The sequence below is a fragment of the Nelumbo lutea genome, chromosome 3, assembly GCF_056320005.1.
Source record: "Nelumbo lutea isolate HS-2025 chromosome 3, American lotus-T2T, whole genome shotgun sequence".
Lineage (NCBI taxonomy): Eukaryota > Viridiplantae > Streptophyta > Magnoliopsida > Proteales > Nelumbonaceae > Nelumbo > Nelumbo lutea.
Genome location: NC_142686.1, coordinates 41,682,199 through 41,826,377, shown reverse-complemented (window position 1 = coordinate 41,826,377; position 144,179 = coordinate 41,682,199). Strand labels below are relative to the sequence as shown.

The following is a 144,179-nucleotide window of genomic DNA, read 5'->3' as shown; positions in this document are numbered from 1 at the left end:
TAATGGCGATCCATCTACAGAGAATAAAACAATAATATTAATATAATAAATTAAACTAAAACAGGTACCACCAGAGATGAAGACAAATGATATCAGTACTTGCCCAGAAAGTAATAAGGAATATCAAAGAAGTATTTCGAAACCTGTGATGTTTAAGCTGAAATGGAAACCATTAAAATGATTGGGATTTCTCCGGAGGAACACTGTCAAAGCTGCGTTCGTCTTCTCTCAGACTCTCGGTGGAGTAAGAGAGGGGGGGGGGGGGGGGTGAGGGAGAGAAGGATGGGAGAAGGTGAGTTAAAGTGACAATAGTGCCATTTTCTTTTTAAGAAAAGGACAACCACGGCTAGGTCCCATCCTCTCGTTTTCTGTCGTCCAGTTGATAACGCGTTCAGGAATCAGGACCAGTCCCTGGTGGTGGAACCCCCGAGTGGCAAAGTTGTGAATCTTGTGATATATGAGCTGTGACGGGCCTGCGAGCAACCGGATTTGATCCCAAGTCTCCAATTAACTTACCAACTGAGTTGCCACCTGCCACCATCAGTTGGTGATCGTTCAATGGGAATACAAGACCTGAACCGATTATTATTGGTTCGGGACTGATTTTGGCTGTCCCAAACCGATTAGACCTGAACCGATATAAGTATTTTGCATATCTAACATGATAATTTTAGGCTAGTTTAAAATCTAAAACCCTTTCCATTTTTCTATTCGTCACATTTACTAATAATAGGTTATTGAATAAAATATTTTTTATCAAAAAATATAGGTCTTAGGTATTAATAGGGATTTTGTTTAGTCAGGTCCAATCGGGTTAGACCCAATTGTCCCAATTACTAAATGGTTCAATACCGGTTTTGAAACAATAAAACCGATCGGGCTGATTTTGTTCTAGTATTATTAATTTTAACAATCGATTCAGAATGGTTCTACCCTGTCTCAAACCAAAACCTGGACCGTTGACAACCCTATAGACCAGTTATTTGGTCCGAGACTCCAAGTAGAGATAGCAATGAAACGGGTTAAGAGAGGGTTTTTCAAATTCTAAACCTTATCCACCTTCCTTCCAAATCTGTATCCTCACCAAAAGCCGAAGCGGGTTGATTTTCAGAACCCAAATTCTTTTCGTACAGGAAAATGCAAGATCGTCTCCATATTTGAGAGTGCATTAAAATAGCATTAATAAACATTAACTTTTTCAATTATTTGATTAAACCTGTAAAAAATATATAAACTATTAATTATTTTTCATATAAAATTCAAAATATTATTACATAGTCAAATTGTAAAATCACAAAATTCTTCCCCACCCCAATTTTCACTTTTCATTAAATTGGTCGACAAGTTTAAGTAGCTTTGTATTTGATTTTTTTTTCAAACATCATAGAGGAGTTGTGATACACAACAAAATTTGAGTCCAATTTTGAAAAGTTCTAGCCTCTGTTTTGCTGCCTCATCAATGTAGTTTTTTTTTTTTTTAATGTCATGAATCTAGATTTGGATTCAAGTGGATACATACTCAATCTATTTTAAGAAATCCCATATCAAATCCAACCCTTTTTTATCTATCTATACTATAATAAAACATATACTTGCATTAGTTTTGGCGTACATCATAAAATTTAAATGTGGTTATATAATGTCTTTATATCTTTGTCATTTATTCGCATATTTTTACACTAGTACTATATAAAGTGAATACTTGCTTGGGCTTTTTGAAGTAAAAAAAAAATAAATTAAATTCAAATTTGCACAAGTAAATAACACATGCTCTTACACTAATCCCAAAAATGCATATATGGGTTAAACACAAATATATATAAATTGTCCACTTTTACTAAATTGCTTTTATAGCTAAAATCTTACCAAGTATCCGTGCTTCCAACCAATTGTTCCATTTAGCACATGAGCTATTTACTTACTGAGAAACATTTACTCTACCAACAACATAATAATCCATCTAGTTGAACTATTGAACTATTTTGACTTGATTACTAGGCCACATGTTAGATACTTTTTTTTTTTTTGTATTTTAGACCTTTTTATCATTAATAGCAATAACCCTTATTTACCACACTTTTTTAATATGATAAACATATAATATAGAAACATGGTCAATTTTTCTGCAATTTTTATACTTTGCATTCTATCAATTTCTTATATTTTTATTTTACAACTTGTAATGTCATGGGCCTCGATGATTGTACATAGTGATTGTCTTAGTGCATGTAATATTAGCTTTGAAAAAGATACTTTTCCAATAATTAATAATTCTCTACACACATATCCATGAATCCTTTTTTTTTTAATTACTATATTATTTTTGTATTAAATTAAAATTTTAATCTGATATATACATAGAAATTTCATTAATATAAGATTAAAACTAGAGAGAATTAATAAAATATTTTGCTTAAGAGTGAAATGGCCAAATTAATTGATTTATTCATTTATTTTTAATTTTATCTAACATCTAATTTTTATATTAATTTTTTGGCATTTAGTTTTCACATTAAATAAAAATTCTAATACAACAAACAAACATTGAATTAATACTAAATTAATTTAAGAAAAAACTGAATAATAGTTGAATCTCTAAAATCTATTGCACTTAATGAAAGTTTAATTCTAATATATTTTTAATTTATTTTTTAATTAAAAAAAAAAAGAAAATCCCTTATCTATTTGTATTGATCATAAACAAATTGACTAAACATATTCAAGAAGAAGTTCAATGGTACATGATGTTTGTGGATGTCATTATTTTAATTGATGAAACTAATGAAGGATTAAATGCAAAATTAAGATTATGGCCAAATGCCTCAGAAACAAGAGGTTTTAAATAAGTATGACTAAAATAGAGTATATGACATGTAAGTTTAGTAATAGTAGGAGTATAAATCGAGATACACTTAAGATTAGAAACCAAGAGATAATTCGATGTGATCATTTTCAGAACTTTGGTTTAATAATTTATAACAAGGGAGAGATTTAGGAGGACATCATCCAAAGAATTAGAGTATGATAGGAAAAAAATGGAGGGATGCATTTGAACTTTTATGTGATGGGTGAATACCACTTATATTAAAATGAAAATTCTATAAAACATTTGTAAGGTCAACTATATTATATGGAGTAGAGTGTTGGGCAATCAAGAAACATATCTAAAAAACAAATTGTATCATAAATGTGAATTCTAAGATGGATGAGTGAAAAAACTAGTATTGATAGGATTGGGAATGAAATTATATGAAGGAACCTAAGTGTAGTTACAATAGGTGATAGATGAGAAAGAGAGTAGATTAAGATGGTTCAATTAATCACGTGGGCAGAAACGCATCGACTCTGATAATTAAAAGAAATGATTTGTTACACATTAAAAGGATTAAAAGAGTTTAGGGTTGACCAACAAAGGGCATGAATGGAAGTAGTAAAAAATGATTTAAGTATTAAGTGGACATGACTTTGAATAATGTAGACTGACGAGACGAAATTCATGTATCTTACCCTATATAATTGTAATAAGGCATGAGTAACAATGATGATAAAAAAAGGGTAAAAGACTTAAACATACCATGCATGGGGCTTTATTAATTGACTTAAGGTACCTAAGTTTTTCAAATAGACTAAAATATACTTTACGGGTTTAGGTCATTGGACTTAAACATACCCTCTATTTGTGAAACCTCACATGTAAACTTATTTAAAAATTTTAAAATCCTAATTTGCCCTTCTATGCCTTTTTAACACGAGATTGTAAATTTAACATTCACATCTCTTCTTTTTCTAATGGCTGGAGTATGCAGGGTTATGCTTCTAGTCTTAAAATCATTAAATGCAATAAGGAGATGGATAGCTGCCCAAGTTCAAATATTTATTTGATAATGGTTGTGATGAACGATAGTGAAGAGAAGTTGTACGTGATGTGTTGATGTCTCAAATACACCATTTCTCCAAATACAGAGTGCCTTCATCTTCCTCTATGAAAAGCCCTCACCTAGTCATCTCCCATCTACCCTTGAATGGCACAGGTTATTTATTAGCTAATGATATGTAATTACAACCATGGATAAATATGGCAAAGATTTGGTTGATTCTAGGGAGATCTGAAGCGATTACTAAAAATTACAAAAATGTAAGTTTTTATTAATATTTTTTTACACTTTAGCCTTAGTTTGGAAAGAGTACAAACACAAATATGTACAGTGTAAATACATACAAAATACAAGATTTTGCACTCTACACATTTATATTTGTATTTCTTCCAAACTGAGCCTTAACTTAAAAGAAAGAATTTGTTTCAATAATTTGTAGTGGTACATTATGCTTGCTTTCATTAATTTCCTTTTTATTTAATTTGAATGCTCCAAATTAAAATAAAGAATAAAGTAGGGATCGGAGATGCGAGGGAAAGGAAGTCATATGTATGGCAAGGGTAGACCATAGTAGCATTTAACTAGATTTTTATCCAAATTTAATTAATATTTATTCATGTACTTATTTTTGAAATTTTGAAAGAAAATGAGGAATAAACGAGTCATAAGGTATATTTAAATCTATTAGAAAAACAGAGTTCATGAGGTAAATTTAGGCCCTGTTTGGTTAACGGGAATAGTGGTATGGAATTGGAATTGGAATTGAAATGGATTGTTCCAATTCCAACTGTTTGGTTGGGTGGAATCGGAATCTCATTCCCATTCCTGTTGGAATGGCATTCCTCCATTTGAGGTAATAGTCATTCTCTGCCATTCTGATTCCTTGGGAATGAAATCTCATTCATGCTTATTCCATTCCTATTTGAACCAAACAAACTAGAATAAACCATTCCAATTCCAATTCCAAAGAGTTTTGATTCCAATTCCAAAGAATTTCGGTTCCGATTCCAATTACAAATCAAATGGACCCTTAACTCTTTTAACAAAAAGAAAAAGAAAAAAAAAAAGCCAACAGTGTCGGTCACGCTTGTATGACCACATAGCTGACCACCGCATGAGAAGACAACACCTGCCCATACACACGTTAAACACTTTGGTATGTGTGGGGAACTAACGGAGGGATGTTAAGCCCCACCATTAGCTCCCAAAAAAATTTCAAACTCAATTTCAGAAAATGTTCTCTCTTCTTCGTTCCTGAACCCCGTCTTTGTCTCCAAATATTGTTCATCTCTGAAATCTTAATCACCATCTCCTCATTCTCTTTCTACGTCTCTGAACTTTTCTCTCTTTATCTCTAAACATTGTTCACCATTTAAAAAATTCAAAACCCTAATCACTTCTCTGAACCTTATCTTCTCAACTTGTAATCCGATTATTCCCAGCATTCACAACTACCATCGTATTGCTCTCATTGAAACTACTACATGTAAGTCTTTTAATGAATAAGGTTTTCTGCTCTCTAAAAAATGTTTTGTTTTTTAAGTTAATATTTTATATCACTTGGGGGTTTCGTATTGATTTCATTGAACTGCTCTCTAACTCTGCATTTTGGAATGTTCTGTTTTCACTACTTTTCAAGCTTTTTACCACCAAACATTTGGACCACCAATCTACTATTTAGAATCTTTTCCCTCCAAAGTTTGAACGAGCCTAGACTTTTCAAGATATTTTTATCACTCTTTAGTCACGACTTAAACAAATGGGAGCAAATGGTGACAAATTTATAGGGGTATATTTTCAGCTATGTTAGTATCCTTGTTTGATATATTTTATTTGTCTTCTTCATAGTTTTTATTGGCTTCTTCTCACATTTCTTTCTTATTCTTTTTAGACAAATTTGGTCTTTGGGGGTTTTTTGTTCACAATCAAAGCCACAATAATTGAATCACTTTAAGCATCTGATGCATTTTGGCTTATAAACTCAAGAGACGACAATATTTTAAGTACTAAAGTGAATGATTAAAGAGAAAAGGTTAATTTTTACGATTTAACTGCCATTTTAACATATGGGGCTTCTTCAAAGATGGCCAAGGTTCAAAGTATCATTACATATCAGCCTATATAGGCTAATACGTATCGTTTCGGGACCCTTCCGATATGCCCCTACAGTAGGCGTATCGGGGGTCTGACCGGTTCAGGGGATGGAGGGGTCCTAGACCGGTTCCCCTGAACCAGTTTTGAAAAAAAAAAAAGAAAAAAAGTAAAAAAAAAAACAAGTATTGAAATGCCCAATACGTCCCTACCGGCGTATCGGGCGTATCGATATTTTGAACCTTGAAGATGGCACATCAAGTCTATTTACTCCCCTATTAAAGATGCCAAGATTTTATTGGGACCTTCTACCATATTATTTTGTACATTAAATCCCAAAATATAATCCTTTAATTTTTATTATCAAAACAAAAAGGTTATTTCTCAAATTAATTGATCCACTTTTGTATTTAAATTGTGGGAATGTAGTAATTCTTCTTTATGGAATACTGCTAAGGGGTGTTCTAGCTCCTACTTCGATTTATTATTTTTAGTAGCATTATAGTCATTTATTTGGAATTTTGAACAAGTAGGAACTTGATTAATTCTATGAGAAATTACATAATTTTGGAAGGAATGGTATAGTATGTTACTTTGCACAATTATCCACATAGTGGGTTAGCCTAGGGCGATGAATGAATCAACTTTTTGAAACCACTATTGTATCTAAGGAATAAGGGTTGCAATTTAGATCTGGAAATCGGAATAAAATATATTCTCATTGAGAACATATATTAGGATGAATTTGGAGTGGTGGCTTGGTAAAAGTATTAGTGTTGAAAAAGAACAACCACTCGAAGCATTCATTCCATTGGAGCAATAAAAGCAATTTGTAGTTTGTTTTTAGCATAACTTTGGAGTTTTTCACAATTAAAGCAACTTGTAATAAGTGAGTATACTATATCAATCAAATCAAAGATCACAAAATGATAGTCAATATGATTCCAATCCAACTTAGTGATCTAAAGTCACCCTAACTACATTGGTAACATAAATTAACCATCATATTTTATGAGCATACATTTGAAGTTCTACTATTTTAAAACTACTATCAATAACTACATTGGTATGTGCTTCCTAAAACGCTTTCATAAAGTTGTCATCTAATACTAATATTTCCTTCTCAAATTGTTCTAGAACCTCTTTCTCTTCAATCCACTTTCTTCTACTGGTTCATTTGTCCATTTATTTGATGCATGTGCCAATTCAAACACCTCAACAAAATTATAAGGGATACCTTAGTTACATTTTTTACTTTTACAGATGAAATACATCTTGTCTTTTATCATCATCTTGACTGGATATCTTTGGTGTAGCATTTGGCTTGTGTGGACATTTGCAATGATAGTTCACAAATTTCAGCACACATGCTCTAGAACTTGAAGAAATCTGAGTTGTAGGCACTACTTAGCAAATATTCTTACCTGTTATGCAAAAAATAAAAAATAGGATACAACTTAAATTTTAAATATGAATATCTACTATAAATGCCGCATACCAGACTAGCATATGCATTGTTGTTTATTTCCAGTTCAACTGCTCAAGTTTCAATTGCATTAGATAAAACAACCATGGGTATACTAACAGATCTAGTAACTAATAAACATTAGTTTTGCCTATATTATATACTTATACATTATTTTCTTCTTGGCACAAAACTTTCTAAACATGATGTTGGGTGGATAAGAAGCAAAAATGTTTGTCAGAGCACTATGATTAAAAGTCCCTACCTCCTCTTCTAGAGCAATGTTTCTCAGAGCACTTGTGTAAATAAAGTTATTATACGACAGCTCTCAATCGTTTGGAAATATACACCTAACTAGTGGATTTGTTGTTCTCAGGGTTGAGATTAATGTAAATAATCTTGGCCTCTTGGGCACATATGTGGTATGTTTCAACCTAGATATTGGCATTGGTTGGTTTGTGAGCCATCCAATTAATTTCTATTCATAATTAAAAAAGAAGAAATAAATGAAATGGACGTTATCCATTAAAGAAATAACAACAAGACAAATCTAAAATCCAATAAAGAAACTAATTAGGGAAATTGGCTTACCAGTACCCTATGCCTTCAACCATAAACTAAGAGGGGGGATAGGGTAAAAATATATATTAAACAGAGAACTTAGAGAAGTTTTGAAAGATTCGCCTGTAGTAGCACCAACGAGAGTAAAAGGACGGTATTTGCAAATGACAGGGATAATTGGATTCCAAAAAGTTGAGAAAATCATATTACAAGTTGGGAAGATAAAGTTCAAAAAAGTAATTAAGGTTTCAAATTTTTAAACGGTAAACAGTGTTCAGAGATAAAAGAGAGAAAAGTTCAAAGACAGAAAGAATGAGGAAGAAATGAGGAGATGGTGATTAAGATTTTAGAGATGAACAGTATTTAGGGACAAAGATAGGGTTCGAGATGAAGAAGAGAAAATACTTTTTCTGAAATTGAATTTGATATTTTTTTGGGAAGCTAATGGTGGGGCTTAACACCCTTGAGATGGGATTTGCTCCTCACACTTGGGCGCTTCACAGACACATCCATATGCATTGGGAACATCTTATAAATACGAGAGATATTCCCAATGCATAGTAAAATGTACATATGGGATCGGTGTAAGGCGCCCTATGTAAATAGCAATCCCGTCTCAACACCCGTGTTAATTCCCCACACATGCCAAATGTTTTGTGTGTGTATGGTCAGGTATTATCTTTCTCATGCGGTGGTCAGCCGATCCGGACTGATAGGAAGCTTAATTGGCTTTTACTTGAACTTCTTTACTTCGTTTGGTCCGTGAAGACAATTATGGAATGTCATGTCACACCTCAAATGCCAGCAAAGGCTTGTAAATGGCGGCAACATGAGGTACTCCCATTTGGAGTCTCTTGTCCCTCATGGGAATCCATATTCATTCCATCTAATAGTAGCGACAAGAGGATGACTGATTGGGCACCTGGACTTGCACATTCGCCCAAAGAAAAGTGGTTGGCGAGCGTCACTTTCTTTTCAAACCCAAATGCATAAAATATACGCATTCGTATGTTGTATCGATTTTTGGTTGATGGCCAACTTTTTGTGTTAAGTATTTCGTCATTTGTTTTGCTTTCAAGTGGTAGATGACTCAAAAGTTGAAGTAGAGCTGCCTAGGTGTTGTGCTGTTTGTGAGATGCTGAGTTGCTTAGGTGCCGAATTGCCTGTGAGGTGCTGAACTGCCTAGGTGTTGAATTGCCTGTGAGGTGCCGAGCTATTTGTGAGGTGCTGGGCTGATAAGGTGGCGAGCTACCTGTGAGGCACCGGGCTAACCAGGTGCAAGGCTGCCTATGAGGTGCCGAGCTAACTGGTGGCGAGCTGAATTGATGAGCTTCGTTGCTCTTTAGAGACCTGCAAGAAACCAAATGTCAAAGGACCCGTGGTGGTTGCTTGCTTGCTCACTTGCTTCTTGTCATTGGGGTTAGTGCCTTTATATAAGCCTTGTTCATGTACCGCCCCTCCGGGAGGTCATGTTTAACTAGCTCGAGAGGATCACGGGAGTGTTTGGATATGCATACCAAATTCGTCGACGATGACGTCTTGCAAGTCTCTAGGTCGCACTTGTGCCAGGCTGCCAGGTCGTGCCTGAGCCAGGCCGCCAAGTCGGTGCCTGTGTCAGGCCGCCAGGTCGCGCCTGTGCCAGGCTTCCAAGTCACGCTTGGGCCAGGCTTCCAAGTCGCACTTGAGTCAGGCCGTGCCTGGGCCGCCAAGTGGGACACCATCAACTTGGCTAAGGCAAGTTGTTGCCAAAGTGGTTCCAGGTATCACCTAATTGTTCCGATGTGCAATTCATTGAAGGGCCAAATCCGCCTTCGTCAATCGATAATAATCATATTTGACTAGGGTTGTATATGGATTGGAAAAAAAAATCAGATGTAAATAAATCCAAATTTAACTTGTTTATATTTTAAATCTAATTGAATCTTATCCACTAGATCTTTATTGGGTTCAAATTAAATTTGGATCGCAAATGAATATTGGATAGTATAATTAAATTAAAATAACTAAAATATTATATGATATTAATAAAACGTACTACAAATGACTTTCATATCATATTTTATGGATAAAATGAATTGAAAATTACTCATATAAAACTTGAACTTAGGAAAGTTTATTAAAAAATAACATTCATCATCAACTTTACTAATAGATATATAAATTTTATGTGTATATATCGAATTGAATCAGAAAATGGTCCAATCCAATTATAAATGGATCAAATTTTAATTCAAAATTGGACAATCAAATACAGTTTGCTTAAACGTAAATATTTATGTATTATTTATTAATCAGGTTTGTCGGGTCAGACCCAATTGTCTTGAGAACCAATCAGTTCGGTTTCAGGTCTAAAAATTATAGACACCACCGTGTCTGATTCTGGGTCCAGGTCTTCAAAATTTCATGTTGAATTGATTTCAGTTCTAACTAGTTTTATTCCAAACCCGATCCATTGACAACCCTACGACCCAATCATTAATCAGGACAATATCATGAAACAAAAACCATTATATAGATTCAATTGGCTTGGCTCCATCTAATAGACCCGATCCATTGACAACCCTACCTTATCCCGAACCAATTACTAGTCAGGACTCAGGACAAAATTACAACCCAAAGCTTGATTTTTAACATTAAAAAAAGAAACCTATAACTCTTAACCCACCCAAATCCATCCACTAAAAATTTCCGATTCCCACTTCATTCATCTTCTTTCCACTTCCTGCTTGCCTCAGTTTAGTTCTTCTCCTTCCCTCGCTCTCTCCTCTTCTCTCTCCCTCCCGCTTCACCCGCTTCAGTTCAACCTGCTCACCTATTTTATTTGGCAAAGGTAAAACCAGGTGTAGATCAGTCAATCTGTTCGATTCGAGAGAGGAATCAAAAGGTCCCTACCGAACCCACTCCTCATCCGCTATAAATCTCTTTAGCGCTGCTTTGGGCTACTATTGCAATTAGGGCTGCAAGTCGGGTTGGGTTAGGTCGGGTTGAGGCCAACCCTAGTCCAATCTTAAGTTCTAAACTCCCAATCCGACCTTCAACATGACCTATCCAACCCTGACTCTAACTAAATTTCTTCAACCCTAACCCAATCTAATTCGAAATCAATTTCGAGTTGGGCCTAACCTAACCTTCTTCTCATCCCTTAAAATCTCGTAGAACTTGTTAGTCTCAGATCTTAACTTAACTTTCACTATATATATTAATCCTATGTTTTATTAGTATTTGTTTGTTGATGCTTTTATTGATTCTTGAAGTACAAAATTCACAAAGAAAAGTGTTTTAAATGATTATAGTTTATTATGAGTTATAACTCATAATATATCTTTTATGGTAGTAAGCTATGGGTGGCAAACATCAAAGAAAAGATAAATAAAATATTCAAAAAACATAAAAAATATTATTAAGGTTTTGGTATTTTCAATTAGTATTAAGTGAAGTGATTTTATTAAAAGAAATAAATGATAATATGTAGTAGGGGCTATACAACTATCATGCATATAAACAAATCAGTGTATGATATCACATATATATATATATAATATATATATATATATATATATATATATATATATAATATTTATGAATGATATGTACTATAGAGTCTGGTTCAAATTGGATCAGGTTGCCCGAGGGGTCAACCCTAACTCAATCCAAAATAAAATCAGGTTCATTAATTTCAACCCTAGCCCTAATTGCAGCCTTAATTGCAATTAGGGTTAGGGTTGGGTTCGGGCCAACCCGGCCCAAGTTGCAGCCTTAATTGCAACCAGTGTTCAACCCCCTTCTCTGATTACGATTTGAGTTAAGGTAACTTATTTTTATTTTTTTCATTTTCCCCTTTGTTTTGCGGGGGAAATTCTATTGGAAATATTCGCTAAACCCAAAATTTTTCGCTTTCTCTAATTTTTCCGTTCATTTCCAGGTTAGGTGGACGTTGGACTCTCTGTTTTCTTGGAATCACTTTACCTCAACGTAAAATTATATAGGCTTGCTTCTTTTTAATGATTTTGTTTTCTTGTTCTATTTTAAGTTTCAATTTTTTGGGTTCTTTTATTACGTTCTTTTGAAGTAGACTTTAAAGGTGATATCTGCATTCCAATTCCGATCAATTGGTTTTTGTTAACCTTAGCTTTATGAGAATTTATCTATTCATCTATTTTTTTCCTTTTGAAGATCAGATATTCACAATTTCCTTTTTCTTCAGATCACTGCAGTAGAAATTGTCCATATATCATTATTAGCTTCAGCTTTTAAAGATGCTAAATAGATAAAAGGTTTTTTAGAAATCATTTCGTTTCCCCTCATTCTTGCAGTAATTTATTCATAACAACCTTTCCAGTTTTCATATTGACTTAAAATTACTATTTGATAATTAGAATAGTCACTAATACTAATAGCCAAGGACATAAAGGCTTTTAAGGGGAATAAATTAAACAACTTTAGAAAAAAAAATGGTGGTTATGTTATACTTGCTCTAGATTGTTGAGGTCTGTATGACTATCAAGACAAATGGCCAACATAATTCATGTAACCCCAATAGGTTGGCTCACATGGATGAACTCTCATCTCATTCAAAAACTTAAGGAAATTTTTTGGGGCAGAAATAATTCTTTCGTGGAGAAAAGTTATAAAATTTGAAATAGATCTAGTTAATATGGTTATATATTCCAAGGTTCTAAGTTATGTATTTCTGACTACTGAAGAAATGCGTATCTAGGATCTCGGATGAAATTTCTTGCTAAGAATGGCTAAAGTAAAAGCTTTTGAGTCCTTAACTTAGAAAGAGAATAACATAAATTGCCTCAATTTTTTTTTACGAGAGTACAACCTACAAGCTTAAGTATATATAGGGATTGGTTTTCTAGAATTGTGATATATTATAGGTCTAATTACTTGGGGCCAAAAATAAAATATTGCCATGCCATATGGCAATTCTATGGGCTTTTAGAAAGAATCTTGCATCCTCTCTATAATTGCTCCATTGGGGTAATGAAACACAAAGAGGCCACCTAACCTCACATAACATTAATTTAATATACACTAATGGGGACTCGTGCGATGCACAAGCTTTGTTAAAAGAATTCGAGCTAAAAGGAGCTAGGGGTGCAATTTGAGTGGACCCAACCTGAACCGGATTTGGCTTGACTGAAGCATTTTTTTTACGGGTTGGGTTTGAGTTTTTGAACTTTAAACTGGGTTTGAGCCAGAAAACTCAAGCCTAACCTAAACCTAGGTTGGGCTTGGATTGCGGTATCGAGTAGCCCAACTCAACCCGACCTTACCCAATTTGAGTCTACCTAACATTTTATGATATACATATCTACATATTATCAATCTATTATATTTGGAAATTGGGCTATAAAACTAAACACACCCTAGCCCAAGCCCAACTCGAGATGTTGGATTAAGCTCAGGTTGGGCCTAGGTTGGTAAGAGAAAAATTATTGGTATTTTTTAATAATTACCGACAACTTGCTAATAAATAACAAAAGTAGAATGACAATAATTATGAATAATTTACTAACCAAGGCTCAAGTTTACCAACCCAAGCTTGAGCTTGAATTTACTAACCTAGGCCCAACCCGAGCTTAACCCAACATCTTGGATTAGGCTTGGGATTAGGAGTGTTGAGTTTTGTAGCCCAATTTCCAAGTAGAATGTTTTGATAACATGCAGATATGTATATCAAAAAATGTTGGGCATGCTCAATAGGTCAAGCTTAGGCTACCAAGGCCTTACTGGTAATTTCTAGTAATTGTGTTATTTTCCTGGAAAATTGAGAGTTAGTGGTAATTTCTAGTAATTTTGAATAGGTACACTTGATTTCTGGTAACTTTGAATAATTACTTATAATTTACCAATAAATATTTCGAGGGAAATAAAAATAAATTAATAACTACTCAAAACGACAAATAATGCTAATTACCCATAATTTCTATTAAGTTTTGCTTTCTAACAATTTATAGTAATTGCTTACTGATAATATTAACAATTTAATTTATGGTAATTTTCAAAAAGTACTAATAAGTTTTTGGTAATTTCTAGTAATTTTTCCCAATAAACTAAGAATTACTGGTAATTTCTAGTAATTTTATTATTTTCCTAGTATATTGAAATTCGGTGGTAATTTCTGGTAATTATGAATTGCTACACTTAATTTCTGGTAATTTTGAATAATTATTGATAATTTACAAAAAAATAATTCAGGAAAATAAAAATAAATTAATAACTATTTAAAAAGAAAAATAATTTATGAAAATTACTGATAATTTATTTTTTAAGTTTTGCTAATTTCTAACAATTTCTAGTGTTTTTTTTTTATTTTTAATATTTACCAGTAATTTCTAGTAACCACTGATAATATTAACAATTACTAATAATATTAAGAATTTCCAGTATTCTTACTAGTAAATAATTAAAGGAAAATAACATTAGATTATTGAATATTTCTGGTAATATTAAGAAAAAATTAATAATTAAAACATAATTAAAATTAACACAGTAATTGAACTTTTTAGTAATTTTCAATTATTACTACTAATTTTTGGCAATTCATATTATTACATTTATAGTAATGTTAGTTTTCAGTAATTTTTACCTATAATTAACTAAAATTTATAGAAATAACTGCAATTATTAAAAATAATACTAATTATTAATAACAGTAATTATTGTCACTATTTATACTTATTAACAATATTTGATAAATATTAATGGTAATTATTAGTAAAAATGTATTTGGTAATATATTAATAGTATTTAATTAATGGTACTTATTAATAAAAAATATATTTGATAATTATTAATAACCATACTTATTTGGTAATATATTAACAATATTAATTAATAGTAAATATTAACAATGTTAAATTAATTAATAGTGATAATTAATAAATTAATTATTTAACAGTATAAATTTGATAATTATTTAACTGTACCCCTACTGTTTATTTGATAATTATTAATACCCTTACTGTTTAACTATTGTCATTTTGGTGAATTATGATATATAAGTTGCTATTTTTTTGCAAAAAAATTGGAGATTGCTATGTTGATGTGGCAATTTCATGACTTGGGTTGGGCATGTTGAGGTGCCCATATGAGAGAAGGAGAAGGGAGTGATGATGTGGCTTCACGAGTAACAAAAGTAAGGCTAAAAGTAGAATTGGAAGAAACCCTTATTTGATATATGTTAAAAATAGAATTGGAAGGAGTTTAAAACGTCCATTAATCCTACTCGCACATGCCAAATCACACAGGCATCCTTTGGCTTGTTGTGCAAGAACATGTTGAGGGATCAATGTGCAAGAGAGCTTGTGCAAGAACATGTTGAGGGATCAATGTGCAAGAGAGCTAGACCCCATTTCGCAATTGTAGTTGAGACAAAAGCAGTAAGAAAAATGAGGAATAAAGCTAGTTAGGGGGATGTTTGGAACTGTGGCCATTTTTCTGAAAAATGGTGCCACGTTAGATCCTTGGTTCATGCGTTTTTTGAAAAAAAGGCTCGAACCATGGGCATGCCTCATAAATTGGGCCCCCACCAATGCATGAAACATCAAATTTGGTGTTTTCATGCATCGGTGAACCATTGCCCCCAATAGTTGATTGATTGGCAATTATGTGTATCCTATGTGGTGCTTACCTGTCAGTACATATATGAAAATCGGTGATGAAAATCATCTTACCAAACAACATAGTGTTGTTCACTTCCTACGTGGCAGAAATACTCCCAAATAAAATCAAAGCTTTTTTTTTTTTTTGTGAAAAACAGGTATTGGAAGCATGGGCGCTTTTTTTTTCTTGAAAATCGGTCTTGAAAAACCCCATGCTTCCAAACACCATCTAGAATGATGATTACAGCAACAGTAGTGAGACTACCAGATGAGTTTCAATCTTCAAAGGGTATGAATCGAACGCTTAAAGCTTGTATGCAGCAAAATCATTGGTTTAAGAATAGGTGAGTGATGTGAAAAAGAGTAAAAATGAGTAGCGTTGGGGATGTTTGGAACTGTAGCTGTTTTTTCAAAAAAAAAAAAAACAGTGTCACATCCGATCCACATAGGCGTTTCAACAAACGCCCATATATTTCATTGTTTGGTTCAGGCATTTATTGAAAAATCGGGCATGCCTTGTAAATCGGGACCCCACTGATGCATGAAACATCAGTTTTGGTGTTTCATGCATCGGTGAACCGTTTCCCCCAACGGTTGACTGATGTGTATTCTATGTGGTGTTTACTTGTCAGCACATACATGAAAAACAGTGATGAAAATCATCTTACCAAACAACATATTGTTACTCACTGCCTACATGGTAGAAGCGTTTTTTTTTTTTTTTGGTGAAAAACAACTCTTGGAAGCATGGGCGTTTTTTCTTGAAATCAGTCCCAAAGCAATGTTTTAAAAAACAATCTAGAAATGGAACCGTTCTAAACACCGATTTATGATCAACAGTCCGACCATCCGGTTCGAACGGATGGCCCATTCTGATAGCAAAGTTAAAAAAATAAAAAATGGTCAAAAACCGTTGAATGAATTGATGGGTCAATGGTTTGACCACCTGGGTCAATGGTTTTTTACCAGATTCTGGGTTTAGGGTAAAATGGAACCAGTTGCCTGAACGGTTTCTAGGCCGAATTGTCCAACCATCTGGGTCAATGACGGTTAAAAAACTTTGCCAAAAAGCGCAAGCGCTTTCAAATACCTATAAAATTAAAACTTTTTTAAAAAAAACAGGTCTTAAAAACATGAACGTTTTTTCTTAAAAGTCGGTCCCAATAAACGTGCACGCTTCCAAACATCATCCTTGATACAAGTTTTCGGTTCGAGAATAAGAAGCTCAACTATCTTATTCTTGAATATCAAAGAAGGAATTGAAGTTTTCTGCCAAGTTGAGCGAATTCAACCGGCGATCAGGCAGAAACTTCAGGAAGTTTTTTGTATTTTACCTTTTCCCAATGCACGGGGTAGTGCTTTATGATTAGGCGTGTGGGCAGGAGTTTCGGAGTCAGTTGACTCATTATAATGTGAGTCGGAATCACTTGCCAACAAGCAATCTTTATCAACATGATCTTACACGCACATCTCATGGCGAATCCCACTTTTATGATAAATACCATTTTATCATACCACTTTTATGATAAATTGGAACGTGTTTTGTTGGTAGAAGATTTCAAATTCTCAATCCCAATAATGTCCCGTCGGTAGGGATGTGGAAATGGTTCGTGGGTGGCACATCCGAAACCCATTCGTATATCGTTTTATTTGTTGCTATTTTGCTATGATTCCGGATCTCCAGCCCACGATAACCCTGTTCACGCCTACTCATAATACACCACCTCATGTGAATTAGTAACATATCCCCTGCATAATATTATGCGTCGCGGCGATAAACGTGGGCAGGAGATCCGGGCTCGCTTGCTAGTTGATTGGCTTTCCGTTATCGGAAGAGGGTTGTCATATGAGTCACTCGGTTCTTGACGTTCAAAACTCAGTAGCATATACGTTGTCATGCTGTTTCTTACTCGGTACGAGTCAACGAAGAAGTAAAACGCCTCAACCCGGCGCCAATTCTCAATTTCCAACTAGATAAGGTTTTTCCTCTATTCGTCGTTTCTCCCTCCCGTGCTACTATTGGCTAATAAGTTGAAACCGTTGCTTCTATCAAACACTGAAGGAGAGAGAGAGAAGTTTACGTTCTTCATCAATGCTACTTTAACCCTAGTTATTTAGTGATTTCAAGAGAAAACAAGCCCTAATTATCCGCCATGACTGCTCTTCAAGCTTCACTTTTATGCAGGCCTTCCTTGCATGGCACATATTTTTCAAAAAATCCTCAAGCCTCTATCGGCAATATCCACGGCTGTAATTTATTAACTTCGTCCGTCTTTTTTTCTTCATTCAGAGTTCGTTTATCAAAATCCCGATTTTACCAGCACTCTTCCTTGATTCTCTATGTGATGGTGCGCAATTCGGCTGGTCTTAGCTATCAACGACCTTGCCTCCGACTAGAGCAACAGGGAGCCTGAAACGGAGAAGACGAGGAATCTCCGGGGAGGAACCCGGTGAGATTGTTCCGAAGCTCAAGTTAGTATTCTCTTAAAGGCAAGATAAAACCAAATGGCGCAAAGTTCACATACCTTGTTCTTGGGGGGTAGGGAGCCTTTTATAACCACTTCGCGCACTCACTCCGAGGCTTCTGTCAGGTCGGGTATGATTATTCTGTGCTCTGCCAGTCCGGGTGTCATCCCCTCTACTAGGACAAAACCACCACTGCTTCTTGTCGGAGCCGTCTCTATAACTGGAGATGGTGGTGGCAGGTGGTGGTGGCAGGTGGCCGTTTGAAGTGCAGCTGTCAAGTGTCAGATCCCAAGTCAGTCAGGTGCGCCGCCCCTGGATACGAACTTCCTCAGTGTCAGGCACGATACGGTTGTTCAGTTCGGCGTCCTAGAGGTGAAATGCTAGAGTGGTGAGCGAGGTGAAGTCTTGAGTTTGGATAGAGGTGTGTCCCGAACTGTCATGGGGCAGGCCAGTTCGGGTTATTGCCCTTTGTGTTTGGCCCGGGGCCTAAGGGAGAGTTCGGGCTCCTAGTAGGGAGTTTGGACCGCTGGTTCCTCCCTTTGGTGCTCGTGCCTTGGGTGCGCTATTGTGGCGAGCTGTTGCCTTTGCCACGTGTTGCATAATTACAAGATCGGGCCAAATCTTCCTTCATTAATTGCCCCCCACTCCTCGTGCTAAGGGTCTTGCACTGGCATGGGGAGTTCGCGAGGTGGTAGGTAGATTTGTTCCGTACTTCAAATTTCGATAGCGCAAGGTGCGTTGTCAGGGTTCTTTGGGTTTATCGAGCGCCCAAAAGGCGGGAAACGCGCTGACCTACCTACAAATGCTGATAGAAGTGGCGGTGCACGCTTATTTCAAATTTCAAAAAAATGCACCACTGGGAGACGTGACAGCGGGTCTTTACGAATTTGAAAAAATGCGCCGCTGCCGTTTGTAATGCAAGGAGACGTGCAATGGCGTTCTGTTAGTCTCAGAAAGACGTGCGATGTCGTTCTGTCAGTTTCAGAAAGACGTGCGCCGGCGTTTTGTCAGTTTTAGAAAGACGTGCGCCAATCACGTCTCAATCTCAGGGGACGTGCGGTCAGCGCGACTGCGGGCCATCGGATTGGCTTTGATCTGCACTGTTGGTTCTCGGTTACTGTGGGTATAAATAGCGGGGGACCCCAGTCGCTTTGTCACTTCTACGCTTTGCTTCTTGAGCTCGCGTCCAAGTTCAACTCGCATCCAGGCTTTTAGTTCGCCTTCAAGGTTTTTTGCTCGTGTTCCAATTTCCGTAGTCTGTTCATACCTTTTTCCGGGTGAGTACTTTCCTGGAATCCACCTTGTCTCCTTGATGTCTAGCTCGGATAGCTCAGACGGTTCTTCAAATGGGTCTGATGCAGGTTCTACGAACCGAGTTGCATCCCCCGATGGCCTTAGCGAACCTAAGGTAAAACTTGAGGAAGAGTTTGAGCCCGTAGGCCAAGCCGCCTCGGGCAGTTTGGCGTCCACCTCTCATCGAGGTCGGATGTTAGACAAGTTTGGTCCCTCGACCATGACGCCTGAGGGGCTCCAATCCCTTATTACCTATTACAACTTGCCTGGGGAGTACGCCTACTTCATACTTTCGGGTAGCTTTCCTTGGGAACATGGTCCTGAAGAGATCGTGATATTCCGGGAGCAGCTCGCTATGGGGCTGCGACTGCCTTTCCACCCCCTTCTTGTCGAGGTCATGAACCACTTCGGCGTTACTATCGGCCAGTTTCACCCGAACTCCATTCGTAACTTGGTGGGGACAATCTCCCTATTTTTCGAACAATGCTTTCCTTTAGACTTGGAGATATTCTCTTCTATTTTAATGCTTAAGAAGCAAGCGGGTCCCCTTCCCGGGCGTAGGCGGACGTATTACCTGTCTCCCTGCCCGGGTTTTAAGCTCTTACATGAACTTCCCAACAAGGTCCCGACGTGGAAGCGGGACTACTTCAGGGTGCGAAGTGTACTAGGGTGGCCGTTTCAGACCAGGTGGGGGATGGCCGCCCCTGACTCTAGTGTTACGCTTGATAAAAAGACAGTGAAGGGCCTTCGGCAATGGGCACAGGTAGGGATAAAATGCCATCAGTATTTGACGGAGGCCAAGCTCATTGTGGCCGGCCTGAGTTCGGGTAGGTTCCTTGCTCAGAGGTTTCTTGTTTTGTTTTGTTCTTTCATTTTTTCTGATGCCGAACTCTTTTTTGCAGGTGTGATGGACTCATAAAGGACTCGCGGTGGGCACCTGTTTCAAGGCATGAAGAGGAGGAAACGAGTCGCCAAGCGAACTCGTGCCGAGCTGCCCCAAGATGCGGAGCCTCAGGTACCAGACTACCCGTCAGAGGATCCGCCCAGGGAGCCCGAAGAGGCTTCTCCAATGCAAGAAGCGGCAGAGGCCCCTTATGCCAAGACTACTCACACGGGGGCTCCCGCCTACTCTAGTGCTCCCGCTTACTCTGGGTCCGCTTATACGCGAGCTAGGACCTCAGGCTCGGGAGCCCAAGGGGAATTCATGAGTGTGTTGTCGCCGAACTACGCTCTTCAAAAGACTAGGGAGGCCACCTTCCCTGAAGAGGTTGCTGCGTGGACCGATCTTCCTTTGAACCAGGTCGCCTGTCGTGCTGCCACTCATGCTATGGTGGTGAGTCAGATTTCTTGTCGGGCTTCTTTGCTTTTATCCCTCTTGTTGTCGTTCTCTTGATCACTTGTTCTTTCCTTCTGGTAGGTGAACTCTTCTGTCAACTCTTCTGTCCATGCCTTGGTGGCCCAGGTGGAGAGGAGCTCGAGACAGGCGTGAGCTGCCGAAGAGGCTTTCTGTGCTACCGAGGCAACATCCCGAGGTGCTGAGGCAACTACTCATGCTGCTGAGGTGGCTGCTCGCGTTGCTATGGCCAGGCAAGTGAGGTCTCAGAGAGATGCCGAGGCCATGGGGGTTGTTGTGAAGCACATGGCGGACCTGAGGCTGGATATACAACATCATGTTGAATACCTTCAGGAGGATATTAGGGAGAGGACGCAGATCTTTTCTCAAGGCATCGAAGATGCCAAGAAGAAGGTCGTCGATGAGTACATCGCCTCGCCGCACTTTGATGACCTGATGGTGGACTCGTACAGAAGGGGTTTTAAACTGAGCCGGTGGATGATCCAAAACACGTACCCCGAGCTCGATATCAGTGCCATATCCACTTCATGCATAACTCAAGAGATGGCCAACGCTGGTGATGGTGAGCCAGATTCCGAGGGCGAGGCAAGACCTTCGAGTATTGTTGAAGTGGCTTCTGATAATGAAGAAGTAGCTCCAGGCCTGTGAAATGTAAATTTTTTTCGAAATGTACACTCCCTTATTTTGAAATGGAATGACTTTTCTTTTGGTTAAGTGTTGATCGTTCTTTCTCCTGAACTAACCGTATTTTCCGAACTGATCATATGCCCGACCTGTTTCTTGCCCGGGTTACTGCACTTGCACGACCTATTTTGATGTTTAATACTTCAAGTCTTCGCTTCGCCTGAGCCTTTGGCTGACACTTTTCTTTGCTTGCCTATGCCGAGGTTCATTCGTTAGCTCGGCATCCTAGCCTTTGGGCTCTAGTAGCGATTTCGTCCACTTCGCTTAGCAGTCTATAGGTAGTATCGCCTTAAGTTGACGATGTTCCACGCTCAGGGTACTTGTTTGCCCTCTAAAGTTTTGAGCTCGTATGCCCCCTCGAGCGCTCTTTTTACTCTGTAGGGCCCTTCCCAATTTGGTCCAAGTTTGCCCACGCCGGGTTCGGGCACCATGATCTTATGGAGAACCAGGTCGCCGACGCGGAAGCTCCTCTTCTTTACTCTGGAATTGTAGTACCGACCTACTTTTTACTGGTAGGTCGCTATCCGGATGTGCGCGAGGTCTCTTACCTCATCCAGTAGGTCGAGGTTAGTGCGTAACTCATCTCTGTTTGTCTGATCGTCATATGCTTCTAGTAGTAGTGTAGGTATTTCGATTTTCGCTGGGATTACTACTTCAGTGTCGTAGGTGAGGTTAAAGGGGGTCTCTCCCATGGCGGTTTTTTCCGTAGTTCGGTGAGCCCATAGAACACTCGGTAACTCATCTGCCCATAACCCTTTAGCTCGGTCTAGTCATGCTTTCAGTCCGCGGAGGATGGCTCTGTTCATTACTTCTGTCTGACCGTTTTGCCTACGGGTGTGCGACCGATGTGAAGTTTTGACTAATTCCCATATTTTGGCACCATTCTAGGAACTTGATATCCTCAAACTGCTTGCCATTGTCGGAGATGAGCACCCGAGGTAGCCCGGAGCGATATACTATGTTCTTCCAAAAGAAGTTCTGTATGTTTCGAGCTATAACTATTGCCAGAGGTCCAGCTTCTATCCGCTTTGTGAAGTAATCTACTGCCACCACTAGGAACTTTCTCCCACCTGTTGCTGGCGAGAATGGCCTCAGGAGGTCAATGCCCCATTGTGCAAAGGGCCATGGACTGGGGAGGTACTTGAGGTCGGCAACAGGCTAATGGTGGATATTGGCATGCTTCTAACACTTGTCGCATTTTCTGACGAGCTCGACAGTTTCTGCCTTCATAGTTGGCCAGTAGTATCCTTGTCGAAGTGCCTTTTGGGCGAGGGCTTTGCCCCCCAGGTGTCCGCCCCATAGACCTTCATGAGTGTCGCGGAGTACGAGCTCGGCTTCGGCAGGTCGCAAGCAACGCAGGTAGGGGAGCATGTAGGACCGTCGGTACAACCGTTCGTCTATTATGACGTATTTGGCTGTCTGGAGCTGCACCCTCTTGGCTGCATTGCGGTCCGCAGGGAGGGTTCCATTTAGTAAGAAGCTCGCGAGTGGGTCGATCCAGCTCGGCTCTACTTCAAGGACGGGAGCGACCTCCTCTACCCCACCGAGAATGTTAGGCCGAGGTAAGTCCTCTATGTACACGGTTCTCATGGTGTTGTGACGCGTGCTGGCTAACCGGGATAGGGCGTCGGCCTCAGTGTTCTCTGACCTCGGGATTTGCCTGATGAAGTGTGACTAGAAGTTGAGCAGAGCCTCCTTTACTTTTGCCAAGTATGCGATCATAGAGAGCTCGCGTGCTTTGTATTCGCCCGTAACCTGGTTGACCACGAGCTGGGAATCACTGCAGATAACTATGCGCTTTGCTCTTACCTTTTGCGCTAGGTTCAGCCCGGCTAGCAGTGCCTCGTACTCCGCCTTGTTGTTGGATGCCGTGAACTCAAAGCACAGTGCATATTCCAATTTCGTGCCACCCGGGCCACGTAGGACTATTCCAGCCCCGCTGCCCTGCTGGTTCGAGGAGCCATCTACGTGAAGGATCCAGGGCTCCTCATCCCAGTTCGCGTTTGGCCTAACCAGGAGAGATGCTACACTGGCTGCTACTTCACGGGGTTTAGACTCTATTGGTTTGGGAGCTCTGGGTTCACCCGAACTGGGGATTTCGGGCTCAACTAGCCCAGGGGCTTTGAGGTTGAACGTGCACTCAGCGATAAAATCTGCTAAGGCTTGGGCCTTAATGGCAGTTCGTGGCTTATACTGGAGGTCGTACTCGCTGAGCTCGATGGCCCACTTCGTCAGTCGACCGGAAACCTCAGGCTTGAGTAAGACTTGCCTCAGGGGTTTGCCAGTCAAGACGATGACAGTGTGAGCCTAGAAATATGGGCGGACTTTCCGAGCTGCAATTACCAGTGCGTAGGCTAACTTTTCTATCTATGGGTATTTCGTCTCTGCTCCCTGCAAAATTTTACTAACATAATAGACGGGCCGCTGGACCCAATCTACTTTTTTATTAGTACCGAACTGACCACCTCGTCGCTTGCCGAGAGGTATAGTTCTAAGACCTCACCCTCCTCGGGCCTGGCTAAGGTTGGCATAGTAGTGAGGTAGCTCTTTAGCTCGTCGAACGTGAGCTGGCAGTCTCGGGTCCATTCGAACCCTTTGCCTTTGATTGCCTTAAAGAAAGGCAGACAAAAGTCTGCTGATTTGGACATGAAGCGGCTCAGAGCGGCTATGCGGCCGTTTAGCCTCTGAACTTCTTTTACTTTTCAGGGTGGTCTCATATCTAGGATGGCCTTTATCTTGTTCGGGTTGGCCTCAATACCGCGCCGGTTGACAATGTACCATAAGAACTTACCCGATGTGACATTGAAGACACATTTTTTGGGGTTCAGTTTCATGCCAAATTGACGCAGAATTTGGAAGACAGAATCTAAGTCTTGTATTAATTCCTGTGAGAATTGCGTCTTGACGACCATGTCGTCTACATAACATTCTATTTTCGTGCCAATTAAGGGCCGAAACAACTTATTTACAAGTCTTTGGAAGGTCGCCCCAGCATTCTTCAGTGCGAAGGACATGACCTTGTAGCAGTACAGGCTGAACTCGGTTATGAAGCTGGTTTTTTCTTCATCGGACTGGTCCATCCTGATTTGGTTGTAGCCTGAGTAGGCGTCCAAGAAGCTTAGCAACTCATGTCCCGAGGTCGCGTCCACTAGGCGATCAATTATGGGGAGGGGGAAGCAATCTTTTGGGCAAGCTCGGTTCAGGTTGGTGTAGTCGACGCACATCCGTCACTTGCCATTTGCCTTTTTCACCAGTACCGGGTTGGCTACCCAGCTCAGGTAATGGACTTCCCTTATGAAGTCTACTGCGAGGAGCTTTTCGACCTCCTTGTCGACCGCCCTCCAGTGTTCTGGGGCTAAGTTGCGTTTCTTCTGTCTAATGGGTCTAACTACAGGGTCAGTATTAAGTTTGTGAGTTATAAGGCCATGGTCAATACCGGGCATATCAGTCGTGGACCATGCAAAAATATCTAAATTTTGAAGTAAGAAACTCACCTGTTTGGTTCGTAGAGGCTCCTTGACGGAAGCACCGATCTATAGCGTTCAAGCCGGATTCGTAGCCGATGTCAGGATCGCGACTGTTTCCTCTATGGGCGAAGCTCGTTCCTTGCCCTACTCCATAGGCCGCTCCAATTCGAGGTCGTCGGCTGCCTTGGTTTTTCCCTTCAGAGCGACAACATAACACTTGTGGGACTCAAGTTGGTCGCCCCGTGCTACCCCCACACCGAAGTCTGTGGGGAACTTCATTGCCAGATAGTAAGTGGAGACCACTACCCGTAGAATATGCATAATTGGCTGCCCTATTATGGCATTGTATGGGGAGGGGGTCGCGGCCACCAGGAAATCGTGGTTGAGTCTGACTGCTCAAGGCCATGTGCCGACTTCCACAGGTACTGTTATCTTCCCGAGGGGCCTGACTTCCTCTCTGCTGAAGCCCACCAGAGGAGTGTTTGCGGGCTTCAGATCGCTTCTCTTCAACTGTAGCTAGTCAAATGCCGACTTGAAGAGGATGTCCGCCAAATTACCTGAATCCATAATACGCGCCTGACTTCGAAGTCGCTGATCCTTAGTTTTATGACAAGCGTGTCATCATGGGGGTAGTGGACACCTCGCGCGTCGTCTTCCGTGAAAAAGACCAGTTCTTCTATCTTCGACCTCTTTGGAGGGTTCTGTTCTTCTTGGGCTGCCTCGTGAATTGACGTCCGGGCTGCTGCCGAAGTACAACCTGCTACCACCGAACCTCCCACTATCACATGGATGGTTCCTCGAACTGGCCTCTCTTCTGGAGGCTGTTGCTACAACGCTTCGGCAGGTCTATTGCTGGATTCGGGGGCATCCTTTCTGTGCTCCCCTTGCCGAACTGCCTTATTATTATTATCATTATGCTATACAAAATTTCTCAAGTATCCGCGACAGACGAGTCCCTCTATCTCGTCCCGGAGATTATTACACTATTCGGTACTATGACCGTGATCTCTATGAAAACCACAGTACAGATTTTTATTTCTTACTCTTTAGGCAAGGTGGCCACTTTACGTATGGGGCGTCTTTGATCGTCATCAAGATCTCGGTCCGCCTTGTGTTTAACGGCATGTAATCCATCCGAACTGCTAAGGGAGCTCGGGACGGCTGGCTTGGCTTCGCCTGTCGGGCTTGGTTTCTTTTGTCGCCTGGGTTGGAGGGCTCACTTTCTCTTTTTCTTTTCTCGACCTCACCTTCGGTTCTTTGGTTGATTTATTCTTCTGTTCTCATGAACTTGTCTGCGAGCTTGAGGAATTCGGCCACGGTCGCGGGCTAGCTGGCTACCATCTGCCATTTGAACTCCTTGTGCGTTACTCCTCTCTTGGTCGCCGCGAGCTGTACTATGGGGTCTAATCGCAGTATTTGCAAGCATGCTTCATTGAACCGCTTGATGTAGCCCCGGATGGATTCTCCTTCCCTCTGGACTACTCCGAATATGCTTTCCTCGGTTCTGGGGCACCGCTTGCTGGTAACAAAGTGTGCGGTGAAGACCTGCACGAACTGGGTCCAGCTTCTTATTGACCTGAGGGCTAGGTTCCTGTACCAAGTGCGGGCCACCCCCCTGAAGGTGGTGGTGAAGGCCACGCACATGCATGATTCACTGGCCCTAGCGAGGTGCATTTGGGACTGGAAAGCATCGACGTGGTCATTGGGGTCAAATGACCCATCATACTTGTCCAAAGGTGGGAGCTTGAAGTCTCTAGGCATGAGGACTGCCAGGAGTTCTGATGCGAGGGGGGAAGGAACTGAGAGAATTGGGGCAACTTTTACCTCATCCGAGCTCGTCTCTTCCTTACCTCTGAGCTCGGGCAGGACACGGGTGGCAGTTCGGCAACTTCGTTGTTGAGTGGGCCTAGTACTGGTGCTGCTGGCCTCTGTGTTGCCGAGCTCAATGGGCTCGGAATGTTGGTAGTCTGTTACTAGGGCGCTGAACCGGTTCTCCATGAGCGGGAACTCAGGCTTGGAGCGCCGAGGTGCTGACTTTGCGGGCGAGGTTCCCGACCCACCTGCGATCTGTGAGGCGGGGGTGATTTTCCTTTCCCTTCGGCCTGGGGATGAGGCCTGGCTATTAGGGGGGTTCTGGAGTTGGGAGGCTTCTCCTCGGTGAGGGTGTCCACCCTGAGGGGAGGCCTTAACCGGCTTCGGAGCAGGGTGCCGAGGTGGAAGCAGTGACTGGTTTAGGGGTAGTTGAGGGAACTGCTGCTGATAGTGATGTTGAGAGAGATGGTGTAGTACTTGGTGCTGCTGGAGTTGATTTTGCTGGAACTATTGCATTTGGGCTTGCATTGTCCGCATGCATTGGATCAGGTCGTCGAATTGGTTCTGGCGGGTCGCCAGGGGGACAACAGTTGGTTCAACAAAAGTTGTTTCGATAGGGAGTGGAAGAGGGATGTTCAGGGCAGGAAGGTTTACGGGTGCCACTGCTTGTGGCGCATTCAGGCTGGTGATCCCATCCACCGGAAGGGGGATGGTGAATTGTCCGATGCACACCACGGGGACTTGGAGTTGTTCCCCGGTGGTGTTCGTCTCTGTGCCACGTCCGGCATTACTGGAAGAAGCCATGGGTGTTGGAGTTTTTGGAAGAAGAGGAGGTTCTGAGAGCTTTAGAGGGAGGCTTTTAGAAGTGTTCCCACAGATGGCGCCAATTGATGGTGCGCAATCCGACTGGTCTTAGCTATCAACGACCTTGCCTCCGACTGGAGCAACGGGGAGCCTGAAACAGAGAAGACGAGGAATCTCCGGGGAGGAACCCAGTGAGATTGCTCCGAAGCTCAAGTTAGTATTCTCTTGAAAGTAAGATAAAACCAGATGGTGCAAAGTTCTCATACCTTGTTCTTGGGGGGTAGGAAGCTTTTTATAACCACTTCGTGCACTCACTCCGAGGCTTCTATCAGGTCGGGTATGATTACTTCTGTGCTTTGCCAGTCCGGGTGTCATCCCCTCTGCTAGGACAGAACCGCCACTGCTCCTTGTCGGAGCCTTCTCTATAACTGGAGATGGCGGTGGCAGGTGGTGGTGGCAGGTGGCCGTCTGAAGTGTAGCTGTCAAGCGTCAGATCCCAAGTTAGTCAGGTGCGCCGCCCCTGGATACGAACTTCCTCGGTGTCAGGCATGGTACGACTGTCCAGTTTGGCATCCTGGAGGTGAAGTTCTGGAGTGGTGAGCGAGGTGAAGTCTTGAGTTCGGATAGAGGTGTGTCTCGAACTGTCATGGGGCAGGCCAGTTCGAGTTATTGCCCTTTGTGTTTGGCTCGGGGCCTAAGGGATAGTTCGGACTCTTTGTAGGGAGTTCGGACCATTGGTTCCTCCCTTTAGTGCTCACGCCTTGAGTGCGCTGTTGTGCCGAGCTGTTGCCTTTGCCACGTGTTGCATAATTATGAAGTCGGGCCAAATCTTCCTTCGTCACCGTGCATTGTTGCCAGAAAGCGCGAATTCGATTTCGAATTTCTCTCGTAACGGTTAAGTCCGTATTTCGCGAAACTACTGAACGAATACTTTTCTATGGAACTTGACAGTGAAAATTTGAGACCGGGGTCGGAAGCTTCAGTTACGAATGCTAACGCAGTTAGAGAAGTTAGTTCTAAAGTGGAGGTTGTGACTGAATCTGAAACTTCAGTTGCGAAAGGAAGAGCAGAGAACAGATTTCCGCTAGTGGTCTTTTTAGTTGGAATCCTGGCTTCGGCAAGGAGAGGATTCGAAAGGCTTGTCTTCTCAGAGTGGTTGAATTGGTGGCCATTTTGGCGGCAGGAAAAGCGATTGGAACGTCTAATTTCTGAAGCTGATGCCAATCCTAATGATGCTGCAAAGCAGAGCGCTCTGTTGGGTGAGCTCAACAAGCACAGGTTGGATGCTACTCTGTTTACTCAAAATCAGTTCTGCCACTTATAAAAGGAATTATTGTTTATAGAATGTTGGAGGTTCATGTTTTAGTTCGTGATGTTATGTACACAACAGAATAGTAGCACTCTTGGGCGATTATAATGTCAGTCGCAGACTCGCAGTAGTTCATAAGCAGGATCCTGAGTTTCATTGTTTTTAGTTCTCTGATTTCTTTATTGGTGTCTGTTGTGTCGGCTGCACCCAGTAATATATTTAATGGCGTCAAGCTTCGTATTTTCTTTATACTTTAGCTACTAAACTCTACGGTTAAAAACGAATTTAGCATTTCATCTATGTGCATTGCTTGCTTGTTTTATTTTTCCCCTTTTTTTCTACTTGTTTCCGGTTGATTATTTCGATGATTATCTAAAGATCATTTGAATATTAAGATGGTATACCGTATGTCAAAGTTTCTGTTGCATTTTAAGATTATCGTAAGTTAGCATGCAAGTATAACTTTGTGGATTGCTTTTGCCAGATGCTAAAAATTTAAAAGTTTGTGGCTTTAGTAACTTATTATATTTTGGCAGTCCTGAGTCTGTCATCAGACGTTTCCAACAAAGGGATCATGCAGTAGATAGCAAAGGAGTGGCAGAATATCTGCGAGCTCTTGTGGTTACCAATGCTATTGGAGAATACCTTCCAGATGAGGGCTCTGGAAAACCTTCTAGTCTTCCTGCCCTGGTAATATTAACTCAGATTTCAATATGATTTTATAATTTGTTTCGGTTCCGTTTTTAGTTCATATATGATGGAAATGCCAAGACCCCATATAACTGGGACCAACATTGTGCGGTTATATGATGGAGATGCCAAAGATGGTAGGATCTCACTTGTTGCTTCACATCACCCCTTATGCACTGTAACATTTGCTTGAATATCCAAACATCTGGTTATTTTGCCTTTCATCATTGTCAATAACATTTTATCTCTGCTTTATCAACGTTGGCATCAGTTGGCTGGGAGTTCAAAAGTTTGCATTTAAATGCTTTTTTCCCTTGATTTCCAATTCCATTTTCTGCATTTGGTTTTGAACTTCTTAACTCATTTTCTTTTGTTTTCAACTACTATAGCAAAAATCCTTGCCATACATATGTAGTCACAACTCACAAGAAAAATGATCACATTAACCGATATTATAGGTTTCCAACAACAAAATTCTAAATATGTCAGCACACTGCTATTTCTTGTTTTAAATTCCCAAATAACCTCAGTTCATATTTAGTTATTTACTATTTTTGTGGATGTCTCTAAATCTATTTCCCCTCAATTTGTAGTTAGTAGTCATGCTTGAAGCAATGTAATTCAGAATAGGACTTGAGCATTTTATTGTATGAAGTATTTTGGAGCATATGAGAACAAAGGGTGCTAAAATTTTCTAGAATATAAAAAGGTCTTCTGAGGGTGACTAATTTGGTTATCATTACAGATATCCATGGCTTTAGACCTTGGAGAGGAATTACAGCTAAGTGCTCGTTTGGGATGTCTTTCACGCAGCGACTTCTGGCATTACATGAGCTGAGAAAACCCAGAACATAATAAAGCTGTATTTGGTAAAAACCCAGAAAGTTGGAAATAGGCTTATAGAAGCTGTAAAATCAATTTTTCGGTGAAGCTATTCGGCTCTGTCAATGCAGCTCAGTCAACGCAGAAGTGCTCCCAAACAGGCCCTAATGCTATGCTAAGAGAGTTGGTTTTGGTGGTCTGGTTATATCCTTACCTCATAGAGCTCATTGAGGTCTCCCTCTCTTGAGAACTCTATCAAGCTGAATTTTTGATGGATGCTCCTAAAGCAACCAAAGGTTATCTTCTTGAGAGATATATTGTATTTGGGTTGTTGGAGGTCATAGGGGTATATTGTAATATTGATAAATTATGGGGACTTGTATGTACTTATGGGAGAAAAAAATGGGCTTATGTGTAATTTTGGTATAATTTGGTCTTTTGCTTATTTAAGCTAGTGGTTGTGTAGAGAGAGAGAGAGAGAGAGAGAAGAAAGAGTTGTATCTTTTATTCTCATAGTGGATATTTTTCCTTTCCTCCTGTGGATGTAAGTTACCAAGCTGAACCATGTTAAATCTTGGTGTTCTCTCCATTTCTTCTTCTTATTTTCTCCTTGATTTGCTATTCTATTTTATGTTTGTTGACATGGTATCAGAGTGGGTTGTTCTATAATTTGTGTTTTCTCCATGCTCACCCACGAATCTCTCAAGGCCTGCTGATTTTTTTGGTGTAGGAGAAGTGAAGAAGGTCTAGTAGGGTTTCCTCTTATAGTCGATCTATCTAGGTTTCCTTTGTGGAAGGTTGATACTCACTGCTACAGGGGATCGGACCAGTTTTAGTTTGCTTTCTTCGTGATTAGTGATGGTTTTTGACCATCACAACTATCGTGACAAGTAAACAGTGAGGTGTGTATCCCTTTAGTGGATCGAATCCATGAGGGAATGCTGTGACAAATATTTCTGGGTTAGTGATTGATGCTGTGAAGAGTTTAATAGTGGTATGATGAGTGATTTTGTGAGCTGTGAAGGTGTTCGGGTTTCTGCTATTTCATGTTCAGTTGAGGTAGTAGTTGACTACTACGAGATCTCTTTGTGTGGTAGTTGACTACTAGCAACAGGGTATTGTTAACAACTATGAAATATAAATATCAATGCCTCAGGTTGCAGTATTTTGTGAGTTGGAAAAGGGGCTTTGATGCCTCAAGTTGTGGCTGTTTGTGAGTTGGTGATGGTTTGTGGTGTGGTGATTACTTTGTTGGTGAGTGTGTGAAGCCCATGGTATTCGAAAACAATGTAGTGATGTGGTAGTTTGTGGTGTAATGGTGGATTGCTGGTGAACGTGTGAAGCTCCCTTGGTGTTTGAGAAAAGTGTAGTGACATGATAATTTGTGGTGTATTGGTGAAGTGTTGCTTCTGAGGTCCCTTCAACATCTCAAGGTTCATGACTGCTGCTTCAATAGTAAATTTATTTCCATGGAGGTTGCTGCAACATCCTTGCAAACTCAACCTGGTTTTTCCACCTTGAGTTTAGGGGGTGTGTTGAGAGATATATTGTATTTGGATTGTTGGAGGTTATAGGGGTATATTTGTAATATTGATAAATTATGGAGACCTATATGTATTTATGGGAGAAAAGGGGCTTATGTGTAATTTTGATATAATTCGGTATTTTGCTTATTTAATCTAGTGGTTGTGTGGGATTAGGGTTGTGCGTGTGTGTGTGTATGAGAGAGAGAAAGAGAGAGAGAGAGTTGTATCTCTTGTTCTCATAGTGGATATTTTTCCTCTCTTCCCGTGGATGTAGGCTACCAAGCCGAACCACGTTAAATGTTGGTGTTCTCTCTATTTCTTCTTATTTTCTTCTTGATTTGCTAGTCTATTTTATGTTAGTTGACATATCTACAACCAGTGGAGTACTTGAAGATGGTCATGGGTCATGGATGTGATTATTCTAACATATTATGGATTGGTTTCTAAAAGTTGTCCCAGTGAGTGCAAGGCTGTTCTCTCCTCTAAGGATTTTGGTTTTTAGTATTTATTGCTTATCATAGGATAGTCATTGAAGGAGGCTCTTTTATTATAACTGGTTGTATGAGGGACATACTAAGAGGTCCATTGAGATTGTACTATTTGATTAGATAAGCAAGATCTTTGATATCCATAGTTAACCGTCATTCCATTGTGTTTCAAGATTGGCTAATTCGACCATTGATGGCTTAGTGAGAGAGGAGATCTTGAGGAGTGATCTGTGTTGTGGCATCTCATTGCTGAGTTGGAGGTTATTTCTTTCTTTTTATTATTGTAAATTTTGTATAGGGGATCCATAAGGGGGAGATTGAAGAGATGACTCAAAAGTGACATTGTTCACTCTTGGTGATAAAGGTATATCTGAAAGTGTTAATTTCCACTATGCTAGTGACTTAGAGTGATTGGATGTGCTCCTAATTGCCGTGTCCTTTGCATTTGCAATTCAAAAGTGACACATTTCTCATTTGAGCTCCAATACGAGATGCAGTTATGCTTAGAGACAAATGGAACAAATTTAGAGGCATACTGCAAATATGGGACATAATCAACATAGAATCATAACAGAATTATGAAAGTTAGAGTTTTGATAGATGGGTATGGACTCCTGCCCCCTCCGGTTCTTTCTCATGTGCTTCTTTTTTCCAGGGTCTAACTCAACCCCCTCCCTTGCAGCGCTTTCCAGAGGTTTGGTGTAGGCCTATACTACCTAGAATTGTAGCTTCTAGCTAGGAGGTTTTCCATGAGAAAATAAACACTTGTTGGTTTACTTCAAAGGAGGAGACCTACCAGCTATTTATCCCCTCATTGATGTGTCCTTTACAAAGTAGATGGTGAAACCTGCTATCGCTTACTAATCTCCTGTCTGTTTGTTACTTGCATTTGGAAATGGTTTCTTTCTTTGTTTGGGTGCAGGTGGAATTTCCCTTTTAATATTGTTAGCGTAGGGGTATTTCTATCTTTATACCTTGATTGATGTTGTTGATCTGTAATGTTGTGTTGAAACATGTACTCTTAACTTAAGTAAGGGCACATAGGTTTTTTCAGTTATGTTTTAATAATAATATAAATATTTAATGGCCGACTGGGAGAAGTTATGTTGACTCTTTCAGTTCGAACCAGAATTCTCTCTTCTCTCTTTCTCTCTTTCTCTCTTTCTCTATCACTCTTTCTTCTTCTACATAACTGAACTCAATCAGGCCGAACTCTAAGACAGACCTGAATTCTAACAAATATGTCTAGCCTATTCTCTTTCACGAGCTTTAGCTGGCCTAGGAAGAGGAGAAGAATTATGTGGATAAGCACCAAGATAGAAATCATTTAGATAGTATGGGAAGAAAAAAATGTGAGAATTTTCAACGATATGGAAAGGAGTCAAGAGGCAATAATTGAGTACATTACAGCCTCCTTGGGTAAAATCGAAGGAGATCTTCTCATCTTTCTCAACTAATGATATTATTAAGAAGTGGAGAGAAGTGGTATGCACATCTTCTAAAAAGAATGTAGTCTACAGGAGCTGGAGCCACTAGAAAGATGGTTCCTACAACTCAACTTTGATAGAAGTAGTAAGGGAAACCTAGGGACTTCAGGAGTGGGGGGAATCTTCATAAATGAGGAAGGTCATATTGTTGCTTTGTTCTTGGGCTCGATTAGAGTCGGAGACTCCTTAAGGGTTTGGCTGTAATGGAAGGTGAACAAGAGGGCAAGGGAAACGAATGTGGAAAAACTAATTATTGAAGGAGACTCAAAATTTGTGGTAGGGTGGTTGTAGAGAAGAGAGGCTGCTTTTTGGTCCTATAGTAATGAAGTAAAAAAGTTCAGGTAGTTGACTAGAGATATGGAGGTGAGGGTTCAGTTGGTTCCAAGGGCCATGAATGGTATGGTTGATGCTTTAGCAAAGCAAGGGATAAGGAGCAAATTTCACACAATTGTGAGAAAAAAAAAGGAAAATCAGGTAGAGATAAGAGTCCTTATCTCTAAGAAGAGCACTTGTATGTGGGCTTTATTGCTTCATTCACAAAAAAAAGGGCTTTATTGCTTTATAAATAATAAAGTTAGACAGTTGTAATAAAAAAGTAGAATTTTGATGTATTTCACACTGGAAAAGAAGGTTCATTTAAATGACAAGTTATACCATAATTAAACAGATCCATGGACTTAGAGTTCATTTGATGGAGTGGATGGGAGCACATGGATGCTGTTTGATCAACTAATACCAATCAGACTGAAGAAAATTTTTATTATATAGGCTATAAGTCAAATAATGTTGTATGGAGTTGTTGGTGCTCAAGAACAATATTCCCTAGAATGAATTTGATGGAGGTAAGGATGCTTGTATGAATGAGTGGCAAGAATAGAAAAGGCACATTGTAGGAATCTAAGAGTAGCCTGTAAAAGTGACAGAACAAGGTAAAGTACACTAAGATGGCTTGGATATGTAAATAGAAGACCATCTATTGTGATTTGATGTAAGTTGAGGATTGTAAAAGAGCTATGTGAAGGTTAAGTGCCCCTCTGAACCTGTCAAACCAAGCCCTAGGTGACTATTTCAGGCCATATAGAGTTTTTCTAAGTTTGCACACATTTTCCTTTACCAACATTTTCATAAAAGCCTGTTGGAATGTCCATATATACCTCCTATAAATCACCATTAAGGAAAGCATTTTTTATATCAAGATGAACTAGGGGCCATGGATAGGTGGCTGCTAGAGATAAAAGGATATGAACTAAACTCTTCTTAACTACCGGTGCAAAGGTTTCCAGATAATCAACACTATAGGTTTGAGTATACCCTTTTGCTACCAACCTTGCCTTGTACCTCTCTATCTTGCCATCGGCCCTATACTTTACTGTGAATACCCATCTACATCTGACTATCTTCTTGTCTGGGGGGAGATCAACTATTTCCCAAGTTTGTTTTTTAACCACGGCTTCCATCTCTTCTTGCATGGCTATTTCCCACTTAGGTTTGGAGAGAGCCTCAGTAACATTCATGGGTATAGACACAAAATCCAAGGAAGAAAGGAAAGCACGGCAGGAGGGTGATAAGGCACTATAGGAAAGATGGTGTGAAATGCAATGGGCTGCACACTTTCTCTTCCCTTTACGAAGTGCAATGGAAAGATCAAGGTTAGTGGGATTAGCTACAACAATGGTGTTAGGTACAAGAACATTATCATTAGAAAACATAACAGGCTCAAGAAGAATACCTGGAATTGTATTTGTTGAATCTGGAGTTTCAGAAGGACTGATAGAGAGTGGTGTGGGTTGAGGATGTGTGGAGTCAACCATCGTCTGCCAGCGTTGATATTTCTGTGAGGCTGCCCGTAGTGGCTCAGGCAATGAAACTTATGGAGGTGCTGGCTGAACTGATGATGGAATTGATGGAGGCACAAAAGAAACAGGAAGAGGAACAGATTATAAGTTCTCTTTCCCGAAACTCTCCCCCCGAGGAGAACCACTCGAGAAGAAGAAGGTGGATTCAAAAATGGTAACATCCATAGTCATAAATTTGCTCATCGACACTGGGCTATAACAGCAATACCCCTTTTGGTTCTGAGCATACCCAAGAAAAACACATTTCTTGGCCTTAGGACCCAATTCCTTGCGATGGGGCCAAGAATGTGAACAAAGGAAACTTAACCAAAAATCCTTAGAGGTATGTGAAATATCTCCCCATCTGGAAAAAGAAGACTAAATGGCACCTTAAACCCCAAAGTCCATAAAGGAACACGGTTAATCAAATGCATGGCTGTAAGAACTACATCTCTCCAGAAATGCATAGGAACTGAAGAACACACCATAAGACTCCTTGCCACCTCCATAATGTGTCTATTCTTCCTCTCAACTACTCCATTCTGTTGCGGTGTATATGCACAACTACTCTAATGAATTACACTATGTTCTAAGAAATACGTGGTTAGGTCATTCTCAAAGTACTCTCTGACATTATCTTATCTAAAGGCTTTAGTTTCAAGGTTTAAAATGTCAATGTTGATGGGAATGTCGTTTACCAAAATATAAGACATATGTCGGAAATGTCAAAAATGTCAAGGGAAAATATTGTAAAAATTAGAGACATTGTGGAAGTGTTATGAAATATGTGGAAATATGCAAAGATATTTTGTAAAATGATAAACGAAGCATGAATACATATTTCTAGACTATTATCTTATTCCCAACCATTATATAAAGCTAAAAAACTAAGATCAATAACAAATTAGTAAATGACGATTTACTGATTTATTATGCATTTTGATGTTTTTACAAGGTTATTTGATATTTTCTTATTTTTAATTCTGATTTATTATAAATTATAATATATTTATTTCACACTAGTAAATAGAAATACATTTATTCTGATTTTTTTAAAATTAAAGTTTAATAAACTGATTCTCCTTTTTTGTAGTATTAAGATTATGATAAATTTTGATTTCTTATAAAACTTAATGAATTTATTATGATTTTTAGTACTAAATTTATAATAAATTATGATTTAGTATAAAATTTATTAAATTTATTCTGATTTTTTATATTAAATGTAGAATATGATTTATTATAAAATTTGATAAGCATTTCCTGATTTTAATAAATATTTTAAAAAATACTAACTAGTTAATATTTTATTACTTGAAAAATATTTTATGTTTTATGTTATAAAGTAATTAATTTATTCTTTTGTTTTTATATTTTGTTAATTCTTTTTTATAAATATTTTGTTTGAAATATTAAATAGAAACTATTAATGGAAATATTATTAATGTACATTAGTCAACATCTTGTCGAAATTAGTTGATATCTTATCGACATTAGTCGACATAATAGGAAAAACTGCATTTTTTTTTTGTTATTTGGACTTATTTGGTCGACATTTCCGAAATATAGGAAATGTTGACCGAAATAATGTATTTTTTATATTACCATCCATTTTCATGTCGGTGAGCCTCGACATCGACATATGTCGGGCAACATTAGCGACATTTGGCGTCATTTGAAACCATGCTTAGTTCTCATTCAAAATTGTGTGAGAACCATCTGGTGAAACTGTCTTACCAAGTTATGAACCTTATCTTGTGATCTCATCAAATATATCCAAGAATATCGTGTACAATCATCCACAAACAAGAGAAAGTAACAGTATCCTCTCATGGAAGCTATATGATATGGCCGCTATACATCAGTGTGAACAATATTAAAAGCAAAAGTACTTTTTTTATGTTGTTGCTTGTGGTGATTGATTGAGAGAGAGAGAGAGAGGTACGGATGATAGAAAGAAAAGCAAACTCAGTACTGACAGCCGCCAGTCTTCTATTTATATTAATCTTTATAAAAAAGACAAAATTACAAGTATGCCCCTGGCGACATATCCTAGGATAAGAACAATAAGAAAAGAAAGAAAGAAAGAAAGGACTAGTAGCTGAAACTGCCCCACTAACATCAGTTACAAGGAACACTTAAGCCTTATAGCACTCCCCCTCAAGTTGGGCTGAAGATGTCTATCGTGCTCAGCTTGTCACATAGCTCATTGTGCTGCGAACACGGAAGTCCTTTTGTGAGGACATCAGCAAGTTGTTCCTTGGAGTTGACATAAGGGATACAAATTTCCCTTTTTTCCATTTCTCTCTTATGAAGTGCTTATCCACCTCAATATGCTTAGTCCTCTCATGTAGGACTGGGTTGCTGGCGATGTTTATTGCAGCCTTGTTGTCACAGTAAAGAGACATAGGATTATGAACAGCAACTCCAAGCTCACCTAGGAGGTTCTTTAGCCAAATGACTTCAGCCACCCCATGTGCCATAGTTCTATACTCAGCTTCTGCACTTGATCTTGCTACCACACTTTGCTTCTTGCTCTTCCAGGTAACCAGATTTCCTCCCACAAATGTGCAATACCCACTAGTAGACTTTCTATCATCCACGACTCCTGCACAATCAGCATCTGTAAAGACTTTCACCTTTAGGTGATTGTGTTTACTGAATAGTAGGCATGTTCCTAAATGTTTCTTCAGGTATCTAAGGACTCTCTCTGCTGCCTCCATGTGTGGCTTCTTAGGAGAGTGCATAAACTGGCTCAGAACTCCAACTGAATAGGCAATATCTGGACGGATCATGGATAGATAAATCAGCTTTCCCACTAACCTTTGGAACTGCTTTACATCTTTCAGAGGTTCACCAATACATTCACCTAATTTACTTGTATCCCGTAATAGATCAATGGTGTATTTCCTTTGAGAGACAAAGATACCCCTTTTTGAACGGGCAACTTCGATCCCAAGGAAATACTTTAGGAGTCCTAGATCTTTCACTCTAAATTTGGATGCAAGGAATTGTTTCAACTTCTGTATCTTTGAACTCCAACTCCCTGTAATGATGATATCGTCTACATACACTATCAATACGACAACCTGCTCCTGACATCTCTTCACAAAAAGTGTATGATCAGACTGGCACTGTTGGAACCCCATCTCTTGAACTGCCATGTGAAACTTACTAAACCAGGCTCTGGGAGACTGTTTTAAGCCATAGAGAGACTTCCGTAGCTTGCACACTTTGTTTTCACTTTCCTTGGTAGAGAATCCAGGAGGTTGAACCATGTATACCTCTTCTTCCAAGTCATCATTCAAGAAGGCATTATTTATGTCCAGTTGATGCAATTCCCAGTCAAAGTTAGCAGCTAAGGATAGGAGAACCCTAATCGAGTTCATCTTAGCCACTGGAGCAAAAGTCTCATCATAGTCAACTCCATATACTTGTGTGTACCCTTTGGCTACTAGTCTTGCTTTGTACATTTCAACTATTCCATATGCCTTGTGCTTAACTATGAACACTCATTTGCACCCCACGGGTTCTTTCCCTTCTAGAGGATCCACCAATTCCCAAGTATGATTTTTGTGGAGGGCATCAGTCTCCTCCTTCATGGCATCTATCCATTCAGGGTATTTTAAGGCTTCTGCAACATTCTTGGGAACAGGGATGTAGTCAACTGCCGATAAGAAGGCTCGGTACGAGGGAGAGATGTGGTCATAGGAAACAAAGTGGGTAATGGGGTGTTTGGTAGTGCAAGACCTGACTCCCTTTCGTTGAGCAATAGGGATGTCTAGGTCGTCCATAGTAGGAGTAGGGTTAGGGGTTGGACTTACCTCCTGGGATTCTGATGATGTCATTTGCTCAGTGTTTGGTTGCTCCCATTTCTATCACACTGCTAATCTCTCCGACGAATACGTTGGAAGACACAGAAGGGAGTGAGGTCCGGAATAGAAGGAAGAGACACCTGAACCTGTTTCTCCTCTTCCACTCTACGGCTCTCCCCCTGAGGAGGAGGGAAGAATGGCTCGGACTCAAAGAAGGACACATCCATAGACAAAATATTTATGACTAACTGGGTCAAAACACTGATACCCCTTTTGAGATGATGAGTACCTCAGGAAGACAAGGAATGGACCAAGGGTCTAACTTACCTATGGATGGAGGCAAATCATGGACAAAGGCCCGACAACCAAAGACTCTCATGGGGATGGAAAATAAAGGTGACTGAGGGTACAATAACTGATGAGGGGCCATGTAACTCAATAATCTGGAGGGCATGCGGTTGATGACATACGTAGCTGTAAGTATAGCATCCACCCAAAATCTTTTTTGGACATTCATGTGTAACATCATCCCGCAGGCTACCTCAAGGAGGTGTCTGTTTTTCTTTCTACAACCCCATTTTGCTGTTGTGTTCTGGCGCATGAGCTTCTATGAATAGACCCATGGGAGGCGAAGAACTCATTTGGCTCCCCATGGAAGTATTCCTTCGCATTATCGGATTGGAATATCTGTATTTCAACATGGAACTATGTAAACACCATCCTTTGGAAGTCTTTCACTATCTTTGGAACCTCGTCTCTGCTATGCATAGGGATTACCCATGTATAGCGAGAGTAATAATCAATCAATGTAATAAAATACTTATATCTACCCTCAGAGATTACATTTGTAGGCCCCCATACATTAGAATACACAACATGGAAAGGAACATTTTGATCTTTTATTGCTTGAATGAAAGGTTGTTCTACATTGTTTACTTAACTGACATGTTTGACACATGAACTCTGACACTGAACATGACATAAATAAAAGTGGGAACAAACATTTTATTACTTTGAAAGAAACATGACCTAAACGACTGTGTCACAACAAAATTTAACTCTTATTTGACTTACTATGTGACTCTGAGGATGACACGGAGAAACCAACTTGGTTGTCGAGAATGTAGACCGTCCGCCAGGCTTCCTCTACCAATCGTCCTCCCAGAAGTTAGGTCCTTAAAAACACATGAGTCAACAAAAAAGGTTACACTATAGTTTAAAGAACTTGTAATGCTACTAATTGAAAGCAAATTTATGGGAAGTTGAGGGACATGCAATACACAGTTCAGGTTAAGGCCATGGGGAAGGGATATCGATCCTTGACCTGCAATGGAAGAAAAGGAACCATTTGCAAGTCTCACTCTATCCCTTCCTAACAAAAGGCTATAAGAATGGAATATGTTAGGCTTACCGGTCATGTGATTTGAGGCCCCTGAGTCAATAATCCAAGGGGAATCTGTGGGAGTGACATGGAATGCAGAAGCCACATTACATGAAGTAGATGCAAAAGATGTAGAGGGAGTACCAGTGACTGAGCTGTCCAATTGCTGCAATGCCCTACCATAAGATTCAATATGCTCTCTGAATGAATTCATTATATCCTCCTTGGGGTCAGGCTTATTAGGAGGGTCCCGGGTACTACCGGAAACCTGAGTGTCTTGGGTTGCCACATGTGCTGCACTCGTTCTTTTCAAGTGACCTTTACCCTGTTCTTGATTCTTTGTTGCCCACTTGGGTTTCCCGTGGATGTCCCAACAGGTGTCACGTGTATGTCGTGACGTTCTACAGTGGGTACAAAAGAGTTTATCTTTATCATCTGCCTTCTTAGGATCACTTTTCTTCCCTGTTGAGCTGTTATTAGCTGCAGCCAAGGCAACTTATTGCTCCCCCTCAGCTGTAACTATCACACTTCGCCTGCTTTCTTCAGATTGGACAATCGTGTACTGTAGGCAATTCTTTGCTTCCTAGGATTTGCACCCTTAATGGTTCATATACAGGGTTCATCCCTAACAAGAAAGCAAACACTCATTGTTGAGAGATCAGCTTCCTGTAGGCCTTAGCATCATTGTCATGCTTCCACTCTATGGCGTTATAATGGTCAAACTCCTTCCATATGGAGGTAAGAGTTGAATAATATGAGGACAAGCTACGGTTTCCCTGTTTACATGTTGATGACTCAGCTTGTAGTTGGTAAATCTTGGCATAATGCCTTTGCTCAGAATAGGTAATTCTGGCCTGTTCCCAAGTCTCACTGCTGTGTCTGCCCACGTAAAATTCTTTTTCACATCAGGTTCCATGGCTGCGAGGAGCCAAGACATCACCATACTGTTTTCTTGGTCCCACCTATCATGTTAAGCTGTCTCACCCTTGGGGTTCTTTCACCCTTCCATTGATGTAACCGGCCTTACCCCTTGCCGTTACATAGAGTTTTACACTCTTAGCCCACTCCAGGTAGTTCAGATTGTTCAAGGGGGTAATTGGCATGGAAAAAACCATGGTTTCACCTCCCATACCTGCTATGTTGCGGGTTGGGGTGTTCCCTGGTGAGGTCAGTTCATGACTTGCCATTGAATATTATGACCAACCAGTCCAAATGCCACCTAACAGTACAGCCGCCACAACTGGAATGTGGCAACTCATGGTTTACTCCTAGAATGTGAGCAACAAACTATTGAATATTGCTGAGAGCACAAGAACTACTGCTGAGAATAAGAGATCAGTCACTACAACATCCAAACAGAACAATAAATAGTCTGGTCATCGGTTCAGCACCACCATTACAGACATTACTATCAGTCTGAATGTGGTTCCCCCACTCTAACCATCCTATTATTCAAACTAGTAATCATATAATCAAGTCATAAGCCCTACGCACCATTGGAGAAAGAATACTAAGATAAACTAAAACAAAACCACACCTGTTCAGCACTAGATCAGAACCTGCTAGGGTTTCATTGCACCATCAACACCCTCCTTCGATTAGGGTTTCAACAGACCAGCACCATCCCACGGCCAGACACAACTAGGGTTTTTCAGTAACTGTCGCTTGGGGCCACTAGGGTTTCAGCAGAAGTACAGTCACAGGACTTATTAGGGTTTCTACAAGCACAACCGCCAGAGAAGATTGAAAACACAAGCCGCTGCTAGGGTTTCTGTAAGTGCAGCCGCCAGAGAGAACTGAGACCAGCCGCCACTAGGGTTTTTTTTATAGAAAAGTAGCCACGCCCAATCCTCTTTAGAAAGGTTGATGCTAGGACCGTGGGTCTTCTCCAGCCCAAAAATTCCGCTCTGATACCATGTTCTTGCTTGTGGTGATTGAGAGAGAGAGAGAGAGAGAGAGAGAGAGAGAGAGAGAGAGGTACGGATGATAGAAAGAAAAACAAACTCAGTACTGGCAGCTGCCAGTCTTCTATTTATATTAATCCTTTTAAAAAAGATAAAATTACAAGTATGCCCCTGGCGACATATCCTAGGATAAGAACAATAAGAAAAAAAAAGAAAGAAAAGACTAGTAGCTGAAACTGTCCCACTAACATCAGTTACAAGGAACACTTAAGCCTTACAACATTTTATTATTTGGTTTAAAAGACTGTTTACAATGCTTTCCTAACTAACAACTCTCACACTTTGGGAAAAGAAATTTCAAAGAACTAAAAGAAAGATGTCCCAAGCGATTGTGCCAAAGCATAATCTGGTTCACTGACTCTGACCCGCTACTATTGTTGTTGCTAACATGATGGCCCTGATGTCTCGGAATCTCATCCAGAAGGTAGACTCCATTCACCTCACAACCACTCCAAATCCTGCAAAACATAATTACCAGGAAGAAAGGTCACGGAACAATTCAAATTTTTTGTCAAAGAACTAACATAAAGTAGGTTGGTATGAAGTCTAGGGACATGTAAAACAAAAGATAAAGTTATATCATTGGTCACTCTAACTGTCCCCTTCCCAGCAATGGGAATATGTGAACCATCTATTGAAGAGACTCTGTCTCTATCAGAGCACAACTGATAGGAACTGAAAAGGATAGGGGCATTAGTCTTGTGCTCAGTTGCTCCTAAGTCTATAATCTAGTGAGATCCCTCCTTACCTAAAGTGAATGCAAGATTTGCAGTTGCATATGAACTACCTGTATGTGCAAAAGAAGTAGTGTAGTTGGCTCCTGCATTCTGCTGTCCATCTAGAAGGCCAGAGCTAGGTGAATATTTTTTACTCATAAGTTGTCCAAACCTCTCCAATTCTGTTCTCATTGCTGCTACTGCAATGGATTCCCAATCAGTTTGGGAAAGAGGGGCTGAAGAGTCTCCTGTAGTGGCCACATTTGCATTTCCCTTCTTGTTCCTTATCTAGGCAAGCATCAGATTTGGATGAAGCTTCCAACAAGTGTCCCTGGTATGCTTAGGCTTCTTACAATAATCACACACCGAGTCCTTCTTATCTTCCCTTCTAGTCTCACTACTCCCCCTGTCTCCATTCGGCTTAGGTTTGGTTGTACTAACCATAGCCGACTGGTCAATCCCAAGCTGTCTCAACATTACATTCCTCCTACTCTCCTCTCTAGAGACAAAGGCATAGGCTTGAGAGAGTGTCACACCCTCCCTATAAAGAATATGCTGCCCAACAATGTCAAATTCAGGGTTCAGCCTTGCCAAGGACTCAAAAACCATATTCCTCTCTACCAGTCTGTGATAGGTTGCTGCATCATTTACATTTTCCCATACCACAGTTTCTAGGTGATCTATTTCTTGCCAAAGGGTTTTTAGCATGGAGAAATACACAACAAGGGTTTTTTCTCCCTGTTTCATACTTATCACCTGATTCCTTAACTGATAGCTCTGTCTTCATTTTGCTTATCAGAGTAGGTTTTAGTCACTCAATCCCAAATCTCCTTGGCAGTATTAGCCCATAGGAATTTTTTTTTTGCAATATGAGGTAACATAGAATTACACAACTAGGACATTACCATGTAATTCTCCTGCACCCATCGGGAAAAGTCTATATCAAGTTTCTTCTCCTCCCCAGTGATGTACCCTAAATTTCCATAGGCACCAATATCCATCTTGGCTAATTGTGTCCATTCTAAATAATTTGTACCATCAACTTTTACTGTAGTAATGATTCCAAACAAAAAATATCACTACTACCTCTAACACCCATTCCCACAGTACCTGTGGATTTCACCTCGGTATTCCAACTCTCCATCTTACTTCAAACAGTTCAACAGTAAGAAAAAATGGATTGGAGACCTTCCAAAAACAATTTAATATAACACACAAAAAACCAACCCTTCTAGAAGAAGAAAACTTTATCCAGAGAGAAATCTCTCTCCTCCCCACACCTCCCAACAGAGAGAAGAGTGAATCGATCACTCTAGGAGGCTTAGAAAATTCTAGAAACTTAATCGCCCTCTTTAGAATATCAAAAGAAAATTAACAATACCTGGGCACCCAAGATCAGATAAAAGACAAAGAGTCAAACTTTTTTGGGACTCTTCCCTGTACTCCAGTTCTTCTTGATTTTGATGCCAAATAGTAGATCACCTTCCTGATGACTAGATCCCACCAAAAAATCCAAGAATTGGGCAATATATAGTAGATCGATCAGCCCTTTGTTACTTCATGCAGTCGACTGATCTAGGGCTGCATGAGAATACTTCAAGAACCTTAGCTGGTGCTTTGATACCAAGTATAAATCTGCTGAACTCAAAAAATATGAACAGAAAGTGGTTTCTTGAAGAGAGAAGGAAGAGAGAAGGAGAAAAAGAGATCTTGAAAGAAAAGAGAGCAAAAATCTAGCCACCCCCTTCACTTATTATTTATACTAAAAATAATAGAGCAATACAAAGACAACTCTGCCCTTATAGGGCGACAAAACATAAAACAACATATATAAGACTCAAAAACATAATAAAATTTGGACTCACATAACTACTGTGGTCTCCACCTCTTATCTAACAACTAACATAAAACATCTACTCAGAAAAACAACATAAAACTGATTAATCTTCAACAAAGAAGAAGAAGAAGAAAAGAAAATAAAAAAATGAAGACTAACAAATTGATAATTGATAGAGAATGTAGCCTTTGACAGAGTGGAATGTTAAAACGGGATTTGCTAGCTGATCCTACATAGTTGGGGTAAGTCTTTGTTGAGTTGAGATTGGATTTACTGTTCTCTACTCTATTAGTTGGTCAATGGCTTTGTTGAGTTAATAATATTGGTTTTGTTATTTTCTAATTAATTTGTTTTTCTTGACCATGGTACATTAAGTTTGGAACTTCATACTTTTTACTTGCTATTTTTGCTATGTTTATTTTTCTATATTCTTTCAATGTATCCACTAATCTGCAGATGCTGGTTGTTGATCATTTACAATTAGTTGCAAGAATTGAAGCAGCGTGCTGCAGGAAACATGGATGAGCCCTTTCTTACCCCTGGCGTATCTGAGAAGCAGCCATTGCATGTAATTATGGTAAGAAATAAAACATAAGTACAACTTTGGTTCTCTTGTTTTTGCAGTGAAGTTGGCTCATGGTGGCTCTTATTATTAATACAATCACAAAAAAAGGGGATGATTGGTTAATTTGCAACTCATATATCTAAGGTTTATCTAGGATAGGTGGTCTGTTAAGGTGCATGGAAGGCAATATCTTAGCAATAATTTCAGACCCTAGAAGGCAACAAAGTAAAATTGAACTTTGGTGGGAGCTCCTTGGGTAACCTGGGTGTGACAGACATAGGTGGTGTAATAAAAAACTCTGAGAGCAGGATTTAGCCTTATATTCAGGGCCACTTGGTATTGCTAATTCTCTGAAGGCTGAATTGTTGGCATTGCTGCAAGGACTACGCTTAACAAAGCAATTGGGCTTTAGAAAGTTGGAGGTGGAAGGGGACTCAAAAGTAATTATCTCATAGGCAAATTGTAATAGACATACCCCATGGACTCTCAAACATGTTTTCAGGGAGGTGTAAATGATTGTGAAGGATTTAAATGCTGAATTCAAGTGGGTGAGGAGTGCAAATGGGTTAGCTGATTCCCTTGCTAAACAAGGGACTGCAAGACAGCAACTATACTGGGATTCATTGTAAACTACCCTTGGTTATTTTGGGGATGACATTTCTGGTCATCAAGTTGTACTATTCACATATACAATTAATTTAATAAAATTAACTTTTTGCTCATAGAAGAAATTCAGGTCCCTATTGAAGTGGATAATTCCATGAAGGTAGAAGTTTTTTTTTTTGAGAAAAAGGTAATGTATTAGAGAAGCAAAAGATTTGCAAATCCTGCTCAAAAAGAAATTGAAGCAGGGAATAGAAAAGCAAAAGCTGATTACATGTCCGAACTAGATACAAAAAGATTTCTATGATAAAAAAAGAACAAAAAGGAACATCTTTTAGCTGTCTATGCATTGCAGACCAAGAATAGATTCTTCCCCATATGCTTTTTAGGATTGTATCCCCCGAATTGCACTTGCTTTCAAAGATTCTCCTGTTTCTTTCCATCCAAATAGACCAAACTACTGCTTCTGGGACCACTTCCTATAAAACTTTCCCTCTCTTGGACAGACCCTCAAGTTGCCAGCACTCCAACAAAGAAATCAAATCTTTAATTCAACTTCAAACAGCCCCAAGGCTTTTCCCCAAATCCAGCTGGCAAGTTTACAATGAATGAATAGATGTTCTGCATTTTCTGAAGCAGCCCCACATAAAGTCCCCCAGCCTTTCTGGCCTGTCTAGACACTTTTCCACCACGATATTGATCACCTTTTCATTTTCCATATTTGAAATTTGAATCACATTGCTTTTCTGCCCCCTGATGTCAGAACTATTCAGGTTGTTCTCAGATGATTGACGATCCGTAGCGCAGGTTTTTCTGCCCAAATTTGCAGCTTCTACCCCCGCCTCTCTCCCACTTGCCACGTGGCCATCTGCTCTTTTCTGCATCCCCATTACTCTTTTGTCTTCTCTAGAGATTGCTACAGATGCCGGTGCCAGGACTGCAACTTTCTCGACCAAGGAGGGGTTCGTCGTTACCACCTCATTGCCCTTGATTCGCTTTTTTATTTCTGCCGAAATGCTTTCCCTTGCTAAAAATTTGTGAATCCAACAATCCTCCGCCTCTATCGCTTCCCCAAAATCCGCAGCCAGAGCCACTATCTTTGGAGGGATTTCAGGCCAATTTGTTATCACAAAAACGTTTTCCCCATTGACCACATTTACCGCTGATGGTGGGAAGCCTTTCCAGGATGCTTTCACCTTAATCCATCCCGTTGTTTCTCTCGCTTCTACTAAGTTGTCTACTTCCAGGTAACCTCCGCATAAATTCCCGGTTTTCTTCACCAACCCCTCACTCCACAAGTGAAGTGGCAGGACAAAGATTCTGAACCAGAAAGAGTCAGGGAAACCAGACTACCTCTGCCAACAACCTTCCGATTTCTCCTAAGGAAACAAGTGAAGCAACGCTCCTCCCACATTTGTAGCACTCAACCTTAGCACTCTTCTCGCTTCCTCCGGTGGCGGCAAAATAAAAATGAACTTATTTTTGGCCATTCGCCTCACCGTTACCCCTAGAGACACATTCCCATAATTAACAGTCCAACGTTTTAAATCCTCCATTGAGAAATTTGTCTCCTCTACACCTACGGTGCAAGCCTCCAGAAGCTTCATTCTTCAGATTCTTCTTCTCCATCTGGAAAAAAGTAGAAACATTCCGAGTCAACTTTCAGGTTCACTTTCCCCTCCTTTGACCAAGATAGGAGCTGTGCCTTCTCACCATAAGAGGACCTCCCTTCTTCTGCCTAAGTGTACTTGCGAGAGTTCTCCAGCCTCCCACTGCACCTGTCTCCCCTTTTTACCAGCCAGTCAACAGTCCTGAAACTCCCTCCCCCATCTACGAGCCTTTCCCTTCCCTAAGCAACCCTTCTTCCCAAACTAAATCTCTTGTACGTTGTCGAAGGCTTCCTCAGAGAGGTCAACCTTCTGCTGTCAACGGTTGTAAAATCCGCCGGCCATGACAAATCAGCAGTTAGCTCACATAAAATCCATGAAGGTAGAATTGATGGTTATGGTGCAAAGATGAAGATTAAGGAAATCCTTATATTACAGAAATATAGGGGTGGAAGGTGACTCTAAAGTAGTGGTGTGATGGAAGAACCAATACAGTTAGGCCCTTGGGTATATAGGAGAAAAATTTTGAGAGAGGAGATGAATGTAATTTTCACATGGATACATAGGTCAGAAAATGGTTTGGCTTACAGGTTGGCAAGACAAGGAGAAAATAGAGAGGCTCTATATTGGGGCATGAATATTTTGTTCTATTTCTCATTCTGCAGAGATGATGCTGCTGGGCTTTATATCACCCCTTGCAGCTACCTCATCAATGATATCAAATATTTGCATCAATTCAAAATTCTTTGATTACAACACATATTGAGACGATTTGGAGGAAAAGATTTGCGGTGGAGAAGAAGAGATTTCTGGTTGAGGAATCTAGGGAGGGAGAAGTTTTGATGTTTGAAAGGAAGGGAGGGCCATGATTTTCATGTCTGTTGCAGGTTTGATTAAAGGATTTGTTGAGGGAGCAATCCATACGGAGACCAGACCTGGCTGGAGGAGTGAGTTGAGTAAGGAACGGAAGTTCTTCTCAATTGAGAAAAAAGTTAATGACAAAGGACGTTTTATGAGGATAGATGAAAAGATGGAAGATGGCAGGAGACAAACTCTCTGTTTGCCAGAAGGAAGAAATAGACAGGGATGGGTTGCAGTTGCTGAGGTGCTGCAGGAGTACGAGGAAAGGTGCTGGCTGAAAAAAGAAAAGTTAAAAGGTTTGGGGGTGGAGAAGAAGTTTCAGGAGTCAGAGGAACGTAAGGGGATTCAGGAGGTGACGATTGAAGGAGAAGACGGTGTCCCAAAGTTTGCTATGGGAGGAGGTAAGGAAGATTGGAGCAAAATGATGACAGTGACAGCAAAGAAGGTTAGAGGTTGGAAGAGGATTCTTAATGATGTCATGATTAGAATTCCAAATGTGGATTTGGCTGTGATTATTCTTTTCATGACAGTAAAACAGTTCTGAATATTGGAAATTCAAAGGCAGAGCACATGACTGTTGAAACTTCATAAGGTTCGGTGACGGTGGCAAACTGGACACCTTCTTGCAATGAAATTTCAATACCAGGAGGAAGTGTGATCTTGAAGATTTTTGGTCTTCCTTTTAACTTGTGGATATATGAAGTCTTCAATAAGCTAGCAGCTGCATGTGGTGGAGTAATGGAAGATGTTTGCACTGTTGACCTTCATGCAGTGAAGATTATAGTTGCAGGCGCTAAACCTGAGAGGATTCCCCACACGACTGACTTCTTCGCTGAAGGGAGATGGTGGAAACTCTGGGTGGCATCAGAAGCTGAAATGTCCCTGTGGTATGGAAGGCGAGAGGTTGAAGATGAGGCAGGTAGGGTTTGGTGGAGTACACGTGGCACAAACAGACTGGAAGGTTTGAGGGGGAAGGGAGAGAACGAAGAGATGCTATGTGCTGGAAGATCGAGACTTATTGAATACTCTGGTGCTTTTTCAAAAAAGGCCTGCAGTAATGCTGTAATGCTGATTTCAAGAAGGGAGAAGAGGAAGACGAACAGGTGTTTCGAGAGAGATGAACAACAACAGCGGGCTGGGTCGGGTTTTAGTGGAACAACACGTGATCTTATTAAGGAGCATGCAGACTTAAAAAAGGGGACGAGCTGGGCTGGAAACAGGTGGACTTAAAGCAGAAATTTAATAGTGGGACCAGAAGGGGTAAACTTAGCTTGGAGTTGAAGAGTAGGCCCAGCTATGATGGAGGTTTGGCCCAAGAGTATGTTGGGGGTGAGCAGTTTAAAGAGGTGATAGAAAAAGTGGTGACAGAAGAGGCCGATTGTGATGCCAAAGGATTTGTTTGGAGAACAGCAGTGTTCTTCCCTAAAAATAAGGTTGCAACGACGGTACGGGAGGATGAAGGGGATGGAAAAAGAAGAGCGGAAGAGAAGGGGGAGATTCAGGTGGACTGTAAAGACAATCGTATGCATCAAGAGGAAGGGGAGGATGATGAAGACATATTGCCCGTCACTGATGTTGAGGGAGGAGTTTAGGAAAGAGTTGAAAAGGATGACTGGGGAGAGAAAAAGATGGTAGTTAAAAAAGAGAATGGCAGAAAGATGATTGAGGTTTTACTGAAGAGGGATGAAAATAGAGCAGAAGATGAGGGGAAAATCAATCAAGGAGATGAGGTGATTGGGTTATAGTAGTTGTTGGAATGTTAGCTTTATTTATTATGTTTTTATTCTGCTGAGTTAGGGTCCGTTTGGATAAATTAAAACAGTTTTTTAATTTTTTTTTATGCTGTAACTTAAGTAGGGGCACAAGGTCCTTTCCCTTCTACTTATGGTTGCCCTATATATATATTAATATAAGTCGGCGCCGCCAGCACTGTAGTAGACTCTAAATCTCTCTTCTTTTCTTTCCTCTCTTCTCTCTTCTCTCCTTTCTTCCTCTTCTCTTCTCTTTTGTTCAGCTGTTAATATGGTATCAGAGCGGTTCTGCTAGGCCTGTGAGCAGATTGAACAAGCTTCAACCTGCTGTCTTCTTCGACTGAGATAAAAAAAAGTGCATACCTACGGCTGGTACTGATTATTTTTTGGGTGTTTTTTTTCCTTTTCCTTGGTCGTGTACCAAGAAGAAACTATACGACTTCAGACTGTTGAATGTTTTCTGAGAAGCTATGAGGTTCGAAACTCTTTTTTTTGTGGATCGTGTGATCCTTTGTCTGAGAATTCAGATCTATAGGTCGTGGATGACCTGATCTTTTAACCCTTGTGGTGTAACCATACTAGTTTATGACCCCTCCTAGCAGTCGATGTGTTTGGGGTGTCTGGAAGTTGGTGGAGTGTGACTGCTAGGTCAGATCAGCTCTGAGATCACCCTAAAATCTTGCCTTTTTTGGACAATCTACGACTGTTTGTTTGGTGATAGGAGGGATCATAAGGTGTGTGTAAGGTCTGAAAGGTGTTTGAATCATGTCCTTTGAGAATTCTGCAACTTCAGGAATTTCAGGAGGTCAAAATGGAATGAGTGAGGAGATGGATATGAGTTTCCCCATGGCTGTAATCCCCTTTGATGGGCTAAACTATCTTAAATGGTCTAGGGGAATTAAACTTTATATCATTGCTAGAGGAAAAATTGGGTATATTAATGGTAAAATCAAGGAACCAAAGATTGGTAGTGCTGAACATGATAGATGGGACCAAGAAAATAGCATGGTGATGTCATGGATCTTGGTTCCCATGCTGCCACAAGTAGGGAAGGCATTTATGTGGGCTGAAACAGCTTGTGAAATATGGGAACAAGTAAAATCTACCTATTCAGAACAGAGACACTATGCAAAGATATATCAATTACAAGCAGAATCCTCCACTTGCAAGCAAGGGGAGAGGAGTCTCTTGGCGTACTATTCAGACTTGACATCAATTTGGAAGGAACTGGATCATTATCAAAATGTGAATTGGAAGTGTAATGAGGATGCAAAGGCCTACAAATCACTTGTTTCCTAGCAATGGGTATTTGCCTTTCTTCTGAGGTTGAATCCTACATATGAATCCATGAGGGTACAAATCTTAGGAAGTAAGAACCTACCTTCAGTCCAAGAAGTTTATGCCCTAGTTTAGTCTGAAGAGAGTAGAAGAAGTGTGATGAATTGTGCAGAAGGGGAACCGATTGCACTAGCTGTCCGAGGGGGTACAAGTTCAAATGTTGGAGGTTCTTTTAAAAGGGAGATTCACAGAAGAGAGTTGATGACAAAGACAAACTTTGGTGCACTCACTGTCAAAAGTCCAGGCACATTAGAGACACATGTTGGGATCTTCATGGCAAGCCAAAATGGGCTCAGGAATTGAGTAAGAAGTCTGACCTGAGTAAGAAGCCAACCTAGCAGAGTCAAAAGAAATATAACTCAGCAAATGTGGCATCTCAAGAGACTAGTCCCATGGTACCCCAAGAGTGACACTCTGGTTCTGACCCCAAGGAAGAGATCATCAACTCCTTTCGTGACCACTTGGAATTATATGGTATGACACTTCGCCAAATGGATTATGGCCCTACTCCTTCCATGTGTCACTCATACACCTGATTCCCCTTGGATAATTGACTCTGGAGCCTCAAACCACATGACTGGTAAGTCAATTTTATTTCAGGCATATAACCTCCTCTTTGGGAGAGATAAGGTGAGACTGGCTGATGGGTCTTTTTCCACCATAGCTGGTCAAGGAACCATCTCCCTTCCTCTTGGTCTTACCCTCTCTAATGTGTTGCATGTTCCTAAATTACCTATCAATTTACTTTCCATTAGCAGTATTACTTATTCCTTGAATTGTTCAGTGACCTTTCCTTCTTCGTGTGTGTTTCAGGATTTGACTTCGGGGGAGACGATTGGTAGAGGAAGCATGGTGGATGGCCTCTACGTGTTGGAGAATAAAGCTGATCTTGTGGCTATAGAGTCTTTAAGTTCTTCTAGTGAGAGTCATGCCTACTTGTGGCATAAGCGTCTTGATCACATTTCGTTTGAGTCTTTAAAACTTATGTTTCCTAAGTTGTTTAAGTCTTTGTTAGTTAGTAAATTGCAGTGTCATGTGTCAATTGAGCAAACATTGTAGAAATTCCTTTCCTTTAAGAAATAAAAGATCCAAATTTCCTTTTCATATTGTCTATTCTGATGTTTGGGTTCCTATTTCTCTACCTACTGAGACTGGATATAAATATTTCATTACTTTGATCGGTGACTACTCTAGATATACTTGGGTGTATCCTATGCGATCTAGAGATGAAGTGCCAAAGATTGTGAAAGACTTTCAACGAATGATTTTCATTCAATTTCAAACTGAAGTTCACATTTTCTAGTCGGACAATGCAAAAGAATACTTCCATAGTGATCTCATGGAGCTCTTTGCTTCGTGTGGATCTCTTCATCGATTCTCTTGTGCTAGGACACCTCAACAAAACGGTGTTGCTGAAAGGAAAAATCGTCATCTACTTGAGGTAGCTCGTGGTTTATTACTTCATATGAATGTTCTGAAATGTTTTTGGATGGATGTTGTTATGTTGCTGCATATATCATCAATCGTATGCCATCTCGGTTACTAGAGTATAAGACCCCACATCAACTCTTGTTTCCTACAGCTCCGTTGTCCCCCATTCCAATGCGTGTCTTTGGGTGTCGTTGCTTCATTCATGACTTGTCTCCTATTCGCGATAAATTCGACCCCCGTGCCACTCTTTGTGTTTTTCTTGGTTATCCGTTATCTCAAAAGGGTTACCACTGCTATGATCTTGCTTCACGCAAGTACTATGTCTCTATGGATGTATCATTCTTTGAGAGTCGACCTTTCTTCTCAGTTTCTCCTCAGGGGGAGAGTAGGGTTGAGGAGAAATACACCCAGGTTCAACTACCTCCTCTTCCCGACCCTTCTCCATTTCGGGTCTTTCTTCGCCACCATAAGAGCCAACAGATTTCAAAGAGCCGTGGAACTTGAAACTATGCAACCAATATCATCGGACTCTCCAGAGGTAGATCCTCCTCATTAGCCAAGTACACTTGTTCCCATTGATATGCCTGAATCTCTTAACATTGATCCTCCTGTTGTTAATGATATTGATGTTCCTATTGCTAAGAGAAAGGGTGTTAGGTCTTGTACTACTAATCATCCTATCTCTCACTTTATGTCCTATTATCATATTTCACCTTCATACCGTGCATTCATTTCCTCAATTGACAATGTCTCTGTTCCTAAGAATGTGGTAAAAACATTATCCAAACCTGAATGGACAGATGCAATGAAGGAAGAAATTAATGCCTTACACAAAAATGGCACCTGGGAGTTGGTGGATCTACGTGAAGGGAAGGAATCGGTGGGTTGCAAGTGGGTATTCACAGTAAAACATAGAGTTGATGGTTCAGTAGAAAGATACAAAGCTAGATTGGTGGCCAAAGGGTTTACACAAGTGTATGGAGTAGACCATGCAGAGACCTTTGCTCCAGTAGCCAAGATGAATTCAATCAGAATCCTCCTCTCATTGGCAGCTAACCTTGATTGGGAACTTCATCAGTTAGATATCAAGAATACATTCTTGAATGGTGACCTAGAGGAAGAGGTTTACATGACTCAACCTCCAGGTTTCTGTGCCAAAGGTAGTGAGCAGAAGGTGTGCAAGTTAAAAAAATCTTTATATGGGTTGAAGCAATCACCTCAGGCCTAGTTTAGTAGGTTTCATTCAGCAGTGCAACAGATGGGATTCAAACAATGACAGTCAAAACATACTTTATTTGTGAAAAAAAGGTGAGGGGAAAATTGCAGCTTTAATTGTCTTCGTTGATGACATAGTAATCACAAGAGACTGGAAGACTGAAATACAGAAGCTGAAGAAATTCCTAGCCACTCAATTTGTGGTGAAAGATCTAGGTCCCTTACGTTATTTTCTTGGAATTGAAGTTGCCCGCTCAAAAAGGGGGGCATCTTTATTTTCCAAAGAAAATATGTACTAGATCTATTAGAGGATACAGGCAAGTTGGGAGTGAAACCAATTGATTCACCCATTGAACCCAACCATCAGCTTGGAGACAGTCAGGGGGAGTGTTTGAAAGATGTAAAGAAGTTCCAGAGACTTGTAGGAGACTCTTATATTTGTCTATGACCAGACCTGATATTGCCTATGCAGTGGGTGTTCTTAGTTCGTTCATGCATAATCCTTAGACAATTCACTTTGAAGCTGCAGAAAAAATCCTTAGATACCTTAAGAAGTTTCCGGGAGCTGGTTTGCTTTTCTAGAAACATGGGCATTTGAAACTGGAGGTGTATACAGATGCTGATTGGGTAGGGGCAATCAATGACAAAAAATCTATCAGTGGGTATTGTACCTTTGTGGGAGGAAACCTAGTCACCTGGAGAAGAAGCAACATGTGGTGGTTAGATCCAGTGCTGAGGCAGAATACAGAGCCATGTCTCATGGATTTGCTGAAATGATGTGGATAAAAAATGTATTAGGAAAGTTGGGTTTTGCAGTTAACAAACCTATGTCACTCTATTGTGACAACAATGTTGCTATCAAACCCAGTCCTCGATGATAGAACAAAACATATTGAAGTGGACAAGCATTTTATTAGAGAAAAACTTATGAGCAGAGAAATGTGCACTCCTTATGTTAGTTCAGAGGAACAACTTGCAGACATCTTCCCCAATGGCCTTCAACATGTGCGGCATAATAATTTGTGTGACAAGTTGGGCATGATTGACATCCATGTCCCAACTTAAGGGGGAGTGTTGGAATGTTGGCTTTATTTATTATGTTTGTATTCTACTGAGTTAGGGTATGTTTGGACAAATTAAAGCAATTTTTTCTTTTGTTTTTTATGCTATAACTTAAGTAGGGGCATAAGGGCCCTTTCCCTTCTAATTATGGTCGCCCTATATATATTAATATAAGCTAGCACCGCCAACACTATAACAGTCTCCCTCTCTCTTCTCTTCCTCTCTTCTCCTCTGTTCGACTGTTAATAGTAGTAAAGGAAATGAGAGTTGTGGAAGAATTAATGGGCAAGGGAGCAAGAGAAGTGGAAAATGACTTAATTGAGAAGAAAAGAGGGGAGCAAGAATTAGGGGTTGAAGGGAAGGGAGGAGGGAGGAGATAAGATTGGAGATGGAGTTCGAATTTACAAAAGGAAGAAGTATATAACTTTCCCTTTATAAGGAAGTAGAGAAGTAAATTCAGGGAAGGCTGATGAAGAGGAATTTATGATGGATGAGGTCCATGAGGTAGAGAAGAATTGTGATTTAGAGAAAGTGATAAACAGGGAAGTGGAAGTCAGCAAAATTCTGGGGCTGTTTTTCTTAGGAGGGAAGGATTCGCCAAGGAAGCATTCAGATCGGTAGAGGAGAAAAACGGGGAAAAAGAGAGTAGTGTTGTTGAGTTTTGGGCTGATATAACATGTTTTTATTTACATAGCATAGTTTTGTTTTAGTAAGACTCTTCAATTTTGACATAGGAAGTGGCGCTCTAGTTTTCTAAGGTTCCTTGAGGTTTTCTAAAGGGAGTGGTTGAAGTCCCAACCTTTTTAGAGGTCTCTGGAGGGAGCGACAACCTCTTCTCTCTTCTTCCGCTTCCACAAAAAAAGGAATCTTTGGAGGGAGGGTCTTCTAGGGTTCCAAGAGGGTGTTTGAGGTTTCTAAAGGAGATAAATACTTTCTTTTTCTTCTCAAATTGATTTCCTAACCTATTCTGAGAGTTATGGAGGGCTGTGGAGTTCAAAACAAATTTACAGGAGAAATGAGATCTAGGGGATGAGGTGTTGGAGACCTCTTCAGGGCCGGAACCATCACTACAGTTTAGTTGGATGGTACAAACTATTTAGAATGGTCACAATCTACAAAGGTGGCCATTGGTGCTTGTAGGAGATTGGGATGTGTCATGGGTGAGGAAAAGAAACCTAAAACTAACCATTCCCAATGGGTATAGGAGAACTACATGGTGATGACTTGGCTGTGTAATTCCATGTTGCCCCATATAAATAAGAACTTTTTATGGGCTAACACAACTAAGGAGATTTGGGATGGAGTAGCAGAAACCTATTCACAAAATGAAAATGTTGCTAGAGCCTATCGGTTGAAAAACTAGGTGACTGCTACTAGGTAGGGAGATAAGCTGTTGCTATTTATTTTTCAACCCTTAAAACCTTATGGCGGGAGATAGATCATTTGGAGACTGTGGTTTGGGAAAGTAGCAAAGATGCAACAACTTAATCGAAGTTGGTAGAAAAGAATAGGGTTTTTGAGTTTTTAGCTAGATTTAACCCTGAGCTTGATATTACACGGCAACATATTATTTCCCAAGACAGTGTAGCTCTCTCTCAAGCATATGCCTTTGTGTCTGGAGAGGAAAGTAGGAGAAATGTGATGATGAGGAACCTAGGCCTTGAGCAATCAACTATGGTTAGCACAGTGAAGCCTAAGCTGAGTGGGGACAAGGGTGGAAATGAACCGAGGAAGGAGGACAAAAGGGATCTGATTTGTGACTACTGTAAGAAACCCAAACATACCAGAGATACCTGTTGGAAGCTTTACTCACACCTTGTACCGAGCCAGCTCAGAAATAAGAAAGGAAATGTGAATATGGCAGTTACTGGTGATTTATTAGGGCCACCTACTACAATTTTCTAGAGTTTGTTGTAGCAGTTGCAGTGAGGGCTGAATTGGAGAGATATGAGCAGTTCCTGAATCAGAAGGATACAACCAGTTCCAACTCATTATCAGGTAGATAGCAAGGTGTAGGTGGATCATGAGGTAGTCATTCTACCTTGTTTGCATACACAGGTGATTTATTAGGGCACCTACTACAGCTTTTCTAGAGTTTGTTGTAGCAGTTGCAGTGAGGGCTGAATTAGAGAGATATGGGCAGTTCCTGAATCAGAAGGATACAACCAGTTCCAAATCATTATCAGGTAGATAACAAGGTGCAGGTGGATCAGGAGGTAGTCATTCTACCTTGTTTGCACACACAGGTAGTTCACATGCCACTGCAAATTATGTATATGCTACAGGTAAAGGGGGACCTCCCTAGATTATAGACTCAGGAGCCTTAGAACATTTGATCAACATTTCCACCATTTTCACCTCATACCACCTCTGCTCTGGCAGAGATAGAGTTTCCACAGTTGATGGATCACATGTTCCCATTGCTAGGAAAGGGTCTGTCAGGATAACTGATACCATTACCCTACCTTCTGTTCTTCATGTTCCTAGACTAAGCACTAATTTTTTATCTGTTAGTAGCTTGACAAAGAATTTGAACTGTTTTGAGATTTTTTCCCCTGGTCATTTTGTTTTGTAGGATTTGGAATCAAAGAGGACGATTTGGAGCGGTCATGAGGTGAATGAAATCCATCTTCTTGATGCGCTTCCTAGTCATTAGAGTCATTGTGTCAGCAGGAGTATTGAGTCAGAGTCAGTGGATCAAATTATGTTTTGGCATAATCAGTTAGGACATTTGTCTTTTGCTTCTTTGGGTTTTTTGTTTCCTAAGTTGTTTGAGTCTGTCGGTTTGTCCAGTTTGGAGTGTGAGGGTTGTCAACTTGGAAATCATTGTACTATTGTAGACATTCCTTTAAAACAAGTAATAAAAGATGTTCTTCTGTTTTTGATATTGTTCATGTTGATGTGTGGGGGCCATACCATGTTTCCTTTATGGGTGGCTATTGGTATTTTCTTTTGTTTGTGGATGATTATTCTCAGTACTCTTGGATATATTTGATGAGATCCCGTGATGAGGTACCGTCTTTGGTTCAACAATTCCATCAGATAGTGCTGACACAGTTTGGGGTACGAGTGAAAGTGTTTAAATAAGACAATGCCAAGGGAATACTTTGAAAAAAACCTGCCATCATACCTACTGGAGCATGGAGTTATCCATCAAAGCAGTTGTACATACACTCCACAATAGAATGGTGTAGCAGAAAGAAAGAATAAACACATTGTGGAAGTATCAATAAGCATGATGTTGAGCTCTACGGTTCCAGTTTGTTTTTGGGGTGATGTAGTTCTTACAACAATGTTCTTGATTAATCGGGTGCCTTCTCGTGTTCTTGGATATAGCACTCCGTTCAACCTTTTTTTTCCTAAGGGGGAGACATTCCATATTCCTCTAAGGGTGTTTGGATGTGTATGCTTTGTCCATGTTCTTGGTCCTCACCGCTCAAAGTTGGATCCTAAGGCGAAAAAGTGTGTCTTCCTTGGGTATGTAGGAAATCAGAAGGGGTATTGTTGTTATAATCCAGTCTCTGGGAGTTGGTATGTTACTATGGATGTCACCTTTCTTGAGTTCACACTTTTTTTCTTGGGGGGTTCTTCTCAAGGGGAGTGTTTTGGAGAAGTGAGCAATCTATGCCACTTCCTATTCCAGCTCCTTGTTTACTCTAGTGTCTGACCTACCTATCTCACCCACTTTTCCACCTCCATTGCGTCCTGTCTCTCAGTGTTTTATACAATAGCACCTACGATAGCATAGGGAAGTTGATTCCACAGTAAAGGAACACACATCACTTCCCATCGGCTTATCGGGGATTCCATGTTCGACTAACACAGACCCAGGTATGCCTCCTATTCCCCCTGATGGTTTAGTTCCGATTGATACTACTACCCCTGCTCCTAACGCCATTGCAGATGATCTTGATCTCTCTATTGCCCTTAGAAAATGGAAGAGGAAGTGTACCACTCATTGCAATTCACACTATCTTTCCTACAGTGGACTATCCTCTTCCTACTGGGCCTTTTTTTCCTCCCTTGGCTCTGTGTCTATACATAGGAGTGTTAGTGAGGCTCTCTCCAAACCTGAGTGGAAGACAACTATGTAGGAGGAAATGAAAGCATTGATTAAAAATCAGACATGGGAGATTGTGGATTTGCCCATGGCAAGGAGACTGTTGGACGCAAGTGGGTTTATACAGTGAAGTGCAACTCTGATGGAAGTATAGAAGGGTACAAGGCGAGGCTAATTGCAAAAGGGTATACTCAAACTTATGGCATAGATTACTTGGAAACTTTTGCACCAGTGGCAAAGATGAGTTTAGTTCGGATTCTTCTATCACTAACAACTACATACTCTTGGCCACTCTTCCAACTTGATGTAAAGAATGCCTTCTCAATGGGGACACACAAGAAGAGGTGCATATAGACCTTCCAACTGGCTTCTACAATAATGTGAAAAAAGGAAAGGTATGCAGGTTGTAGAAGTCCCTATATGGTTTAAAACTATCACCCAAAGCTTGGTTTAATAGGTTTAGAAATGCATTGGTTGTATTTGGTTATACTCAAACTCAATCTGATCACTCTTTTTGTGAAGAGAAGGGGGTCACTGGTGTCAATTTTGATTGTGTATGTGGATGATATTGTAGTTACAGGAAATGATTTGAGTGAGATTGATACCTTGAAGAATAATCTGTACAAAGAATTTGAGATTAAGGATCTTGGGGAGCTGAAGTACTTTCTGGGCATTGAAGTGGTTCAAGCATGGGATCTTCATCTCACAGAGGAGGTATGTTCTAGATCTACTACAAGAGACAAGAAAGCTTGGGGCAAAGGCAGCTGGTACACCTATTGATCAAAACCACAAGATAAATGCTTCAAAGGGTGAGCTAGTGAAGGATGTTGGAAGATATCAGAGGTTAGTGGGGCGGTTGCTATACTTATGTATGACACGAGTAGACATCTCTTATGCAGTGAGTGTAGTTTGTCAATACATGCATGTCCCACAAGTTCAGCATTGAGAGGCTATTGACAGGATGCTTTCCTATTTAAAGGGACACTCAGGTAGAGGCATATTGTTTGTTGACCATGGACAGTTGAAGTTAGAGGCTTACACATAATGTTGATTGGGTAGGGTGCCTAGATGATAGGAGATCTACTTTAGGAGTTTGTACTCTTGTTGGAGGTAATTTAGTTTCATGGAAGAGTAAAAAACAGACAGTTGTGGCAAGGTCAAGTGCAGAAGCTGAATACAGAGCCATGGCACATAGTGTTTTAGAACTCCTCTAGATCCGTTCCTTGTTAGGGGAGATTGGAGTTGAGGCTGAAGAACCTATGATGCTATATTGTGACAATCAGGCATCAATTAACATTGCCCACAACCCAGTTTAGCATGATAGGACGAAGCATATAAAAGTGGATAGACACTTTATAAGGGAAAGGGTGATACCCGAAGAAGTTTGCTTGCCATATGTTGCATATGACTTGCAGTTTGCTGATGTTCTTACAAAAGGAGTTGCAAGAAACAAGCTGGAGCATGATCTACACAAGTTGGGAATGCGTGGCATTTATTCCCAACTTGAGGGGGAGTGTTGAGTTTTGGGCTGATATAACATGTTTTTATTTACATAGCATAGTTAGGGAGTTATTGGGCCTTAGGCCCATTAGTTTATGTTTTAAGTTAAGAGTGTTTTTAGTTTCTCACAAGTAGCTGACTTACTAGGGGCTTACTTGTCTTTGTACTCTCTTTTATTTATGAGTATATAATCTAATGAAAGGGGTGGCAGACCTTATTCTGAGCTTCTCCCATTCTCTTCTATCTCTCTTCTCTCTCTTTCTTAGCTGGAAGCTTTTCTCCTCTTTCTTTTCTTCTTTCTTTTACAGTTTTTATATCAAAACATGTTGTCCAAACTTTCTACTGTATCGTTCCAGTGTGTGATGGAAAATCTGACAATTCTGAAAAACAAGTGATTGTTAGAGATGGCGGGGATGCTTTCAAGAAGCAGGAAGATTTATTTGAGAGGACGTTGGTTTCAGATGGGGGTCAAAAGCCAGATGGGAGTTTGGAAGAGGCTGTGAAAACACTTAATACAAGTAGAAGATTCAGAGCTCAAAAGAACGTAAAAAGTCAGTAGCAAGTTCCAGTTTCAAAAGTCTTTGCATGGACAAAAGGAGGCTTATATGGTATTGGGTCTAATAAACTCATCAAGAAACACAAAAGATCAGAGAAAAGGCGACTAGAAGATTGTTCTCAAAAAGCTGATAAGAAGAGTTTTTGAGTGGGAGTGGGAAGTGGGGATGGGTTTCTGGAGGGTGTTGATATTGGTTTGTAGGGTCTGGGCCTTGCCTTAGTGTTGCGGTGTGGTTTTTTCTTTTAGCTGGGTCGAAAGGATTATTCTTGTTTGGGGTGGTTTTCTTTTTTGGGATTGGGGTTTATTTGCGTGGTTCTTTGGATTTTGCTTCCTCTCGGATGATTGCTTATCACCTTCCTTGTAATTGCTTTTTTGATTTAATAAAGTTTATTTTATTTTATCTTAAAAAAAAACTTGTAATGCCACAAAGAAAATTTTTAACTGAAAAAAGGGAGGTGGCACACTCATCTACATAAACTATTCTTTTATCTTATTAATAAAAATGACCAACTTCTGATAAAAAAACTGATGTGTTTTATTTGCACCCAACATTTCTTTCTTGCTACTTATTTTGATTCTTTTTCCTGTATTAGGTTGATCCTAAAGCATCGAACAGGTCAACACGTTTGGTGCAAGAGCTAATCTCAACTATCTTGTTTACAATTGTTGTTGGTTTGATGCGGTATGACATTTACGTATCTGTATTATTGTTTTCTACTATTTTATAAAAAAACTAAAAAAAGCCATTGCCCAATGTTGGTCCCAACTATCTGGGGTCTCGGGAGGGGTAGACTGGGAATGGTCCTACCTTTTGGCATTTTTTCAAACAAAGTAGCTGCCCTCAGACTTGAACCTGTGTTCTCATGCTTGCCAGCCCGGATTATACCATTACAACAAATAATGCCCGTTTTTCTGCTAATTTATCTTTGACCATATTGCATACTTTGCCCACTGTTTGAATTTTTAAAGAATTGATTGTCTTATCCAAGTTTAGCAGGATTTTTTTGGTGGTAACTTGCCTTTTTCAGTCAGTTCATTTTCCCCCTGAAATGAATTTGTTATGTTGTCTTGAAATGCATGCATTTTCTACAGTAGCATGTGGAGATCTGAGTTGTATTGGTGCCTTCCCTCCTAGGATAGATTTTCTTTGTTTTCTGTCACGTGTCTTTGGTAAGCTTGTGGTTTGCTTCATCTTGGATGTGGTTTTTTGCCTCGTTTTGTTCTCTCTAACCAGGCTGGACAATTATACTCTTATCTTTCTGGATTATTAATGAAGTTTTTTTTTTCATTGGTAACTGATATATTATATTAATTTAGAGAAAAAGTATCTATATTACAATACACAGCTCTCAATCAGAGCCAATCCCACTTGTCCCTTTATGAGTACAACTGAGCCCAAAAATGCATATTTGAGCTCCTATCAAGAATGAGCTTATTTCTTTAGTTGGATTCTTGAGTTGCTCATTATTTTAAAGTTGAAATATGTTTCCAGGGTAATGGGTGCTGCTGCACTTCAGAAATATGTTGGCAGCTTAGGTGGTATGGGCACTTCTGGCATTGGCTCAAGTTCTTCATATGCTCCAAAGGAGTTGAACAAAGAATATATGCCAGAGAAGGTGGTTGGTAGTTGATGTTTGGATTATTTCTTTTCAGATTTCTATATTCCTGCATTGTATTGATTATCTTTTGGTCATTAGATCTTAAAAAGAGCCTGTCTTTTATTTTTTGATTTTTTTTCGCGTCTTTTATTTTTTGATTTAATTGCTGTTTTATTTACAATAGGTTAATATCTGGTTTTGCATTCCATTTTGAATATCATGGATCAAGAAAGAATTGAATTAAATTATTTTATACAACTTTTTTCGGGGGATAACTCAAATCACCTATGAGGCTATGATCATTTAATTGTAAATACAATGACTTTTGCATGTGATGAAGGATCAATTAAAAAGCAAAGCTGAATATAGGATCTTTGAAAAGTTTGATAACTCAAATCACCTATGATCATTCTTTTTCACATTCTTGTTAAATTGTTTGCTCGTGCACTGTTGGGGATGATTCCTTGGTTCATTAAGCAACCTAGGTCAAGTTTGAACTGCAACTATATGCCAATTTCCCATGAAAACAAAGGGTGATACATGTACTACCTCTGGTAGATGAGTGATGAACTGGAGCAAATTATTTTTTACCAATTAATGGCACCTTTCTGTATGGAATTTGGTGGTTACTGGGAGTAGGAGGATTGTAATTGCAGAAAGGACAAGTGGCAACTTCTTTGGAAGTGATATTAGCTAAGAAAAATCTGTGCCAAAATTGATTAAAAAAAGAAAAACCATGCTAATGCAATATTTAATATATTCCACCAAAAACCAAAATTTCAAACTGAATTTAATCATAATCAATTAATCATATGCGAGGGTTAGAGTCCTAGAGCTTTACTGGTGTCTCATTTCCCAAAAAGGAAAAATAAAAAGTTTAGGCAATGTCAATTTGGTTTAGTTAAATATGGTCTAATGGAATCAAAGAACTGATGGTTTAAAGAGCATGGGAAGCTCTAGTAGGGGGAGGAGCAAGACTGACATCTGGACTGTATAACATGTCCGATGGAAGATTCCTGTTATATGTTCCACAAGCCTAGTTGTCCTTGAAAGTTTCATCGTATATGCTATAAATCCTCGTGGTGGACCTTTTGTGCTGAAACTTAAGTCACATCCAGCAAGGATGAGGTGGTAGACCACCTGTACCAATTGAACTGCCAGCTCTCTCTACCTGTAGAAAGAGCCAGTCCAGACTTATGTTGCCTATGGAGAAGGGTCGACAGCCTCATTGGCATAAACATTACTCAAGCAACTTCAATCTAACTTGATAACAACTGAGAATAAATTGATTCACCTTCTTAACCTCCTGGTCAAATTAATGGCTCAAAATATAAAGGTAGTTTTTTATTTTTTTTCAGGGGTATTAAGTCTTTCATTGACCATGTAGATCTATCTGTGGTAGAAAATGTACTTGTTTAATTATCAGTCCTGCATGTTGTGTGTATGAAGCAAGATAGATGCTTTCTTTTACTTCTATATTTCTTTGTTTATCCAAGTAGATGTGGATGAATAAATCGAAACCTGTCCTATTATGTTTTCTATATATATACATACATACATACATACATACATACATACATACACACACACATATACATTTTCATTTTCCCTAACTACTTGACTTGTCACAGAATGTGAAAACCCTTAAGGATGTAAAAGGTTGTGACAATGCAAAACAAGAACTTGAGGAAGTAGTAGAGTACGTCAAGAACCCAGAAAAGTTCACTCGCCTAGGGGGGAAGCTGCCCAAGGTTTGTGCACATCTTCAAACTATTTATCTTCCTTGTTGTATTGCTGTTACTAAATATATTCCCTGAATGAATGGATATGTACATCTTATTCAATGTGAAGATCCTCTTGTGAATCTTTTATTGCTTAGAAAAAACTATAGATGGAACTTATCTTTACCTCTCTTTTTTCTTTCTTATTTCCTTCCTGTTGGGAGGGGTGCCTTGTGTTTTATGTAAATGTGGATGTTTATCTTGTGGTATGGTTGAAGTTGATGTTAAGGCATCAGGTCCAAATTCATTAAACTTGAGGTGGTATTATATACTTCTCATTCTTAAACAAAATCACGACGTTTGTTTTCTTTGTTTTGGCAGTGTAATAATTTTCATATGATATTAGGGCCGGAAGGCTTCGTAGATCACCTAATTTCTAATTTAAAAACAAAAAATAATGGTTCAAGACAACAGTCTCCTTATGGATCATTCCTTCTTTGTGTTTTTGTACCTTCACATCTGCTAATTATGGTCGGTTGTTGTTTAAGTCTTATAAATAGTCATTTGCAGGGAATTCTTTTGACAGGAGCACCTGGGACAGGAAAGACTTTGTTTGCTAAGGTATACTCCACTTTATTACTAGATTTGGGAGTTTACCATGGCAGAAACACTATCTTATGTCAGGATGTCGTACCTTTATGCATGTCCAATACCTTAGATTCTAAATTTTACTTTTTTTCTTTTTTTTTTTCAACTGCATTCTGCTATATCTTGAATGTAAAATTTAAGGCATGAGCATGAACCATGTTAGTTTTGAGTAGACTTCTAACATAATGTTCAATCACCAATAAATGGCTCAAAGTAGATGCAAATAAAGACACAAAAAGACTAAAAAATAGAAATCACATCATTGACTTGTAAGCTTTCAGTAATTTGTCCTCAGCCTTTTCAAATCATTCCTGACCTATCTTGTGCTTGATCCTAGTGATACAAACATCAAGTATTGAGGCACTTCTGGACATGAAAATTTTGTCTATTGGGTCCTAAGAGAAATATTTGCTTCTCAGACTTCAGATGTGCTTAGATCAGGGTAGAAATGGAAATATAGTATGGAGTTGATGGTACCAATTCCACAGTATTCTGAATTTGACTGTTTTGGTTCAGTTCGATGTCAGAGTGGAATTTGGAAGCCACCAAGTTCTAGGCTTTCATTTCTGTGATATTGGCAGGGTTAAAACTCCTACAAGGAGATGTTATTTCAATTATGTGGAATTAGGTCAGTGGAATTCTATTCCATTTCCACTCCTGTGATGCAGACACAACCTTGTAATTCATGTCAAAACAAGTTTTTCTTAGTATCCTTTAGTTATGGAGATTCCTTAAGGGCTGAGTTACTGGCAGTGTGGCATGGTCTAAGATGACTGGCTAAAAAATGGCAGTACTGGTTCTTGGCAATACCAATACAAGATGAGAGAAACTCTACATTTGGGAAAGGAATTGGGCGACATTTATTTGGACACAAAGGTCAGCTAATAGACTAGTTAATGAGTTAGCTAGGTAGGGGGTGTAAGGGCATGGACATGCCCCACACTATAAGTTGACAGAAGAACCCCACAGATGCCTGGACCTCTGAAACATTGCAAAACACAAACTTAATAAGCATTTTATTAAGTAAAACAGAGCACAAAGTGGGGACACGTGGCAGAATGACATGTGAGGACTCAGAAAAGCACCTTGTTTGGTACCGAGTTTACTCATATCCCTCTAATAGCTGTTTGTACTAAGCTGACATAACTAATTAAAGTGCTTTTCTGACAAAAGAATATTCTGAAATCACATCAAGCATGAATTACATGACGGACTCCTATAAAAGGGTGGCAGCACACCTGGCCAAGGACATAATAACACAAAATAAGATATCTGATTCGTCCACCAGACTTCAATGATTCACACCCTTTCAACTTTCTTGAGAACCTTCCAGGCTTCAGCTCTCTGAAGCACCTACTTCTGACTTCTGTACACCCCCTGTAAAGCAGTGGGTTGTCAATGGTGTGTTGAACTCTGAAAGTTGGAGTTAGTGACACCGCTGCAAGGGGATTGAAAGGCTCTTGCTGGTGGAGATTTTGGATCTATGGGTCTCTGCAACAAAGGTGAGTGGAAAATAGAATGGCATTCTCCATGGAAGGAGTTGCAGGAGGATTTCAGAGTGGAGAAGTTAGGCTAGCCTAGCGTTATAAAAGTGGTGCTTGGGCATTATTTATACTTCATTTTTTAACAAGTTAATGAAGTTTCTGGTTACCAATAAAAAATTGTTATGTTAGGGAAACATAAAGGTACATGAGCAACTTTGATGTCCAGATAAGAATACTGACACAGATACAGGAAATGAGGACATGATTCCCCATTTCCTAATCTAAGATCCCAAACACAAATATGGGTATAGGTATTGTATTTAATATGCTATGTATTGGGGGGTCATTCTCCATAGGGATTGAATATAGTAATGCAAGTAATGGTTAGATTTTGGGGTTGGGTAGCTAGGACTAGCCTAACGCTATAATAGCAATCCTTGGCACATTTTTAATTTGTTTATACTTCATTCTTTTTAAAAGTTAATAAAGTTTCTAGTTACCAATAAAAAGTCATTATGTTACAAAAAAATATAGATACATGAGCAGTGATGCCCAGGTAAGGATAGTGACACAGGTACAGGTAACAGGGATATGATTCCTTTTATATTAAACAATTCCTTTTACATTACATATTCCCCACCTGCTCCCAAAATAGATGTGATCTATTAACCCTTGTTTTCAATTGCATCAGTCAACTCATTGTCTGATCTGTAAATCCAATTAAAATTGGTAACTATATTCTCTTTCCATCGCTCTTATCTCTCTCATAGTATTTTGGTACTACCATGAACCAGACCACCATTTCCAAGCCAGCCCACTACCACTTTTGAGTCTCCTTCCACTACCAATTTTCTATATTTGAAAGAGATTGCCAATCTCAAATCTTGTAGCATCATAGTTAGTTCTGCCATTGTGGAGTTTTATTGACCTATAGTACCTGAATATAAGGCAATGATTGCCCCTTTGCAGTCCCTAAAGATCCCTACAGTGCTAGATGGACCTGGATTACCCCTACTTCGGCCATCAAAGTTTAGTTTTATCATATTCAAATCAAGTGGCCTCCACCTAGAAAGGACTATGGATCTGGCTGAAGAAGAGCCTGCCACCCAATGTGATCCTCTTAAGATGTCTTTAAATGAGAATGGAACAAAGAGCCTCACCATTTTTACCCAATGAGCCAGTTTAATTGTGATGCACTTAATAGTTGCACTTATAGACTGTGCCTTGTCATTGAAGAGTTTGCCATTTCTCTCTTCCCATATAGTCTATAGTACTTCTGTCCTTGTTCATCTCTATATCATGTTCCCTCCTTTCCTTGGTGGAATAAGATCGGAAGAATTAAAAATGCCTACCAATTCAGTTGGGGGACTCCACCTGCATCCAAAAAGAGCACAAAACCATTCCTAAATTCTGCTGACAAACATAGTTGTCAAGGTGACGCCTAGGTGGCAAGGCGCCCTTGGAGGCTCGCCTCGCCTAATTGCCAAGCAGTTCTCTATAGCGTGTTATAAAGAAACTTTTATATTCTTAATTTTTTTAGGTTATAATTATAAAATAGACATTTTTAAACTAAAATATTCATTTTGTGTGTTTATATACTAATTTCTTGTTATTATTTTCTTATTTGTTAGGGTTTAGTCAACACAAACATTGCTAAATGCTGTATTGAACCCTCAAAGACTTCAAAACCTGAACCAATAATTAAGGAAGAACAAAAAATGTGTCCAATCAACACATTTTCTTCTTTTTCTTTACTAATTTTGTGTGTTTATATATAATTTCTTCTTCTTCCACCTTTTCTTTTCTTCTTTTCCTATAACAGAAATAGGCGGTTCAGCCCCTATATTTTTTGAATTTTCTCTTCTTTCTTCTTTTTCTTCTCATGACTATGTTGGAATATGTTGATTTTCTATACTTTAAAATGAAATTTATACTTTTCTTATGAAAATTATGGATATTTATAAGGAAATATAATTATGGAACCTAGGGAACTAAGCTATGATACATGTTTTTACTTAAAAAAAATCCATCGCCTAGGCGACAAGGTGCCCCCCTGTCACCTAGCCTCGCCTTGGCGCCTTGAAAACTATGCTGACAAAATGGGAAAAAGATTAAGAAGTGGGAAGTAGCTTCTTTGCTTGCTTTAGAAAGGAGACAAATGTGTGGAAATAAAGACCAATCTGATCTTTTCCTCTGAAGAGTTTCACAAGTGTTAATTTTTTAGATGAAAGGTTTATTGGGATTTAGAGGATTGATTAAGAACATCAAAGAAAATACCTTCTAATGTTGATACCAAACTCATGGCAACTGGCATTTCAAAATCCCTTAACCCTCTTCTGAATCCAAAGTTCCAGATGACCTTGGATTTTAAATGTAATCAAAAGTGCTAATTTTTTTAGTCTTAGATTGCTCAGCCCCAGTTCCTCCAATTTCTTTCTTTTTACAAACCATAACCTAGTTCATTAGGTAATCTCTTTTGTCCTTGTTTTGCACAAAAAAATATCTCAGTATTTTCTCTAACCTATTAGCAATCATAGTTGGGATCTGAAAAATGGACATGTATAAGATAGAGATGATCATTTTTCGGCCTGGGCCCGGGCCTGCATCAAGCTCAGAAATTTCAGGACTGGGCCTCGGCCCAATACCCTCTGGACCAGCCCACAGATATTACATATATATTATTTATACATATTTATATATGTTATTTCATTTTATATTTTAAAATTTATATATAAATATTATAATATGACACCTATAATACATATTATATATAATATTTACCTTCAGGTTTGAAATTTTCTCAGAACACTTCATTAAAAGTTATATATTCCTGATCCCCATTTCCCTCATGTTCTCATCAAACAATATAATGTTTGTGAATTGCAAACTATCTCTTTTTCCAACCCTGCAACGTTTGGTTAAACCAAAAGTTGTATGCATTTAAAATTAGGTGACTTAAAGGCATTTGCTATAAGGGTAAAAAGGGAGAGAGGGGATCTCCTTGCCTCGAACCCCTCTTAGCTGGAAAGAAATCCTTGACAGCTTTATTTATTTATTTTTTTTGAAATACTTGACACCTCTATTTATTAGCACAAAACAGTACCGATTGGAGATATCCTTTGAGCCATTTCCTCCATCTAACCCTAAAACTACATCTTTCTAATACCTGCCCTAGAAATGATTAATCAACATTAGTCATAAACCTTCTCCAAGTCTAATTTGCATGCCCAACCCTTCTTTCTTGTCCTTGTGACCTTGTCTTTTAGAAGACACTCATTAGTAATTGGGCTCTAATAGATTATCTTTCTATCTTAAAAAAGGTCTATTGGAACTAGGCAATTATTGAGGGAAGTACCTCCTTCAACCCCAGAGAAAGCACTCAAACAGTGATTTTATAGAGGCTTTCCACCAAACTGATTGGTCTGAAATATTTGGGATGGTTTGCATGCTATGTTTTAGCGTTTTAGTCACCAATGCTATGAAAGTTGCATTTGTACTTATGTTAATGAATCCCCCTCTCATAAAATTCTCTGAATACATCAAACAAGTCCAACATCAATACCTCTCAACACTTACAGAAGGCCATATTGAAAGTATTTGGGCCCAGTGCCTTGGACCCTTTTATGGAGAAAGCTACCTTTTTAATTTCTTCTAGCTCGAAAGATTTCTCCAATTTCTCCACTAAATCCTTATCCAAGGTTGGCCATCCCAAACCTTCCACCTTTAATCTTTGGAGGAAAAAGACAAAATATTGATTCGAAGTGGTCCATTAAGAATTTTGATATCTCCTGTTCTATGATGATTCCCCAATCATGGCCAATCTTGCAATAAAATTCTTCTTCTCTCTCCCATTCACCAAAGAGTTAAAGTATTGGGAATCCCCATCCCCTTAACCCATTTGCATCTCTAAATTGGATATCATGAAATTAATTGCATTTCCTTTGGTTGACTTAAAATCACTGTTTATCAACCTTCATGTGCATATGGATAGAATTCAGTCAACTGCTTGATTGTAAAGGTTTATCACTTTATTTTTGGTTCATAACTATAACTCTCTCTCTCTCTCTCTCTCTCCCTATATATATATATATTCCTGAATATGACTGTTGCATTTGGATTCTTGAAGGCTATTGCTGGAGAGGCTGGTGTACCATTTTTTTATAGAGCAGGGTCAGAGTTTGAGGAAATGTAAGTACCGATAAATGCCAATCAATCTTGAAATTCTGTAGAAGTTTCAAACATTTATTGAAAAAAGGAACTTTTTTGTTTCAAGAAATAAGATAGAAATGTACGTATTTAATATTTTGCCTACCTTTCTCTAGTTTGTGGTAAACACCAAATGTAACAATTATACATATATATACATACAATTAATATATATATATATATATATATATATAATTGGAAATGTATCTTTCAATCAGTAGAAGTTCAGGACTGTTATCAGTCTTGAACCCTAATGGATTTCAGGATCGAAGATAAGAAGAAAGGTAAGAGGAAAGAAGAGGAAGAGGGAGGAGAAGCAGTAGAACACAAGGGTTGAAAGGAGGAGCAGAAGCTTAATGTTCAGCCGCCGCCACTTTAATTAATATTTATAGGTTATGCTCATTACATGGAAAGGACAGATCTGCCCTTAGTCTTTACATAACAAATAGAGCAAAAAATAAGACTGAAATAAATAAATAACAACTGAAACAACTAAATGACCAATAGCTAACCCTAGGCAGACTAGAACATCTTCTACCCTACGAACACAGTGGGACCGTAGCTGTGGGGCCCACATTAGTGTTCTCTACACTCCCCCTCAAGTTGGGAATAAATGTTTATCATTCCCAACTTGGATAGATCTGTCTCTAGCTTCTTCCGTGGTACAACTTTGGTGAGGATATCTGCCAGTTGCATATTGGAGGTGATGTATGGGAGACACACCTCTTGTGATGAGACCCTCTTCGTACAAAGTGTCGATCAACTTCAATATGTTTAGTCCTGTCATGCTGCACTGGGTTGTGTGCTATATTAATAGCCGCTTGATTATCACAATACAACATCAGGGGCTTCTCATACTCAATACCCAACTCCTCAAGTAGTGATTTCAGCCAAAGAATTTCAGCCACTCCATAAGCCATTGACCTGTACTCAGCTTCAGCACTGGATCGGGAGACAATACTCTGTTACTTACTCCTCCAAGAAACCAGGTTACCTCCCACAAGAGCACAATATCTAGAGGTAGACCTTCTGTCATCAACACTCCCAGCCCAATCGGCATCCGTATAGACTTCCACCTTCATGTGGTCATTGTTCTTGAACAGTATACCTCTACCCGAGCATCTCTTCAAGTATGCTAGTATTCTTTCTGCTGCTAGAAGGTGCGTGGTTCTAATAGAATGCATGTACTGACTGACAACACTAACGGCATAACTGATATCTAGTCGAGTGAGGCATAGATATAGGAGCTTTCCCACTAACTGCTGGAACATAACTTTGTCTTCAAGCAGCTCCCCACTCTCTGCACTAATCCTGTGGTTCTGTTCAATGGGTGTATCTGCAGGTTTGACACCTAGCTTTCCAGTTTCAACCAAGAGATTTAAAACATATTTCCTCTGAGAGACAAAGATCCCCTGTTTAGATCTAGCAACCTCAATACCCAAAAAATACTGTAGTGTACCCAGATCTTTCACCTCAAATTCTTGATGAAGGAGCTGTTTGAGGGACTCAATCTCATGGTTGTCATTTCCTGTCACTACAATATCATCAACATATACTGCAAGTAGTGTCAATGACGACTCCACCCTCTTGATGAACAGTGTATGATCTGATTGGGCCTGTACATAACCGAACTTCCCAAAGGCTAGTCTGAATCTGTCGAACCAAGCTCTAGGTGACTGCTTCAAACCATACAATGCCTTATTGAGCCGGCAGACCTTTTTACCTGCCTCTGTATCATAGAATCCAGGAGGCAACTGCATGTAAACCTCTTCCTACAAGTCCCCATTCAGAAAGGCATTCTTAACATCCATTTGGTACAAAGGCCAAGTGTAGATTGCTGCAAGAGATAATAGAACCCGAATGGTGGTCATCTTGGCTACCGGGGCAAATGTCTCCAAGTAATCTATACCATAAGTCTGAGTGAACCCTTTTTTAACTAGCCGAGCTTTGTACCTCTCAATGGAACCATCCGCATTGTGCTTCACAGTAAATACCCACCTGCATCCAACTGGTTTCTTTCCTTTGGGCAAGTCAACTAGCTCCCAGGTATTATTTTTCAACAGGGCATCCATTTCAACTTGCATTGCACCTCTCCACTCCGGGACTGATAGGGCTTCTTGCACTGTTCTCGGAATAGGGACATCAGCAACGGAGGTGAGATAGGACCTGTAGGAGGGAGATAGGCGATCATAGGACAAAAATTGGGAGATGCAGTGGGCTGTAGATGTGGTGCAATGCTGTTTTCCTTTACGGAGGGCAATGGGAAGGTCAAGGTCATCTGCAGAGGGTGAGGTAGCAACAATGGAAGGAGTCTCTGTGGGCCCTGGGACTGTAATATCTGGACTTGGAGTCGCAAAAGAGATTAGAGCTGGCTGGGACTGCTGATGACCGGGATCAACCTGCCTGCATCGCCTGTGATAGACTCTCAACTCCCGATCCCTCTGATCACCCTCGCTACTACAACCCTCATCACCAACTGGAATAGGTAAGGGAACAGCCCCAAAGGTATTAACCCTACCCTCACTACACTCCCCCTAAAGAAAAGGACCCAAATCTCCATGCTCACTACTCTCCCCCTGAGGAGAGACCCGAGAATAGTAGGGTGTCTCTTCAAAGAAAGTGACATCCATGGACACAAACTTCTTCCCTGAGACAGGATCATAATAACAATAACCCTTTTGAGTTTGTGCATAACCAAGAAAGATGCATTTGGAGGCCTTGGGTTCAAACTTGGAGTGATGGGGACCGAGAAGCTGAACAAAACAAGTACAACCAAATGTCTTGAGGGGAATAGTGAACAACTCCTCATTGGGGTATAGAAGGGAAAAAGGAGGTTTCATATCAAGAACGTGAGAAGGAATCCGATTAATAAGATATACCGCCGTAAGGATAGCATCACCCTAGAAGCGAATAGGGACATTGGAGGTAAACATAATACTTCTAGCCACCTCCAAGATGTGCCTATTCTTCCTCTCTGCAACCCCATTCTGCTGAGGTGTATGAGGGCAAGTGCTCTGGTGGATAACCCCATGGTTAAGGAGGTACGATGCCAATGGCTTAGCAAAGTATTCCTTTGCATTATCAGATCTAAGCACTTTGATCCTGGCATCAAACTGGGTTAGGATCATTTGGTGGAAGTTTTGGGTCAGGGCAGGCACCTCATCTCGTGATCGTATAAGATAAACCCAAGAAAACTGGGTGTGGTCATCAACAAATAACAAAAGATACCTGTACCCACCCATAGAAGGAATGTGATATGGCCCCCAAACATCAGTATGCACAATATCAAAAGAACTATTACTCCTTTTATTATTCAATGAATAAGAGTTTCTACAATGTTTAGCAAACTCACAACTTTCACACTTCAATTGAGATGACTCAACATACTCAAACAAAGTAGGAAACAGACTCTTCAAGGACCGAAAAGATAAATGACCCAATCAGTTATGCCAAAGCATAACCGGACTCACAACCTGAGAAACAAGTAACTTCTTATCCACTGACTCTTCCCGACGAGGACTCTCCTCGAGCAGATAGATCCCATTCGTCTCACAGCCAGTCCCGATCACCTTCTTCGTCTCCAGGTCTTGAAAAACACATCGATTAGGAAAGAAAGTTACTGAGCAGTTCAAATGTTTGGTAATACTACTAACGGAAAGGAGGTTAGTATCCAGTTTAGGAACATGCAAGACAGAGGACAAGGATATAGTATCCAACAGTTTGATGTCACTCTTGCCAAAAATAGGGACAAGAGAGCCATCAACTATAGATACTTTATCCCTACCAGAAGATAAGTAGTAAACAAAGAGGGCAAGCTAGTCATATGGTCGGATGCACCTGAATCTATTACCCAACACGGTTCAGTAGTACCTGGAGCGGAGGCATGGTAGGCTGAGGCTCGAGTACCTGAGTGTGCAAAGGCCGATGTGGCCGGAGCTGATGATGACTGTGGTAACTGAGCTGAGCATTACCCCTTTTATTTCTCAACTTTGCCGGGACCAAATGTGGATGCAGCTTCCAACATGTTTCTTTTGTGTGTTTAGGTTTCTTGCAATGCTCACACCACATCCCTTTTATCTTCCTTCTTTCTGTCCCTCTCTGAATCACCCTCTGTTTTGGGTTTGACAGCTACCAAGGCAGGTGTAAGCGGATGAGGTTGCATCATGATTTTCCTCCTGGTCTCTTCACTGTGCACTAAGGAGTATGCCTAAGAGAGTGTCACACTATCTCTTGTCAAAATCTGTTGCCTCACAATATCATATTCTGAATTCAGTCCTGCCAGGAACTCAAACACTCTGTTTGTCTCGATGTGCTTTCTATGTATCTGAGCATCTTTGGGACTCTCCCACTCAAGAGTCTCTAAGTGATCAATCTCATGCCACAGGGACTTCAAGGTAGAGAAGTAGACCGACACCGGTTTCTCTCCTTGTTTAAGGGAATTCACCCCACATTTCAACTCATATGCTCTGGCAACATTAAGGGGTTGGGAGTAAGTCTCTTTCATCACATTCCATATCTCCTTGGCTGTCTTTGCCCATAAGTAATTTCGGCTGATATGGGGCTGCATAGAATTACAGAGCCATGTCATAACCAAGTAGTTTTCTTGGACCCACTTGGTATACATAGGGTCTCCCTTGGAAGGTTCTACCACATCTCCCAAGTGATACCCTACTTTGCCCCTTCCCCCAATAGCCATCATGGCTGGTTGGGCCCATTCCAAATAGTTTGATCCATCAAACTTTACTGTTGTAATCTGAAAACCTGTCTCAGAACCATCACCATAACTACTTTTCCCAAAACTGCCTTCTGCCTGATTCTTAAACTCCATTTCGGTCAAGAACCAGAAGTCTCAAAATTAGGGTTACTACAGTCAAAACCAACACTAGGACTACCAACCACAATCACAAAATCAGTATAGAACCAATCTGTACTCATAGTAGATGTGCATGAAATATGTATAAAACTGATCTGAAATCAACAATCACACACAACAGCAACAGTCCGAACTGTTTTCACCCCTTTAGAAGTGTTCGAAACCCCAAAAGAAAACTGAAAAACAGTTTGAAGAACAATCTGATATGTTGAAGCCAATTTGAGGTTTTAATCAGTCCTAAAAGCTGTACACTCCAGACAGTACCGTACGGATAAGGTTTGTATTAGGGTTAATATGAAACCTTAAACTGATCAATCTGATATGCTGAAACCCTAAAACTGAACTATTAGGATTTGCCGCAGGGATAAGATCACAAGGTTCAGTCCAATACTAGGGTTTGCCGCAAGGATAAGACAAAACCCTAGAGAATAGAGAGATAAAACCCTAGAGTGGCTCGGCCACCCTTGCTGGATAGGTCCAACCTATCTTCTCTGATGTTACTTCTCTCAGAAAATAAAAGACTTACAATAGGATGCAGTTCGCTGCCTACCAAGGTTACCCGAACCCTAGCCTTCTCTAATTCTTCCTAATCACCAACTCGCTGCAACTGTGGCACTTCTTCAAACAGCTGCTAATCCTCTGGAGATCTCCAAGAACCAGTCAACGAACTCTGCTTTCTCAGCTTCCAGCCTTAGATGGTTCTCATGTGGTCGGCTAGGCTAGACTCACATGAGAAGCCCTAGCTCTGATACCAAGTAGAAGTTCAGGACTGTTATCAGTCTTGAACCCTAATGGATTTTAGGATCGAAGATAAGAAGAAAGGTAAGAGGAAAGAAGAGGAAGAGGGAGGAGAAGCAGTAGAACAACTGAAACAACTAATGTTTTGCCACCGCCACTTTAATTAATATTTATAGGTTATGCTCATTACATGGAAAGGACAGATCTGCCCTTAGTCTTTACATAACATATAGAGCAAAAAATAAGACAAATAAATAAATAACAACTGAAACAACTAAATGACCAATAGCTAACCCTAGGCAGACTAGAACATCTTCTACCCTACAAACACAGTGGGACCATAGCTGTGGGGCCCACATCAGTGTTCTCTACACAATCATTAAATTTTAAAATCATAACATTACATATCAGACATTCCATAGCTGTTACAATACAGATCCACTGTTACAATACAGCCCAGAAAAGTTATCTCCTGTTTGATCCTTGTTGGCTAAAGCATCAGCCAGGCCATTTTCTGTTCTTCTAACCCATTTGAAGTTTGCTTAAATTTCATTTGTAAGACACCAAACTTCTCTCATAGCTTGTCTGCGATTCCATATTCCCAAGTGTCCAGCTTTCGTCCAGTCTATTACTAACCTTGAATCCCTTTCCACTTCAATCTGGTGTAGTCCCATCTGTTTGGCCAACCTCAGTCTTAACGAATCACCCAATCCTATAGGCCCCAGAAAAAGAGCCAAAATTTTTCCTTCCCTATCTCTAAAGACTCCTAGACCCAAAGGCCCTGGTTTACCAACAGAGCTGCCATTGAAGTTCAACTTTTTTCTTTGTTATGTAGACACTGCCCAACTCTCTTGAAATGCTGGACTGAACCTTGAAGAGTTTGCTACTGAATTCCAGCCCCTAATCATATCATCCACCAAGAACTCCTTAAACAACTCAACTGGTTTTACCTGAACTACCTTAATAGTGATGCAATCAATCAAAGCATCCCTTGATTTTCTTTTTCCTTGAAAGATCCTATTATTTCTTTCCTCCCATACTTTCCATAAGACCACAACTCTTGTGTCTCTCCACAACATCTTTTCCCCTTTTTCGGTTGCCTAAAGAAGCTTGCTTCAAAAGGCCTGCCACATTGGGGGGAGGAGATTAACAGGTGCTCAGTAGTCTCACTACAAGCAAAGCAAAGGGAGCAGGTATCAGGGGAAAGGCTTTTTCTAATTGGGTCAAGCAGGGAGTTTCTCTATATGAACCCACCTACTTCTGTCATGTGGAGGGATCATTGTGGCCAGTACAGACCACCTAGCAAATAGGGGACCTACTGAATTAGCCACATATTGAATCCCATAATCCATGTTAGGTATATACCTGTTTTATATTGGTGTTTTTTACAACTAATATTATTCATTCTGAGTTGTTTATTTTTGTTAGTTTAGTTGTTCAAAATTTTAATTCATTCTGAGGGATTATCCTAAAACATGTCAAGGTTATTTGGGCCAAATATTTTATATGAATGAAGGGTGGTGAGGAGTTCATAGACTCCTTTTGAGCTCCGTAGTCAAAATTAAATTTCCACCTTTCTTGTAGAAGATTCCCGGGTCATTTAGGCTGTGTTTGGTTGATAGAAAATAAGAGATAGATAAAAAGTTAATGGAAAGATCTTAAGTAATCTTGTGAAGTTTCTTAAGAACTCTCTCTCAACTTTCTATTTCTCTCATATTTCTTTCAAACCAAACATAGCCTTAGTAAAGCTCACTAGATGACCTGACTAGAAAAGCTGTGCCCATGTGTTTGGTTCTGCTGATGTTTAGGCAAATATATAGAACTTCTATGCTAATACATTTAAAAATATATAAAGCATGTTGTTTTAGACCATATACAAACAACAAAGAAACAAAGACTGACAGCTAAGCATTTCTTGAAGTTCATTTATATCTATGGAACTTGGGATCTGTGAGGATATCATATTAGTTTTTATTTTATTTTTTATTTTTCTTGGGGTGATGTTGCTCTATTGGACATTATCTTTCACCAGACTAGGGGTTGAAAAATCAGGAGACGTAACATAGAAAAAAATTTGATAAAGAGAAAGGGGGATAATTATAATTGGGCCTGGAGAGACTGGTGGGAGGTGTGAAAATCTCTTGGTTTATTTTTTTAGGAGGGGAGAAAGTGTTCAGGAAGGCAATTGAACAGTTGGAAAGGAGCAGGAGAGAAGAAAATAACAAGAAAAATGTTTTTTGGGGCGAGGGGGGGAAGAGGATTTGGTAGATGAAGAATGAAGGGGCTGTTAGATGTAAGAGAGTGGATGGGTGGCTGAGTTTGAATTTGGAAATGTGAATTGGAATGAATAAGGGCCTGAGATTGGGAAGAAGAAAGGATTTAGAATGGAGTGTGGCGAGGAATCCAGTCCAGATAGATGCATCTGTAAGAGATAGATCAGAAGAAATTGATCTCGTTTATGTTGTCGGATGTTGTATAAATTGGGAAGGAAGTCCTGGGGGTTGATCTTTGGAAGATGGGGTTTTTCAAAGATGTAATCTGTTCATCTGGTGCTAATTAGCCTTTGCTCATGTTATTGTTGTTGCTTTTCTTCTTCCGAGTGTTGCCTCTTCACCCTCTTAGAGTATGCTTTTTCTCTTTTTTTTTTTTTTAAATGAAATTTTATTTTTACCTATAAAAAAAGGCCTGAGTAGAATATGAACATTGAGATAGATGACTCAAAACTAGGGGATAGAAACTCAGGAAGATGTCATCCAAGAGAGTCTATGATTATCCCCGTTACTTGATAACATAAAGGGCTTTGGTAATGTACAATGAAGACCATTAATGATGCCAGTTAGAGATGCCTTGGGGCATCTTGAAGGCTCCAAAATAATGAGGAGAATGCTAAAAAGGAGATGGGCTGTGGAAGAAGTATTAACATATGCTTTAATAAGATAAGATTCCAAATGATAAAGGGGATGTCAATGTTTGCTGGAACATAGTAGCCGAATAAGAAGAAGTGAAGAAGAGAAGAAAGTTTAAGAATGGCGGCTCAAAACCTTTCAACCGACCCTACTATCTTATATATATGTTTATTACATAGTGTTACATGAATGGACTAGAATGCCCCTGATTAGTGATGGGACACCTAGACAAATAAAACATTAAACAAGTTTAGGCCCAATAACTAATGACTTAAGACCCGACAGTGACAAACATATACATTAAATCAGTCGAGCCAACACCCCCCCTCAAGCTAAGCATGGATGTCAGTCATGTTTAGCTTGCCAAGTAAGTCCAAGAATTTCGTTGAAGCTAGCCCTTTTGTTAGCACATCCGCAATCTGCATCTTGGAAGGAGTATAAAGAATGCAGAGTTCCCCTGAGACTATTCTTTCTCTAACGAAGTGTCGGTCAATCTCAATATGTTTTGTCCTATCATGTTGCACTGGGTTATTTGCAATGTTGATGGCAGTCTTGTTGTCATAGTACAACCTGAGAGGACACTCGATCCTTATCCTGAGTTCACTGAGAAGGGTCCTAAGCCACAGAAGTTCAGCAAAAACCATGAGCCATAGCTCGATATTCAGCCTTTGCACTTGATCTAGCAACCACATTCTGCTTTTTACTCCGCCATGTAACCAGATTCCCTCCAACAAACGTGCAATACCCAGAAGTTGGCTTCCTGTCCCCAACAGAACCAGCCCGATTTGCATCAGTATACGCTTCAATTTCAATTTTATTGTGTTTTCTGAACAAAATTCATTTTCCTAGGCAAGTCTTCAAGTACATAAGAATCCTTTCCACTACTCTCATATGAGGGATCTTTGGAGAGTGCATGAATTGGCTGACAACATGTACATCATAAGCAATATCTGGTCGAGTGAGAGACAGATATATCAACTTCCCTACCAGCTTTTGGTATCTCTCTTTATCAAGGTAGTCCTCTCCTACTGATTCCTGTAGACCATGGTTCTGTTCTATTGGAGTGTTGTAAGTTTGCTATTTTGGTATCACCATATCATCCACATAGACAATGAGTGTTGTAAGTTTTCTATTTTGTTTCCTTATGAACAAGGTATGATATGCCCACTTTGAATGTACCCCACTTTCTTCATGGCCCCACAAAGCTTCTCAAACCAAGTCTGAGGAGACTGCTTAAGACCATATAATGCTTTCCTCAGTTTACACACTTTCCTATAAAAAACATAGCCTGGTGGAGGATGCATGAATACCTCTTCATGTAGATCGCCGTTTAGGAAAGTATTCTTCACATCCAGCTGATGTAGCTCCCATGAAAAGTTTGCAGCTAATGACAATAAAACCTGGATTGTGTTGAGCTTTGCTACTAGAGCAAAGGTTTCTTTGTAGTCACTCCCTTTTGAGTAAACCCCTTTGCCACAAGTCTGGCCTTGTACCTTTCAATGGACCCGTCCTCCCTATGCTTTACAGTGAACACCCACTTGCATCCGACAGTGCTCTTCCCTTCTGGTAGATTCACTAATTCCCAAGTCCTTGCTTTCATTAAGGCTTTCATTTCTTCATTCATAGCCTCTTTCCATCTTGGGTCAGACACTGCCTCTGAGTACCTAGTAGGGACATGCACGGAGGAGAGAGCAGACACAAAGGAATAATAACGAGGAGACAAACGTGAGTAAGAAGCAAAATCAGCAATGGGGTGTCAGATAGTACAAGAACGGGTAGACTTACGAAGAGAAATAGGAAGATCCAAATCAGAAGTATGTGTGATAAGATTACCTGGAGTTGTTGAGAAAGGTTGATTCGAGTCCGATTGGTTACTGCCGTGAGTTAGAGGGCCCTTTTTCCTTTTGTTATAGGTGATTCTTATATCTTTTTGTTGCCTACTGGAGTCCTCAAGAACATCTGTAGCATCAAGAGTGGTAACAGGTACAATGGGAGCCTCACTAGGTTCACCCGGAATGCTACAACTAGGAGGATCAGGAGGAGAAGATGGAAGGCCCGAGGCAGAAAGAGGCACAAAAAAGGAGGGGGAAGAAGAATCCTCTTCCATCCCCCTAGTCTCCCCTTGAAGAGGATTTTGGGAAGAATGAAAAAAGGATTGAGACAGAAAAAATACCACATCTTTTGTGACATATTTCTTCTTGGTGACTGGATCATAACACTTGTAACCCTTCTGTGTAGGAGAGTACCCTAAAAAGATTCCTTTCATAGCCCTAGGATCCAACTTGGTCTTCTTTGGATCCTTTACATGTACAAAACATACACAACCAAAGACTCGAGGTGGAAGAGGAAAGTTTGGAAGATTAGGACAAAGGACAGAGAAAGGAGTTTTCATACCCAACACCTTGGATGGCATCCGGTTTATCAGATATGATGCGGTAAGGACTGCTTGAGACCAGTAGTGCTTGGGAACCTTGTGTTGAAATAGTAAGGCTCGAGTTGTCTCCAATAGGTGTCTATTCTTGCGCTCAACAACCCCATTTTGTTGAGGGGTACTAGCACAAGATGATTGATGTAGCATGCCAGCATCCTCCATGAATAGGTTCAAGGATCTTTCAAAATATTCAGCAGCATTGTCTGACCGGAATTGCTTAATCTTCTTGTCAAATTGTGTTTCAATCATTTTACAAAATGCCATAGTTATCCATGACACTTCATCACGTCTTTTTAACAAGTAGATCCATGTGCATCGTGAGTAGTGATCAATAAAACTGATAAAGTAACGAAAGCCATCAACAGAAAAAAGAGGTGAAGGGCCCCAAACATCAGAATGAACCAAATCAAAAGGAGCTTGAATTTCATTACTAGAAACTGGATAAACAGTTCTACATTGTTTTGACAACTGACACACTTCATAAACTAAACTTTGACTTGAAATACCCTTAAATAATTCAGGAAACAACCCTTCCAATGATGAAAAAGGAAAATGACCTAGCCTAGCGTGCCACAAATGTAACCTAGCTATTGAATCCACATTATTCTGACTACTAGCAGCAGATGTTTGTAAGACCGAACTGATGTCTGCATCAAAATAGTAGAGACCTCCATACTCATGACCACTCCCAATCGTTCTCTTCGTCAATCTGTCCTGAAAGACACAATGAGTAGGAAAAAAGGTTATGCTATAGTTCAAATTCTTGGTAAGCTTTGAAACAGATAAGAGATTGGAAGTAAGATTGGGAACATGCAGAACAGATTTAAGAGAGAGGTCCTTGCTTAGGTCAACCACTCCTTTCCCAGAGATGGTGGAGAGAGAACCGTCAACAACTCTCATCTTATCTTCACCAGACAATAAGTGATAGGAAGAAAATAAAGAGGACACATGTGTCATGTGGTCAGTTGCACCGGAATCAATAATCCAAGAGGTAGAGTCAATAGAACTAGTTGCACTAAAAGCAGAGACAATACCTGATCTGGCCAGAGAGGAGGAAGCAGGAGAGTTAGTCCTTAGACAGGTTAAAGCCCGACTAAGGACCTCTACCTCATCAGCAGTGAAACCCAAGGACCTGGATACAGGGGAATTAGCAGTCTGTCCCATGGGAGAAGAAGCAATTGTTGGTGTGTTCTGTGTGCTATCACCACTATGACTAGTAACAAGGTTCCCACTTGCTGCTTGACCCTTCTGGTGCTTCTTGTCTTTCCTCAAGACAGCAGGTTTCAGATGAGGATAAAGAACCCACCACTTCTCTTTTACATGCCTTTCACCTATACAATGAGTGCACTTAAGATGCCTCTTGTCTGAATACTTGTTCCCCTTTTGATTTGAAGAAATCAGGGTTGAATGTTCAACCGGCTGTATTTGAGTGTCAACTTGGATCTCTTTCCTCCTGACCTCTTCATTCCTTACTAGATAATAAACATGATGTAAATCTGGCATTTCATCCCTTCCCAAAATTTGAGACCTTATGCTCTCATACATTGGGTCTAAACCAGCCAAGAACTTGAAGGCTTTACCCTCTTCAATTTGTTTATCATGCCTCTCTTAGTATCTGGCATTCTCCCAATCAAGAATAAGGTGGTGATCAAGCTCTTCCCACAGTCTTTCTAGGGTTGCAAAATACGTTGCAACTATCATATCTCCTTGTCTCAAGGCAGCAATGTCTTGGTTTAGCCTATAAATTCTGGCATTGTTCTTTCTTTGTCCATAGGTTTTAGACACTTTCTCCCAAATCTTAGCAGCAGTGGAAAAGTATTGAACAGTCCTGGCTACTCTTGGAGTCATTGAAGCAAGCAGCCAGGACATAACAGTAGCATTCTCCTTATGCCAAACTGTGTACTCCACACTACTCACTTCAGGTTCCTTCTTCTGCCCATCTAAATAACCCGTAAGTTCCCGGGAAGTAATGAAGATCATGGCAAAAACAGACCATTCTCTGAAATTGTATTCATCCAACAACACATTGGTGATCTGCAAGCTGTGAAGATTTGGATTCTCCAGATTAGGAGACCTCCCACCATATCTATTATCCCTAGAAGACACTTCCTCAGATAATGAAGACATCTCCTCCCTCTTACACTGATCATGATTGCAAACTCAGTACAAAGAATACTGTTTCAGACTTACCGAAGTTGTTACAGTCCTGAGAACACATAACAGATCTGAAACCGAGAGCAACCCACCACTGCACAGTGCTGACTTCTGCTGTCGTAGACTGTAGTCACCCCTACGACCAGTACTAGGACTGCCGAAATCAGTCCTCCACCTAGATCTGTTTCACACAGATCTCTCTTAGCAGCCGAGTGGCTAATACCTACTGTAAGGAGTCTAGTAGGGCATCAGCTTCTGGGACACACTCCCCTTGGGCCCTACAACCAAGGGAAACCCTAGGTACAGATCTTGCTGTGTTCTACGGTCAACCCTAGGGTTTCTTCACAGCAACCAAGATAGGGAAGGAAAAAGAAGGAAGAGATAAGAGTAGAAAAGATGGTGGCGGCTGTAACTAGGAGATGGATTAATGCTCTGATACCATGTTTGCTTGAACACAGTAGCCGAAGAAGAAGAAGAGAAGAAGAGGAGAAAGTTTAAGAATGGCGGCTCAAAACCTTTCAGCCGACCCTACTATCATATATATATGTTTATTACATAGTGTTACATGAATGGACTAGAATGCCCCTGATTAGTGATGGGACACCTAGACAAATAAAACATTAAACAAGTTTAGGCCCAATAAGTAATGACTTAAGACCCAGCAGTGACAAACATATACATTAAATCAGCCGAACCCACAGTCAAGAGGGTTGCTTAATTCGGTAATCTTACCTGCCTTTCTCCATCCCACCCCTATGGCGATGGGTTTGGAATACCCCTGATTGGGTTCAGGTTCAGGTTGTGGAATGTCAAGCTGTGGCAGGTTTTTATTGGGTTTGGGCCATGGTATATACCATGCCTATGTTCCCAGGTAAGATATATTTCAAATATTTTTGTCTTTTACCCCACTATTTTTTGCTTATTCTTTTTGTTTTATAACCACACCCCCAGCCCATTACACGCGTCTGTACCATCCAGTCACTATTCATGAGGTGGGTCAGTTCAGGTTGAGGTGTTGTCAGGTCAATTCAGTTTCAAGTTAAGCCCGATGAATACTGAATCTGAGCTATCAACATTCCTATATGGTGGCACTGTGGAATGGTTTAATGCATGAGCCGTAAGCAGTGCAAGTAACAAGTTATGTCAGCCCATGTTATGGGTGTAAATGTCCAAGTGATCACAGGTCTCAGCAGATCAAACCTAGAAATTGCTATAAGTATGCCTGCCCATATAATAAAATTTACATTAGAACTTTAATGCAGGAAAGGAAAGTAGATTGAAGAAAAAGTTGGCACCGTATTAGATGTGTTATGTCCTTGGACACTTCACCTATTTAACAAGCACTTTATGTGTTTTACTGATATTGTCTGGGAAGCACCACCGGCATGTCAATGTGGTATTTTCCAAGTGCAAGGTGATGTACAATGTTGAAGTGTTGGCACTTCTAATTTTCTTAGTTTTGAGTTGGCATAGTAACACTCAAGAGGACCTATTAAAGCAAATAATGAAGGATGAATTGCATCTTCCATATTGGATCAGGTTTGCAAATTGAATTCTAGACTGAAAGGTGCAAATCTAAACAGAAAAGTAAATGACAATTGACAGAACTATGTGAATACTAATACACTTGAACCATCAACAAATTAAATAAAAATGCTGACCAATTCTATAATTAGATGGATGTCCACCTTCATGAAACCAAACCCCATAGGTACTAGACATATATTTTGCATAATAGTTTGCAACAAGGACGTGGATATGTTGTTCTGTATTGGTAAAAAATGGATATGTTTTTTACAAAGAAATGTTGAGGCATGAAAGCTGAACAACTGTAGTTGAAGTAGCAGAAAGGAGGAGAAGAAGAAGAGATGCTGGAATGGCGAACCGTACTTGCCAGTCGACCATGCTATTATTTATATTTGAATGTAGTACAAGATACAAGAAAGTACTGGAATGCCCTTGATTAGTGATGGGACACCCAGTTAACTTAAAATATTATACAGGCTTTAGGCCCATTAACACAGGCCCAGTTACAGGATAACTTAAACTTAAGTATGGGCTAATAAGAACTCTTATCAGCCGAACACTCATACAAAGAGACATCATTCTAACATTCCAACACTCCCCCTCAAGCTAAGCATGGATATCAATCATGTTTAGCTTGCAACCCCGTGTGCCATAGCTCGGTATTTTGCCTCTGCACTTGATCTAGCCACAACATTCTACTTCTTACTGTGCCATGTGACCAGGTTTCCTCCCAAGAATGTACAGTAACCTGAGGTTGATTTTCTGTCTCCAACAGACCCAACCCAATCAACATCAGTGTAGGCTTCAATTTCAAGTCTGTTGTTTTTTCTGAATAGAATTCCTTTCCTCAGGCAAGTCTTCAAGTATCTGAGAATTCTTTCCACTGCTCTCATATGAGGGATCTTTGGTGAGTGCATGAATTGACTAACAACATGCACTGCATTGGCAATGTCTGGCCGAGTAAGGGATAAGTATATCAGTTTTCCTACCAATTTTTGGTGCCTCTCTTTATCACAGTATTCCTCACCCATTGATTCTTGTAGTCCATGGTTCGGTTCTATTGGAGTGTCTACTGGCCTGCACCCCATCATGCCTGTTTCCTCTAGGAGATCTAGCACATATTTCCGCTGACATATGTAGATTCCTTCTCTTGATCTAGCAACTTCAATTCCAAGAAAATATCTCAGATTTCCCAGGTCCTCGATCTCAAATTTTGAAGCCAAGAACTCCTTCAGCCTCTTCATCTCTTCCACATCATTTCCAGTAATCACCATATCACCCACATAAACAATAAGAGCCGTAAGTTTGTCATCCTGTCTCCTTGTAAACAATGCAATCTGCACTACTCTGAGTGTACCCCACTTTCTTCATGGCATACAAAGTCTCTCAAACCATGCTCGGGGAGACTGCTTCAAACCATATAATTCTTTCCTTAGTTTACACACCTTCTTTCCAACATCATAGTCATGAGGAGGTTCCATGAATACCTCTTCATGAAGATCACCATTTAGGAAGGCATTCTTCACATCCAGCTGATGGAGATCCCAAGAGAAATTTGCTGCAAGTGACAGTAGAACCCTGATTGTGTTGAGCTTTGCTACTGGAGCAAAGGTTTCCTTGTAGTCAATTCCTTCCTTTGGTGTAAATCCCTTTGCCACAAGTCTGGCCTTGTACCTCTCAATTGACCCATCTTCTTTGTGCTTTATTGTGAATACCCACTTGCACCCAACAGTGCCTTTCCCCTCTAGCAGGTCCACCAATTCCCACGTTCTTGCTTTCATTAGGGCTTTCATCTCTTCATTCATGGCTTCTTTCCGCCTTGGATCAGATGCCGCCTTAGAGTACCTAGAAGGGACACATACAGAGGAAAGAGTAGACACAAAGGAGTGATAGGCAGGAGATAAGTGTGAGTAAGAAACATAATCAGCTATGGGATGCCAGGTGGTACAAGAACGAACAGGCTTACGGAGAGCAATAGGAAGATCCAAATCCGAAGTGAGTGAGTCAGAATTTCCTTGGGTTACAGAGACAGATTGATCTGAGTTCAACTGGTTGCAATCATGAGATTGAGGGCCCTTCTTCCTTCTGTTGTATGTAAGTATCTCTTTCTCTTGCCTACTGGAACCTTCAGGAGCATCTACTGTATCAGGAGAAGTAACTGGCACAGTGGGAGTCTCACTAGGTTGACCCGGAATGTCACAGCTAGGAGTAGTGGAAGGTGATGAAAGGGGAACAAAAAAGAAGGGAGAATGAGAATCCTCTTCCAACCCACAAGTCTCCCCCTGAAGAGGATTCTGAGAAGACTGGAAATAGGGTTGAGACTCAAAAAATACTACATCTCTGGTGACATTTTTCCTTGGAGACAGGATCATAACACTTATACCCCTTTTGTGTAGGAGAGTACCCCAAAAATATTCCCTCCGTAGCCTTAGGATCCAGTTTAGTTTTCTTTGGATCCTTCACATGTATGAAGCATGTACAACCAAAAACCCGTGGAGGAAGAGGAAATTCTGGAAGAGTGGGACACAAAACAGAGAAAGGAGTCTTCATACCCAATACCTTAGATGGCATCCGATTTATCAGGTATGATGCAGTGAGTATAGCTTGAGACCAATATTGCTTGGGCACTTTGTGCTGGAAAAGTAGGGCTCGAGCTGTCTCCAATAGGTGCCTGTTCTTGTGCTCAGCAACCCCATTTTGCTGGGGGGTGTAAGCACATGATGATTAGTGTAGCATGCCTGCATCTTCCATGAATGAGTTCAGGGATCTTTCAAAGTACTCAGCTGCATTGTCCACCCGAAATTGCTTAATCTTCTTCTCAAATTGTGTTTCAATCATCTTGCAAAAAGTCATGGTTACCCGTGGAACTTCATCACGTTCTTTTAACAGATAAATCCAAGTGCACCGAGAATAATGGTCAATAAAACTGATAAAGTAATGGAAGCCATCAATGGAAACAATGGGTGAAGGTCCCCAAACATCAGAATGAACCAAATCAAAATGAGCTTGAATTTCATTACTAGAAATTGGATACATTGTTCTACATTGTTTTGGCATTTGACACACATCACAAACTAAACATTGACTTGGAATTCCCTTACATAATTCTGGAAACAACATTGCTAAAGAAGAGAAAGACACATGACCTAGCCTAGCATGCCACAGGTTCAACCTAGCTATTGACTCCACACTTTCTGGACTAGTAGTAGCAGAAGCTTGTAGGGCTGAGCTGATGTCTGCATCAAAATAGTAGAGGCCCCCATACTCATGATCACTCCCAATCGTTCTCCTCGTCAATTTGTCCTAGAAAACACAATGAGAGGGAAGAAAAGTTATACTATTTTGAAAGCTATCTTTGTTGTTTTAATATTTTAATTTTGTATTTTCTGAATAGATTTCTTTTGGTAGGGCATAATATTAATGGCTGCAACAAGCTTGCCAGATATTCTTGATCCAGCTTTAACAAGGCCTGGTAGATTTGACAGACATGTAAGTTCTTTAAGCACCTCTTGACAAATATTATAATATTTTCAGAATTCACTATTTGATTTTTTGTTTAAATGAACTGTTCACTATACATGCTCAAATAGCTGAAGAATTCTGTTAGCTTGGATTAGAGATAAAACAGCCACTTAAGAGTTTCATTGGAACTAGGGATGAGCATTGGGTGGGTGTGGACTAAGCTGGCAGCATGCATTAGATATATTTTTCACAGGTATTTTTTATATACTATATGCTTATATATTTATATAACTAAAGTATAATTATAAGGGCTGTGCAATGCATCTGTTAATAAAGGGAAACATGAAAGAATTTAATTCGCCATTGGTTCTCCCTTTATTTCAGCAATACAATTACTTTGCTTGCCTTTCAAAAAATAATAATTTTATGTTCTGCTTCAAAGACTTTTAGTCAAAATGAAAAGCAAACAAATATTTCTGATACTTAATATTAAGATCTTGTTAGATTTGTTTAGTTAATAAATATTATTCTTTAAGTGTATAATTGTTAATCAAAGAGAGATGGATTTATTAGATTTAGAAAGAAGGGAATATTAAAATGTGAAGGGTTTGTTCAAGATTATGTGCATTGTGTTTGCAGTTTTTTCTATCTAATTCTTATTTGGTGGGGCTTAATACTACATAATGTCAAAACTTGCCTCTAGCAAGCAGCCTCATGATGGTGCCATCTCCTCTTTATGTTATAAATAGCATCATAAGTATAATAAATGTAAATGTAGAGAAGATGGGCCGAATGGCCCATAGACTCTTTTCTTATTTCTTTCCATTATGTTCTTTGCTGTAATGGGCCTCAACATGGGCCTTACTTATGTTATGTCTATTTTAAATTATTCGCCCAGTTAAGGGCCTCTCTGTAATTACTGAAATTAAGTTAATGAAAAGGGGTTAGGGTGTAAGAGAGGATTAGATTTTGAAAATCTCTCTCTGAACCTTTATTGCCGCCACCTTCTTCTTCCTCTTCTCTCCTTGATTCTCTGTTTCTGCTGTTCTCTATCACTTTTCTGAACTATTTTAAACAGTCTGTTTATTTCAGAAGTTTGTTTTTGTTCTTGGTATCAGAGCGGGCTCTCCTTTTCTCCTCTTTCTTCCCATAGTGTATATGGAGAACTGAATCGAATGAATAATTAAAAAAAAAATTCCAGCCCAGTTGTTAGTGGTTTTTGGAGAGGAGGCTATCCTTGTCATCACTTTGACAGTATCAAGTGTGTTGCCCAAAACCCTAATTAACTGGAGAAATCTGCTTGCGGAGGCCCCATAGGGAGTTTGACCTTGGCGCTTAGTGATTGAAAGATTACTTGTAATTCATCTTGAAGATCGATTCAAGTAGCTCAGTGTTCTGTGAAGTCTACAAGGTGTGGCTAGTTTATTTTTTGTTTCTCTTGGGTTCTAGGTGTTATGCAGTTAACAAGTACGGCTGCATAGAGGTTGATTCACAACACATTTTTTTCCTGTCTTCATTGATTGTTAATTGAAGTTGTTAGAAGTAATTTTTTGAGTGTTTTAAGAAGATGGATCCTTCGGAAGTTGTAAACAAGCATGTTGCTGAATTCGGAAAGGTTCTTGGGGCCTTTGTTGACTCTCTACTGGCTGTGACAGTCAAACTAGATGGAACCAATTATTTGGCATGGTCACAATCAGCAAAAATTCATGTCTGCAGTAGAGGCAAGTGGGGGTATATCTCTAGGAGCAAGAAGACTCCTTCGGAAGATGATCCATCCTATGAAAAACAGATGCAAGAAAATTACACTGTAATCGGATGGTTAGTAAATTCAATGCAACCTTAAATCAGTCAACACTATTTATGGATGAATTTAGCAAAGGAAATATGGGTCAATGTTGTTGAAACCTAATCTCAGAAACTAAATGTAGCCAGGGCATATAAGCTGAGGAGTGATGTGAAAATTTTAAGTCTGGGGGAGAGACCTTTGACTGTTTATTTCTCAATGCTGAAATATCTTTGGCAAGAAATTGACTTGTTTGATGGAAACTGTTGCCTAGGAAAGTACTAATGATGCTGAAACCTACAGAAAATTAGTTGAGAGAAACATGGTTTTTGAATTCTTGACGGGGTTGAATCCCGAGTATGACACCACAAAACAGAACATCTTATCCAAGGATAGCGTTTCATTGTCTTAGGCCTATGCCTTGGTGAGTAGTGAAGAAAGCAGGAGACTAGGCCAGGTTCAAGGGGTTGGTCTAAATGACTATTTTGCTAACATGGGGCTGAAACCTAAGGGAACTATAGGAAGTCCAGGTGGTTTAGGTAAGAAGGAAGTTATTTGTGAGTACTATAAGAAACCAAAGCACACAAAAGACAATTGTTGGGAACTGCATCCGGAGCTTCTTCCCCTTCGTTTCCAAAAGAAGACTAATAATATGAAGACAGGAAGTGCCAATATTGCTGCTGGTCCAAATAATGACATATGCCTAACCAAAGAGAGGACTGCTAGTAAACAGTTAGCAGTTATGAAGGCAGAATATGAAAAGTACGAAAGCATGATCAGTCACCTAGAGAGTGCTACCTCTTCTTCCAACTCCCCGGGAAATTCAACTTCCTCTGCATTTGCTCATTCAGGTATATGGGCTTCTACCAATCATGCAACTATCTTAGGTAATCGTAGGATCCCTTGGATTATTGATTCTGGTGCTTTTGACCATATGACCAACCTTTCCACCTTATTTATTTATTATGATTTGCTTCCTAGCCGTGATAAAATCACCCTAGCCGATGGCTCTCTTGCTCCTATATCTGGCAAGGGAACCATCAAGGCTACGGACTCTCTGTTACTTCCTCCTGCTCTTCATGTGTCCAAACTAAATACAAATTTGTTATCTGTAAGTAGCTTAACTAAGTCTTTGAATTGCAATGTAACATTTTTTCCCTTTTACTGTGTTTTTCAGGATTTGGAGTCTCAGAAAGTGATTGGGAGTGGCCATGAGGTGAATGGAATATATTTGTTAGATACTCCTTGACAGACCCAAGGGCAACCTGGGAAAGCTACCTTTGGATCTACATCTTCAGAGTCTGTCAGTCGTGCCATGCTATGTCATTTTTGTTTGGGCCATCTTTCTTTTTCTGCATTGAGCCATTTATTCCCAGAACTATTTAAGGGAATTAATTTGCCCAGTCTTCATTGTGAGTCTTGTGAGTTGTCAAAACATTGTAGAAGCAGTTGCCCTTTAAGTAATAAAAGATCTTCTTCTCCGTTCTATATTGTGCACTCTGATGTGTGGGGGCCTTACCACTTGCCCTCTATGAGTGGCTATAAATATTTTATCTTGTTCATTGATGATTTTTCACAATATACTTGGATTTTTTTTATGAAGTCCCGTGATAAAGTTCCCAGACTTGTGAGGCATTTCCATGAATTTGATACTAGAATCAAAATTTTTAGATCTGACGATGCAAAAGAATATTTTGAGAAAAACCTAACATGTTATCTCATTAATTTGGGGGTTATTTACCAAAGTTCCTGTGTTAGGACTCCAGAATAGAATGTAGTTGCTGAAAGAAAAAACCAACACATTGTTGAAGGTGCAAGAAGTATCCTGTTTGCCTCACATGTCCCTACAAGATTTTTGGGGGATGTTGTCCTCATTGCAACCTACCTAATCAACCGTATGCCATCTAGAGTGTTGGGTTTTAAGTCTCCTTTTAGTTTCCTTTAGCCAGGCAAGGACCTTTTTCCTATTTTACTTTGTGTCTTTGGTTGTACTTGTTATGTACACATTCCAAGTACCCAGAGACATAAATTTGAACCAAAGGCCCAAAAGTGCATTTTCCTTGGTTATGCCTCCATACAAAAGGGTTATTGTTGTTTTGATCCAAAGTCTTGAACTCGGTTTGTGTCAATGGATGTCGCCTTTGATGAGTCTTCTTCTTTCTATGATCCTTCTTTGGAGAAGCATTGTCCAAAGGGGGAGAATTTGTCATAGTTGTTTGCTCTCCCCCTTCCTGTCCTAGTTGAGTCTTCTTTTAAGCCTCTTTCTACTTCAAATGAGTCAAGGGAGGAATAGTCATCTTATTCTCCTTCCAATATTCCTATTCCTCCTTCGTTACCTCCTCGTCCTCTTTTTAATCCCAGGTTGTACCAACACAGAGAACTAGAAATGGGCAAATTGTTTCTTTTACACCACATGAGCCTCCTACACTTCCAGTCACAGAAGAGATGACAGGTACTGATACAGTACCTTTGGATCCATCCTTCCCAGACCTTGATATCCCTATTGATATCAGGAAAGGTAAAAGGAAGTGTACTGTACATTGCATTTCTAAACACCTTTCTTATAGTTTGCTCTCTCTTTCATATTTTGGCTATCTTTCTTCTATTGCTTCTAACCCAATACCCAGGTCAGTGTCAAAAGCTCTTACTATTCCAGAATGGAGGGATGCTATGAGAACAAAAATCGATGCTCTACATAAGAATGACACTTGAGAATTGGTTGATTTGCCTGAAGGGAAGGAACCGGTGGACTATAAGTGGGTTTTCACCATCAAATATCATGCTGATGACACAAGTGAAAGGTACAAAGCTAGGCTGGTTGCAAAAGGTTATACACAGACATACGGGGTTGACTATCTGGAGACCTTTGCTCCTGTTGCAAAGATGACCTCTATGAGGGTTCTGCTATCTCTAGCTGCACATTTAGATTGTTCACTTTACCAGTTGGATGTGAAAAATGCATTTTATGTCTATATGTCTCTTCCTGTAGGGATGTATGACACATATATGGAGGGAAAAGTATGCAAGTTGAAGAAATCTCTTTATGGACTTAAATAGTCACCTAGGGCATGGCTTGAAAGGTTTAGAGCTGCCCTTGTTAACTTTGGCTACATACAGACTCAGTCTGATCATACCCTCTTTGTGAAGAGGAGAGGCTCTTTGGCAATATATCTTATTGTCTATGTTGATGATATAGTTGTGACCGGTAATGGTGTAACAGGGATTAACGATCTTAAATCTTTCCTTCATACAAAGCTTAAGATCAAAGATCTAGGGGAATTGAGGTATTTTCTTGGCATAGAAGTTGTTCGGTCTAAGGATGGGATTTTTATCTCTCAACGAAAGTATGTGCTTGACTTGCTCACTAAAACAAGGAAGATTGGTGCTAGACCAATTGCTACTCCTATTGATGAGTCATAAACTTTCTGCCTCTGAAGGGGTATTGTTAAAAGATAAGGGAGTCTTCCAAAGTTTACTTGGCAAGCTGATCTATCTGTGCATGACTCGGCCAGATATTGCATATGCTGTCAGCTGCATTAGTCAGTTCATGCATGCTCCCAGGGACACTTACATGGCAGTAGTAGAATGAATTATGTGTTATTTAAAGGATTCTCCTGGAAAGGGAATTCTATTTGCTAAGCATGGCCATATGAAGCTGGAGGCTTACATAGATGCTGATTGGGTCTGAAACATTGATAATAGAATGTCAACTTCTAGGTACTGTAGCTTGGTGGCAAGTGATATTGTTTCTTGGAGAAGCAAGAAACAATCAGTTGTTGCCAGATCTTCAGCTGAAGTTGAATATAGAGCCATGGCTCATGGAGTTTCTGAGCTACTTTGGCTTCGATCCTTGATGGAGGAACTGGGTATTGAGTATGATAAGCCATTAATGTTATATTGTGATAATCAGGCTGCCATCAACATTGTTCATAATCCGGTGCAACATGACAGGTGCAAACATATTGAAGTTGACAAACATTTTATCCGAGAAAGAGTGGCTTTTGGAGAAGTTTGTCGAAGGACAGCTAGCTGATTTCCTTACCAAGGGCATCCCCAAGGCCAAAACTTCAGCATGATACTGGCAAACTTGGCATGATTGACATCTATGCTAAGCTCGAGGGGGAGTGTAGAGAAGATGGGCCGAATGGCCCATAGACTGTTTTTTTATAACTTTTCTTTATGTTCTTTGCTGTAATGGGCCTCAACATGGGCCTTACTTATGGTATGTCTATTTTAAATTATTTGCCCAATTAAGAGCCTCTCTGTAATTACTGAAATTAAGTTAATGAAAAGGGATTAGGGTGTAAGAGAGGATTAGATTTTGAAAATCTCTCTCTGAACCCTTATTGCCGCCACCTTCTTCTTCCTCTTCTCTCTTCTTGATTCTCTGTTTCTGCTGTTCTCTATCACTTTTCTGAACTATTTTAAACAGTCTATTTATTTCAGAAGTTTGTTTTTCTTCTGTAAAAATAAAAAGGTATGTTGAGTTTCTCTTTTAATTACCTTCTTGTATTAACATGCATTTAGTGCCCTCTCATACCAGGCCAAGTGATGAGGCTAAAAAAAATTTGTGAATGTATTCTGTTTTGCATGCTTTTTGTAGTGGGTTCCCAAATTGGTGTTTTGGGTAGCTTTGTTGACAGTTTGGGGACCAGGGGTATTTTCGTCATTTTATAAGTCAGATTTTTGGTCAGGAGCAGTTGAGTGCATTTCTGTTGGGTTTTGGTCTCTTGGGTCTTTTTGCAACAAAAGTTATCTCTTGGGGGTTCATTTGAAGATAGTCTTGTTCTTAAGGAGTCGTTGATGAGAGGGAAACATTCTAGGGGCTTATGTGTAAATATTTTAACTAGCTTGTTCAGCAAGCAAGGTTCAAAGTATCGATATGATATGAGTTTTGGTCGTATCGTATCGGTACTTAGAAACGGCTGAAACTTTTTTTTTTGTTTTTTTTTCACATTTTGGTTTTTTGGGAAGCTTTTAGCATGCTTTTTATTATTAAAAAAAATTAGGGGTCCGAAACCCCTAGAAACAGGCGTTTCGAACCGTATCTTTTTCAAAAGATACGATACGATATGCCCCATATCGGGCGTATCGTATCGATACTTTGAACCTTGCCAGCAAGCCAGTGAGTCTTATAAAAGAGAAGGGGGTTGTTTCTGTAGGGGTTTCTTTTGGTTCTTTCTCTCTTGTTTGAGCTATAGCTCAGCCTCAGCTAGGGTTTTCAAGCATTGGGAACTTGGGTTTTGAGGAGTCGACCCATTTTGGCACCTTCCAATCCCTCCATCGCTGCGCATCTGCGCGGGAGGCCAGCTTGCTGCCATTGTTACTATAGCAGAACTGTTCCAGGAGGAGTTTTACTTCAGGTTCAGGTCTGGAATCCCAAAAAATCCAACTTATTTTGCTGTTTTCAGCTTGGTATTTCTTGTGCTTATTGCTGTATACTTGAGGTACTGCATGTAATTTGTCTTTCTGTCCACATCACCAAGACCAACCACAGCCCTGCCTGAACTCACTTTCATACTATATTTTGGTCTAGGCCTCTCTCTGTCTTACATTGGGCCATCTTGGGCTAACCAAGCCCAATGTTCATCACTTAATCCCTAGATGGAATTGATGTTGAAGCTCATAATATCTAATAACTTGTTGGATTTAAAAATTTTCACTCTTCAGATATTTAGTATTTCAGCCACCTTTGTGATCCAAACACGATTGATGAATTAAGTTTGATAAAATTATCTTCCAGATTGTTGTTCCTAGTCCTGATATGCAGGGATGTCAAGAGATACTGGAGCTTTATTTACAGGACAAACCTCTGGCTGATGATGTAGATGCCAAAGCACTTGCTCGTGGTACCCCTGGCTTTAATGGTGCAGGTCTGCCCTCTCCTATCTGTTAGACATGTTTTCTTTCAGTTAATGGGAAAATTTCTATTTTATGTAAAAAGTCCCAAGGATAGTCCCCCAAGAGCACGTGACTTTGAGATGAGATGTATATATGGTGAAGTGCATTTACTTCTCCTTTTCTTCTTCAAAAAAGTATGTGGTAGAAAAAGTGCACTTATCCTTTCTTCTTCGAAAAAAAGTGGTAGAAATTGCATCTACTTCTATTTTATTTGTTTTGCATTCAAATAGGGTAATAGACCTAGTGAACCTGATAGGTGTTGCAAGCAAGCCTTTTGAATAGGAATACTTTTAAGAAGAATGTCTTGAGATATATATGTTAGAATCCCGAACATTTATTTTCTCTTTGCCTTCTTCATTACAACAGATCTGGAAAATCTGGTGAACATCGCAGCTATTAAGGCTGCTGTTCAAGGTGTTGAGAATTTGACTGCTGCACAGCTGGAGTTTGCAAAGGACAGAATAATTATGGGTACAGAAAGGAAAACAATGTTTATATCAGAAGAATCAAAGAAGGTAGGCATGCTGTTCATTATGAATTACAGACTAGGGAGATGACTTGTAGCTCAACTGGTTAAATAATTCTAATTATAAGATCATGGGTTCAAAACAGAAAGCTTTCAATGTTTCTATTCAGATCACTAGCAGGAACACCTTTAAACCAAAATTCAAAATTTTGACATGATTATTCCCTTTATTGGGCATATTGTATCATATTGACAGGTGGCTGATATGCCTTTTTTAAGGCTTTTCCAAAATCTCTCATTTTTAAATGTTAAACAATATTTAAATCGGCCCTTGATCAAAATATGAAAGTAAAAGAATAAAAGAAAATGTTTTTGTAGTACCGAAACACCCAATACACATGTTCGTGTGTATCGGGTGTATCAGTACTTGAACCATTCTTTAAACAACTCAGAACTAGTGACCCACAAATTGTAGCTATGAGTAACATGAGAGATCCAAGTCTTCCTGAATTCTGTTGTTGTTGTCAAAGATCCAATTATTCCTTTCTTCCCAAACATCCCACATTACTGCATGAACAATTGTTTGCGAATAAACCTTGCCTCTCCTACTGAGGCCTCTACCTTTCCATTTCCAAAAGAAATCCAAAATATGTTCTGAGGCAACCCAGCTCCTATGAGGTTGAGGAAATGACACCAAATTTTTCTGGTTTCCTGGCAATGGAGGAGTAAATGATCAGCAGATTCACCATCATGGTGGCATCAAATGTAAGTATGGGGGGAAAGACATAATCTTCAGGTACTCTTCTTCTGGACGAGGTCACAAGTGTTTATTCTCTTCAGACAAGCTTCAAAAAAAAAAAACTCTGAGAGGGATGTGATGTGAGTTCACCAAATCTTCTTGGAGGGAAAGGAAATGTTTTGCACACTTGCAATCAAACCCTTCGAAAAAGATTTGGAAGAGAACCTTCCGGCAAGGTGGAGATATATAATTTTTCTTAAACCAAACATATTTCTCATTCTTTTTGTTTCTTTGATAAAAATAACTTCTATTATTTGGAAAAATGAAACAAACGCTATTCTCTATTTCCTTCCCACCACTTCTGGCCATTCTATTTCTAGCCAAAAATAGAATTTCTTTATGGCAAGAAATGGCAAGAAACAGAAGCAAGCATGCCCTATGTATCTCCTAGGTTGGGGTCTCATGAATCCTTGTATGGTACTTCTTTCCCTTGACATGCACCATGTGCAACTATCTCATGATTTCCTGTTTTTAGAAATCAGAAAAGGATAGTTACACTGAAAGAATTGTTCCTTTTTCCAGCTCACCGCATATCATGAGAGTGGTCATGCAATTGTTGCATTTAATACTGATGGCGCACCCTATTCACAAGGTGACAATAATTCCACGAGGTTCTGCACTTGGTATGGTTACCCAACTTCCTTCAAATGATGAAACATCAATTAGCAAGAAGCAATTATTAGCACGTCTTGATGTCTGTATGGGAGGGAGAGTTGCCGAAGAACTTATCTTTGGTCAAGAACATATTACAACCAGAGCAAGTAATGACCTGCATTCAGCTACTGAGCTTGCACAGTATATGGTAATTCTCAAAGCTCTATCACAATTTTCTGCAATTTTAATAATTTACCATTCTTCCAACTTCCAAGTATTTTGGAAATATTAGAATCTTTAATTGTATTACTTTAAATCAATTATTTTTTTCATTAAACTTTATCCTAATAATACATTTAGGTTTTGATGGTCATGCCTTATTAATTCATTAGTGGTTAAACATGTAATCTTTTTGGCTGTTGTATGTTATCTTTTAGAACTGAGTTTCTAAATAAAATCCTTAGCCTGAGCTGTTATTAAATATCTATGCTCATTTAACTAATGGTACTCCTGTCTCAATGTTAATTTTGTAAGTTCTATAGCTATCATATTGATAAAAAAATTCTATGGCTACCATTTTGTATGCCAGGTAATGACTTGTGGGATGAGTGGTACAACTGGACCAGTTTATATCAAAGAGCGACCAGGTTCAGAGATGCAATCACGCATTGATGGGGAGGTATCTCTCTTTGAATCTTTAGTTGTTTCACTTGTCTTGTAGAGACTGTAATCCAGAGATGTAAATTCAGTAAGAAATAATTCAGAGAAAGAAGAGAGAGAGAGAGAGAGAGAGAAGAGAATTCAGAAAAAAAATGTGGGTCAATTACACATTGCCGCCCCACTCAGCTATTTATATTAATAGTTTAAAACATAGTAAACTTACAATATTGCCCCTACTATCTACTGTTAACAATTTAACATAAATAAACAGCACCTGAAAACTAACTGAAATAACTAACTTATTGACACTACTAACATTCTAACAGCAACACCTAATATGCTAACAGCATCATAAATAACATATTATTGCTCCACAACTCTACACTCCCCCTCAAGTTGGGAGTAGATATCAATCATTCCCAACTTACATAAATATGTTTCCAACTTGGTCTTTGGGACCACCTTGGTGAAGAGATCAGCAAGTTGCATGTTAGGGGCAATATATGGAAGACCCACTTCTTGAAAAGCAACTCTCTCTCTCTCTCTGACAAAGTGTCAATCCACTTCAATATGCTTAGTTCTGTCATGTTGAACCGGATTATGGGCAATGTTAATAGCTGCTTGATTATCACAATACAACATCAGGGGCTTCCCATAAGAAATGCCTAGTTCCTCAAATAGAGATCTTAACTATAATACTTCAGCCACACCATTTGCCATAGATCTGTATTCAGCTTCATCACTGGAACAAGCAACAACATTTTGTTTCTTGCTTCTTCAAGAGAAAAGATTTCCTCCTACAAAAGCACAATATCTAGAGGTGGATCTCCTGTCATCAACACACCCTGCCCAATTAGCACCTATGTAAACTTCTATTTTCATGTGACCATTATCTTTGAAGAGTATTCCTTTGCCTGGACATCTCTTCAGATAAGCAAGGATCCTCTTAATTGCAAGAAGGTGAGTAGTTCGGGGAGAATGCATATACTGGCTAACAACACTGACCGCATAAGAAATGTCCGGTCGTGGAGGCAAAGATAAAAGAAGTTTCCCAACCAATAGTTGAAACATAACCTTGTCTTCATGGGGCTCTCCACCTTCTACACTTGTGATTTTGTTCAATAGGTGTGTCAGCAGGTTTAACACCTAGCTTCCTAGTTTCTTCCAAAAGATCGAGAACATACTTCCTTTAGGAGACAAAAATCTCATGTTTAGACCATGCTACCTCAATTCCCAAGAAATACCGTAGTTCTCCCAAATCTTTAACCTCAAATTCTTGGTGAAAAAATTGCTTAAGAGAGTCAATCTCATGGGCATCACTTCTTGTCACCACAATATCATCCACATATAAAGCAAGTAAAGTTAAGGAGGAATCAATTCCCTTAATGAAAAGAGTGATCTGATTGGGCTTGTACATAGCCGAATTTTTCAAGGGCCTATCTAAATCTATCAAACCATGCTCTTAGAGACTATTCCAGTCCATATAAGGTTTTATTTAGCTAGAAAACCTTCTTCCCCACTTCTGTACTATAGAATCCAGGAGGTAACTCCATATACACCTCCTCTTGCAAATCACCATCGAGGAAGGAATTCTTTACATCCATCTTAAACAATGGCCATGAGAAATTTGCTGCAATGGATAGTAAAACTTTGATAGTATTCATCTTGGCTACTGATGCAAAAGTCTCCAAATAGTCTATGCCATATGTTTGTATAAACCCCTTTGCAACTAATCCGGCCTTATATCTTTTAACGGAGCCATCAGTGTTATGTTTCACTGTAAACACCCATCTACACCCAACCGGTTTCTTCCCTTTAGGTTAATCAACTAACTCCCATGTATTATTCTTTAGAAGAGCATCCATCTCTACCTTCATTGCATCCTTCCACTCAAGTACTGACAAGGCTTCTTGCACTGTTCGAGGAATGGAAATAGCAAGAATAGATGCCAAAAAAGACTTATAGGATGGAAACAAATGATCATGAGACAGAAACTAGGAGATACAATGAGCTTTAGATGAGGTACAGTGGTGCTTCCCTTTACGGACTACAATTGGGAGATCAAGATCATCCAAAGGAGGAGGAGAAGGCTCAACAATGGGAGGTATAAGAGGTATTTCATCTGTAGTGAGAGATAAAGGAACAGTGGTACTTGGATCTGGAGCCACAAAGGAAATTGGAGTTGGCATGGACTATTGATGACAGAAATCAACTTGCCTTCACCACTTGTGATACACCTTCAAATCCCGACATTTTTTATAACCCTCTTCACTACACTCCCCTTCAGTAATTAGGACGAGTAATGGAATTTCTGATGAATGAGACCCAATCTCACTATTCTCCCCCTAAGAAGAAACTCTATGATAATAGGGTACATCCTCAAAGAATGTGACACTTGTTTTCTCACAAGAATAGAGAAGGAGAAGAGAGGAGAAGAGAAGGGGAAGAAAGATGTATGAGAGTCAAAAAGTTAGGCAGGCGGCGCCCAGCTTCTCTTTTATAATAATATGATGTAACAAATAAAAAAGAAATTACAAGTAGGTCCCTGGCGGCCCACCCTAAAAACAAAACTTAAATAAAAGAAAAGAACATGCTGGCAACAATCTAGGCTGATAGCAATCTAGCAACAAAAATAAAACACTTCAATCCAACAACACTCCCCTCAAGTTGGGTTGAATATATTTATCATGCCCAACTTGTCATGCAGTTCATTGTATTGCAAGTATGGGAGCCCTTTTGTGAGAACATCAGCAAGTTGCTCCTTGGATTTAACATAAGGAGTACAAATTTCTCCCTTTTCCAATTTTTCTCTTATGAAGTGCTTGTCCACTTCAATGTGCTTGCAACTACACTTTGTTTCTTACTTCTCCATGTCATTAGATTTCCTCCTGCAAAAGTACAGTACCCACTTGTGGACTTTCTATCATCCATAGCACCTGCATAGTCAGCATCTGTATAGACTTCCACTCTCAGATGATTATGTTGGCTAAATAGTAAACTTGTTCCCTAATACTTCTTCAAATACCTAAGAATCCTTTTTGCTGCCTCCATGTGTGGTCTCTTTGGGGAATGCATGAATTAGCTCAGGACCCCAACTGAATAAGCAATGTCTGGACGTGTCATGGACAAATAAAGAAACCTTCCCACTAACCTTTGAAATTGTTTCACATCTTTCGGTGGTTCACCATCACAATCTCCTTGTTTATGATCAACATCCATAGGGGTATCTGCTGGTTTTACACCTAACTTGCCTGTGTCCTGTAACAGGTCTAGGATATACTTCCTCTGAGAAATGAAGATGCCCCTTTTTGAGCGGGCAACTTCAATTCCTAGAAGGTACTTTAGGGGACCTAGATCTTTCACTTCAAATTGAGAAGCAAGGAATTCCTTCCACTTTTGTATTTTTGTGCTCCAGTTTCCTATAATGATGATATCACCCACATACACTATCAATACAACCACTTGTTCCTGACATCTCTTTACAAAGAGAGTGTGATCAAATTGACATTTTTTGAACCCTACTTTCTGAACCACCATATGAAATTTACTAAACCATGCTCTAGAAGATTGTTTTAAGTGATAGAGGGACTTTCTTAGCTTGCACACCTTATTTTCACTTCCTTTGGCACAGAAACCTGGCGGTTGAACCATGTACACCTCCTCCTCTAGATCACCATTTAAAAAGGCATTCTTTATATCTAGTTGATGCAATTCCTAGTCAAAGATTGTAGCTTATGATAAAAGAACTCGAATTGAATTCATCTTAGCTACTAGAGCAAACATCTCATCATAGTCAATACCATAGACTTAAGTGTATCCTTTAGCTACCAACATTACTTTTTACCTTTCAACTGTCCCATCTGCCTTGTGTTTCACTGTAAACACCCACTTACACCCCACTAGGTCTTTCCCTTTTGAAAGATCCACCAACTCCCATGTTTGATTCTTATGGAGGGCATTAATCTCCTCCTTCATAGCATCTATCCATTTAGGATATTTTAAAGCTTTTGCCACATTTCTAGGTATGGGGGTGCTATCAACTGTAGATAGGAAGGCATAGTGAGAGGGGGAAATGTGGTCATTGGAAACATACTGGGTAATGGGATGCTTGGTAGTGCATGACCTGACTCCCTTTCTATGAGCAATGGGAATGTCAAGGTCATCCACAACCGAAATAGGAGCCAGGGTATCAACAGGTGAAATAGAAGGTGTTGGACTTACCTCCTGGGAATCTGATGGTGTTGGTTGCTCAGTGTTTGGTGGCTCCACATCTTTGTCACAATGCTGATCTCTACGACGTTTACGTTGGAAGACACGAAAAGGAGTAGGATCCAGAAATAGTAGGGGGGTGCTCACGCTTCGGTGGGCATTTTTTGGAACCGAACCAGTATTACCAGTTTTTGGAAAACCAATAACCAAAACTGAACCAAAGCCAGTCGGTTAATGGTTGGTTGGTTTGGTTCATCGGTTTTTTGGTTTTTACAAGATATATTATAAAAATATATATAAATATATATAACAGATTATATTTTAAATAATAAATAATGTATAATATATTATAAATATATATATTTATATATAATGCATATTTATTAATTTATAATATATAAAATATATTTAATATACATAAGTATATATAAAATATATAGAAATATGTGTATATCAGTACCTTAGGTTTTTCAAAAACACCGAACCGACCGGTTCGATTTTTCGGTTTTTTTGCTCACTCCTAAGAAATAGAAGGCCAAGAGACTTGACAGACCTGGATACAGACCTGCTTCTCTTCCACATTACTCTCCCCCTGAGGAGAAGCAGGGAAGAACAGTTCAGACTCAAAGAACGATAAATCCATGGAGACAAAGAACTTATGACCCATAGGATCAAAGAACTAGTAACCCTTTTGTGAGGAGGGATACCCCAGAAAGATACAAGGAATAGACCGAGGATCCAATTTGCCACAGGACGAAGATAAATCATGGACAAAAGCATGACAACCAAACACCCTCATGGGAATGGAAAATAAAGGAGATTGAGGGAACAATAACTAATGAGGGGTCTTATAGTTTAATACTCTGGAGGGCATGCAGTTTATGACATAAGCAGCATCAAGTACAGCCTCAACCCAAAAACGTTTGGCAACATTCATATGTAGCATCACCCCTCAGGCTACCTCAAGGAGGTGTCTGTTCTTTCTTGTTGCAACACCGTTTTATTGCGGTGTTTTGGCACATGAGCTCCTATGAATGGATCCATGAGAAGCAAAGAACTCATTGAGCTCCCCATGGAAATATTTCTTCTCATTGTCTGATTGAAAGATTTGAATTTCAACATAAAACTGTTTAAGCACCATCCTCTAGAAATCTCTCACAATCTTTGAAACTTTGTCTCTGCTATGCATGGGAAATACCCATGTATAACGGGAGAAATCATCAATCAATGTGATAAAGTATTTATACCCACCCTCTGAAATTATTATAGTAGGCCCTCACACATCAGAATACACAATATGGAAAGGAAAACCAGATCTTTTATTTACTTGAATGAAATATTGCTCTACATTGCTTACTCAACTGACATGTTTGACAATGGAAATCTTACACTGAACAGGACTTAAATAAAAATGGAAACAAAGACTTCACTATTTCAAAAGACACATGACCTAACCAATTATGCCACAAAAAAATTTGACTCTTATTTGACTGTCTATGCGACTCTGAGGATGACATTGAGAAACTAGCCTTGTTGTTGAGAGTGTAGAGACCATCCACTAAGCTTCCTCTACCAATTGTCCTCCTAGAAGTTAGATCCTGAAAAACACATGAATCAGGAAAAAATGTTACATTGCAGTTTAATGAGTTTGTGATGCTACTAACAGAAAGAAGATTTATGGGAAGTTGAGGAACATGCAAAACATTATTTAGGTTAAGTCCATGAGAGAGGGATATTGATCCTTGGCTTGCAATGGAGGAGAATGATCCATCTGCAAGTCTCACCTTATCCCTTCTTGACAAAAGGTTATAAGACAGGAATAGGTTTGGCTTACCGGTCATGTGATTAGATGCCCCTAAGTCAATGATCTAGGGGGAGTCAGTGGCAGTGGAGACATGAAAGGCAGAGGTTGCATTACCTAATGTAGATGCAAATGAAGTAGAAGGGTTACCAATAGCTAAACTGTCCATTTGGCGCAAGGCCCTACCATATGATTCCAAATGACTACGGAAGGAGTTAATGATATGTTCCTTGGGGTCAGAACCAATGAAGTGCTCTCGAGTAGTATCTGTTGACACCCTAGTAGACTGAGTTTCTTGGGTTGCCACATTTTCTGTATTGTGTGATATATTAGGCTTCTTCTGACCCTGGTCTTGGTTCTTAGAGCCCACTTTGGCCTCCCATGGATCTCCTAGCATGTGTCACGTGTATGTCTTGAACGCCGGCAGTGGGTACACAATACCTTGTCCTTATCATTAACTCTATTGGAGTCATTTTTCTTTCCCATATTATTACCACCCATTGCAGCTAATACTACCTGTTGCTCCCCCTCAGTTGTAACCATCACACTCCGCCTACTTTCCTCGGGCTGAACAAGGGTATACACCTCTTGGACTGAAGGCAAATCTTTACTTCCTAAGATCTGAATTCTAAGTGGCTCATAAACGGGGTTTAGTCCCAACAAAAAGGCAAAAACCCACTGCTGAGAAACCAACTTCTTATTGGCTCTAGCATCATCATCATGTTTCCATTCTATAGCCTGTTAATGGTCCAATTCCTTCCATATTGAGGTAAGGGCTGAATAATAGGTTGACAAGCTACGGTTCCCCTGTTTACAGGTTGAGGATTCAGCTTGTAACTAGTAGATTTTGGCATAGTGCCTTTGTTCAATAGGTGGTTTTGGCTTGTTCCCATATCTCACTCGCAATGTCTGCCCACATAAAATTCTTCTTCACATCAGATTCCATGGCTGCAAGAAGCCAAGACATCACCATATTGTTTTCTTGGTCCCACTGATCATGTTCAGCAGTCCCACTCTTGGGTTCTTCACTCTTCCATTTATGTAACCAGTTTTTCCCCTTATTGTTACATAAAGTTTTACACCTTTAGCTCACTCCAGGTAGTTCAGGGCCTTCAGGCCGTTTAAAGGAGTAATTGACATAGGAAACAACATACTTTTAGCCCCCATACCAGCTATACTATGGGTTGTTGTAACCCCATATGAGGCAGAATCATCATTCGCCATTGGCAAAAGCAGGTCTACAAGTCAAAATCAAAGGCTGCAGGTGTACAAGACCAGTCCTTACACAAGTACTACTTCTCACAGTCACACTTAGGGCATAAAACCCCACAAATTACTTCTGAAATAAAGTGCACACTGCTGAGGTCTACTAGCAGAAAGTAAACAGTCCAGAACCAATCTACTACCAGTCCAGAAAAATTGAAAAATAGTCACCATTGGACTACACACTTCACACACCAATCAATCATAGCACATACCTATGATAAAGGGGATCACACACCCCTGTACAGCACCTGTACGAAGATGTAAAACCACGACTAAGCCTTCACAGCATCAACCGAAAAGGAGAAAAGAAGTTTCACAGCATCAGCCTCCTACTAGGGTTACCTTGGTGCTACGACCAAGGTAAGAACCCAGATAAAAAACGGCAAGAAGTAGTTCTGATCAAACAATTAGGGTTTCTTGTCCTTACTGTTCAGGAAATCAGAAATCTGGGTTGAATGGATATGATTCAGAAGAAAAAATGACTCCTATTGCCCAGATTTGTGCTCTGATACCATGTTTTCTCACAAGAATAGAGAGAGAGAAGAGAGAGGAGAGAAGAGAAGAGAAGAGAAGGGGAAGGAAGATGTGTGAGAGTCAAAAAGTTAGGCTGGTAGTGCCCAGCTTCTCTTTTATAATAATATGATGTAACAAATAAAAAAAGAAATTACAAGTAGGTCCCTGGCGGCCCACCCTAAAAATAAAAGAAAAGAACATGTTGACAACAATCTAACAGCAGAAATAAAACACTTCAATCTAACAACAACATCCATAGAAACAAACCGTTTCCCAGAAATAGGTTCATAGCAACAATATCTTTTTTGATTTTGTGCATACCCAAGAAAAATACATTTTGGGGCTTTAGGATCAAATTTTGAGCGATGAGGCCCAAGAATTTGAACAAAGCAAGTACATCCAAAGGTCTTAAGAGGAATAGTAAACAAGTCCTTATCGGGATATAATAGGCTAAATGGAATTTTCATGTCTAGGACCCATGGAGGAAGTCAGTTGATGAGGTACACAACGGTATGGATAGCATCCCCCAAAAAACGTGTGGGAACATTAGAGTTCAGCATAATGCTTCTGGCCACCTCCAATATATGCCTATTTTTCCTTTCAGCAACCCCATTTTACTGAGGTGTATTGGGACAGCTGCTCTGATGGATAACCCCATGATCAAGGAAATATGAAGCCAATGGTTTTGGAAAATACTCTTTAGCATTTTCGGATCTGAAAATTTTGATTTTGACTCCAAATTGGGTCAAAACCATTTGATGGAAAATCTGAGTCAGGGTAAGGAGTAAGGACCTCATCTCGAGAGCGCATAAGACAAACCCATGAGAAACGAGTATAGTCATCAACAAACAACAAAAAGTATTTGTTTCCCCCCATAGTAGTAATGTGATATGGTCCCCAAACATCAGTATGCACAATTTCTTGCTTAAATAATAGGTTGTTCTACAATGCTTTGCAAGTTCACAACTTCTACATTTTAAACTAGACATTTGAACTGACTCAAACAAACTGGGAAGTAAACTCTTCAAAGACCTAAATGACAAATGACCTAACCAATTATGCCAAAGCATAACCTAGCTCATAGAGTGAGAAACTAATGACCTCCTCACTTCTTTATCTTCCCCATGTGAATGCCCTCTAAGTAGGTAGATTCCATTCGTCTCACGACCAATCCTAATCACCTTCCTGGTCTCCAAATCCTGAAAAACACACCGATCAGGAAAGAAGTCGCTAAACAATTTTGATTTTTTAGTGATGCTACTAACCAAAAGTAGATTAGTACTAAGTTTAGGAGCATGCAAAACTGAAGACAAGGAAATGGGATCAGACAATCTAATGCCTCCCTTGCCAGAAATGGGAACAAGGGAGACATCAGCAATGAACACTTTGTCTCTGTCAGAGGATAAGCAATAAGTAGTAAACAATGAGGATAAACTAGTCATATGGTCAGATGCACCTAAATCTATAACCCAGCAAGGTTCAATGTTACTTGGGGCTGAAGCATGATATACTGAAGCCCTTGTACCTGAATGAGCAAATCCTAAAGTGGGAGTCGCAAATGTTGTAGCTAGTAGTTGAGATGAGGAGGTTGAAGTGCCGACTTCACTTTCCAACAGAGTCAAAGCAGCTCAGACAGAATATATAGTGTCTAAGGATGTGGCTCTTGTGCTAAAGGGTGATACACCATCAGTAGTAATTGCCACATTGGCATTCCCCTTTTTGATTCTGAGCTTTTCTAGAATTAGATGTGGATACAGCTTCCAACAAGTGTCCCTGGTATGCTTCGGTTTCTTGCAATGATCACAAACTAACTCCCTCTTGTCTTCTTTCTTCATATCCCTTTCCTTGTCACCTCCATTCTTCGGTTTCACTACTGTTAGGGCTGATTCCATAGGTTGATATTGTAACATAACCTTTCTCCTACTTTCTTCAATGTGCACTAAGGAATAGGCCTGAGACAAGGCCTCACTCTCTCTGATGAGCAGTTGTTGCCTCACAATATCATATTTTGAATTCAGACCAGCTAGGAATTCAAAAACCTTATTGGTTTCAACATGTTTTCTGTATGTTTGTGCATCCTTCTGACTTTCCCATTCAATTGTCTCTAGGTGATCAATTTCATGCCACAAAGATTTCAAAGTAGAAAAGTAAATTGAGGCTAGTTTCTCTCCTTGCTTAAGATTATTTTCACATTTCAGCTCATAGGCCCTAGCAACATTAAGTGGCTGGGAGTAGGTTTCTCTCATGATGTCCCAAATTTCCTTAGTAGTTTTGGCCCACGAGTAATTTCGACTAATATGAGGTTGCATGGAATTGCACAGCCAAGTCATGTCCAAATAGTTCTCCTAAACCCATTTGGCATATAATGGGTTTTCCTTGGCTGGTTTCTTTACACCCCAATCACAGCCTAATTTCCCTCTACCCCCAATAACCATCATAGTTGACTAAGCCCATTCCAAGTAATTTGATCCATCAAATTTGACAGTGGTAATCTGAAAAGTATTTCCAGTCATGTTTCCATCCCCCAAACACCTTCCCCCTGAGCCTATAACTCAGGTTCTGCCATCTCTATTAAGTAATTTATGAAAAAGAACTCTTTTTTAATGCTGAAACTGAAGAAATTATCACCCAGAAATTGCTAACAGCCAACTTGGAAAGTTGAAAAAAGGTTTAGCCAACTTGGCTAGACCCTTGGACTGGGGAGAGGTCCCTTAAAGAGTTGTTTCCTACTTTGTTCAACTTGGCGGCTAACAAAGAGGTGTTGGTAGCTGATTCTTTTGTTCAGAGGGGAGAAAACATTTACTGGAACCCTCCTTCAGAAGGGACTTCAATGATTAGGAGATTCAACAGATAGGGGATCTTCTAGCTTTGCTTCAAGATCAGACTCTGAACTTGCAAAGCCAGGATTCAAGCAGTGATTTAAAAGGTGCACCTAGGTGTACAGGGAAGGTGCATTTTGGGATATGCACCTCGCCCAGGTCCTAGGCGCACCCCTTTCAAAAGGCGCACACCTGGTGCGCTTAGGCATGTGCCTAATGTTCATTCATTCATTGCAATAAAATATCTTCTTAAAAGGCAATGAAAGTTATAAAATCATTATTTTTTATGTGAGAAATAAGAATTCCAGACCCTAACATAGACTCGCTCGGGCTTGCCTCGAGGGGCGTGCTACAAAGGTGACTCATAGAATCAAGAATGCAATATGTTTTATATCACATTAGCTACTTGAAGCAATGCAATTAAGGAAAAAAAGAGATTGTGGGTTTTACATGCTTGAAAATGCTTTATATGTTTGCTTTTATTTTTAAATTTTATGTTTATGTATTTTAATTTTAGATAATAGGTTTTTAAAACATTTATTTTAAATTTTAAGTTTATATTTTTTATTAACATTATGTTTAATATTTTTTGAATTCTTTTGCATTTTTATAATTTTTTTGGTTTTTTTTGAATTTTCTGACTTTTTTATTTTTTAGCTTTTTTTTGTAATTTTGTGCCTTTCTTAAAAAGGCATGCACCTCAACTTGCGCCTTGCATGTCAGGCACAAATTGGCCCTTGCGCTTTTAAAACACTGAATTCAAGAGTGGAAATGGGAGAAATTGGAAGTATTCTCAGTTAAATCCCTACAGATTTTTAGTAGGTGTAAATGGTACATGTTTTCCTAGCCAGGTCATTTGGGGGACAGTGGCACCCATGAAAGTTAAATTTTTTGCTTGGGTGACAGTTTTAGACAAATGCCTAACAAAAGAAATGTTGTTGAAAAAAGGTTTTCCATGCAATGACTTGAACTGCAACCTGTGCAGTGGGGAGATGGAATCAGTTAATCATCTGTTTTTACATTGCAAGTTCATAGGAGAAATATGGAACTATTTCCTAAAGTGCTTAGAGGTCAGCTGGAGTATGCCTGCCTCAGTTAAAGAATGCTTGGAGGCTTGGCACATACCGGGGATGACAAAGAAGGGGAAGTTGTGCTGGTCCTTTTTACCTCTGGCTGTTTTGTGGGCAGCATGGACTGAAAGGAACAGTAGGACTTTTGATCACACAGCTTCTACTGAAGCTGAGGTCATTAACAAGACTATTGAGCTCCTTAGGATCTGGTTGTCTATACATACAGGTTTTAAAGAAGATACATTTGACTGTAATTTTTTGAAGGTGGCCTTTTTTTGAGGTCCTGCTTATGTTTTGTACAGTTTCTCTTTGTACAAAGGACCATTGATTAATATAATTATACTTTACATTTTCTAAAAAAAAAAAGGTTTAGCAAACACCCAGAAATGTTGAAACAGACCTAATAATCTCCCAAAGATTATTTTCAATCAATCTGGAATGCTAAAACAGATCTAACTGTTACCCAGAAACTAATAACAGTCAGAAAACTGATCGTGGGTTTGGGAAAACCCTAAAAAAATCCAGAGAAATCAGAAAGAACCCAGCCGCTCCTTCCAGATCACTCTAATCAGTTTCTGATTGGTGTCGATCTCAAAGAAAAATTGAAACTTACCCAGAACAGGCTGGACGCCACTTCCAATCCTCAGTCTGAACCCTAATCTTGAATTCTTTCCTTCCCTTTGATTCTTCCTGATCACCGGACACTTTCCAGGACTCTACAATCCCTTGAAAACTTCTGCACTCTACCAGTAATCTCCAAGAACCAGCTGATGGACCATTCTTGCTAAAACTTCCAACCCTAGGAAGTTCTCATGCAACCGGCCTGATTAGACTCAGATGAGAAACCCTAAGTTGGTTCTGATACCAACTTGTCTTGTAGAGACTGTAATGTAAATTCAGTAAGAAAAAATTCAGAGAATAGAAGAGAAAGGAGAGAGAGAGAGAAGAAGAAGAAGAAGAAGAAGAGAAATTGAAGAGAAGAGAATTCAAAAAAAGAGTGTGGGCCAATTACACATTGCCGCTCCACTCAGCTATTTATCTTAATAGTTTAAAACACAATAAACTTACAATATTGCCCCTACTGTCTACTGTTAACATAAATAAACAGCAGCTGAAAGCTAACTGAAATAACTTACTTATTGACACTACTGACATGCTAACAGCAACATAAATAACATATTATTGCTCTACACTCTATAGTTTCATTGATCCCATGCTTGATGTGATTATGGTAAACATCCTACGAATCTGGAACTAATTTGCCAAAGCTACAAACAATGCAGTTAAAATAATATATTTTAAACATTGCAGGTGATCAAAATCCTGAGAGAAGCATATTAACGTGTTAAAGCCCTCTTAAAGAAGGTATGTAAGATTAGTTTTCTTCATTATTTTACATAAAGAAAATTGAGGTCCTGTCCTACTCAAAAGGATGTGTTAAGGCATAACAGGATTTGAAATTTTAAATGGAAACATACCTGCCCCAATCATTTTTTTCATTTTAGAGGGGGTTTGAACTTGGAACATGGTAAAATTATAGGCAGAGGAAACAAAGTCCTAGACTATTTCTATGTGATAGTGAATCAACCAAGACAGCTGTTAAGTCATTAGTCTTAGGTTGTCAACTGTCTTTGTCGTGGAACATAAAGACAGCCGTGGTAAAAGGGCAGAAGGTATCCTATTTAATGAGTGTATGCATTGGATAATCCTTGGACTAGTATAATATAGATACCACTGTTTCACTAATCCAAAATGTTCAGTTTTTTAATACTAAAAATCATTCCAATTGGGTTGTTGAGAGTGTAAGGGCATTTAATTTCCTTTAATGTTTTTTGTATTTGGGTGCCTATTCAAGGGCCCCTATGTAGTTTTGCTCAATATGTTAAATGAAAGGTTTCTTGGTGTGAACAGTAACACACCGATTATTCTTGACAAAACCTCTTCTTCTTCCTTCATCTTTGAATAATTAAACTTGGTATCAAAACATCGTAAGATCAAGGAAAGCATCATCTGTTGGTCATGACTCACAAACCAACCTACTGACGTCAGCAGTCCATACAGTCAGTGGCGTTCGTATGTGTTTGTGATGCCCGTTGATGTGCCTTGTTTTAGAGGAATTTTGATATAGCTTCCATGGAGGTTTGAAGTTGTTTTATATTTTTCTTGGATTTTTTGGATGAAAATTGGCAAAAAATCCAGATCTAGAGTTTAGGGCTTGCATGCTCATATGGTGGGTTGGTTGCTACTAAAACCTTGTGTTCGAATCGTGGTAAATTTCTGAGACTGCAGGAAGTAGTCCCAGATTTTTTGGAGCCCTACAACATTTTTGGGAAATTTTTTTCTTCCCCTATTTTTCCTTGTATTATTGTTGTATCCCACATTTAACCTTGTGGGAAAAGTGTTTGGGTGTTCAGCTAGTGTTGGAATACTGTGGTGCTGGTGAGAAAGGTGTTTTTAGAAGGATAGTGATCAATGGACTCACACAAAGATGTTCTCATACCTACCTATGTCCTCCCAAGAAGTAATGAAAATGTGGGTGTAAGTACATGTTCACCATGACTGCGATGGCAATGAAGGCATCAAACTAAAACCAAAGAAACACTCACGGCGACACACAAGCCAACGAGGACCTGCGACGAGTTCACAACTCGTCACAAACCTACGATGAGCTCAAACCCACCACAGACTAGCGATAAACGAAATTACCATCAACCAAAGCTACTTGTAACAGGACATCCAGTAGGATTAAGTAGGACACGTCAAACTAGTTCTAACACCACCCACGTCACGTCAATATAAAATACTCATGAAAGGAAGTAGCACACATGTGCTATGAGAATCCTTAGATGAAAGGAAACTTCATCTTGGAGAGATCTCATGAGACACGTGGTGAACCCCTAGCAGTGTCCCCCTAACGACCAACACCAAATCAAAGATCACATTTCCAAATAGGAGTCCCTTTTGGCTCCTTCGCTTTAGGACCTCGAGATCTCTCCTTATAAAAGGGGGTGTGAATCACAACAAACACACAACTCTATCGATAGAAGTTTGTAGTCTACCCTTGCTCCTAGCCTTCCTTCGTCCTTCAAGGAGACCACCACACTTAGCCTTACCACACCACTTACAGCGAGAGGGCAGATTACTAATGTAAAACTTGATGGAACAAATTTTCTTGAATGGTCTCAATCAGCTAAGCTTACAATCGGAGGAAGAGGTAAGCTTGGGTTGGTTATGTCATGGCTTGTATGCTCTATGCAACCTCATATCGCTTGCAACTATATGTTCCTTCCAACAACAAAGGACATTTGGGACAGGTTAACTGCAACTTACTCTCAAGTGAAGAACACTACTATAATCTATTAGTTGCGAAGAGAAGCATGTAATATGTGACAGGGGGAGAAATCAGTGGCCATGTATTTCTCTTCCTTACAATCAGTTTGGGAAGAAATGGATCATTTAGAGGCTTTGGAGTGGAAGGATCCTATTGATGTTGAACAATAGAGGAAGTATATTGAGAAAAACAGAATTTTTTATTTTCTTGTTGGACTGAATGATGATTATGACTTCACCAGGCAACACATCCTTGGTGTTGATATTTTGTCACTCTCCACAACATATTTTTTGGTGCAGAATGAAAAGAGGAGGAATGCTATGATGCAAGTACTTGTAGATGAGTACACAACTCTTGTGTCCATAAAACCCAAACAAAGTTTTGGTAAACCCGAAGAGGTAGTTTGTGAATATTGCGAGAAGCCAAAGCACACCAAGGATAGGTGTCGAAAACTAAATCCCCACCTAAAGCCTAAGAATTTTAAAATTAGAAAGAAGGTAAATGTTCATGTTGCTACAGTTAGTCATGATTCTCAAACTCACATGCTTAAGGGAAATTCTTTTGTTCAGGCATCTACTAATGACACCTCTGATGTGATGGAAAAATCGAGAAGCATCTTACTTCATGCTGAAAAGAGAGGGTTGCCTTCATTTGTTGGTTCACATACACCTTCTAGTGCCTTTGCAAAATCAAGTACTACACTCATGTGTCATGCCTGATTCTCTAGCTCTTGGATAATTGACATAGGAGCTAGTGATCATATGATTGGTATGCCTTCTTACTTTACCACTTATAAACTTTTTTCAGGGAAAGGTAAGATTACTATTGCTAATGGGTCTCAGACCCCAAAGTCGGGTTTGAGTGAAGTTAAATTTACCAACAACCTTTCTCTAAAATTTGTTCTCCATGTCTCACAACTGCATAGAAATATCTTATATGTTAGCTCACTTACAAAGTCCCATAATTGTTCTATAACCTTGTTTCCATCCCATTTTGTCTTTCAAGATCTGAGTACGGAGAAGACGATTGGCAATGGACATAAAGCCAACGGAGTTTATCTTCCAGATCAGTCTCCAAAGTTAGGGTTAATGTGTCAGTCTGACTCCTAGCATGATGAGAAACTAAGTCAATTGGAATTGTGGCATCACTGTCTTGGGCATGTGTCTTTTGGTTCATTGAAGTTTTTGTTTCCTAGTTTGTTTGAGTCCTTGTCTAGTTTTGGTCTACAGTGTAAAGTTTGTCAACTATCAAAGCAATGTAGAACCACATATTTTGCAAGTAACAAGAGAAGTAATGTTGCTTTTCATGTAATACATACTGATGTTTGGGGACTGTAGAGAAGATGGGCTGAATGGCCCATAGATTGTCATTTCATGTTATGTTATGTTTCTCTCTGTTGTGGGCCTTATTCTGGGCCCATACTCAGTAATGTTTTGTTTTTGTATTTTCCTGCCCACTCAAAGGCCTCTCTGTAATTTGTCAAAGATTAACTTATTAATAAGATGTTTAAAGTGTTAGAGAGAGGTAATGTTCGAACCTCTTACTCTCTAACATTCATTGCCGCCAGCTCTCTCTTCTCTTCCTTTCTTGTTTGTTTTTCTGGTTTGCATCTAATCTCAAACAGTTCCATACATCAAGTGGGTTGTTTTTCAACTTGGTATCAGAGCGGGCCATTGCTTGGCGTGTCCCTCTGTGGTTCTAGTTCAGCCAACTACATGAGGAGGTTCTAGGGCTGAAAGTTTACAGTCATCCGCTTGGTTCTTGGAGGTCATTGGAGGGTGCCCAAGTTTCTATACACTTGGAGAAGGGTTCGGTGTCCAGGAAGAATCAGAGAACAAGTTGTTTTGCCTGATTTGAAATCAGAGAAAAAGAATTTCGAAGTTATCTCAGAGAACAAGTGTTCGGCCTGGTTTATAGTTCAAACCAGAGACTCTCTTACTGTAAGTCTTTTCTCAGTCCTTTGCTGGGTTATTTTTTGTTGTTTGGGAGGATTGTTAAAGCATTTAAAGCCCACCTCCATTCGGCCCACTGTTGCTGGACTGATTCTACTCAGAAATTTCTGGGTTGTTTTGGAAGTGCTATCCGACTGATTATTGGATTGGCAAGCTACTGAAACTGATCTAAAACTAAGTGATACTAGTCTCATCTTCATCCCAACCTCTTCTTGGACCTATACTGAACACCTTGAAGTGATTTCTTCTAGTTAACAGTAGGTTGTTAAGTACTGCACACTGAGTGTTCGACAAAAGGTCTCTTAAGGATTGTGGCCCTTTTTTCTTCTCTTTGGGACAACGGCTGTTGGGAACCTAAAATACCTTGTGATTGGAGGTTTGTTGGGTGTCTTTTGAAGGCTGAAACAGTAAAGAAAGAACTACCACCGAACTGGACCATCACAGTTATCAAGATTGAACTGATTCTATGAGCTAGTTGTTGTTGCCTATTCAGCTCAAACTAAACTCATCAAGACCCCAGTACCTTGGGAAACCTATTGAAAATCCTAATTGAAGCCTTTACATGATGGATTTCTCAAACCTTGAAAACAAGAATGTTGTTGAATATGGACAGATTTTGGGAACCCCAACCGATTCTATGCTGGCTGTAACTACAGTCAAGCTTGATGGGACCAACTACTTGGCTTGGTCACAATTAGTGAAAATCCATATTTGTAGCAAAGGAAAATGGGGTTTTATTTCTGGGAGCAAGAAAGCTCCTCCAGAGGATGATCCATCTTATGAGAGATGGGTGCAAGAAAACTACACAGTGATTGGGTGGCTTGTGAACTCAATGCAGCCACAGATTAGTCAACATTATCTGTGGATGAACTCGGCTAAAGAAATCTGAGATAGTGTTGCAAAAACTTATTCCCAGAAGTTGAATGTTTCCAGAGCTTACAAACTGAGAAGTGATGTGAAGAATCTAAGACAGGGGGAGAAGTCACTTGCAGCATACTTCTCAGCCCTAAAATCTATATGGCAAGAGATTGATTTGATAGAGGCTGTGACATGGGATACCCCTAAGGATGCTGAGACATACAGGAAATTGTTCGAAAGGAATAGGGTCTTTGAGTCCTTGACAAGGCTGAATTCTGAATATGACATTACAAAGCAAAACATATTTTCCAAGGAAGATGTTTCATTGTCTCAAGCATATGCTTTGGTCAGCAGTGAAGAAAGTAAGAGGCAAGTGCAGGTTTGAGGAGTCAGTACCAATGATCATTTTGCAAATATGGGAATTAAACTCAAAGGGGTTACAGGAGCTCCCAGTGGTACAGGAAAGAAGGAGGTGGTGTGTGAATATTGCAAGAAGCCGAAACACACCAAGGACAAGTGCTGGAAATTGCATCCCAGTCTTATCCCTATCTGATTCCAGAAGAAGAATGATATTAGAAAGACAAGAAATGCACATGCAGCCACAAGTACAGATACAGAGGTTGAGTCTGCTAATGCACAATTGGAAACCATGAAAGCTGAATATGAGAAGTTTGGAAAGATGATCAGCCAGCTTGAAGATGTAACTTCATCATCCAACCCTTCTGGAAGTCCAGCCACCACCGCATTTGCTCACTCAGGTATAAGGGCTTCTGCTAACCATGCATCTACCTCAAGTAATCCCAAGTCCCCTTGGATCATTGACTCAGGTGCTTCTGATCACATGACCAACATTTCCACTTTGTTTGTGTCATATGATTTGCTTCCTGGTCGTGACAAAATCACCTTAGTTGATGGTTTTCTTGCCCCTATTTTTGGCAAGGGAACTGTCAAGCTTACAGACTCTTTACTCTTATCTTCCACTATTCATGTACCTAAGTTAAATACCAACTTGTTATCTGTAACTGCTTGACCAAGTCATTGAATTGCTGTGTAACATTTTTCCCTTCTCACTGTGTGTTTCAGGACCTGAAGTCTCGAAAGGTGATTGGGAGTGGCCATGAAGCGAATGGAATATACTTGCTCGACACCCCTGGCCAATGCTTTGATCATCCCAAGAATGTTGCTTTTGGTTCTACTTCTTCAGAATCTGTCAATCAAATTATGTTGAGTCATTGTCGGTTGGGTCATTTACCTTTTTCTGCTTTAAGTCATTTGCTTCCCAAACTGTTTAAGGGAGTCAGTGTGTCCAGTCTCAATTGTGAGTCATGTCAGTTGTCAAAGCATTGTAGAAAAAATTACCCTGTGAGCAATAACAGATCTTCTTTTCTTTTTCATATTGTACACTCTAATGTGTGGGGGCCTTACCACTTATCCTTTATGGGGGATTACAGATACTTTATCCTGTTTATTGATGACTTTTCTAGATTCACTTAGATATACTTAATGAAATCTCAGGATGAAGTCCCAAAACTTGTGAGGCAATTTCATAAACTTTTTTTAACTCAATTTGATACCAGAATTAAGGTTTTCAGATCTGACAATGCAAAAGAGTATTTGAGAAGAATTTATCCTTGTATCTCTCTGACATGGGGGTTATTCATCAAAGCTCATGTGTTAGAACCCCTGAACAAAATGGAGTTGCTGAGAGGAAAGATAGACATATTGTTGAAGTTGCAAGGAGCATTTTGTTTGCCTCACATGTTCCCACAAGATTTTGGGGTGATGCTGTACTTACTGCTACCTATCTCATAAACCGTATGCCATCCAGGGTTTTAGGATCTCTAACCAATTCCTCTTCGCGTGTTTGGTTGTACCTGTTATGTTCACATTCCAAGTGTGCATAGACACAAGTTTGAACCAAAAGCCCACAGATGCATCTTCCTTGGTTACTCTCCCACACAAAAGGGTTATTGTTGTTTTGATCCAAAGACTGGCACCCGACATGTCTCTATGGATGTTACCTTTGATAAACTTTCTCCTTTTTATGGTTCCTCTCAGGAAGGACATTGTCAACAGGGGGAGAGTCTGTCACAAGTTTTTGCTCTTCCCCTTCCTGTCCCAGTTGAGTCTCTTAACAAATCTGTATCCTCACCAAATGAATCAAAGGAGGATTAACCACTTCATTCCTCTTGTCCTAGTGCTCCTATTTCTTTACCTCCTCGTCCTACCCATAATCCCAAAGTGTATCAAAGGCAAAGATCCAAGAATGTGCAAGTGGTTTCCCTTACAACAGATGAGGCTCATACACTCTCAATCACATATGAGATAACAGGTACTGCTTCAGCTCCCTTGGAATCATCCTTCCCAGATCTTGATGTCCCCATTGCTGTTAGGAAAGGAAAGCGGAAGTGTACTGCACACTGCATTTCCAAACACCTTCCTTATGACCTACTTTCCCCCTCATATTGTGCCTACATCTCTTCAATTGCTTCTAACCCCATTCCTAGGTCTGTATCAGAAGCTCTTGGGATTCCAGAATGGAAAGATGCCATGCAGACTGAAATGAATGCTCTACATGAAAATGGTACTTGGGAGGTGGTGGATTTGCTTGAAGGGAATGACCTAGTTGGGTGCAAGTGGGTTTTTACCATTAAATACAGGGCAGATGGGACTATTGAGAGGTACAAGGCCAGACTTGTTGCAAAAGGCTACACACAGACATATAGGATTGACTATCTGGAGACTTTTGCCCCTGTTGCTAAGATGACATATGTGAGGGTTCTTTTATCTCTAGCAGCTCACTTTGATTGGCATCTCTATCAGTTAGATGTAAAGAATGCATTTCTGAATGGTGACTTACATGAGGAGGTCTACACATGTCTTCCTCTAAGAATGTATGGGAAAGATATGCAAGGAAATGTATGTAAATTGAAGAAATCTCTTTATAGCCTCAAACAATCTCCTAGAGCTTGGTTTGAGAGATTTAGAGCTGCACTTGTTAAATTCGGCTATGTTCAGACACAGTCAGATCATACTCTCTTTGTGAAGAAAAGTGGATCTCTAGTAGTGTATCTCATTGTGTATGTTGATGACATTATAGTGACTGGTGATGATGCCTCAGGCATTCTGGCCCTTAAGTCTTTCCTACGTATAGAATTTGATATTAAGGATCTGGGGGAGTTGAGATACTTCCTTAGCATAGAAGTTGCCAGATCCAGGGATGGGATTCTTATTTCCTAGAGGAAATATGTCCTTGATTTATTGTCTGAAACTGGAAAATTGGGTGCAAGACCAGCTGCAACTCCTATTGATATGAGTCACAAACTTTCAGCTTCGGATGGAACTTTGTTGGAAGACAAAGGGGTCTTTCAGAGACTTCTTGGGAAGCTTTTGTACCTGTGCATGACTAGGCCAGATATTGTGTATGCTGTCAGTTGCAGCAGCAGAACGGATTTTGTGCCAAACATGGTCATCTGAAACTTGAAGCCTATACTGATGTTGATTAGGCTGGAAATATTGATGATAGAAGATCTACTTCAGGGTATTGCAGTCTGGTGGCTGGTAATATTGTCTCTTGGAGGAGTAAGAAACAAACAGTTGTGGCTCGATCCTCCGCAGAAGCAGAATATAGAGCCATGGCACATGGAGTCTCGGAATTGTTGTGGCTAAAGTCCTTAATGGAAGAACTTGGGATTGATCATGACAAACCCATGATGTCGTACTGTGATAATCAGGCTGCCATCAACATTGCTCACAACCCGGTACAACATGATAGAACCAAACATATTGAGGTTGATAGACACTTTATTCGTGAAAGAGTCTCCTCCGGTGAAGTGTGTCTTCCATTCATTACTTCTGAAGGACAATTGGCAGATTTCCTTACCAAGGGCATTTCCAAGGCAAGGCTTCAACATGACACTGGCAAGTTGGGCATGATTAACATCTATGCTCAGCTTGAGGGGGAGTGTAGAGAAGATGGGCCGAATGGCCCATAGACTGTCATTTCATGTTATGTTATGTTTCTCTCTGTTGTGGGCCTTATTTTGGGCCCATACTCTGTAATGTTCTGTTTTTGTATTTTCTTGCCCACTCAAGGGCCTCACTGTAATTTGTCAAAGATTAACTTATTAATAAGATGTTTAGAGTGTTAGAGAGAGGTAATGTTCGAATCTCTTACTCTCTAATACTCATTGCCGCCACTCTCTTCTCTTCCTTTCTTGTTTGCTTTTCTGGTTTGCATCTAATCTCAAATAGTTCCATACATCAAGTGGGTTGTTTTTCAACTGGGACCTTATTCTATTCCATGTATGGGGGTGGCTATAAGTATTTTATTCTCTTTCTCGATGACCACTCGCGGTATACCTGGTTGTATTTGATGAAGAGTCGAGATGAAGTTCTTTCAATTGTAAAAGCTTCTTCAGTATGGTGGAAAACACGGTTTGAGAAGAAGATTAAGATTATCAAATCTAACAATGACAAGGAATACTTTGAGAAGCACTTAAAAACTTTCCTTGAAGAGAAATGAGTAATTTACCAGAGTTCCTATCCTCATACTCCCCAACAAAATGGGGTATCAGAGAGGAAAAACAAACATGTGGTTGAAGTTGCTAGAGTATTGTTATTCTAGATGCATGTTCCAACTCAATTTTGGGGGGATGTTGCACAAACAGTTGTATATCTTATTAATAGACTTCCCTTGTGGACCCTTCATCTCTAGTCTCCTCATCAGCTTCTTTTCACTAATGAGGATACCTTCCGTCTTCCTCCTAAGGTCTTTGGGTGTGTCTACTTCATCCATGACACGAGTCCTTCTAGGTTGAAATATGATCCAAAGTCTATCAAGTGTGTTTTCTTGGGATATTCTTTAGTCCAAAAAGGGTACCGTTGTTATGACCATTGTTTTTGGAAAAAGGTATGTGTCCAAAGATGTCGCATTCTCTGAGTATACTCCCTTTTTCTCCTCCTCTCATCCTTCTCTTCATAGAGAAAATGTTAGTGAAGATTGGACTCCTTTTTGTATGTCGATTCCTATTCCGGCTGCAATTGATGTTGTCAATCCTTCTTCTTCTCCTCCTCTTCCTCCCTGTGGTGACAATAGTACTCCTCCTATACCTCCTCCTTTGCTTCCTCCTATTCCTCGGTCTTGGCACTAGTGGTTTGTCAGACGGAAAAAGAGGATTACCCCAAAGATTGAATGTCCATTACAATCTAACTTCCTGGATTCGGGTAATTTGGATTCTAAATCTCTTCCTATTTCTGATGCTTATGTTGAATCTGTTACTAAGCCTCCTAGTGTGGATTTTGACCTTAACCTTCCTATTGCAGTGCGTAAAGCAAAAAAGACATGTGCTAAATATCCTATCTCAATTTGTCTCTTATAATACCTTATCTCCCTCTTATTATACTTATTATGCCTATATCTCTTTCGTTGCTTTTGTTTTTATCCCTCACAATGTTGCTGAGGCAGTGCAATTCCCTCATTGGAAGAATGCTATGAACCAAGAAATAGAGGCACTTGAAAAAAACCAGACATGGGAAATTGTTTCTCTTCCAGAAGGAAAAGTTCTTGTTGGATGCAAGTGGGTTTACACAGTGAAGTATAAAGCTGATGGCTCAATTGAAAGGTATAAAGATCGACTTGTGGCAAAAGGGTACACTTAGTTTTATGGCATTGATTACCAGGAAACCTTTGCTCCAATAGCTAAGATGAATTCAATATAAGTTATCATGTCTCTTGCTTCCCACTATTCTTAGCCCCTGTATCAAATGGATGTTGAGAATGCCTTCCTTAATGGCAACCTTCAAGAAGAAGTTTACTTAGAACTTCCTCCAGGAGTGAACATCCCTGGGAGTGAAAGAAAGATTTGTTGTTTGAAGAAATTCCTTTATGGCCTTAAACAGTCCCATAGAGCTTGGTTTGACACTCTGAAAAGTTTCCTTGAAAGTTGGCTTCTCACAATCTCAAGCTAGCCATACCTTGTTTATCAAGAGAGCAAATGGAAAAGTGACAACGTAGATAGTATATGTCAATGATATTGTTATAATAAGAGGATGATATCTCTAGAATTGTTGAACTGAAGACTTTTCTTGCTACTAAATTCGAAATTAAGGACCTTGGAAATCTCTAGTATTTCCTAGGGATTAAGGTCGCAAGGTCAAAGAGGGGCATTTATATTTCTTAGAGGAAATATGTCATTGATATGCTTCAAGAGATAGGAAAATCGGATTGTAAACCAACTAAAACTTCAATTGATCCCAATCATAAGTTGGAAGTTGATGATGGAGATTTCCTTCCTAACAAAGGCGTGTATCAAAGACTTGTCGGTTGCCTTCTTTACTTGTGTCTGACTAGACCAGATCATATGTTGTGAATGTGGCCAGCCAATATATGCACAAGCCTAGATCATCTCTAGGAATGGCAACGGGGCGGGGCGGGTCTCCCCACGAAAATCCCCATCCCCGTCCCCGTCCCGGTCCCCACTAACGGGGACAAGGTTATCCCCATCCCCATCCCCACGGGGATCCCTATCCCCATAGGGATCCCCATTCCCCGTGATTCTTTATAATGCTAACCTTTTTTTTGTTTTTTATTTTATTTAAAAAATAAAAATAAAATAATTAACATTTACAATCGTATTAGAAAATATTTAAACATATTCAACTATATTTTTAAAAATATTAATATATAGATGTATGTTTACATATTTAAATATATAACGTATGCATACATATATACATATATATTAGTGGGGATCAGGGTCCCTGCGGGGCGGGGAGTGCTCTCCCCGTTCCCGCTAACGGGGATGAAAATTTCCCCATCCCCGTCCCTACGGGGGTAAAATCATCCCCATCCTTGCCCCATTCGGGGCGGATCCCCACGGGGATTGGGGAAATGGAGAAATTTGCCATCCCTAATCATCTCATATGCAAGCAGTGAATAGAATATTTGCCTATTTGAAGGGGTGTCCAAGAAAAGGGGTGTTGTATTCTAATCATGGGCATCTGAAGGTAGAGGCCTATTCTGATATTGACTAGGCAGGTTCTATTGATGATAGGCGGTCTACTTCTGGTTATTGTACCTTGGTGGGTGGTAATGTTGTATCTTGGAGAAGTAAGAAACAATCAATCGTGGCTCGATTTAGTGTAGAGGTAGAGTACAAAGCTATGGCTCATGGAGTTTCCAAATTGTTGTGGCTGAAGAATTTATTGACAGAAATGGGAGTGCATATTGAGACTCCAATGATATTATATTGTGACAATCAAGTTGCCATAAACATAGCCCACAATCCTATTCAACATGATCGTACAAAGTATATAGAGGTTGATTGACATTTCATTAGAGAAAGAGTTACCAGTGGAGAGATTTGTTTACCTTTTGTGGGGTCTGAAGATCAGTTGGCTGATTGTCTTACTAAAGATGCCCCCAAATCAAAGCTTGACAACAATTTAAACAAGTTGGGCATGACAAATATCTATGCTCAGCTTGAGGGGAAGTGTTGAGTGTAAGAGCATTTATGTCCTTTTATGTTTTTTGTATTTGGTCGCCTATTCAAGGGCCCCCTTTGTAATTTTGCTCGATATGTTAAATGAAAGGTTTCTTGGTGTGAACAGTAACATACCGATTACTCTTGACAAAACCTCTTCCTACATTAGGTCTAAATATTTCTTGTATTAGTTTAAAAAGATCTGCAACCGGTTCTCTGAAATAAACTAGGTACTACTATACCATGGTAATACTAGATCTACTGATTTGCACCCATTTAATAATGGTAGAAGTTAAGACATAGGTATACTTTTCTCTTTCTTAAACAGGTTCTTTTGTCTAACAAGTAGGGGTTACTAGGGGTGATCATGGGCTGTGTTGGGCCAAGCTTTCCTCCTATGATAAGGACTATATCCTAGGCCTGGGCCTGAACCATAAGTCCGGGCCTAGGCTGGGCCGAGTTTGATTCTGGGTATAATATTTTATATTGAATAGCATATAATATGTATATAAATTTATTTTATATATTATATAATATAGAATATTACATCTAATATATATTATGTGTTATATTATAATATTTATATATAAAATATATAATATAACATAAAATAACATATGTACATATATACTTTATGTATAAAATAATATATTTAAATATATGCAGGTCTGGGACAAGCTGAAATGACCACCCGTAGGGGTTACCCATGCTGCTGAGAAGGGGGCACTAATAAATTATGGTTGTCTTTTTTTCTCCCTGGATAGAATAGGAAGGATTGTGGAGTAGTAAATTATGATTCTGCATTTTTCAGCATGAGAAGGCATTACATACACTGGCAAATGCCCTTCTTGAGTATGAGACACTCATTGCAGAACACGTAAGACATATACTTCTACCTTATCGGGAAGGGAGATTCTCTGAACAACAACAGGCAGAAGAGTTTGCGTTGACTTAGAATCCAACAATCTAGGCCTCCACCAACTGTAAGGGAAGCAATGTTCAATGTATTCAAAGTATGACAGGTAATTTACATAATTTGATTTTCTCCTCTGCAAGTCCTTTCTTTTTTTATTATATATTAAACTTTAAGCAACACCCTGCCTCCCCCCTTTACCCATGAAGCAAAATAAGGAGAAAGGAAAAAATACAAATGAGATCACAACACAGACAATTTGAATCTGACTATTAATTGTTGGTGAACTATGAATAACTGTTAATGTTATCTGAGCAGTCGAGAATGATCAACTTTAATTCAGGTGCTGTTTCATAGGAAATTGCCAGTTGGTAATATTCATCCACTATTTTTTTAACTGCCACTGATCATGTTTAGGAGCTATTGCCATGCTCCTTTTAGCGATGGTTAGCTCTGCATTCTAATCAATCTATATGACCTATTACCTCAATGAACTTTAAATTGAATGATCATGAGGGTTTGCACACCATGGAGAACGGCTGAGATCACCTAATTTTCTTGGGTTGACTAGCAATCAAGTGCTCAACCACAAATTAGAAATATCAAGATCAATTAGGGATTGAAAACGCAGGTAAGTAAAGCGACAAGCATGATTCTCTTTGAATGTTCTTCATAGTTGGGTTTGAGATTTGGGGACATTCTTTTTGAGGACAAGGAGTGCAAGGTATTGACATTTAAAGGTTTCTTGCATACCCAAGTCAACGAAGCCTTGCCCCAATTATATGGGATCGGCTACATGAATCCTGTTCTGCCATTCCTCTCTTCAGTGCTATACTCGTTATTGAATTATGGGCCTTTAATCACATCTCACTACGTCAATCCATAACTCTTTGGTCTGCCCCCAATTCTTTCAGACTCTTCAACCTGTAATGGATCACTTAGTGTTGTTGTAGATGGTCTTCTCTTCATGTCACAACCATTTTAATCTACTTTCCCTATATTTATTACCTACCGATCTCTAGGTTTCTTAAAATAAGTTTATTTTTTATCCTATTCTTTCTAGTTTTCCAATTCATCCATCTCAACATTAATATTTCTTGCTGCACATTTTTATAATATGTTTATTGTCCAACGCTTGGCACCTTCCAACATTACTAGCCTTGTAACTATTTTGTAAATTCCCTTTTAGCTTAAGTTGTCTTGTCCCATCACATCACATTGGATTCTGAATGCACCTCTTTATTTTGCTCATTTTGCTCTAATTCTTGGGTACAATTTTCATTCTTTCCCTTGCTATGGGTTATCAAACCACGACAAAGAAAGATGCCACATTGAGATGTCTCCCAGTCTCCAATCTGCAGTGTCCTAATTTCCATTCCTATTCGTATTAAATCTGCATTACATATATTCTGTTTTAGCTCCATTTAAAATATCTTATTTTTAGGGCATTTGTCCACAAATCTAATTTTATATTTAATCCCTCTCTAGTTTCATCAACAAACAACTGATACCATGGGGCTTCATAAATATGTTTAGTCAATTCATCCACAACCAGGGCGAACACACAAGGGCTGTGTGCTGAGCATTAGTGAAGTCTACATTCCAATTAGGTTGGAATACTTAAAAAATCAGATGTCTCTTCCAATACTTAAAAAAGAGGGAATTTCCCTTCATTGGGAATTACTGCATCTAGATCTTTTGGCCTACATTCCAATTAGGTTGGCACCTATGGTTGCATGTTGTAATGAACTTAACTATCAATAATTTCTTCATTTACATGGATTTTCTCGATTTACTAACCCGTCCTTCAACCATCTGGTAACGATGAGTATTACGGGCCCAAAATGGCATCTACAGCAGAAGGGATTTTATTAACCAAAGTGCCCATGCCTCATGGAGTAATGCTTTCACATATGTCGTTAAAAATGGCACTCAGTGGTGACTCTGGATCTCCTGTCCACCACTACCCACAACACACTACCTCTGTGAATTGGGAACATCTTCCCATGCATAATATATGTAGGAGGATGAGATGGTCCCCATGTATGGTTGTGATGTTGTGGGTAGAGTTCTTGTGGGCAGGAGATCCAGACTCCTCAGTGGCAGCCGTCCAACTTTTTTTTGGCACTCTGTCTCCTGACAGCCAACCAATTAAAGGGCAGCCCAGCCCTCCTGCCAATGTGGGGTCCGGGGAGTAACAGATGTAGGCAGCCTTACCCCTGCACATACAGAGAACCTGTTACCAAGAATTGAACCCTGGTCACCTAGGTTGCCAGGGTTCAAATCTTAGAAACAGCCTACCAACTATGGTGATGAAAATATCCATATCTACTAAGGCTCAGTTTAGAAGGATACAAATGCAAATATATAGAGTGCAAAACCTTGTATTTTGTATGTATTTGTACTGGACATATTTATATTTGTACTCTTTCCAAACTAAGCCTAAGGGATTTGGCATTTTGTGAGTTTCAAAAACTGGAACATAGTATTTGATAGTTAAGTTAGTTGTCCAGTTGGGGGCGTACCATGGGATTGTATTGCTTCTGCTTTAGTTGGGTTTAGATACCAGGCACTGGCTACAAATGCTGGCGCTTAGGACAATTTAGCACCATCTTTCTATCTCTCTCTCTCTGTTTTTTATATTTTTTATTCAGTTTCGGCCGTAATTTATAAATTAGATAATGAATCACCACGTACCCAAGTATGGGGCCACTATTGCGAGTTGTTTAGCCATCCACCATCTAAAAAAATTGATCTAAGAGATACAAGTTTATTTGATTTTTTTGATCTATAAGCTTTTTTATTTGATCTAAGAGCTTAAATCATGTTTTTTATTCGATTTATGAGATCAAGCCAGGTTCTATTTATAAACAACAACTCACTTTATCTAGAAGATTGGGTTCCACATCATTCATCACGTGGCTATGTATGTAATTATGTATAGGCATGATATGTATTATATGCTTATTAATTTTTGAGTAAAATGGTATCATATGTATACTTGAAGATACGAGAAAATAAAGATTCAAACTTAAAAGTATAGTACCGTATCGAGCGTGTAAGATGTACCATATTCCTTTTTGTGCTTTGCTCAACCTGATATTTCATATTTCAGGAATGCAATTTTTTGAAGGGTTTGCAACGCTTAAACTCGTAGAACCCCCTAACTGTTTATATTTAGCGTTTCAGTGACTAAAGCCCAATATGTATTGTATGATATGATACGAACCTATTGAACTATTGGTAGTTTGAAGTTTGAACCATGATTGGGGCTAATGTAGATTTTCAAAGGCCAAATCGATTAAATGCTCAGTAATATATCATTCTGGATACAAACAGTAAGAAACTCTGGCTGCCTAGACCAAGTATGGCAATGAGAAATAGATAAAGCAGCACGTGCTAGGCAATGGGCCACTTTGTTATCTGATCTAAGAGCATAAGCCACTGAACATTGAGGGAATTGAGGTAGCATAGCCCTGCAGTCATCTATAATCTGGCAAATACGCCAAATGAAAAGGAGTTTATGAATTACTTGACATGAAACCTTTTACGGTTTTACTGCATAGAGTATTGATGTTTTGACACGCTCAAATAAAAAGGGGTTTTCATGGTTCAATCCCCTCAGAAATCCTAATTCGTTCGCACAGTTCGTGTCAGTGTCAAGGGGGAAGATTACTAATTCACGGGGGATGGTGTTTATAGGGAGAGTGGGGATAAATACATTTGGGGAATCAATAAAAATTTCTGAGGGGGAGTGGACTATAAAAATAAAATAAAAAAGGCCGAAAAAATAAAAATCAGTATCAAACATGTCGATACCTTGAGCTTTGCAAAAAGAAAATATTTGAAATTAATGTGAATTTTTCAAAATATGGGATAAAAATATGGGAATTTGTTGCTTTGAGGCCCATGAGGGTATTGGCCGATATGCTGAAACTAACCTAAAGTGAAATGACCAAACACTATGAATCTTAGTGAATGCTTAGTTGCTTACTCCCCACCGAGTCTAGATTTGTTCCACAGAGAGCGTGTCTTACACCAATTTCACAGCACTTGTAGCTATACAGTATCTCCTTTGTTTATATATTATCATTCATTGAGAGATATTTCCAATGCATGACTGCAACATACCGTGAGGTTGGGGTGAAGCACGCTCCGTGAGAAGCAAATATGAATTCCTTCCCACCGACCTATAGAAGTACTCTATCATCAGAATAACAGGGGACTGACTTTTTATTTTCCATCTTTCCTTCCCTTCTTTTCCCTTTTCTGGCAATAGGTCTTTGGTGGAACCAAAAGAATAAGAGGGGACTGTCGCTTCCGTGCATGGAACCATCATGGTTTGTGGGCAGGTGCATGCATATCTCTTCCATTCACATGGTCCATAATAGAAGTTGTGCCATCGGTCGGTGCAATTTTGGGGAGAGAATACTGATGAAGTGATAAGTGATGAAAACGAAAGTCGCATAAAACATTATTCATACTGCGCACTATATCCATGAAAATTTAAGGCACTGTCCACTCTCCAGTCTAGGTGTCCTTGAAACTCTAGTGTCCCCTGGGCCTGTCTGTTTTGTCCATTTCTCCCCCGTCCCAATATAGAGTTTCCTTAAGAGTTGAGTGAATAAAAAAGTTGGGAATTTATAAAATCATTCCAAAAACAAAAAGCGTCCAATCGAGTAGACCGGTCGTGGTCAACATACATCTTGTTCGTATCCTGGTTCCTGGACAATCTACAATTCTTTTTTAGAGCTGGACAATCTTCAAATTACTTCTTGTAAAGATTAATGCTTAAATTAAATATGATGGGGAAATTGAGAGCTTTTTTTCCTTTTAGAGTAGACGTGGGAAGTGGGAACCTTCTCCAATGCATGTAGAACTTATCTGTCACCGATCTAACCTGTCGGATCAACGGTGGACTGAAAAGTGGTTAATACTTTTAAGTTTTTCTTTTTACTTTTTTAGGGAGGGGGAATTTATATTTTAAGTTTTAGACTTTACTAGGTAGCCAATTAAGTTGGATCAAGACAGTTTGGATTGATTTGGGTTGGGTCAGTAAGTGTTAAGCCTTAATCCTAAATGTTTGGATTAGGGTTGATCCGTAGATAATTTGAGTTACCTAATAATAACTGAAGTTTTCAAAAAAATATATATGAAAATGCTAAAATTAAAGAAATTAACATTAAATTTAAAAAAAAAATTAAAAAAATCTCGATACATAATCAAGTTCAAGTTAATCAAGTTGAGCTTCAAGTTTCATAACACTCAACTTGAATGGTTCACGAGCCTAATCAATTATTTAATAAAATATTATTTCTTAATATATTTAATTTATAACTCTCAATATTATGTTATTCAGTTCGAGTAAGAAAAACAAAACTGGATCAAATTTGAATCGAGCTTAAAGTAGCGAATTTTGAGTTGACTCGAACTTAAGTAGGCAATGTATCAAATCGTCTCGGCTCAATCACACCCAACTTTTACAGTTTAGTTACATCTGGGTAAAACTACAAAACCAAGTGACTCCGATAATACAAACCACCCATAGCATCTCATCCTCCCCAAAGGGAGGAACAGGGAGCTAGGGACCCCTCCCTGGAATTCAACCATTATATATAAAGACAATGTCAGGACTTAGGCCACGTCAACTTATTCTTTCTCCACTTTGCTTGGATTCTCAACCTTTTTTTGAATTTAAACAAAAATTAAAAAGCATCAAACATGGGATTATTTATTACGAATTGTATCTGATAACCCCCTTATTAAACTCATAGGCATCTTTTTAACAAAAGCTGGTTTATTCAAATGTTATTTTATAATCAGGAAGAACATACAACAATCACAATTAAGGAAGTGTTTTGTAGTGTGGATGAGAAAATGGTAGGTGTGGACTAGGACTAGTCCACACCACACCCTGTGGATCAGACCAATCCACGCCCATAGTGGCGTTCTGTAGGTGTGGTGTGGATCATATTTTTTTATTCCATATATCTCACATACATTTTATGGGAAATCTACAGTCAATCATAAGTGTCTAATTTTTGCATTTTATATGGTAAATGAATTGAAAAAAAAAAGCATTAATTTGTAGATAACAATTGCATTTTTTAAATAATTAAGAAATATTATTTTAAATATTAAAAAATAAAAAATCAATATTTTAAATGTTATTTTATTGATAAAAATATTAAAAATTTAATATTTAAATAATAAAAAGAGTTGAGAATGAAAACCATTGGACTTGTGTTAGAATTAACATTAAAATTTATTATTTTATTGATAAAATATTAAAATTTTAAATTTTAAAATTTATTAAAAGATTAAATAAAATGAGAGTAATTTGACCTGTGTTACATTGAATTCTTTCCACAAACTATTTACACCATAGTATGGATCATTCATGAGAAAATACTATGGACGATAAATTGGAGTGTAACTCGTTCCTATCCACACTATTTTGTGGACGGGGACCATCCACACATAACAAAACACTATATATTACCATTGACAATATCGTTTTTTATCCCATCCAAGATATTTATACACTACTGAACGCCAACTAAGTAAATAGTACTTCATCACATGTGAGTGCCTGCTGAAGGACATACCAAGCTTTTAATACATTTCAAAATTTAACGACGACATACTCTCCTTTAGAAAATAAGTGGAAAAAACGAGAATGACCATGAATGGACGAGGAGGAATTATAATAAACAGGGAGTTAAGAGGCTTGTATGGAGACATGTCTAAACGGCTAACCAACTTTGCTTCTCCATATTATTTTATGGGATCTCATACTCACACAAACTCTGCCCGCATTTATTGCAGCCACATGAAAAACATCTCATCCTTTATATAATATTATGCAGGGGGAAATATTCCTAATTCAGTGTGCTGTAAGTAGACGTGGGAAGGAGATCTGAAATCTATTTTACCCAATATTATTTATAAGGTTTTCTCTTTATAGGCTAAGTGGCAAACAACGACCACGAAACACCTTCACAACGGGACAAAGTAAGCTGTCTTTTCCTGGTTTACTTATTGTTGTAGGACAGTTAAACACAAACACAAAATCTTGTTGTAGGACAACGAAATCTCGGAGTTGTATGAACTCGTTGACCAGAATAGTCCATCGGCACGTAATATAATATGTAATAGGGCAGTCGTAATGGATTATGGATATAAGGCGATAAGGTAATTTTCTAGATGAGGTAACCAACTACAGTAAACGAAGCCATCTAATGAATTAGAAATTAGAAAATGCCAACTTCGGGACCATCCACTCCACCCCAAGAAAAAAGTAGTGGTCCTAAAGGAAAATAATACGGGTTTCCAACAGTAAAGGCAACTTTTTGCCTTGAATATCAATAAAATATAATATTTTTATAAAATAATTAAAATAAAATATTTTTTTATAAAAAATATTAAAGACAATAATACTGTTCATCTTCTTTCTCTGCCCTGTATTCATCCAAATACACTGGATCTGATCCCACCAGAAAGAAAGTCATCCATCAGGGTTTTGATAAATGGAGTTATCCATTCTAATAGCCAAGCAAGAGGCAAACCAAACTGGCCGAGTGAAGAGATGATTGTTTCATTGCCTTTCATGCCTTCAACATTTTTTTCCTGATTTCCAATGAATAAATACAATGGACGCGCAATACGCTATTCCAAGCATCACCATACTGGCACGAAATAGGAACATGAAAATGATTTTTTCTCTCTAAAAGTAAACCGGAAGCCCAGCGGCAATGCTAAATGGGAAGTAGGGTCTCTCTCTGATGTCACCATCGGCACTGGGTTGATCTCTATTTCGGCAGTAGAGGGAGACGGGGAGGGAGGAACGAGAAGCAAATTGATTAATTTAATATCTTCTTTTCTTCTTTGAGACTCGAGCTAACATGAGTTACATATAGGGTTTCTAGCAAAAGAATACAGGGCAGAGGAAGACGATGAACAATATATATTTAAAAAAAAAAATTACCTTACTTTAACTATTTTATAAAAATATTATCTTTTTATTGATATTCAGGACAAAAAATTGCCCTTACAATAAAATATTGTCTTTTATTGTAAGTGTAAATCTGAATCTAAAATTTAAATAATGCGATTTTCAAACAAACCGTACAATAAATAGTATTTAGCATTTCCAGAAAACCATAAGGATATTTTCAGATCGATTCCGCATCTCAAAGTCTTCTAAAATTTACGTACTAAAACATATGATAACAGTAATTACAACAATAAGAATACATATATACAAGCCTGCCTCTCTCTCTCTCTCTCTCTCTCTCTCTCTCTCTCAGCTGCAGACCTGCCTACAAATCACTTCTCCTTTCCTCTTTTTGCAAATTGAAGGTTCAGAAGCTACAAGAAAAAACCCACCAAAAACAGGCACCTACTCCTTTGCAGCAAATATATATAAATCATGGATGAAGACATGTTACTACAGAGAAAACCCAGAAATATCACAAAGGGCAGTGTTTCCGTTTTTTTCTTTTTATTTCCTCTGGTCCTTTTTTCCATTCTTGGGTAGGTTTAGAAAAGGATAATCCATATAAAAAGCATGGTTCTTGAGGTACTGGAGAGATAGGAATTCCATCATGATTCCAAAAACCAAAAGGGAGAAAATAACAACAGAGAAGAAAAATAGCAAATGAGATGGTCTCTAGAAGATGGAAGATCTAGTGCCAGTCTGCCTCCAAAGCTTCTGAGATCCGAAAGCCTCGGAAGCTTCATCCATGGCAATCAGAGCCTCCAACCAATCTCCCCCGACCGCTACCTACTCAGATTCGGCCAATGGGTTCAGTCCGGTCTTGCACAGCCAGCCGCTCAGAGACGTCTGCCAACGACTTCAGATTGCAGTTAATCAGGGCCTCAACAAAATAGCATGTCTCATCCTTGGTGTTCCCATCAGGCACGTCCACCACGAACGACTCAATCACTAGGGTTCCTGGTCTGCCATCAATAATTTCTGTATGCAGCGTAATGACTGAAGAGTAATTCTGCACAAATAAGGTGGAAAAATGTAAATTGCTTAATAAAAAGACCGTACTCCCCCTCAGAAATCTAAAATTACAGTCACCTCGACTAGTAGCCCCTATAAACCGCATCCTGCCCATGGATTTGGCATCAATCCACGGTCAGAATTCATTCCACCCTAGGGTGGAACTAAGATTTGTAGGGGTGGACTGAACGGTTAAAACCCCAATTGCTTAATAAGTAGATTGTACTCCCCCTCAGAAATCTGAAATTATAGCCACCTCCTAGTCTACAAGACTATGGAAGTTGTAGGAATTGTCAAAAGGGAAAATGAATCTAATTTCATCTTGTATCATATAATTCAAAACAATGCCACACATCCTCAATCAAACCTTAATTGTTCATAGAACTTAGAACCTTGGAGAAACTATATCAAGGATTCACACAAGTAACATACAAAGAAAGTTAGGAGATGTATTATTGAAATGTCAGAATTTTCTCCATACATTTGTCTTTCTTGAAATGCACGCACCACCCACATACACAAATGGCAAGCAGGCAGTAGAATTTTCAAGAAAAAGCATGCTATAGATGATGCCAAATCATCTCAACAGGCATGTGGGAGGGTGTATATAATCACCTCACCTGACGGCCATAGCCTAGAGGTCTCCGTGCTAGACTTTGCATACCTCCTTACTGGAAGTACATGTCATGGTGAAAACTACACTACCCGGCCCTGCCACTCCACCTCCACTTTGCCCAAAAAGAACAGAGAGAGGAGATGGGGTGTGGTAGACGATTGGCAATTTTCCCTGGGTTCAAACATTTAGGCTATGTTTGGTTTGAAGAAAAAGGTAGGGTAAGGAAGGGAAAGGTATCAAAACCTATAAGGTTTGTATAGGTTTCCTTACCTTTACTTTCCTTTCCCTACTTTTTCCTTCAAACCAAACATAGTCTTAGGGCAGACAGACCACTAGCTACAAGTTTAGTAGACCAAGAACGGGAAGGGGACAAACTAACATGATTTAGATAAGCAACAATATCAGAACCGAAAAAACTTAAAGCAGTTTGTGAAAGAAAATTAGGTGGATTTAAACATAAAGTTCCAAACGGCATTCTAGGAGCATCCAATTCAATGTTTCTGGAACATGTCATTAGCCTCCTCTACGAACTTTAAGAAAGTAAAAAGAACAAGTTGTTATCATGGATCTGATCATTTTCTTACATTCAGACTTCAGAGCTACGCTAACTGGATGGGGCTGCCCTAATTAAGGTAAAAATAGCCAGCTCCACTGAAGACTAAGGAACACATGTAAAAGAGAGAGTGATTCAATGGACTAGTTGCCCTGTCAAGTGTCAAAGCTCGATGATTTGGCTTCATATGGCCAAACTAAAAACAAAAAGTGTCATTTACTATGTAGGAGGCACAATAATAGATTTATATCACCAAAATCAAACACATGGAATAAGAGCCCAAAACACGCAAAAGTAAGCACTACCCAAACTGCAGCATGTATCAACTTAAGTTCAAATAGAACTGAACTTTGATTGAAAACAAAAAGGACCCTCATGAAGTAGACAAATAAAATCATGTCATCCGGATTGGTCCAAGGAATAACCATGTGATCCGTAGATTCTCAATCAATTCCTAGACAAATACATTAATCAATTAAACAAAAGAAACCAATATGGTACACTGAAGAATAGGCAAAAGAAGAGGAAGATAAGAGTTCAGACCCTTAGCCTGTGATCACCACCAACAATCCGGATGCCGAGGATATGTTCCTCGTCATCGAGAAGCTCCAACCTTTCAGTGCTGGTAGTGGCCGGAAGGCCTGATTTAACATCCACTTCTCTGACACTCCCAATCTCAAGGTCCCCCTGCACAACACACCTACTGATGAAGGGCTTGTACTTCTGAGGTTGATCGAACCTCCTCACCAACGACCAGACCTTGTTAAAAAAAGAAAACGAACCAAAAAAGATTCAGCAACTCTCTGAAACAAATAATCCAATGTAACGTGATGACAACAAATATAGCTATAATTCTAGTTGATTACTATCAGCAATGGACAGACTTGAAGTAATTCATCTTAACTCCCACCCATACTCTTTAGTCTTTAGAATTCAAGCCATGCATTTAATTCATGCCAGATTAACTCACTCATATTTATTACCAGATCTTTTTTCTCAAAACCAGAAAAAAACTTCCACTAAACCGCAAGCATTTTCCTAGAATCAAATATGCTTCGAAAGATCTATCCAGAACGAAAATATGCATCAATACCTTTAAATCGAAATTAAGGCAACCTACAACTCATCTGACCAATTATCGTCGCTGATTGCATCGGGTTTAAAGTTTTTTAGTTCGATAGCGACTAAAGCGCAACAGGATCACTAAATACCGCCGGAGAAAACAGATAGGATTGAGCAAACAAAACGTCAGAGATGAATCGATAAAGCCGCGCGGTTCCTCACCATGAAAAAGAAAAGGAGAAATAAAAGAAAAAAATCTGAAGCAAAACCGATAAAAATCATGGAAAATCTCAGGATCTAGACATCGACCTCCCTGAAGGTTCGAAAACACAGTTGAAACAGGAAAATAACTTTAAAAGAAAAAAGTAAAACAAAGCCATACACACACAGCCACACCAGTGATGAGAAGGCATCGATCGATCGAGGGATCTTACGAGATGAACAGGAGCCTTGATGTGTTTAACAAGAGCGGAGCTGCACTGATTGTCTCTTGTCTCATGTCGGTGGTGTCTAATAATATAGTCTGCCTCCATCCTGGTATATCCATTACCGTTCATGGTGAAAATCTTGTCTCTGCAATCATCAACTCAGCCGAAATAAGAACCAACCAACTCCTCCCCGAACTGCTGTTCCAACGCCGGAAAATCAGGAACTTCTCGGTGATAAACCGCCTAAAATGAAGTTACCTGAAAACACTCCGGTTTTCTTCTCTTCTCTCCTCTCTAAAAGCAGTCAATGAGATGGAAAACAAAAACTGCACACCTCACAATTCATCGATTTGGCTCCTGGCTTCGCTTCGCCCAGTCTCTCTCTCTCATGGAAACCTCCAAACCCCCACCGCCATTGCGACCTTCAAGTAACGAAACCGCTCTCTTTCATCTCACGATTCTCATCGTCTGAAATATTTTATTTTATTTAATGAAAAAAATGAAAACCGCTTTCCCCAATTCCCAGTCCTCTCTCTCTCACACACACACACGGATGATCCATTTCCCTCCCAGCACATATTATGGTACATTATCCCGGCCGATCAACGAAAAAACCCTCGTTTTTCCAATAATTTACACATGCACCACCGTTGTTGTCTGTTTGTTAACGTTCCCGCCAAAATGATCATGACGGTCCCGTAAAAGGCAGTATAGCAGACAGCGTATCTCTACTTTTCTTCATTACCCAAAAAAAAATTACTACCTCTCCGTGAAGTTTTTGGTTGTTGCTGAAATTTTCCCTAAATTTTGATAATTCCTTGGACATCCTGACATAGTTGCAATTAGACCTTTTAATAAATTTTTTTAGAAAAAATCATTAATATATTCAAAATACTTATATAATTATTTTTAACAAAAATGTTATTTTCCAAATTTTCTGCATCACTTATCTCAAATCCTTCCAATCCCTTTTCTGACGTTGATTTATTTTCATATTTGCCTTTCATATCAATCATTCAAAAATAAACATACAATTCAAAATTTATTTACTTTTATTATTCATAAAACTTGTATTGTTCTTTTTCCCGTAGAAACTAGTATCAATAGTAATGTATGTGTATTTTGGACATTTTCATGTTCTTTTTTATAAAATTATATAAAGGGGATCTACTTGAAACTATATTAGAAAGTTTAAGAGAACTAATTACAATTACTAAACTTTAGGGGAGGTTTCATCAACTATCAGAAACTTCAAAAGAGATTTAAGCAATTTACCCTTTTTTTAGTGCTATCAAACAAATGCCATGTATTTCTTTTCAAAAGGAAAAGGAAAAAAAATAGGAAAAAGAAATCGTGGTTTATGGAGATCGGACCTACTGCTCATGAAGAGCGCCTTATTAGTGTGAGGCATGCTTTGTGAGGAGCATATCTGAACTCTAGTCAATGGAAGACTAGAAGAAAGACAAAGTCTCTTCAAGTTCAACATGATGGAGCCACTGTATATTAGTATATATAGCTTTGGAAATGCATCTACAGTTGGCACAACAATGGGCATGTTATGGCTTTTAGGCCCGGTCCAAATACTCCGGACATTACTTGCTCCTACCTAAGTTGGAGAACCTGCATCCTACCACCTTTTGGTTTTTATATCTAAACCTTAAATTCTTAAACCCTAAATCCTAAAATCTAGATGATAACTGGTTTCATTGTTGTTTATACGACACCAATATAGCATCATATAGACATTTTTCCAATGGAATCTGAAATGTTATTTAGGTGATGTTTGGCATCGATGCTTATTCATCCTTACTGATTCTTCAAAAATTGGTGCTTTCTAAAATCAGTGTTTTTTTTTTTCAAAAATCGGTGAACTTTGCTATTTGGTATCATTTCTTCCATGTAAGCCGATTTTTGAGATATCAGCTTTGAGTCTATTTGGTGCTGATTCTCAAGGGCCAATTATTTTTGCATTAAAGTTATTATTCAATGCCATGTCATCCTCAAAAAACTAGAATCAACTATAAATCAAGAAATCACCAAAAAAAGGTGATCCCTAAAAAGGAAAATTTCAAGAATTGATCTTTGGTCAATTTCTTGAAAATCACTGATGGTGTGCGATTTGACAAATCTCTGCTAGCAGACAGCTTGGACGCTAAACTTAGTAGGTCACCTAGCTAAGCTGTAAAGAAAGAGATCAGAGTGTCCGAGTTGTTTTTCTCGGGGTGGGCATTCTAATGCTTAAATTAGCGATGAATTATGAGAATTGGAAAGCTTAAGAGCAAGAGAGCTATTAGTGTTGAATCGTGTGTACCTTTCTTAGAAAATGAGGACGCCTTTATATAGGCATCAATTGGAATAAGCTTCATGCATCGTGTCCGAGATCCCCGGGAGGACGTGACTTATCGGTCTAAAGTCCTCGGAGGTAGTTTCGCACGTGAACTAGGCTTCTATGCCTTATCTAGTTGCCTCCAGAACGATCGATGCAGGGCTAACTTCCAGAGGACCCGGGAGCGATAAGATGCACATAGAGGATATTGGTGAGCATATCTCGTAGGTCGCCACCTGAACCTCAGTCAAGTCAATAAGTCATTTAGGGAAGGTCACTCCTCTTGCCGAGGTCCCTCAAACCGATACTAACGTGGTACCACAGGTCGGCCCTGGACAATGTGTTGCTAGTCGCTCTCCTGAGGTGCCTGAGCTGTATACGAGGTGCTCAGACTAGTTCCAAGGTGCGCCTCCTTGACCTAGTGGGATCCACAACTATTCGTGTGGCATTGAGGTGTCATGCGGCAATCCTATCGTGCCACGCATCACAATATCATTGGAGGGCCAAATCACCCTTCACCAATTACTCCCCACTCCCGAGATGAGGTTGTTTCGGCAAATGGAGTAGCTCGATGTGGGTCCCTGGCCCGGAATGACTAGTTCAATAAGCTCGTAAGTGTCAATCCAATTTGCTCCCCAAGTTAGAAGAGTCTAAGGGTTGAATGCAGCATTATGTAGGACTTTGCAATCCTAATTATTGGGGCATAGGAGCGAAATCATTTACTCGAGAAGAGGTAGAGCAAGCACTCCGAGGACATTTATCGTGCCAGGGATGCAACTGTCAAGGAGTTATGTAATTCGGATGAACACCCTAAGAGCGGAGTTCGTCGTGCCATCCTCAAGAGGGGCTTCAAATTGTGAGATTGCCTCCTCAACTCGCTCCATTTACGTAGACTTCAACGTAATGTCCCTCAAGCCAGTCCTTGAAGGAGTAGCCAACAAGGTGGATGTGGAGCCTAAAACCGAGGTGGAGGATAACTGTGAAGAAGTCGGCCAAGTTGACATGTATGTTAAGGTGTTGAAAGTGAACTAATTTTCCTTCGAACTGAAGTACACTTAGGTTGTGGTGCTAAAAAGCAGGCTGACCAATTAGAGTAGCGAAAAAGTCAAAACACTGTCGAGTTAGTTAGATGGGGGCCGACCTGCATAGATTGGTCTACGTGTCTCGAGGTCGGCTTGAGGGGGCCATAAAGCTGAAAATGGTTTAGCTTCCCCTTTTTAAATTTTCTAGCCAGTGCTTATAGCGTAGATCTATTGGTCACTTCGGCCTATATGTTGGCTTGAGGGTGAGCTACTGAGGTGAAATTTTGTTGAATCCCATAGATCCTTAGCTTGAGAGAGTCGCGCTTTGAGCCCTCGCAAGATAGCTCTATTGGTCACTTCGGCCTATCTGTTGGCTTGAGGGTGAGCTACCGAGGTGAAATTTTGTTGAATACCCATCTCGATGCACCAATTCTGGAACTTGATGTCTTCGAACTTATTTTTATTGTCTGAAATCAACACATGTGGTAGTCCAAAATGGTAGACAATGTTTCTCCAGAAAAAGTTTTGCACATTTTGAGCTGTGATAAAGACTAGCAATTCGGCCTCTACCCACTTGGTGAAATAATCTACCACAATGACCAAGAACCTTCTCTGCCCGGTTGTTGACGGAGGGACCAAGTACGTCAATCCCCCACTACACAAATGGTCATAGGCTGGTCAGGTACCTCAAGTCGACAGCGGGCTACCGAGGTATGTTGGCATGTCATTGACATCTATCACATTTCTACAAGAGCTAGGTGGCGTCTGCCTTCATCGTTGGCTAGTAATATCCTTGTCGTAGCGCTTTTTGGGCTAGTGCTCTACCCCCAAGGTGTCCTCCGCAAAGACCTCCGTGGATCTTGCGTAGCACCAAGCTCGCTTCAATTGGGTGCAAACAGCGCAGGTAGTGGAGAGTAAACGACCTGCAACACAGTTGCTCACCAATGATTACATAGCAAGCTGGCTATCGCTCTACCCTCTGGGATGCATTGCACTCTGTAGATAGGGTCTCATGGCATAGATAGTCAACGAGCCAAAATAGGAGCAACCTCTTCTACCACTCTTTCAATGATTGGTCGTGGCAGATCTTCAATGTAGATAGTTCTCTTCATGATGTCCATTGCATCAACCAGCTTCGAGAGTGCATCGGCCTTGGTGTTCTCGAACCTCGGGATTTGTTGGATGTACGAAGAGTAACGAGTAACGATTTGACTCGACCTACTAAGATGATGACACGTGGACCTGACTCAGCACGAGCAACAACTCAGCAGCCTGGCTTGACCGCGACCGAGTAACGAGTCTGTAGAACAGCTCGCTACGTCATAGCTCTCTATAGGAGGAGCTCGCTACAACACGAGCTCCAGAACCCCCGAGCTACTAAGAAGGGATTACTCTAGGATTATTTCAGCTTGCAAGTTAGGGAAACCAGCTCGCTCCAGCACCTGTGTAGAAGAACTGCCCCAAAGGCCAACCTTGATGAGGGTCACCTCAAAGTACCCCTAAGAGCTTGCTACAAGGTATCTCACGGTAAGGATAGTCCGCTACGAAGTAACTTGCGACTATGATGCGACGCTCTCAGGAAGCTTCCGTCTGACAAGATTGTACTCGTCAAACTGTGACACGTCTCTCAACTGACGGCACAATCCCTGCCCAATTGACAGTCTGCCCCATGTCTCTCGACAGATGGTGGCGTGCCTGTCCCTTTGGAGATGTGTCACTCAGCCAAGCACGCAGTACATTGTAACGATCACCTGCGCAGCCTTGGCAGGTAACGACTGCGACAGGAGCCCAGTGGCAGTTACGCCTGATTTGACAAGAACGCCCCTATAAAATACCTTAAAGCGGAGAGACAGGCTCTCTCTCTCGCTCTCGGAATTAGATCTGAACTTGCACTCTTACTCGCGCGATCTACACTCTTAGCCTTTTGAATTCTCTCTTCTTCCTCCCTAGCATTCTAACTTAAGCTTCAGAGCATTCTCGTCGGGTAAATCCCCGGGGATCCTTTTTCTTCATCTTCTCAGGTGTCGTTCGTTGCCAACAAGGAGCCGGTCAGCAACCAACTAGGAGTGTCCGGATCGTGCCGCATCATTTGGCGTCGTCTGTGGGAACGCTTCTAAAAGCCTTCCTCCAAGCTTTTACAGCACCTTCTTCCAAAAACTTAGCATTCTTCATGGCCTCTTCCAACAATGCCGGACGTGGCAACAACCAGAACGCTTCTAGGGAGCAACCCCAGCTTCCTACTATCTGCATTGGACAGTTTATTGTCCCCCTCACCGTGGACGGAGTCCCTAGTTTGAGTGTGTCTCTTACAGTGGCACCCGCATCCGCTCCATTCTACAGTAGGAGCAACCTCTGTCGAACCCTCGATTGTGCCCACGACGGCCAACCCGAACCAACTGGAGGACTTGGTGCAATGCATGCAGGCCATGTAGGCTCAAATGCAATAATTCCAACATTTTCAACTCTATCAACAGCAAGTGTTGCACCAGGTTTCCCAGTACCAGTACCAGCAGTAGTTTCCCTCTTTGCCTCAGGCCCAGATGTCGCTTCCACCTCGGCACCCGCCCGCGAAGCAAACCAAGCCAACCCGTCGGAGTGAGCGGCCTCGTCGGGAAGAAGCCTCCCAGGTCCAAGATCCAGCCAAGAGTCGCGCCTCTTCCCGTGGCAAGAAAGAGAGGTCGGCTGCCCCCTCAGCACCCGCCTCGTAGCATGTGGGTGGGTCAGGGGTCTCTCACCCAACAAGGCCCGTGTCACCACAACCTTCGCAGTTCGAGCTCCCGTTAGCAGACAACCCGTTCGAGGTCCTAGCAGCGGGCTACAAACAGGGCCCTTCGGTCCAGATCGTCACCAGCAGTCCAAGCCTATCAAGCTCGGCAATACCAAGGCATCGAGCACCAACACCGAACCAACAAAATAGCAGCGAAGGCGCCGACGAGCTCGCCGAACTGCTTTCAGAGCCTCTCCCGAGCTCAAAGGAAAGGAGGTGGTGTGCTCGACTGAAGTGAAAGTTACCCCCCTCCTCTCGGTTTCTTCCCTATTATCTCCAAAACTCCTTGTTGTCCCCATGCCAAAGGATTTCAAGCTCCCTCCT

At 39.7% G+C, this 144,179-nt stretch overlaps 2 protein-coding genes, 1 long non-coding RNA gene and 1 pseudogene across 5 annotated transcripts in view; 2 read left to right on the top strand and 2 right to left on the bottom strand.

Annotated features, from left to right (window-relative positions):
* LOC148864489 (putative polygalacturonase) overlaps positions 1-481 on the bottom strand; it is an 11,584-nt gene extending 11,103 nt beyond the window's left edge. The window contains exons 1-2 of one of the 2 annotated variants that reach the window (XM_088979501.1): positions 104-481; positions 1-14 (exon numbers count right to left, since the gene is read on the bottom strand). The exon at positions 1-14 is cut by the window's left edge and continues 235 nt beyond it. The gene's annotated coding sequence lies outside the window, so the exon portion shown is untranslated. The remainder of the gene's footprint in view (positions 15-103) is intronic. The other variant, XM_088979500.1, reaches the window with a different exon arrangement.
* Positions 482-28,422: 27,941 nt separating this feature from the next.
* Positions 28,423-126,378, top strand: LOC148864487 (ATP-dependent zinc metalloprotease FTSH 11, chloroplastic/mitochondrial-like; annotated as a pseudogene). The gene is made up of 16 exons (XR_016109574.1): positions 28,423-28,763; positions 29,331-29,484; positions 45,840-45,932; positions 62,498-62,586; positions 63,397-63,520; positions 65,134-65,253; positions 65,794-65,844; positions 71,482-71,543; positions 85,456-85,534; positions 89,599-89,679; positions 97,179-97,308; positions 97,703-97,851; positions 99,124-99,403; positions 99,785-99,874; positions 112,845-112,898; positions 125,970-126,378. The product of XR_016109574.1 is annotated as an ATP-dependent zinc metalloprotease FTSH 11, chloroplastic/mitochondrial-like (transcript).
* LOC148864488 (uncharacterized) lies at positions 50,301-53,190 on the top strand. The gene is made up of 2 exons (XR_016110558.1): positions 50,301-52,660; positions 52,894-53,190. It is a non-coding gene; the product is annotated as an uncharacterized LOC148864488 (long non-coding RNA).
* A 7,876-nt stretch (positions 126,379-134,254) lies between the features above and the next one.
* On the bottom strand, positions 134,255-138,320 carry LOC148864486 (abscisic acid receptor PYL8-like). The gene is made up of 3 exons (XM_088977230.1): positions 137,747-138,320; positions 136,794-137,009; positions 134,255-135,079 (listed from the first exon to the last, which is right to left on the bottom strand). Exons 1-3 carry the CDS (start codon positions 137,867-137,869, stop codon positions 134,861-134,863), a joined length of 558 nt encoding a protein of 185 aa, XP_088833356.1. The 5' UTR covers positions 137,870-138,320; the 3' UTR covers positions 134,255-134,860.
* Between the last annotated feature and the right edge of the window lie 5,859 nt (positions 138,321-144,179).

Bases quoted from the DNA above. Each gene is read 5' to 3' on its own strand.
- LOC148864486 (XM_088977230.1), bottom strand. From the start codon at position 137,869: ATGAACGGTAATGGATATACCAGGATGGAGGCAGACTATATTATTAGA. The intron at 137,010-137,746 runs GTAAGATCCCTC...TTTTTTAACAAG, and splicing joins TCAAGGCTCCTGTTCATCTC to GTCTGGTCGTTGGTGAGGAG. The intron at 135,080-136,793 runs GTCTGAACTCTT...TTATTTGTGCAG, and splicing joins GTGGTGATCACAGGCTAAGG to AATTACTCTTCAGTCATTAC.